The 119190-nt window shown below is 42.2% G+C and overlaps 2 protein-coding genes across 4 annotated transcripts; both read left to right on the plus strand.

Moving 5' to 3' along the window:
• The first annotated feature begins 28133 nt into the window (after positions 1 to 28133).
• LOC118385277 (G-protein-signaling modulator 1) lies at positions 28134 to 94419 on the plus strand. 2 transcript variants are annotated; one of them, XM_052521167.1, is made up of 14 exons: positions 28134 to 28291; positions 47673 to 47894; positions 48585 to 48720; positions 48939 to 49081; positions 55030 to 55153; positions 57115 to 57230; positions 57563 to 57718; positions 58092 to 58200; positions 59027 to 59141; positions 74099 to 74169; positions 74290 to 74454; positions 89655 to 89817; positions 90134 to 90339; positions 90547 to 94419. In XM_052521167.1, exons 1-14 carry the CDS (start codon positions 28233 to 28235, stop codon positions 90733 to 90735), a joined length of 1974 nt encoding a protein of 657 aa, XP_052377127.1. In that variant the 5' UTR covers positions 28134 to 28232; the 3' UTR covers positions 90736 to 94419. The 2 variants fall into 2 exon arrangements, with proteins under 2 accessions (XP_052377127.1, XP_052377128.1); XM_052521168.1 differs by lacking the exon at positions 28134 to 28291 and adding an exon at positions 28783 to 28904.
• A 1034-nt stretch (positions 94420 to 95453) lies between these two features.
• Positions 95454 to 109121, plus strand: LOC118385278 (adenylate kinase isoenzyme 1-like). 2 transcript variants are annotated; one of them, XM_035772273.2, is made up of 7 exons: positions 95454 to 95583; positions 103648 to 103682; positions 106018 to 106053; positions 106314 to 106477; positions 107831 to 107947; positions 108243 to 108434; positions 108890 to 109121. In XM_035772273.2, the coding sequence occupies exons 2-7, from the start codon at positions 103676 to 103678 to the stop codon at positions 108956 to 108958; spliced, it is 585 nt and encodes a 194-aa protein (XP_035628166.1). In that variant the 5' UTR covers positions 95454 to 95583; positions 103648 to 103675; the 3' UTR covers positions 108959 to 109121. The 2 variants fall into 2 exon arrangements, with proteins under 2 accessions (XP_035628166.1, XP_035628167.1); XM_035772274.2 differs by lacking the exon at positions 95454 to 95583 and adding an exon at positions 102804 to 102869.
• The last annotated feature ends 10069 nt before the right edge of the window (positions 109122 to 119190 follow it).

Raw genomic sequence — 119190 nt, forward strand, 5'->3', positions numbered from 1 at the left:
TCCCGCTACTCATTAGTAAACACCTGACTGCTTCAGCTATCACTGTCCATGTAGGGTCAAATGATATTAAACTACAGGAATCTGAGCAACTTAAAAATGACTTTAAATCACTGATTCATACTGTACTTAAATCAGGTAAACAATGCATTATTTCAGGTCCATTTCCGTCTCCACGCTCTATGGATAATCATTTCAGTCGTATACGCCAGCTGCACATCTGGCTTAAAGGTTATTGTTGTTCAATAAGCATACAATATCCTGACAATTTTACAGCTTTTCTACATCGACCAAATGTATTTCTCCGGGATGGATTACATCTGAATAGTACAAGCATTCTCTCCTCAAACCTGGCTCTCACTATAGCCTCATACAGGGCATTTGAGAATTGACAATATATAGCCATGGGGGTTGATACTCGGAATTGGTCGATTCCCCATCAGGCTATACTGACTGCTCCCCCTATAGCTTTAAATAGCTCTACAGGTGCTGCTAACATGGATGAAACCTTTGATGGACTTTACGTTATTGTCACACTATTGTCAAGGTACCGTGTTGTCACTTCCTCGTACAGGCAGAGGGGTATTGTTAGAAGTAATCTTATTTCCATCCAACTCAGGCCTGTCAGTAGTTACACGAGGAAGCGTCGCTCATCTAATATTACCTTGAATGCTCCATCTGATATGAGCTCTCGAAATAGTGGCCTAGGAATTATTCATTTGAATGCTAGAAGCTTGATCCAAAAGCTAGATTTGATTGAAATACTGGTCTCACAATCACATGCTGACATAATGATTATATCTGAATCCTGGCTGTGTGTCTCTGTTCCAGACTCAGATGTTCTGTTAGCTGGGTATAATGTCTACAGAGCAGACAGAGTGGGTAGAGGAGGTATTGCCATATATGTTAAACGCAACCTAGATGTCACTGTGTCCATTTCAACTTCTGTTCTGAAACAGTATGAATGATTAGTTCTAAATGTGGTCCTTGGTCATTATGCCCTATTAACGCTAGCGGGAGTTTATCGCCCACCCTCTGCTCCGGTATCTGCACTAAGCACATTGTTTGAGTTAATGTCTAATTATGTAAACTCTGATTTATTGATTATCGGAGATCTCAATCTGGACTGGCTGATGCCAGCACTGTTTAAATTAAAAGATATTTGTAACGAACTAAATCTTACTCAACTAATAACTATACCTACCCATCCTAATCCAAAAGACCCCCAAAAATCTTATCTTAACAAATACACTCCAAAAATATATAGTTAATGGGTTATTTGCTAATGACATCAGTGACCACTGCCTATTGCATGTATCAGAGATACTAGGCTAAAAAACCCTGACCCACGTATCATTTTAAAGAGAAATTATAAACACTTATCTTCATCCATGACCTTTATTATTCAGAGCTTTTATCCGTAAACTGCATAATGGACCCAGTTTTAGCGTTCTCTTTCTTTACATCAATTTTTACCTTCATGGATGATAAACACGCCCTGTTAAAGTGACTTAGGGTAAAAAAAATCGAACTAATCCTTGGTTCTCCTGTGGTTTGAAAATCCTTTTTCTGCAAAAGAATCAAGCATGGTGTTACGCCCGTCGTCGGAATGAGACCAAAGCGCAGCGTGGAAAGTGTACATCTTCTTTATTTAAAATGAACAGCAAAAAAACAACAAAAGAAAAACGAACGTAAAGTTCTGCAGAGCTATACAGCTACTGTGCAAAAACAAGATCACACAACATAGGGTGGAAAACAGGCTGCCTAAGTATGATTCCTAATCAGAGACAACGATAGACAGCTGCCTCTGATTGGGAATCACACCCGGCCAACAAAGAAATAGAAATCTAGAATGCCCACCCAAATCACACCCTGACCCTAACCAAATAGAGAAATAAAAAGGCTTTCTAAGGTCAGGGTGTGAAACAGCTGATTGGCTGCAATTTAGGCAATTGAGAAATAAATTGACCAGAGGAATAAAAAAGGCAAAATCTAGGTATTTTCTTGATGCTATGACAGTCGGCTGGTGATCCAGCTAAATTCTGGAAAACTGTCACTTAAACAAGGAAACTTGACAACTTGACATCCCTGCCGAAGCAAATTACATCGGAATCTGGGATCATCAGTGACCGAACTGAAATTTGTGATGTTTTTAATAAGCATTTTATTTCTGTTGGTTTTCTTTTTGAAATAAAAATTGGGCAACATGATCCTGACTGGTCTATGGTTTCAGCCCCTCGGCCTTTATCTGATGTGGAAAACAGTAAGACGTTTTTCAATTTTCAAAAAGTCACAGAAGATGAGGTCTTATCTGCACTATCTGCTATAGATTCTAAGAAATCATTAGGCGCTGACAAACTGGATCCATATTTACTCAAGTGTGCGGCACCTATTATTGCTTGTGTAGTGATGCATATTTTTAATCAAACATTTGTCGTAGGAAAGATTCCTAAATCTTGGAAAACAGCTTCCGTTTTACCACTCCTCAAGGGAGGTGATGGTAGTGAGTTGAATAATTATCGGCCCATCTCTAAGCTCTCCTGTTTGGCTAAGATTCTAGAGTCACTGGGGAATAGGCAACTACAATCTTTTTAACTGTTAACAATATTCTTTCTAGTAATCAATCTGGCTTTAGACCTAAACACAGTACTATTAAGGCCACTGTAAGTGTTGTAAAGGATATTACTAATGCCCTAGATAATAGAAAGTACTGTGCCGCCTTATTCATAGATTTATCTAAAGCTTTTGACACTGTAGACCATGCGATACTTTTGGGTAAGCTGCCGTCAATAAGACTGGGACTGGATGCCTGTCGTTGGTTTCATGACTATCTAAAGAATATAAGTCAGGCTGTTACAGTCGACGGCATCCAGTCAGAGCCATTGGAGTTGGTTAAAGGGATACCACAAGGTTCTATACTTGGTCCATTACTGTTCACTCTCTACATAAACAATATCGGTGATGAGATAAGAAAGTGTCAAATTCATTTATATGCTGATGCCACTGTCATGTACTCTATCGCTTCAACGGCTGACCATCTATAGAAACAGGACATGCTTGTCCTCTACAAATAGAAGACAAATTGTGCAAGCTACTTTTATGTCTGTTATAGATTATGGGGATATTATTTACATGCATGCTACGGCATCAACACTTAAATCGCCGGATGCTACTTATCATTGCGCACTTAGGTTTATTACAGGTGCTAGCTACAGAATTCACCACTGTGCTTTATATCATAATGTGGGTTGGACTTCGCTGTCTGTGAGGTGAGAACAACATGCTCTCGTGTTTGATTTATTCAGAATTCAGAATTCCTAAAAACTTTTTCTGTTACATTCCTTGCATATGGAATAGCCGGCAGCCTAAACTTAAACTTGAGACTCTTGTCCTCCTTGCTCATTTTAAATATTTATCGGAGCATTTGTCACACCTTGGTCTTAGTATTTTGTGTTTTCTTTATTTATTTGGTCAGGCCAGGGTGTGACATGGGTTATTGTGGTGTGTTTTTTGTCTTGGGGTTTTGTGGGGTGTCTACGTAGTCTATGGCTGCCTGAGGCAGTTCTCAATCAGAGTCAGGTGATTATCGTTGTCTCTGATTGGGAGCCATATTTAGGCAGCCATATTCTGTGAGTGTTTCGTGGCTGATTGTTCCTGTCTTTGTGTTTGCACCAGATAGGGCTGTTTCGGTTTTCATTATTTCATTTCGTTATTTTTGTAGTTTCTGTATGTATAGTTTTCCTTCATTAAAATATCATGAATCATCATCACGCTGCATTTTGGTCCGATCCTTGTTCTACCTCTTCGTCAGAGGAGGAGATAGAAGAGAGCCGTTACAGGATCACCCACCACACCCGGACCAAGCAGCGTGGTGACAGGAAGCGACAGCAGAAACAGCGAAAGGAGGAACGGACATGGGAGGATGAATTGTTCGGAGAAGGACCCTGGGATCAGCCTGGAGAATTTCGCCGCCCCAAAGAAGAACTGGAGGCGGCGAGAGCTGAGAGGCGCTGGTATGAGGAGAAGCAACAGCGGCAGCAGGAGCAACAATATCGGGACTACACTACTTGGGAGGAAATAGACAGGTGGGCGGTCGACCCAGAGAGAGTGCCGGAGCCCGCCTGGGATTCGCTGGAGCAGTGCGAAGAGGGTTATAGGAGAATGGAGTTGGAGAGACAAGCACGGCGGCGCAGAAGGAAGCCCAAGAGTCAGCCCCAAAAATGTATTGGGGGCTCAGGGAGAGTGTGGCAGAGTCAGGAGTCAGACCTGAGCCAACTCTCCCTGTTTATCGTGAGGAGCCAAGGAGGAGACCAGAACCAGAGCCGGTGTTGGAGGTGAGTGAAGCAGAGACTGTGAAGGAGTTAATGGGGAAAGTGGAGGAATGAGTTATGAGGGAGTTGCTAGTTTGGTGCTTTAAATACGATATTCGCCCGACGGAGCGTGTCGGGGATTTAATAGCACCTGGGTCAGCGCTCCATACTCGTCCTGAGGTGCGTGTTAGCGTGTTAGTCGGCTGGTGAAAATTGTGCCAGCCTCACACACTAGGCCTCCTGTGTACCTACCTAGCCTTGCACGTCCTCTGCCAGCCCTGCTCTCAGGCTCTCCAGTACACCTTCACAGTCCGGTCCATCCTGTGCCACCTTCACACACCAGTCCTCCGGTGGCAGCTCCCCGCACCAGGCTTCCTGTGCGTGCCCTCGGTCCAGTACCACCAGTTCCAGCACCACGCACCAGGCCTTCAGTGCGCCTCGCCTGTTCAGCGCAGCCAGAGCCTTTCTCCTCTCCAGTGCTGTCGGAGTCTCCCACCTGTCTAGCGCTGTCGGAGCCTCCCGCCTGTTCAGCGCAGCCAGCGCTTTCCTCCTCTCCTGCGCTGCCGGAGTCTCCCGCCTGTTTAGCGCAGCCAGAGCTTTCCTCCTCTCCTGCGCTGCCGGAGTCTCCCGCATGTTCAGCGCTGCCTGAGCTGCCAGCCTGCATGGAGCAGCCAGAGCTGCCAGCCTGCATGGAGCAGCCAGAGCTGCCAGCCTGCATGGAGCAGCCAGAGCTGTCAGTCTGCATGGAGCAGCCAGAGCTGTCAGTCTGCATGGTGCAGCCAGAGATGTCAGTCTGCATGGTGCAGCCAGGGATGTCAGTCTGCATTGTGCAGCCAGGGCCGCCAGTCTGCATGGAGCAGCCAGGGCTGCCAGTCTGCATGGAGCAGCCAGAGCTGTCAGTCTACATGGAACAGCCAGATCTGCCAGTCAGCCAGACTCTTCCAGATCTGCCAGTCAGCCAGACTCTTCCAGATCTGCCAGTCAGCCAGACTCTTCCAGATCTGCCCGTCAGCCATGATCTTCCAGATCTGCCAGTCAGCCATGATCTTCCAGATCTGCCAGTCAGCCATACTCTTCCAGATCTGCCAGTCAGCCAGACTCTTCCAGATCTGCCAGTTAACCAGACTCTTCCAGATCTGCCAGTCAACCAGACTCTTCCAGATCCGCCAGCCAGCCAGGATCTGCCGGAGCCAACTACCTGCCTGAGCTTCCTCTCAGTGCAGGCCTACTAGGCCATGGTCGGCGGCGAGGGTGGACTATCCCAGGACGCGAGGGGGAGGAACTAAGACATTTATGGAGTGGGATCCACGGCCCGAGCCGGAGCCGCCACCATGGACAGACGCCCACCCGGACCCTCCCTATGGTTTTGAGGTGCATCCGGGAGTCCGCACCTTAGGGGGGGGGGTTCTGTCACGCCTTGGTCTTAGTATTTTGTGTTTTCTTTATTTATTTGGACAGGCCAGGGTGTGACATGGGTTATTGTGGTGTGTTTTTTGTCTTGGGATTTTGTGGGGCGTCTACGTAGTCTATGGCTGCCTGAGGCGGTTCTCAATCAGAGTCAGGTGATTATCGTTGTCTCTGATTGGGAGCCATATTTAGGCAGCCATATTCTGTGAGTGTTTCGTGGGTGATTGTTCCTGTCTTTGTGTTTGCACCAGATAGGGCTGTTTCGGTTTTCATTATTTCATTTCGTTATTTTTGTAGTTTCTGTATGTATAGTTTTCCTTCATTAAAATATCATGAATCATCATCACGCTGCATTTTGGTCCGATCCTTGTTCTACCTCTTCGTCAGAGGAGGAGATAGAAGAAAGCCGTTACAGCATTTTTATTTTTGTATTGCTGTTTCGGGTAATGCAAGTTCTTGTGCTGTTAGCAGAATAACCTATGTGTAAATGAAATCTGTTGTTGTATTTTTTATATTTTTTATATTATCTGTGATCGTTTTGTTTGTCTTGTTTAGTTTTTTAAACCATTGTGCCTAAACTGTATGTGCAAACATGTATACGCAGGGCCCAGCTGTAAAAGGGACCTTGGTCTCAGTCTGTGCTCCTTGTTGAAATAAAGGTATAATAAAATAATAATAATAATTAACCCACTGTTCCCTGGTAGGCTGTCATTGTAAATTTGAATTTGTTTTTAACTGACTTGCCTAGTTAAATAAAGGTTACATAAATAAATAAATATAATAAAGATGCATGTTAGAAGGTTGCCCTCTGCTGGATATTACATGTAATAATACATTCATAAAATTACTCCAAGAACAAGATCTCTCCTAGAGGGACATTCTTCTGGAATGCATATATTACTGAAATTGAATGGAAGAAAGCTTGGTTGCGCCCTTACAAATTTTGTTGATCAGAAATTCACTTTGTAATAACTTGTTGAGGACATATGCCTTTTCTGTGATAAAGAAGGGGAAACTATTATACACACTTGCGCACTTAGGTTAAGTATTTACATTTTTTATTAAATTAATAAGACCCATGTATTTACAATGAAAGATGTAATATTTTATTATTCAAATGAAAACAAAACTACTGAATTAGTCATTCATTTTTTCATTATCTGGTAAATTGTGTATACACAAAAACAAATATTTGAAATCTGTCCCCAAATCGAATAAATATTTTTACTTGAAAACCAATATTTAATAACATCTCTAGAATATTTCAATAACAAAAAAAACCCAGGTATTCTTACAACTCTATCTATCACAGGTTTTCTCTGCACCTGCAATAACATCTGTTAATCACGTGTATGTGACCAATAAAATCATTCAACTTTTGAAAGAAAATGATTGTGATTTTTCTTCAGAGAAAACATACTGTACGTGCAGTGATGTCCTATGTTTTCTTTTGTAATTTGAAATACACTGCTCCAAAAAAATAAAGGGAACACTTAAACAACCCAATGTAACTCCAAGTCAATCACACTTCTGTGAAATCAAACTGTCAAACTGCTGTGTCTGTCAGTGTAGTGTCCAGAGCAAGGAGGCGCTACCAGGAGACAGGCCAGTACATCAGGAGATGTGGAGGAGGCCGTAGGAGGGCAACAACCCTGCAGCAGGACCGCTACCTCCGCCTTTGTGCAAGGAGGAGCAGGAGGAGCACTGCCAGAGCCCTGCATAATGACCTCCAGCAGGCCACAAATGTGAATGTGTCTGCTCAAACGGTCAGAAACAGACTCCATGAGGGTGGTATGAGGGCCCGACGTCCACAGGTGAGGGTTGTGCTTACAGCCCAACACCGTGCAGGATGTTTGGCATTTGCCAGAGAACACCAATATTGGCAAATTCGCCACTGGTGCCCTGTGCTCTTCACAGATGAAAGCAGGTTCACACTGAGCACATGTGACAAACGTGACAGAGTCTGGAGACGCCGTGGAGAACGTTCTACTGCCTGCAACATCCTCCAGCATGACCGGTTTGGCGGTGGGTCAGTCATGGTGTGGGGTGGCATTCCTTTGCACAGCCCTCCATGTGCTCGCCAGAGGTAGCCTGACTGCCATTAGGTACCGAGATGAGATCCTCAGACCCCTTGTGAGACCATATGCTAGTACGGTTGGCCCTGGGTTCCTCCTAATGCAAGACAATGCTAGACCTCATGTGGCTGGAGTGTGTCAGCAGTTCCTGCAAGAGGAAGGCATTGATGCAATGGACTGGCCCGCCCGTTCCCCAGACCTGAATCCAATTGAGCACATCTGGGACATCATGTCTTGCTACATCCACCAACGTCACGTTGCACCACAGACTGTCCAGGAGTTGGCGGATGCTTTTAGTCCAGGTCTGGGAGGGGATCCCTCAGGAGACCATCCGCCACCTCATCAGGAGCATGCCCAGGCATTGTAGGGAGGTCATACAGGCACGTGGAGGCCACACACACTACCGAGCCTCATTTGGACTTGTTTTAAGGACATTACATCAAAGTTGGATCAGCCTGTGGTGTGGTTTTCCACTTTCATTCTGAGTGTGACTCCAAATCCAGACCTCCATGCGTTGATAAATTTGATTTCCATTTTTGTGTGATTTTGTTGTCAGCACATTCAACAATGTAAAGAAAAAAGTATTTAATAAGAATATTTCATTCATTCAGAAAAACTTTAACACACAAGGGCTATGCATTAATCTTTCCATATGATGTCATGGGTCATATTTGGGTCAGCATAATAAAAGAATCACTTAAAAAAATTGAATAATACTAACTACATTCGTATGAGGCAGTTTAATTTTTTAACATTAATTCAAAGATAATTCTGACAATACATACCTCTGTAAATATCTTTGTTGAAGAGTTGTGAATGAGAAGTAAACACTTGATCACAGATGTTAAAATAGCCCTTGATTCTTCTCTTCGTTCCTGACTTCCTGGTTCTACTTGTTTCTCTCCAATCAGGGTATAGATCTTTGGTGCCTCCCTGTGGCGTTACATAGTAACACAGGTTTTATAAATCCAGAAATGGAAGTGAATACCATTTCTGCCTGTTCTATTTGTGGGCACGATTCTCAAGTATTTGTTCAGATTAGAATGGCAGAACATATAGAGAGCCTTTTATTCTCTATGTTGGTTTGGTCAGGGTGTGACTAGGGTGGACACTCTAGTTTTTGTATTTCTATGTTGGCCTGCTATGGTTCCCAATCAGAGGCAGCTGTCTATCGTTGTCTCTGATTGGGGATCATATTTAGGCAGCCATTTCCCCCACTGTGTTTTGTGGGATCTTGTTTGTGTGTAGTGGCCTGTGAGCACTCCATGACTTCACGGTTTGTTTAACTCTTTATTGTTTTTGTGAGTTTTGTTTCAATTAAACATGTGGAACTCTACATACGCTGAGCCGTGGTCCATTTATTCCAACGATCGTGACAAGGAGCAGTGTTTTGGCCGAAGGCGACGTAGCTTAAGCTTGTGCAGTAATCAATAAGATTGTGTTTTCACATGCAAACGTGAACGCTTTATCCACCTACCCAAATGAAAATTAAAACATATTTTTGTGTAAAAGAGATATGTTTCTGAATCTATTTGAGAAGGGTGCTCCTCCCGCACTGCTTTTGCCTGTTTACTTCACGGAACGTAGCGAATGCGCGATGAGCTTAAAAGTGGCATTGATGCTTTGGAAATATTTTGCTATATGGTGGTATAATTTAATTAATTTGATTCAGAATTTGTTATATAATTTCATAAAAGGAGGGTGGCAGATTTTCCTACCACACAGGCCTAAGTCATCATACCATAATGAATGTTGTTGTGTGGACCCCAGGAAGAGTAGTTGCTGCTTTCGCAACAGCTACTGGGGATCCTAATATAATACCAAATACCAACATTATTTATGCATACACTAAATTCCTGCCCACTAAGTCTCAAGGGCTTGTTTTGTGCCACCACAGCATTTCAAACAATGGCCTCTATATCCCCCCCCGTCATTCCAAAGCAATGTTACTAAGTGAGGCTGGAGACACAATTAGTGGCATAAAAAAACTGCCCTGGAGCTCGTTGGCACTCTGCTAACCATGGAATAACCTGTCGCCAAATCTATTTAACTGGTTTACTATGGACCAAACCCCTGTTTCCCTGGGGGGAGCACATACTGTATCTCAGATTCGTCAACAAGACAACAACAACTATGATAGAGCTAACCACAACTATAAGAGTGCTAACCACAGACATTCAATGTCAGAATATTTGTGCAGTGTAGCTACTAGCTAGCCTATGAGCCCTCTAAAATACTACCCACCTGAAGCCTCCTGCTCAAGCGTTTTACCTCCTTCGTTCAGAATGGAAATGAGGCAGACTAAGCTCTAGGTTGAATGAACCAGATTTTAAAGCTCACCTCAACCATGTTACTTTTGTGTAGCAGGGCTGTAATAAGCTTTGGATGACTTTTCCAGCCGACCTAATACTCATTCAGTGACAAAATCACTGGTGATGATTTAGTATTTGGGTGGGAACCTGTGGGTCATTCTTAATGGACAGCTTATTGCAATCCATTATTTTGTGAATCGCAACACATTCAAATATAAAAGTCTGTTCTCAAGCAAATTTGAACCATATAAGCAAACACATCTCACATGCTCCTCATGAGTCCAGTCCTATTGTTAGTTTTCAGTTTATTCAGTTTTCCATATTCATTGAGAACAGATAGCATTTAGTCCCGAGAAAATAGAAGCAATACTTGTGAAAAAGGTGCCGGTGGATAAACAAACACGCATTCAGTGTGTCAACATGCATGGCTGAGAATAGAACACACATACCCATTATGTTTCATATATAGTCTGTCAACATAGCAAACGGGACACATGCACAAAATACTATTATTAGTGAGATCTACAGTGTGTCAAGACCCTAGAAAACTCTTTTCCACCATCTCCTACCTCCTTAATCCCCCCCCCCCTTCTTCAACCTCTCCACTGGTCCCACTCGCACACCTTGACCTTTTCCTCCTGTCTCTCTTTAGAGGTATCGGCCACCCGAAAACCTACCCGTTCGACCCATCCCCTCCTCGCTTGTCCAGACCATCTCTGGAAACCTTCTCCCATTCCTCATTTCCCTCATCAATTCAGCCCTGCGTCCCCTCTGACTTCAAAATGTCCAGAGTCGCTCCCCTCCTCAAGAAACCAACACTCAGTCCCCCCCAACACCAAACGTTTACAAAGTGTTGATAGGGGACAGAATGAGGTCGGACCATCACATAATTGGCATATATATTACAACATTTCCACATGGGCAAGGATATTGGAAATGTAATCAAAGCTTATTGGATGATAACTTGTTTTTAACTAAGAGGAATTTAGAATGTACTTTTTCGGACATAACATAGGTAAAGTATATCCCCTTATTGTATGGGACAAGTCATTCGCATACATAGACACACTGGCTTTACTCAAAGTCAGTGGCACGTCGTTAGTAAAAATTTAAAAAAAGCAAGGGGCCTAAACAGCTACTCTGGGAAATTCTGATTCTACCTGGATTATGTTTGAGAGGCTTCCATTAAATAACACCCTATGTGTTCTGTTAGACAAGTAACTCTTTATCCACATTATAGCAAGAGGTGTAACACACAGCCATAACACATACATTTTCCCAGCAGCAGACTATGATAGTTCTTGTCAAAAATTGCACTGAAGTCTAACAAGACAGCCCCCACAATCATTTTATCATCAATTTATCTCAGCCAATCATCAGTCATTTGTGTAAGTGCTGTGCTTGTTGAGTGTCCTTCACCCCAGAAGTATGATCAAATTCTGTTGTCAATTTGTTTACTGTGAAATAGCATTGTATCTGGTCAAACACAATTTTTTCCAGAAGTTTTCTAAGGGTTGGTAACAGGCAGATTGGTCTTCTATTTGAGCCAGTAAAGGGGGCTTTACTATTATTGGGTAGCAGAATGACTTTAGCTTCCCTCCAGGCCTGATGGCACACACTCTCTAGTAGGCTTAAATTGAAGATGTTTCAAATAGGAGTGGCAATATCATCTGCTATTTTCCTCAGTAATTTTCCATCCAGATTGTCAGACCCCTGTGGCTTGTCATTGTTGATAAACAACAATACTTTTTTCACCTCTTCCACACTGACTTTACGGACTTCAAAAATACAATTCTTGTCTTTCATAATTTGGTTCAATATACTTGGATGTGTAGTGTCAGCGTTTGTTGCTGGCATGTCATCCCTAAGTTTGCTTATCTTGCCAATGAAAACGTCAAAAAAGTAGTTTGCAAAATCAGTGGGCTTTGTGATGAATGAGCCATCTGATTCAACGAATGAAGGAGCCGAGTTGGCTTTTTTCCCCAAAATTGAATTGAACCTCTCTGGGATATTCGGGACGCAAGCATCCACCTCAACAACAGCCAGTGAAAGTGCAGGGTGCCAAATTCAAAACAACAGAAAACCCATAATTAAAATTCCTCAAACATACAAGTATTTCACACCATTTTAAATATAAACTTGTTGTAAATCCAGCTACAGTGTCCGATTTCAAAAATACTTTACGATGAAAGCACACCAAACGATTATGTTAGGTCAGTACCTCGTCACAGAAAAACACAGCCATTTTTCCAGCCAAAGAGAGAGGTCACAAAAAGCAGAAATAGAGAGAAAATGAATCACTAACTTTTGATGATCTTCATCAGATGACACTCATAGGACCTCATGTTAAACAATACATGTATGTTTTGTTCGATAAAGTTCATATTTATATCCAAAAATCTCAGTTTACATTGACGTGTTATGTTCAGTAGTGCCAAAACATCCGGCGATTTTGCAGAGAGCCACATCAATTTACAGAAATACTCCTAATAAACATTGCTAAAAGATCAAGTGTTATGCATGGAATTATAGATCCACTTCTCCTTATTGCAACCGCTGTGTCAGATTTCAAAAAAGCTTTACCGAAAAAGCACACCATGCAATAATTTGAGTACAGCGCTCAGACAACAAAGCAAGCCATACAGATGTCCGCCATGTTGTGGCGTCAACAGAAGTCAGAAATAGGATTATAAATATTCACTTACCTTTGATGATCTTCATCAGAATGCACTCCCTGGAATCCCAGTTCCACAATAAATGTTTGATTTGTTCGATGAAGTCCATCATTTATGTCCAAATGCCTTTTTGTTAACGCGTTTAGTACACAATCCAAACTCACGACGCGCGGGCGAGTCCAGACGAAAGTTCAGATGAAAAGTCATAATACAGTTCGTAGAAACATGTCAAACGAAGTATAGAATCAATCTTTAGGATGTTTTTAACATAAATCTTCCATGATGTTTCAACCAGAGAATTCCTTTGTCTGTAGAAATGTGATGGAACGCAGGTCGCTCTCACGTGAGCGCGCGTGATCAGCTCATGCCACTCTAGCAGACCCATGACTCATTCAGCTCTCATTTACCCCTCCTTCACAGTAGAAGCATCAAACAAGGTTCTAAAGACTCAAAAAGAAAGGTGGACCAAGGCACTCTTCATATAATTGATTAAGATGCCTTTGTTAGTATGGCATGTTCAATAGAAACAACGTTTTTAAAACCGACGCGTTTCGGCTGCATGGCCTTTGTCAGGGAGAATTTAAAAAAAGGAATACAATGTCCTCTTTTGAACAATTTTTCAATTAGCCCTAATTGGAAGAAGGAGTAGTTACACAATTGATTGGACACACCTAGTAAGCAATACGATACACATTAAAATGTGAAATACTGTAGCTATGCTATCATAAAAATACAACTCCAAGATAGAAGTATCAGAACACTAAAAGGTAGTTCTAACCTTCTATCTACCAAAATGTACTATTGTGTACCTTAGTAGCGCTTCCCTTCCTCCTCTTTCCACAAGGTTCTAAAGACTGTTGACATCTAGTGGAAGCCTTAGGAAGTACAATATGACCCCATAGACACTGTATATTCAATAGGCAATGACTTGAAAAACTACAAACCTCAGATTTCCCACTTCCTGGTTGGATTTTTTTCTCAGGGTTTTGCCTGCCATATGAGTTATTTTATACTCACAGACATCATTCAAACAGTTTTAGAATCTTCAGAGTGTTTTCCATCCAAATCTACTAATTACTCTGGGGACCTTTTTTATCCAAGCTACTCAATACTGCCCCCCAGTCCCAAATAAGTTTTTAATGTGCCCCAAAGCTTTTTACTGTCATTATTTATATAATTTATCTTTGTTTCATAGTTTAGTTTATTTTCATTTTTATTTTGTTTAGTCACACGATTTCTTAATTTGCAGTACGTTTGCCAATCAATTAGGCTGCCAGAGTTAATTACCACACCTTTTGAGGAAAAACAAAAAGACATGTGTGTAATATGTTTAAAAAATAAAGCAAACTGGATGGAATACAGTATGGGGAAAAATGCACCAAATTCTTTTTTGAATCTTCATCATAGAAATGCTACCAAAAATAATTCACTGAAACAAATGATGGAGTCACCCATGATTCACCAAACAATAGTTTGAAAGAGGAAGTAATGTACGTTAAGCATATGTGTTTGTTTCAGTCTCCTCCATCTCCAGTAAACGAAGCTAATTGTATGGATTTTTCCCCTATTAATACAGTCAAATGATCATCTGTACAGAAAGACTCATGTGAAGGCCAAATTACAGAGGGGGAACATCTTGATGCAATTACAGTTTTTTTTTATTGCTTAAGCACGATTTTCAAAACACTACACACAATTAGCACAACCACACACCCAATTAGCAAAACACCACAGATCCTTTGCAAAATTAAACACTCTTGTAAAAACTATACACTTCTTTTTAAAAACCACACTTTGTTACCATATGAAACACACACGTTTCACATTACTATACTCTGTTTGCACGAGTTACACTCTGCTGTGATAAACCTAAAACCCTTTTAGCACTTCTACTTCCCTATGATTAGAGTAGGCTACTATCAACAAAGTACAAATATAATGTAAATTCACCAAACACTACACAAGACCAATGTTGCAGACTGAAGAAACTCATTTATTTCTGCCCAAAATGTTGACATGGAGATTCATAATACTGTACCCAAACGTCACTTTACGTATTGTAAGTTAAAAAAAAACAACAACTAGACATTGTCTCTTCACCTAGCTGGATCTGGCCAGTGAATTTCATCAACATCGCAGGCAATGTTGTCATTAGCAAGACACCTTGGAAAGAAACGTCTTGAATGACGAATCCATTCTTGTATTGCTGCTACCTCCATCTGGTCACATGCCTCCATGGCTTGGATGAGGGGTACCTCAGCCTGGAGACGGAGATCATATACCTTCCACCCCAATGCAGAGAAAAACTCTTCTATAGGGTTGAGGAATGGAGAGTATGGTGGAAGATATAGGACGGTGAAATGTGGATGTTGCTGAAACTAGTTCTGAACCAGAGCAGAGCGGTGGAAAGACACGTTGTCCCAGACAACAATGTATTGCATATGATCGATTTGATTTGCTGCTGTTATGTTGTACAATTGGTCCAAGAATGTAAGTATGAGTGCTGTGTTGTAAGGGCCCACATGGGCATGGCGGTGGAGGACCCCATTCCGTGTAATGGGTGCACAGAGTGTTATATTACCCCCACGTTGTTCGGGACATTGACTATAGCCCTGTGGCCAAAGATGTTTCTTCCCCTCCTTCTTGTTCTCGTCAGGTTGAACCCAGCCTCATCTACGTAAATGAACTCATGCTGGATCTCCTCTCCATCCATTCGTAAAACTCTCTGAAAAACAGTGTCAGGCAAAGGCACTCGATAAATTTGCTTCATTTGAATATGTATTTTTTTTGGGTGCGTGCCAGTGTTGATGTTGAGACCTGATGGATATCGTTGAAAATGGCGTGGTTATTGACAATGTTAGCTTGGAGCTACTTGAGTGTTATAGCATTGTTGGTCAAAACCATGTTTACTATCTCCCTCTCTTGCTGTTTTGTGAACATAGGAGGCCTTCCCCCTTGTCGTCCCTGACCCTCAATCCTATGTAGAAAAAAAACAGTATACAATAGTACAGTAATTTCACAGGAAAAGGTAACAGAAGTGCTGATAGTGCATAGAATACAGTACTGTAAGCAGTTACTGAAACCGTGCAGATGTTTTTGATATGATGATATTTTTACAATACCTATTTTCCAGTCTAAATGTTCTCATCACACTTGCCACTGTATATCGGCTTAGATTTGGCTGTACTCGCAGTCCAGCCTCCCTCAGCGTCAGGCCGTGGTTGACAGTGTTGCGCGGATCTCATTTGTCAGAGTCGGTCCTCTTTGAGCACCTTCTTGTCTTCCTCCTCTTCCTCATCCTCCTCCTCATCCTCTTCCTCATCCTCCTCCTCCTCCTCCTCCTCCTCGTCCTCCTCCTCCTCCTCCTCGTCTTACTCTTTCTCTGACTCTTTCCATTGTGCTTGAAGACCGATGAACTCACCTGCTGCTTTTTATAGTGCTCATACACCTGATTGGTGTGTCTACAATTAAGCAAACGAGTGTTTGCACACCTGATGACTGTGTTGAACCAATTGGTTGGACGGTGTGGTAATTTGACAGTCAGCGCTTTGGTATTGCAAGGACGTGACTTCATGATAGATTTTTGTGTGTAATGTATGTTAAGTGTGTTTAGTGTTTTGCAAATCACTGTGTGTAGAGTTTTGCAACAAGTGTGAGGTTGACAGTGTGCTTATAGTTGTGCAAATATGGGCTGATGTTTTGCTTCTTGAGTGTAAGGTTTTGCTAATAGTGTACTACTTTTGATTTTAGTGTGTAAGCAATCCAAAAAAACTGTAAAGCCTTTAAGTCCGAGAAACCTCCAGGGCTGGATGGCATACCAGTGGAGGTATACCAAACCTGTTTGATATACTCAGAGAACCGTTATTAGCATGTTTTAACCACTCCTATATAAATGGTAGATTATCGGACACTCAACAAGAAGGTCTGATTTCATTATTACTGAAACAGGATCCAAGTGGTAAATATAACGATCCAGTCCATTAAAAAAATGAGAGGTCTCTTACACTTCAGCAAAATGCTTGCGCATAGAATTGAAAACATATTGTCTGATTCATCATCGGACAGGTTTTTTACATGGACAATATATTGGAGATAATATAAGACAAGTACTGGAAACAAAATATCACTATGAAATATCTGGGAAACCAGGCCTAGTATTCATAGCTGACTTTGAAAAGGCCTTTGATTATTTTATAATTAAGTTTATATATAAATGCCTGGAATATTTCAATTTTGGAGAATCACTTGTAAAATTGGTTAAAGTTATGTATAGTAACCGTAGGTGTAAAATAATAAATAATGGCTACTTCTCAGAAAGTTTTAAACTGTCAAGAGGATTAAAACAAGGTTGCCCACTATCGGCATGTCTATTCATTATTGCTATCGAAACTTTAGCTGTTAAATTCAGATCCAACGATAATATTAAGGGATTAGAAATCCATAAAAAACCAAGGTGTTGTTGTGCACTGATGATTAATGTTTTCTTTGAAATCCACAATTAGAATCCCTCCATAGCCTCATAGAGGATCTAGATACTTTTTCTAACCTCTCTGGATTAAAAAGAAATTATGAAAAGTGTAGTATTTTACATTGGATCACAAAAAAATACAACCTCTACATTACCATATAGTTTACTAATGAAATTGTCTGACAGGGATGTTTATTTAAATTTCTATTTTATTTTATTAAACTAGGCAAGTCAGTTAAGAACAAATTCTTATTTTCAATGACGGCCCCTTGTACAGGGTCAGAACGACATATTTAATGTGGACACACTTGGTATACATATCCCAAAATATTTTTTTTTTATCTCACTCCAACAAATTTTAATAGAAAGTTAGCAAAAATAGATAAGATCTACCATGGAAAGGAAAATACCTGTCTATTTGTGGAAAAATCACCCTGATTAACTCTTTAGTCACATTCCAGTCTACCTATTTGCGTCTGGTTTTGCCTACACCTAGTGACCTGTTTTTTTTTTACTATATGAGCAAAAAATATTCAATTTTATTTGGAATGTCAAGCCAGAAAAAACTAAAAGGGCCTAACTATATAATGGCTATGAATTTGGAGGGCAAAAATGATTAAATATTAAAGCATTAGACCTCTCACTAAAGAAATCAGTCATCCAGCAGTTATACATAAATCTGAACTGGTTCTCTAGCAAATAGGTAAGAATGTCTCACCCCATGTTCAAGAATGGCCTTTTTCCCTTTATTCAGATTACAACCGCTGGCTTTCGGTTATTTGAAAATGAAATCATCTCCAAAATATCGTAATTTTTTAAACAAGCCATAGAAAGTTGGTTGCAATTTCAGTTTAATCCACCAGAAAAGACAGAACAAATAATGCAACAAATATTGTGGTTAAACTCAAATATACTAATTGATAATACATTAAAAAAATTATGACTAATTGCAGCATTACCAAAAAATGGAAGAGGCAAGTGGAAGGGGGAAAAATAAAGGAACTTGTCTGTCGGCCCTGCTCTTAAGGGTCGTACCCTTCAAAAAAAAATCACCTAAACTGACATACCCAAATCTACAGCTGAAGTCGGAAGTTTACATACACCTTAGCCAAATATATTTAAACTCAGTTTTTACAATTCCTGACATTTAATCCTAGTAAAAATTCCCTGTCTTAGGTCAGTTACGATCATCACATTCTTTTAAGAATGTGAAATGTCAGTATAATAGTAGAGAGAATGATTTATTTCAGCTTATATTTCTTTCATCTCATTCATCACAAGTTTACATACACTCAATTAGTATTTGGTAGAATTGCCTTTACATTGTTTAACTTTGGTCAAATGTTTGGGTAGCCTTCCACAAGCTTCCCACAATAAGTTGGGGGAATTTTGGCCCATTCTTCCTGACAAGAGCTGGTGTAACTGAGTCAGGTTTGTAGGCCTCCCTGCTTGCACACGCGTTTCAGTTCTGCCCTTGAATTTTCTACAGGATTGAGGTCAGGGCTTTGTGATGGCCACTCCAATACCTTGACTTTGTTGTCCTTATGCCATTTTCCACAACTTTGGAAGTATGCTTGGGGTCATTGTCCATTTGGAAGACCAATTCGCGACTAAGCTTTAACTTCCAGACTGATGTCTTGAGATGTTGCTTCAATATATCCACATAATTTCACTTCCTCATGAAGCCATCTATTTTGTGAAGTGCACCAGTCCCTTTTTCAGCAAAGCACCCCCACAACATGATGCTTCACGGTTGGGATGGTGTTCTTGGTGTACTTTTCAGACCAGAGGACATTTCTCCAAAAAGTACGACCTTTGTCCCCATGTGCAGTTGCAAACTGTAGTCTGTCTTTTTTATGGCCGTTTTGGAGCAGTGGCTTCCTTACTGAGCGGTCTTTCAGGTTATGTCGATATAGGACTCGTTTTACTGTGGATATAGATACTTCTGTACCTGTTTCCTCCAGCATCTTCACAAGGTCCTTTGCTGTTGTTCTGGGATTGATTTTTCACCAAAGTACTTTAATCTCTAGGAGACTGAACACGTTTCCTTCCTGAGCGGTATGACGGCTGCGTGGTCCAATGGTGTTTATACTTGCGTACTATTGTTTGTACAGATGAACGTGGTACCTTCAGTCATTTGGAAATTTCTCCCAAGGATGAACCAGACTTGTGGAGGACTACAATTTTTTTTCTTAGGTCTTGGCTGATTTCTTTTGATTTTCCCATGCCATGATGTCAAGCAAAGAGGCACTGAGTTTGAAGGTAGGCCTTGAAATACATCCACAAGTACACCTCCAATTGACTCACATGATGTTAATTAGCCTATCAGAAGCTTCTAAAGCCATGACATCATTTTCTGGAATTTTCCAAGCTGTTTAAAGGCACAGTCAACTTTGTGCATCTAAACTTATGACCCACTGGAATTGTGATACAGTGAATTATAAGTGAAATAATCTGTCTGTAAACAATTGTTGGAAAAATGACTTGTGTCATGCACAAAGTAGATGTCCTTATTTGTGGAGGAGGTTGAAAAACTTGTTTTAATGTCCCCAACCTAAGTGTATGTAAACTTCCGACTTCAACTGTAAGTGCCTGTAGTTAAGGACCTGAATCAAGGATATGCAAATTATTGATAACATTTGAAAGGAAACACTTTGAAGTTTGTGGAAATGTGAAATTAATGATACCTTTTAAATGTATTATTATTTTGTACATAATGTTGCTACTACTGTCTCTTATGACTGAAAATAACTTCTGGACATCAGAACAGTGATTACTCACCACGAACTGGAAGAAGCATTTTCCTTTAACGAGTCCGACGAGAAGGATATACTGCTCTCCCGGGAACAGGCCCAAATCCCCGTCATTTGCGTGAAGAAAAGACGGAGGAAAAGAGGATGCAGATTGGGCTGCCCTCGGAGAATCCAAAGGTGAGCGAGTAAACTCTCACGGCCATCCATTCTACTTGCTAACATGCAATCATTGGAAAATAAAATTGATGACCTACAATTACAAGTATCCTACCATATAAGATATTACAGTTCTTAGTTTCACCGAGTCGTGGCTGAATGACGACACAGATAATATAGAGCTGGAGGGATTTTCCATGCACCGGCAGAACAGAGAAGCTACGTCTGGTAAGACGATGGGTGGGGGTGTGTGTCTTTTTGTCAATAACAGCTGGTACGCAATGTCTAATATTAAAGAAGTCTCAAGGTATTGCTCGCCTGAGGTAGAGTACCTTATGATAAGCTGTAGGCCACACTATCTACCAAGAGAGTTATCTTCTATATTATTCGTAGCCATCTATTTACCACCACAGACCAATGCTGGCACTAAGACCACACTCAACCAACTCTATAAGGCCGTAAGCAAACAAGAAAATGCTCACTCAGAAGCGTTGCTCCTAGTGGTCTTGGACTTTCATCTAGGCAAACTTAAATCAGTTTCACCAAATTTTTACCAGCAACACCTTTACTCCACACACAGAGATGCATACAATGCTCTCCCCTGCCCTCCATTTGGCAAATCTGACCATAATTCTATCCTCCTGATTCCTGCTTACAAGCAAAAACTAAAGCAGGAAGTACCAGTGACTCGCTCAATATGGAAGTGGTCAGAGATTTTCACGTTCCTTGGTGTCCACCAACAAACTATCATGGTCCAAACACACCAAGACAGTCGTGAAGAGGGCACTACAACATCTTTTCTCCCTCGGGAGACTGAACATTTTTGGCATGGGTTCCCAGATCCTCAAAACGTTCTACAGCAGCACCATCGAGAGCATCCTGACCGGTTGTATCACCGCCTGGTATGGTAACTGTGCGTACGGCCCAGTACATCCCTGGGGCCAAGCTTCCTGCAATCCATGACCTATATAATAGGTGGTGTCAGAGGAAAGCCCATAAAATTGTCAGAGACTCCAGTCCCCCAAGTCATAGACTGTTTTCTCTGCTACCACACCGCAAGCGTTACCGGAGCGCCAAGTCTAGGACCAAAATGCTCCTTTACAGCTTCTACCCCCAAACCATAAGACTGCTGAACAATTAATCAAATGGCTACCGGAATATTACATTGACCCCCCCCATTTGTTTTGTACACTGCTGCTATCCACTGTTTAATGTCTATGCATAGTCACTTTACCCTTAGCTACATGTACAAATTGCCTCAACTAACCTGTACCCCCGCACTCTGACTCTGTACCTGTACCCCCTGTATATAGACTCGTTATTGTTGTGTTATTGTGTTACTATTTACTTTTTTACTTTTTTTATTTAGTTTATTTGGTAAATACATTTTATTTCTGGGACATTCAGGATGACAAATCAGAGCAAGATGAATGAATGTAAGTACACTATTTACCTTCAGAGGTGAATGTATCAAACCAGTTGCCGTGATAAAAGTTATTTGTTGTTGTGCACTCTCCTCAAACAATAGCATGGTCTTTATTTACTGTAATAGCTGCTGTTCATTGGATACTGCAGTTAGATTAACAGTAATTTAATCTTTCTGCCCATATAAGACATGTCTCTGTATCGGAAAGTTAGCTGCTGTATACAATGTCATTTGAGTCACATTAGCGCATGTTAGCAACAGCCATCCCGGTTTAGGGACACTGACACCGTAGAGGTTAAAGAAAATTGTGATAAACAAAAATATATACCCGTTTCATTTAAGGACCAAAAAAATTGACATCTGTGCCATATAGATGACAAAATATTTGGGAAGAGATTTTCAATGTAACGATTCCATGGCACATGGTTTATAATTTGACATGCAAAATAACGCCAGATTCCAAACTTAATTTAAATGATTATACAAATGTATTGCAACCAATAGAATGTTAAATATATGGGGGATACAACCTTCCCAGCTCTGCAGATTCTGCTGTAAGGAGGCAGTCATTAGATCATTTATTTTGGTACTGTCCATATGTGGCTCATTTTTGGTCACAGGTCCAGGAATGGCTGAAGAATTGCAACACTTACCTGCAGCTGCCGCTGCAGGTAGCAATGCTGGGTAATTTGAAAAGTCCTAGACAATCAATCAATAATATAATAATACTTTTAGCAAAAATATTTATCTTTAATTTACAATCTGTAAAAACTATGAGAATAGAAAGGTTCAGAACATTTGTGAAGCATCACAGCACAGTTGAAAAATATGGCAAATATATAAACTGGATGGACATCAGAATTAAAGGAGAGATGTGGTTAGAAGAAGGCCAGGAAGAAAAAACTAACAAAATGTACAACTATTGTAAAATAGATTGTGTCTGTAAAATGTATATAGTATGTATGAGCTGGAAGTAGAAGCCAAAGTGTTGTTGTTTATTAGTTTGCTCCAATTAAGGGAGGGGTGATAGGGTTTGTGGGAAATAAGAAAGAAAAATATATTGTAAAAAGATATCTAAACTCAGCAAAAAAAGAAACATCCTCTCACTATCAACTGCGTTTATTTTTAGCAAACTTAACACGTGTAAATATTTGTATGAATATAACAAAATTCAACAACTGAGACATAAACTGAACAAGTTCCACAGACATGTGACTAACAGAAATGGAATAATGTGTCCCTGAACAAAGGAGGGGTCAAAATCAAAGTAACAGTCAGTGTCTGGTGTGGCCACCAGCTGCATTAAGTACTGCAGTGCATCTCCTCCTCATGGACTGCACCAGATTTGCCTGTTCTTGCTGTGAGATGTTACCCCACTCTTCCACCAAGGCACATGCAAGTTCCTGGACATTTCTGGGGGGAATGGCCCAAGCCCTCACCCTCTGATCCAACAGGTCCCAGACGTGCTCAATGAGATTGAGATCATGCGAATCTGACAATACATGCGAATCTGACCATCACCCCTGGTGAGACAAAATCGCGACTCATAAGTGAAGAGCACTTTTTGCCAGTCTTGTCTGGTCCAGCAACGGTGGGTTTGTGCCCATAGGCGATGTTGTTGCCGGTGATGTCTCGTGAGGACCTGTCTTACAACAGGCCTACAAGCCCTCAGTCCAGCCTCTCTCAGCCTATTGCGGGCAGTCTGAGCACTGATGGAGGGATTGTGTGTTCCTGGTGTAACTCGGGAAGTTTTTGTTGCCATCCTGTACCTGTCCCGCAGGTGGGATGTTCGGATGTACCGATCCTGTGCAGGTGTTGTTACACGTGGTCTGACACTGCAAGGACGATCAGCTGTCTGTCCTGTCTCCCTGTAGCGCTGTCTTAGGCGTCTCTCAGTACGGACATTGCAAATTATTGCCTTGGTCACATCTGCAGTCCTCATGCCTCCTTGCAGCATGCCTAAGACAATTTCACGCAGATGAGCAGGGACCCTGGACATCTTTCTTTTAGTGTTTTCAGAGTCAGTAGAAAGGCCTCTTTAGTGTCCTAAGTTTTCATAACTGTGACCTTAATTGCCTACCGCCTGTAAGCTGTTAGTGACTTAACGACTGTTCCACAGATGCATGTTCATTAATTGTTTATGGTTCATTGAACAAGCATGGGAAACAGTGTTTAAACCCTTTACAATGAAGATCTGTGAAGTTATTTGGATTTTTACGAATGTTTACGATTTTTACGAATGATCTTATCCTGAAAAAGGGACGTTTCTTTATATGTACAGTTGAAGTTGGATTATTTCACTTATAATTCACTGTATCACAATTCCAGTGGGTCAGAAGTTTACATACACGAAGTTGACTGTGCCTTTAAAAAACGTGGAAAATTCCAGAAAATTATGTTATGGCTTTAGAAGCTTCTAATAGGCTAATTGAAATAATTTGAGTCAATTGGAGGTGTACCTGTGGATGTATTTCAAGACCTACCTTGAAACTCAGTGCATCTTTGCTTGACATCATGGGAAAATCAAAAGAAATCAGCCAAGACCTAAGAAAAAAAATGTAAGACCTCCACAAGTCTGGTTCATCCTTGGGAGCAATTTCCAAACACCTGAAGGTACCACGTTCATCTGTACAAACAATAGTACGCAAGTATAAAAACCATGGGACCACGCAGTCGTCATACCGCTCAGGAAGGAGACGCATTCTGTCTCCTAGAGATGAACGTTATTTGGTGCGAATAGTGCAAATCAATCCCAGAACAACAGCGAAGGACCTTGTGAAGATGCTGGAGGAAGCAGGTACAGAAGTATCTATATCCACAGTACAACGAGTCCTTTATCATCTTAATCTGAAAGGCATCTCAGCCTTTCAGAGCACTGGTCCAAAACCGCCATAAAAAAAGCCAAACTACGGTTTGCACCTACACATGGGGACAAAGATCGTACTTTTTGGAGAAATGCCCTCTGGTCTGATGAAACAAAAATAGAACCATAATGACCATCGTTATGTTTGGAGGAAAAAGGGGGAAGCACAGCATGGCAGCATCATGTTGTGGGGGTGCAATGCTGCAGGAGGGACTGGTGCACTTCACAAAATAGATGGCTTCATGAGGGAGGAAAATTATGTGGATATATTGAAGCATCATCTCAAGACACCAGTCAGGAAGTTATAGCTTGGTGGAAAATGGGTCTTCCAAATGGACAATGACCCCAAGCATACTTCCAAAGTTGTGACAAAATGGCTTATGGACAACAAAGTCAAGGTATTGGAGTGGCCATCACAAGGCCCTGACCTCAATCCTATAGAAAATATGTGGGCAGAACTGAAAAAGCGTGTGCAAGCAGGGAGGCCTACAAACCTGACTCAGTTACACCGGCTCTTGTCAGGAGGAATGGGCCAAAATTCCCCCAACTTATTGTGGGAAGCTTGTGGAAGGCTACCCAAAACATTTGACCTAAGTTTAACAATTTAAAGGCAATGATACCAAATACTAATTGAGTGTATGTAAACTTCTAACACACTGGGAATGTGATGAAAGAAATAAAAGCTGAAATAAATCATTCTCTCTCCTATTATACTGACATTTCACATTTTTTAAACAATGTGGTGATCCTAATTGACCCAAGACAGGGAATATTTACTTGGATTAAATGCCAGGAATTGTGAACAACTGAGTTTAAATGTATTTGGCTAGGAGTGTATGTAAACATTCAACTTCAACTGTGTATATACACTGCTCAAAAATATAAAGGGAACACTTAAACAACACAATGTAACTCCATGTCAATCACACTTCTGTGAAATCAAACTGTCCACTTAGGAAGCAACACTGATTGACAATAAATTTCACATGCTGTTGTGCAAATGGAATAGACAACAGGTGGAAATTATAGGCAATTAGCAAGACACCCCCAATAAAGAAGTGGTTTTGCAGGTGGTGACCACAAACTTCTCAGTTCCTATGCTTCCTGGCTGATGTTTTTGTCACGTTTGAATGCTGGCGGTGGTTTCACTCTAGTGGTAGCATGAGACGGAGTCTACAACCCACACAAGTGGCTCAGGTAGTGCAGCTCATCCAGGATGGCACGTCAATGCGAGCTGCGGTTGGCCCTGGGTTCCTTCTAAATGCAAGACAATGCTAGACCTCATGTGGCTGGAGTGTGTCAGCAGTTCCTGCAAGAGGAAGGCATTGATGCTATGGACTGGCCCGCCCGGTCCCCAGACCTGAATCCAATTGAGCACATCTGGGACATCATGTCTCGCTCCATCCACCAACGTTGCACCACAGACTGTCCTGTAGTTGGCGGCTGCTTTAGTCCAGGTCTGGGAGGAGATCCCTCAGGAGACCATCCGCCACCTCATCAGGAGCATGCCCAGGCATTGTAGGGAGGTCATACAGGCACGTGGAGGCCACACACACTACTGAGCCTCATTTTGACTTGTTTTAAGGACATTACATCAAAGTTGGATCAGCCTGTAGTGTGGTTTTTCACTTTAATTTTGAGTGTGACTCCAAATCCAGACTTCCACGGGTTGATACATTTGATTTCCATTGATAACTTTTGTGTGATTTTGTTGTCAGCACATTCAACTATGTAAAGAAAAAAGTATTTAATAAGAATATTTCATTCATTCAGATCTAGGATGTGTTATTTTAGTGTTCCCTTTATTTTTTGGAGCAGTGTATATTTAACCCAAAAATATATGGGGGATTGGAAATGATGTAGACATTTACATTGATGAAATCTACAATCTATCCGCAGAGTTAAGGCTAATCTACCCCAACATTAAAAAAAAGAAAATAGATATAAATACTTGACCCCTCTGAAATAAAAAGACTTTAGACCAATATCCCTTCTTTCTTTTATTTTTAAAATACGTATGCTTATGAGTATGCTGTCTCTGACCAACTCCCTTGCTATCTCTCTCAGAATGATCCTCTTGACCGTAACCAGTCAGGTTTCAAGATGGGTCACTCAACTGAGTCTGGTCTTCTCTGTTTCATGGAGGCTATCCGCACTGCCAAAGCTGACTCTCTCTCCCCTGTTATCATCCTCCTAGATCTATCCACCCACTGCAATGCCGTGAACCACCAGAACCTCCTATCCACCCTAGCAAGCCTGGGTGTCTCAGGCTCTGCACACTCTTAGAATGCATCTTACCTGGCAGGCTGCTCCTACCAGGTGACGTGGAGAGGATCCGTGTCTGTACCACATACTCTCACTACTGGTGTCCCCAAAGGCTTTGTTCTTGGTCCTCTCCTCTTCTCTCTATACACCAAGTCACTGGTCATATCCTCCGTCATATCCTCACATGTTCTCTCCTATAATTACTATGTGGATAACACTTAACTACTATTCTCCTCCCCCCTTCTGACACCCAGGTGGCAACACGCATCTCTGCATGCCTGGAAGATAGATTAGATTTGGATGTCGGTCCACCACACCACCTTAAGCTCAACCTAGGAAGAAACCTAGAGAGGAACCAGGCTCTCAGGTTTGGCCAGTCTTTTTCTGGCAGTGCCGGGTGGAGATTATAAGAGTACATGGCCATTAAGGCCAGATCTTGCGAGAGAGGGAAAGGGAGAGGGAGAGAGAGGGTTGATAACAGCATGTAGCACGCCCGGTGAACAGGTCAGTTATGACAAAGCATGGATTAGCTTTTCTGCATCTTTGCTGCATCTTTTTTTGCCATTTTTGCAGTTAGGGAGCTGCCATAATGTGGCAGGTAGCCTTGTGGTTAGAGCATTGGGCCAGTAACCGCAAAGTTGCGAGATTGAATCCCTGAGCTGACAAGGTTCAAATCTGTCAGTTAACCCACTGTTCCCCGGTAGGCAGTCGTTTTAAATAAGAATTTGTTCTTAACTCACTTGCTGGGTTAAATAAAAAATACAAATAAATGCATACATACTTGTTACTACCCTGCCATAAACACAGACTGACAACTCAGTAAGCAGTGATTACTTGAGTGTAACTTGTCTATTGACATGTTTCTCAAGAGATAATGACAGTGAAAAGGAAAATAACCTGAAATTATTTTATATGATGTGGGGAAACGATTAAATTGAACATGTGAAAAGATGGTGAGAAAAGGAAGCTGGAAAAGCATAGATGCAAGCCAAATGGTGGAAGGGACCCTGTGGGAAAAACCCAGGTTGAGCTATGTGCTTTGAAAAGAGACCAGAAAAACGCTATCGCTCAGCATACAGTAAGACAGAGTAAGAGAACAAAGAGAAGAGTGAGAAAAAGAGCCTCTGTGTGTGTGCATTTGTACGCGTGCGTGCATTCATGCAAGTGTGTGTGCCCATAAGTGTGTATGTGTGTGACCTATGTATCAGACAGAGACATTGGGATTTCCCCTTTTGCAGTCAGCAGCCCTGCTTGTTCCCTCCCTCCCTCATACTCACACCAAACATGCATCACTCTCTGCTCTGTGATGTCAGCAACAGGGGAGGGGCTTGCCTTATATGGATGTATTTGCACAATACCTCACTTCCTCAGCAGCTGCCATTTCTGTGCTAAGAGAGAGGGAAGGAGAGAGAGAGAGAGAGGGGGGTAGAGAGAGCTGCTGGGAAGGACGCAGTTGCAGCACTGGGAAGTCTTGAGCAGCTGGAGGAAATATTTGTGAAGGGTTAGCTACTGGAGGAGGCTGCCCATGGCTCAGTCTGCTAACACTGTTGACCAGGATCTGGCCAGCAAGAGGCTACACTCGAGGTAGGAACCGACCCAAGGGGGAAGGAAGAGGGTTAGTGTGGTGTGGATTCCTGGACGGTCAGCACAGCCTGTTCTTAGTGGGGGGAGGAGAGAGCAAAGTCCGGGAAAGAGGAGCGACTGGGCTGAGAGACAAGGGATACCGGCTCTCTGCCTGGCTGCCTAAGGAGGCGTTAGACAGGGCGAGCTAACCTAGACACAGCTCCCTGTGAGTAGGCTACAACTCTAGTCAAAGCTTCAGTCCCAAGCCTCATTCCTGGCCTCAGTCCTGGATATCTTAGTCTCTCCTTTCCCAGACTAACATTGCTGCTGCTGTGGGCTCTAAGTGAATGTGCAGACTGGAAGGAGCCACATAGGACCAGGACAAGAGTGGAGCTGGCTGGCTGAGATTGGGCTCACACACACACACGCACACACACACACACACACACACACACACACACACACACACACACACACACACACACACACACACACACACACACACACACACACACACACACACACACACACACACACACACACACACACACACACACACACACACACACACACACACACACACACACACACGGTCAACAGAGCACACAGCTGCTCGGTAAAGTCTGTATTTGTGGTAGGTGGATTTGTATACGTAACAGTATGGCTGTCTAGGGAGGCATTAATTTTCCTTTGTCTTTGCATGCATTTCGAGACAGCTAAGCCTTTCTCTGTTCCTGCCCTGTGCTCTCTCTACTGCTGACTGTACTATATCAATTGTTTCCACACGGCTTTGAGGGTAAACAGTATGTGCAGTTGAATTATAGACAGCACTGAGAGTATGACAGTGGAAAGAATGATGTGTAGGTTTTATTGTAGACTTGAATGTCCTGAGTTAATAATGGTTACACAAAGTGTGTGTGGAGCTCAAAATCCCCCCTAGCAGTAACACCACGTTGGGTTGATTAGCTTAAAAAAAATGACACTGAGGACAAATCTGGATATACCGTATAAAGGATGACCACCAGACTTCATATGTGACTGGTGGGCAGTGTCAAATCAAATGTTATTTGTCACATGCGCCGAATACAACCGGTGTAGACCTTATAGTGAAATGCTTACTTACAAGCCTTTAACCAGTTTTAAGAAAATCCCTAAAAAAGTAAGCGATAAATAAAATAAACTGCTGCTCTTTAAATATTTGTTTTATTTTAATTTAACCTTTATTTAACCAGGTAGGCCAGTTGAGAACAATGTATCATTTACAACTGCGACCTGGCCAAGATAAAGCAAAGCAGGGTGACAAAAACAACAGCAGAGTTAATAACACAAAATAAAATAAAAAATAAAAAATCTATGTACAGTGTGTGCAAATGTAGAAGAGTAGGGAGGTAGGCAAAAAATAGACCATAGAGGCAAAAATAATTACAATTCAGCATTAATACTGGAGTGATATATGTGCAGATGATGATGTGCAAGTAGAGATACTGGGGTGCAAAAGAACAAGAGGGTAAGTAATAATATGGGGATGAGGTAGTTGGATGGGCTATTTACAGATTGGCTGTGTACAGGTACAGTGATCGGTAAGCTGCTCTGACAGCTGATGCTTGAAGTTAGAAAGGGAGATATAAGACTCCAGCTTCAGAGATTTTTGCAATTCGTTCCAGTCATTGGCAGCAGAGAACTGTAAGGAAAGGCGGCCAAAGGAAGTGTTGGCTTTGGGGATGACCAGTGCAATATTCCTGCTGGAGCGCGTGCTAAGGGTGGGTGTTGCTATGGTGACCAGTGACCTGAGATAAGGTGGAGCTTTACCTAGCATAGACGTATAGATAACCTGGAGCCAGTGGGTTTGGCGACAGATATGTAGTGAGGGCCAGCCAACGAGAGCATACAGGTTGCAGTGGTGGTTAGTATATGGGGCTTTGTGATAGATGGCACCAGTTTGCTGAGTAGAGTGTTGGGGGATGTTTTGTAAATGACATTAACAAAGTCAAGGATCGGTAGGATAGTCAGTTTTACGAGGGTATGTTTGGCAGCATGAGTGAAGGAGGCTTTGTTGCGAAATAGGAAGCCGATTCTAGATTTAATTCTGGATTGGTGATGCTTAATGTGAGTCTGGAAGGAGAGTTTACAGTCTAACCAGACACCCTAGGTATTTGTAGTTGTCCACATATTCTAGGTCAGAACTGTCCAGACCAGTAAATAACATTAGTGGGGCTATATACAGGGGGTACAGAGTCATTTGATTAGCTGTTCAGGAGTCTTATAGCTTGGGGGTAGAAGTTGTTTAGAAGCCTCTTGGACCTAGACTTGGTGCTCCGGTAGCGCTTGCCGTGCGGTAACAGAGAGTCTATGACTAGGGTGGCTGGACAATTTTTAGGGCCTTCCTCTGACACCGCCTGGTATAGAGGTCCTGGATGGCAGGAAGCTTGGCCCCGGAGATGTACTGGGCCAAACACACCACCCTCTAGTGCCTTGCGGTCGGAGGCGAGCAGTTGCCATACCAGGCAGTGATGCAATGCGTCAGGATGCTCTCGATGGTGCAGCTGTAAAACATTTTGGGGATCTGAGGACCCATGCCAAATATTTTCAGTCTCCTGAGGGGGAATAGGTTTTGTCATGCCCTCTTCACGACTGTCTTGGTGTGCTTGGACCATGTCAGTTTGTTGGTGATGTGGACGCCAAGGAACTTGAAGCTCTCAACCTACTCCATTACAGCCCCGTCGATGAGAATGAGGGCATCCTCGGTCCTCCTTTTCCTGTCGTCCACAATCATCTCCTTTGTCTTGATCACATTTAGGGAGAGGTTGTTGTTTTTGCACCACACGGTCAGGTCTCTGACCTCCTCCCTGTAGGCTGTCTCATCGTTATCAGTGATCAGGCCTACCACTGTTGTGTCATCAGCAGACTTAATGATGGTGTTGGAGTTTTGCCTGGCCGTGCAGTCAATTTTTGCTTGTAAGCAGGAATCAGGAGGATAGCGTTATGGTCAGATTTGCCAAATGGAGGGACAACTTTGTACGTGTCTCTGTGTGTGGAGTTAAAGTGGTCAACATTTTTTTCTCTGGTTGCACAGTTAGCTGATAGAAATGAGGTAAAACTGATTTAAGTTTCCCTGTATTAAAGTCCCCGGCCACTAGGAGCGCCACCTCTGGATGAGCATTTTCCTGTTTGCTTATGGTGGAATACAGCTCATTGAGTGTGGTTTTAGTGCCAGCCTCTGTCTGTGGTGGTATGTAGACAGCTACGAAAAATAAAGATGAACTCTCTATGTAGATAGTGTGGTCTACAGCTTCTCATGAGATACTCTACCTCAGGCGATTAAAAACCCCGAGACTTCCTTAGATATCGTGCACCAGCTATTGCTTACAAATATGCATAGGCCCTCGCCCCATGTCTTAGCAAAGGCTGGTGTTCTGTCCTGTCAATAGTGTATAACCCGTCAGATGTATCTTCTTAATATTGTTGTTCATCCACGACTCGGTGAAACATAAAATATTACAGTTTTTAATGTCCCATTGGTAGGATATACTGTTGAAGTCGAAGTTTACATACACTTAGGTTGTAGTCATTAACTTGATTTTCTACCACGTCACAAATGTGTTGTTAACAAACTATAGTTTTGGCAAGTTTGGCATCTACTTTGTGCCTGACACAAGTAATTTTTCCAACAATTGTTTACAGACTGATTATTTCACTTATAATTCACTATCACAATTCCAGTGGGTCTGAAGTTTACATACACTAAGTTGACTGTGCCTTTAAACAGCTTGGAAAATTCCAAAAAATTATGTTATGGCTTTAGAAGCTTCGGATAGGATAATTGACATCATTTGAGTCAATTGGAGGTGTACCCGTGGATGTATTTCAAGGCCTACCTTCAAACTCAGTGCCTCTTTGATTGACATCATGGGAAATCAAAAGATATCAGCCAAGAACTCAGAAGAATTGTTTTTGTAGACCTCCACAAGTCTGGTTCATCCCGGGGAGCAATTTCCAAACGCCTGAAGGTACCACGTTCATCTGTACAATCAATACTACTTAAGTATAAACACCATTGGACCACGCAGCCGTCATACCGCTCAGGAAGGAGACGCGTTCTGTGTCATACAAATTAACATACGTTGGTGCGAATAGTGCAAATCGATCCCAGAACGACAGCAAAGGACCTTGTGAAGATGCTGGAGGAAATGGGCAAAAAAGTATTTAGTCAGCCACCAATTGTGCAAGTTCTCCCACTTAAAAAGATGAGAGGCCTATAATTTTCATCATAGGTACACTTCAACTATGACAGACATAATTTGAAAAAAATTCCAGACAATCACATTGTAGGATTTTTTAATGAATTGATTAGCAAATTATGGTGGAAAATAAGTATTTGGTCACCTACAATCAAGCAAGATTTCTGGCTTTCACAGACCTGTAACTTCTTCTTATGGAGGCTCCTCTGTCCTCCACTCGGCACCTGTTTGAACTTGTTATCAGTATAAAAGACACCTGTCCACAACCTCAAACAGTCACACTCCAAACTCCACTATGGCCAAGACCAAAGAGCTGTCAAAGGACACCAGAAACAAAATTGTAGACCTGCACCATGCTGAGAAGACTGAATCTGCAATAGGTAAGCAGCTTGGTTTGAAGAAATCAACTGTGGTAGCAATTATTAGGAAATGGAAGACATACAAGACCACTGATAATCTCCCTCGATCTGGGGCTCCACGCAAGATCTCACCCCGTGGGGTCAAAATGGTCACAAGAACGGTGAGCAAAAATCCCAGAACTACACGGGGGGAACTAGTGAATGACCTGCAGAGAGCTGGGACCAAAGTAACAAAGCCTACCATCAGTAACACACTACGCCGCCAGGGACTCAATCCCTGCTTAAGCCAGTACATGTCCAGGCCCATCTGAAGTTTGCTAGAGAGCATTTGGATGATCCAGAAGAAGATTGGGAGAATGTCACATGCTCAGATGAAACCAAAATATAACTTTTTGGTAAAAACTCAACTCGTCGTGTTTGGAGGACAAAGAATCTGAGTTGCATCCAAAGAACACCATACCTACTGTGAAGCATGGGGGTGGAAACATCATGCTTTGGGGCTGTTTTTCTGCAAAGGGACCAGGACGACTGATCCGTGTAAAGGAAAGAATGAATGGGGCCATGTATCGTGAGATTTTGAGTGAAAACCTTCCATCACCAAGGGCATTGAAGATGAAACGTGGCTGGGTCTTTCAGCATGACAATGATCCCAAACACACCGTAGGGCAATGAAGGAGTGGCTTCGTAGGAAGCATTTCAAGGTCCTGGAGTGGCCTAGCCAGTCTCCAGATCTCAACCCCATAGAAAATCTTTGGAGGGAGTTGAAAGTCCATGTTGCCCAGCAACAGCCCCAAAACATCACTGCTCTAGAGGAGATCTGCATGGAGGAATGGGCCAAAATACCAGCAACAGTGTGTGAAAACCTTGTGAAGACTTACAGAAAATGTTTGACCTCTGTCATTGCCAACAAAGGTATTGAGATAAACTATTGTTATTGACCAAATACTTATTTTCCACCATCATTTGCAAATAAATTCATTAAAAATCCTACAATGTGATTTTCTGGATTTTTTTTCTTATTTTGTCTGTCATAGTTGATGTGTACCTATGATGAAAATGACAGGCCTGTCTCATATTTTTAAGTGGGAGAACTTGCACAATTGGTGGCTGACTAAATATTTTTTCCCCCCACTGTATATCCACAGTAAAACGTGTCCTAAATCGACATAACCTGAAAGGCCGCTCAGAACTGAAAAAGTGTGTTCGAGCAAGGAGGCCTACAAACCTGACTCAGTTACACCAGCTCTGTCAGGAGGATTGGGCCACAATTCCCCCAACTTATTGTGGGAAGTTTGTGGAAGGCTACCCGAAACATTTGACCCAAGTTAAAAAATGTATTGGCAATGCTACCAAATACTAATACTAAGCAACTATACTAAATATAATGCATTATTATTCCCATACCATTATTACAGAGATTTTGACAAATTATGCCACCCTCTGCCTATTGGGTACTTATCTTATTTAAGCCCGTTTCAAAATAAAACACAGCCTCTTTAAAACCTGTTTGGGATAGGCGTGCTGCTAGCGGGACACCTCGACAACATCCGTTGAATTGGCAGAGCGCCAAATTCAAATTAAGTGAAATTTTAAACTTTCATGAATTCACAAGTGCAATACATCAAAATAAAGCTTAACTGCCGCCATGTCAGATTTCAAAAAGGCTTTACGGTGAAAGCAAACCATGCTATTATCTGAGGACAGCGCTCCCAGCACACAAATGCATAACAAATCATTTTCAACCACTGAGTTGCGACAAGAAAGTCAGAAATAGCGATATAATATATGCCTTACCTTTTGAAGATCTTCTTCTGTTGGCACTCCAAAAGGTCCCAGTTACATCACAAATGGTCCTTTTGTTCGATAATGTCCTTCGTTATATCCATAAAAACTCAGGTTAGCTGGCTCGCTTCAGTCAATAATCCACTCAGTTTCCCACCATCAAAATGCATACAAAATGAATCCCAAACGTTCCAAATAAACTTTTCCAAACAAGTCAAACAACTTTTATAATCAAACCTTAGGTATCCTAATACGCAAATAAATGATAAAATTTAAGACGGAGAATACTACGTTCATTACCAGAGATAAATAAGAAAGAACGCGCTTTCCTTCACGCGCCTAGAAACAAACACTACAGCCAAAATAGGAGCCACCTAAAAAAAACTACAATTACTGGGTATTTTTTTCCAAAAACCAGCCTGAAACTCTTTCCAAAGACTGTTGACATCTAGTGGAAGCCCTAGGAACTGCAATTTGGGAGGACTTGGGCTTATAATTATAGTATTAGCCATTGAAAACAGTGGCAATTTTTTTTTTAGGGTGGGATGGTTTGTCCTCGGGGTTTCGCTTGACGTATCTGTTCTGTTATATTCAGACATAATTTTAACAGTTTTAGAAACTTTAGAGTGTTTTCTATCTAAATCTACCAATTATATGCATATCCTAACTTCTGGGCCTGAGTGACAGGAAGTTTACTTTGGGCTTTTCATCCGGATGTGAAAATACCGCCCCCTATCCCAAATGTTTTTAAGACAAAAAAAGCTCTTTAACCTCTCTGGGGTATGTAGCGTCCCACCTCGCCAACAGCCAGTGAAATTGCAGAGCGCCAAATTCAAAGCAACAGAAATCCCATAATTAAAATTTCTCAAACATACAAGCATTTTACACCATTTTAAAGATAAACTTGTAAATCCAGCCACAGTGTCCGATTTCAAAAAGGCTTTACGACGAAAGCACACCAAACGATTGTTAGGTCAGCACCTAGTCACAGAAAAACAGCCATTTTTCCAGCCAAAGAGAGGAGTCACAAAAAGCTGAAATAGAGAGAAAATGAATCACTAACCTTTGATGATCTTCATCAGATGACACTCATAGGACGTCATGTTACACAATACATGTATGTTTTGTTCGATAAAGTTCATATTTATATCCAAAAATCTCAGTTTACATTGGCGTGTTATGTTCAGTAGTTCCAAAACATCCGGGGATTTTGCAGAGAGCCAAATCAATTTACAGAAATACTCATAATAAACATTGATAAAAGATCAAGTGTTATGCATGGAATTATAGATCCACTTCTCCTTATTGCAACCGCTGTGTCAAATTTCAAAATTTCTTACGGATAAAGCACACCATGCAATAATCTGAGTACTCTCAGCTCTGGTTGGTTATTCCGCACCGGTCTGTGTAGAGTACGGGCTGAGTGGTGTGCAATAGAATCCAACTCCGAAGCATTCTGCCTATAGCATAATCTCTTGCATATTTTGTTTTGTTTCGGTATGTTGCATTGAAAGTAGCTAATATTGTGTTGATCTGATCACAATTGCACAGTAAACAGAAACATTTGTAGTTAAATAACAGGGAAAACTCTAAAAAGTTGAGTACAATTCAATCTCGTGCTACTCTCAGTGGGCTGATATTTCTTACATGTGCTGCACGACAGTCTTTGAGTGATTGCTCGCCTGCGGGCAGCTTAGATGGAACATTGATTACAATGAGCAAAGTGATCATGCTGTTTGTATGTGGCTGCTGTGAAAGATCATTTTGTTTGTGTGTGGTCAGGAGTGTATTCAATCCACCGATTCTGTTGAAGAACGTTTCTTAAATGGAATCAAATGGATCCAATAGATACCCATGTTTGGAACAGTTGGACTAATGATTACACCCTAAATCAGCTAAATGCAGGCAAGAGTGTGCAAAGCGTTATTGAATGTGTCACTGTCTGCCACCTTGATTACTATATCTTTTCTCTCGACCTGTGCACCTACGTTGTAAACTTCCATTCATAGGCAAGATTGTAGCATTGTCATGATGGGTAGATGGAAAATTACAGTATCATGTAGTAGACTAAACCTAACGATCTTACATTGAGCTGGGTGAATGGGAAATCTAATGACAGTCAATCAATATGCTGTAATAGAAATAAGACCACGCTCATAAAAAAAATAAGAATCATGCTCATTTTAGACGGCACGACTGCCCCTGGTGGGTGTATGTGTGTGTTTGTGAGTAACGGGACAAACACAGATGAGTCAATAGCAGGGTTTTGTCTAGGGTGACTTTTTCATCACAAGCCAAACAAACCCTACCTCTCATCTGTCCATGTTGTCTGTGTGGGTCTGATTGACAGGGCTCCATTCATATGCATTCAAGGCTTTGTGGGCAGTGCAGACGCAACGATGCTGGAGTATGGAGAGGTAAAACTCTAAAGAGGTGCTTCAGACCCTCTCGGTTTTCTAATGATACAGTAGATGACTATTCATTAGTCCCAGAGCTAATGTTTGTGATATTACACAGCGCTGAAACACTGGCACTCCATCTGTCCGTGATCAAGAGGTTTTCCTCTGTCAGAATAGGAATGACAATTCTTTTTCCATTATCTATTGCATTCAATTGATGTAGATCGACTACAAGAGGATTCAGTTGCCCTCTATATGGCCCTGTAATATCCTCAATCAAAGTGTGCCATAGCTTTTAGATCAGTCTGATTTGAGAGGCATTGAAAATATGGCAAATTACTATTGTTTTAATGTGATGTGGTATTGTTTTTTTTTATAGGTTACATCCCTTTCATCTTTATCCATTTCCATGCACAGTAATATCTGTTGACACCATGTAATAATATGTAGCGAGAGAAAGAGTGAGAAGGAGAAAACGGGGATCAGCCAAAACCGAGACATGTAATGAGGCGAAAAAAACATTGAAGAGTTTCACTTTGGTCACCCTGACAACCAGCCTTGCCTCTGTAATTATGGGTGGATTAATACTCGGAGCACAGAGCTCCTTAGCCAAGCAAGGATCCAGCAAAGAGAACGGTACATTATCATAACACCCAGAATCATCTTAAAACCCATACATGCTAATAATGTAAGATATATTTCAGTGCATTTCTCTTGTTTCTTTACAACCTTTGTTTCTATTGGTCCTGTCTGTTGCTCTCTCTCTGTCTCTCTCTGTCTCTCTCTGTGTGTGTGTTGGAAGGTCAATGTTAGTCACACACATTTTTTTTGTTAGGATTTGGCATGGCTTTCTCTCTCTCACTAGTTCAACTCAACTGTCACTGATGACTCTCTTGCCTCCTTTCCAGGGGAAAGGTCATGTAAAAATAACTCTGATTAGCAAACAAAACAAAGACTTATTACATTTTTATTGGCCTTATAATGCTCAACTACTGCTGGGGTGTGGAGATGAAGCATCTACCTGTTTAATTGGAAACAGTGTATATACATTATATATTAAAAAGTATGTGGACACCCCTTCAAATTATTTGGCTATTTCAGCCACACCCGTTGCTGACAAGTGTATACAATTGAGAACACAGCCATGCAATCTCCTTAGACAAACATTGGCAGTAGATTGACCTTACTGAAGAGCCCAGTGACTTTCAACGTGACATCGTCATAGGATGCCACCTTTCCAACAAGTCAGTGTGTCAAATTTCTGCCCTACTAGAGCTGCCCTGGTCAATTGTAATTGCTGTTATTGTGACGTGGAAATGTCTATGAGCAACAACGGCTCAGCCGCGAAGTGGTAGACCACACAAGCTCACAGAACGGGACCGCAGAGTGCTGAAGCGCGTAAAAGTTGTTGTGTCCTTGGTTGCAACACTCACTACCGAGTCCCAAACTGCCTCTGGAAGCAATGTCATCACAAGAACTGAGCTTCATGAAATTGGTTTCCATGGTCAAACAGCCACACACAAGCCTAAAATCACCATGCGTCGGCTGGAGTGGTGTAAAGCTCGCCTCCATTGGATTCTGGAGCAGTGGAAAAGCGTTCTCTGGAGTGATGAATCACGCTTCACCATCTGGCAGTCCGATGGACTAATTTGGGTTTGGCGGATGCCAGGAGATGCATAGTGCCAACTGTAAGGTTTGGTGGAGGAGGAATAATGGCCTGGGGCTGTTTTTTCCTGGTTCGAGCCAGTTCCAGTGAAGGGAAATCTTAACGCTATAGCATATAATGACATTCTAGAAGATTCTGTGATTCCAGCTTTGTGGCAACAGTTTGGGGAAGGCCCTTTCCTGTTTCAGCATGACAATGCCCCCGTGCACAAAGCGAGGTCCATACAGAAATGGTTTGTCGAGATCGGTGAAGACAAACTTGACTGGCCTGCACAGAGCCCTGACGTCAACCCTATCAAACACCTTTGGGATGAATTGGAACACCGACTGCGAGCCAGGCTTAATCGCCCAACATCAGTGCCCACCTTCACTAATGCTCTTGTGGCTGAATGGAAGCAAGTCCCGGCAGCAATGTTCCAACATCTAGTGGAAAGGCTTTTATTTATTTTTTATTTAACCTTTATTTAACTTGGCAAGTCAGTTAAGAAGAAATTCTTATTTACAATGATGGCCTACCCCGGCCAAACCCTATCCCGGACGACGCTGGGCCAATTGTGTACCGCCCTATGGGACTCCCAATCACAGCCAGTTGTGATACAGCCTGGAATCAAACCAGGGTCTGTAGACTGAGATGCAGTGCCTTCGACCGCTGTGCCACTCGGGAGCACTGTGGAAAGCCTTCCCAGAAGAGTGGAGGCTGTTATAGCAGCAAAGGGGGGACCAACTCCATATTAATGACCATGATTTTGGAATGAGATGTTGGACGAGCAGTTGTCCACATACTTTTGGTCATATAACTTGTCTTCAGGGAAGGGCAAGCATACTGTAGATAGGACTTGTAAAATTCACAGCCAACATCTGGGAACTTTATGCAAGGCAAGAGACATCCAAGTAACCATATTGTTTCTGGGAAAGAGGAGATCCCACACACACAAATGTTTACGCTACTGGGTCATTCCAAGAAAATAGTGCCTTTTGCATCCCTTTGACATTTTAAGTAGAAATTGTGCAGCAATATTAAAAGCCTGTCATATTAAATGAAGTGCCCTTTTAATATAGACCACATGGAGAATTCAATAAATCTGATTTTCTATATGAATAATGACTTGCTAAAGTTTTCACCATAATTGTAAAGCCCTGGTTATTGTATTGCTTTGACAGTCATTCCTGAAGATTATTATTTATTTAATCTGATTAGGTATTAATTTACATCTGAGTGTCATTTTTAGGTCAACCCTGTTACTTGTTCCTTTTTAAAATGTCTTTCGAAAGGAACATTGAACATCTAATAGTCCAATGATAGTGTGAAAGCAGGTGACCTTTAAAATACTACTCTTTTTGGCCATTTTCTGGTGTTTTGTCTTGGGAAACTGAGTGGGTCGAGCATAACATGTTAACCCTGTTACCCATAAATAGACAGGCTAGAAATGTTTTAACAATTGCATTTTTTTGTGACGCTTTACATTCAATTGCCACTTCCTGTTGTACACAACAAGCTTCCATTCCCCCTGTCACAAGTGGATTCATGGCTGATTCAAGATGAAATCGTCAACCCTGTTACGGTCAACCCTGTTACGGTCAACCCTGTTACGGTCAACCGTGTTACTTTATTTGGTAATTAATAGGCCCTTTAAAATATATATTTTTTTACCTCTTGAGATGGGAACTTGTTTTTTTATGAAATTGAATTTGTGCTCTTTATGAAAATGTAAAAATTTTGTAAAATCGACTTATCAAAAGTCCCCGAATTGATGGAACAACCCTACTGCTTTGTGGCTGAGGCATGATGGTGTTTTATGACACATGCTGTGTGATTATTGTTTGTCTGGAAGGTTTCTAAATTCAGTGGTTTAAGCTAACATGCTTCTCTCTGTGTGTGTTGTAGTTTCCTCATCCTCAACTATAATAGAAAGTAATTCATGAAGACAGCCAATGTAAAAAAAAATAATGCAATGACAAGAAACATGCTAAAATAACAAATTCCCTCCCTTCCCAGACTAAACCATAATTCCACTACCCATTTTAGCACACCGAATCACAATCTCTGCAATAAGACCACATGACAGATTTCTCTACTGGGATATTATGGCGACTCAGTATTGACTTAGTGTTACTATGCAGAGACCAACCGTCACCGAGGGAAAATATTATTATTCCTTTTAAAATACTATCTTTGGCCCTGAGTAACCATGGCTCCCCTTTTGATCCCACCAGAAACTAAAGGTCCTTCTCTCTGGTGTACGTCTGGCATTTCTTTGGACCTCACTCCTGGAGAGGACTTTTTATACTATTGGACTGTTTCAAAGTTCATCTTTGGAGGTTTATCCTGGCTCAGATTGGGTCTGTGTTCAGTAACCAAACAGTGTGGAACGTTGCAGATAGAAATCCTATGAATAGAGCTGATGTGATTCCTTGTTCTAACGGAGAGGCGTGTTTATGCTCCATAACATACTGTATCTCTGTCTGAACGTAACAAAATGTTGCGTCCTGCTGAATGCACCCGTGGCTGCTTCAGTAACCTTACAGTGCAAATGACAATTCGGATATCAAATGCCTGGGTAAATATTAAACTAAACCTTGCCTGTGTTATAAGTTATAATATTTTTGTTAGCTCCCTCGGGAGCCCGCATAGTCTTAACTCATTTTATGATCTGTTCTTCTCTGGAAAACATCCTTCACGTTTTTCCCCCTGTGCTGAATAAATGTTCAGGCCACACAGCAATGCGAGAAGACCAATATACAGTAACTACTGATATATGGTTTAACGAGTGTCCTCCTATGTTTGTTTATAACTTCATTTGGCCTGAATGGTGACTGTCTGACTGATCCACAAATAATAATAATAATAAGTAGATCTTTAGGATGCAAGGTGATTTGTAGATCAGTCAGTCTTTAGTCACTACCTGGTAAGTCTACTTCCTGGTTGGCCTACTTGGTCGTAAGTCTCCAGGCTGTGTTTTCAGGGCTCTGACCTGTCTCTGACCAATAGGTCAGTCAGTAGCACAATCGTCTCAGCACTCTCAGCTAATTGTCTCTCTTTAATCCCACTGGACTCCAATGCTAATGTGGCATCATTTGAGATTAGGCTAATTACAAGCATGAAAGGCTGTGGTAATGCAGTGTAGGTTGCAGTTTACGATTTTAAAGAACGCAAACAAGACAAAACTCTTGCCTTTTCACTGGCTACAGACACCTGAAACCCCACCTCTTTAAGGAATACCTAGGATAGGATAAAGTAATCCTTCTCACCCCCCCCCCCTTATAAGATTTAGATGCACTATTGTAAAGTGGCTGTTCCACTGGATGTCATAAGGTGAATGCACCAATTTGTAAGTCGCTCTGGATAAGAGCGTCTGCTAAATGACTTAAATGTAAATGTAAATGTAAACTGTGTTCCAGTAAGGTGGTGGTTAAGGGATGTTCATAATTCTACCATTTTACTAACCAAGACAAAATAAGAAAGTTAGGGCTACAACAGTAGCTAGCCTATGAAAAAGCGGAAGGATTAAAAACATTGAGAGGAACCTGAGTGGTGTACTACGAATCTAGCTAGATGTACTCGGGTAACTTCAGAAATGCCAATCTATAGCTTCACATTCCACCTCAGGCTTCATCCATATTACGAAGGTGGATATTGCTCGTCCGCCTGTCGCTAACTCCAGCAGGCTTGTAACTGCGTGTACATGTTAAACATGGCTAGTCGAACGCCAAACTCTTTCATTGTGACAATACTGAACCATCAATCTACGGGCGAGTCAGTGCCACATTGTTATTTTAGCTGAAATCAACATGAAAGAAAAGTTATCTTGCAAATTCAGGAAGTTATGGTGTGAAATAGGCTATTAGAAGTGCCGTCTGTCTTTTCTTTTATTCACTTATGTATCGTTAAAGCCGTCTTTGTGCATATCAATGCAGGAGCACCCCCCATTCCTATAGAGGAAGCACTTGTATAAAGTTTTACTGTGCGTGAAGTCCTGTCATTACTATATGCGTACTGTGATAGGTATTTTAATGTTACTATATTTTTTTAACACAAAAAACATTTGAATGAAATATTTAAAGCTGCATTATGTCACTTTTTGTGGGACCCTACGGGATTCACATAGGAAATGTTAGTTATAGATCTGTCATTCTCATTGAAAGCAAGTCTAAGAAACGGTATGCTTCCCAGTCTTAAGTTTTGTTTCAGCTTCAAACAGCTGAAAATACAATATTTTGGGTTATTGAAAATATACTGTATAAATTCACAGCGGTTTAGATGGTACAATGATTCTCTATAGGGTGCAAGTGCTTATTTAGTCACAAACTGAAAATAGGCAAAACGTTTGAATTTTAGCAACCATGAAATGGGCGAGCGATTTCTGCATATTGCACCTTTTAATCAGTCATCCGCACATGAAGGGGATGATGATGCAATATTTGCGATAGGGAGGGAATCTTATTTCATTGGTCATCAACTTGCTGCTCCACACTTCATTCTGGCTAAGTGGAGTTAGCCTGCGCTGAAGGTGGTTAGTTCTGAAAGATTCATTGGCATAAAAATGTACCTGGCTAAAAGCTAACTACTATTGTGTCACTGGTTATCCTGAGTTGAACTCAGTTGACCAAAGTTCGCTTGCTAACTCCTTAAACCAGATTCGTAGTACACCACTCAGACCTTTTTGAGAGGGATCCCATCCTCCTATGGCTGGCTAGGCATAGCCATCAAGGCCAAACAATTGTCAGGTCAGTTTTAAGTGCACAGGGTTTCCCTCTCACTCTGATCTTGACCTCCAGCCATGAGAGCCCAACGATCAAAGACAAGGCTCTGGGGTGTGGACATGGAGCTAATAGAGAGACACTGGCCTGGTAGAAACCATAACCTAGCCTACCCAGAAGCCAGTGCTGTGATCAGACACTCAGGTCACTGCCCCTTTGTGATCACAATACAGCGGGAGTGCTCAACCCCAAAGGCCCAGCTGTCTGTGAAGATTTGGTAATTCATTGATCTATTTCCATCATTTGTTGGCTTAAGGCCTGAGACTGGGACCCATATGTCACAGTATACCAGAGGTTTGAAACCTGTTTTTGCGTTATGTTTCTTCTTCTAAAAGGAACAAAAGGATATATGAAAGTTGAATGTAGATTTCTCTCTAATCCTCTTCAGACTATAGGGGCTGAAGGATCCATTTTAGCTAAAACTTCTTTAGCCCTCTTATCTTACCCAATTCTAACCCAGTAACCCTGGGAGACCAACAGACAGTGTGTCCTGTTTTCCATTCGAGGCCTGTACTTCTCTCTCTCTCTGCCTCTCAAATGAGAACTGATAATATAACTCAGGCTCTTTACTCATTAAAAGCACCCTAATGCAAGAAATGGAGCAGCCGAAAATATAATGCCAAATATTCCAGATTTAATCGGATCAAAACCAATTGTGTACTGACCGCAATTTGTTTCTGATTTGTAAACCTGTGTTTATCTTTTAGTAAATATATCAAGGTTATGGGTGTGTGTTGGGGGAATGCAATCAAACTTTCTTCAAATATATTATTCCCCATGTCACCTCCCTGCTTTTCACCTTCTACCTCTGGGGCTGGTCAGTGTGCCAGACCATGTGCTGTGGGCCTGTTAGAATATATGTCAGGGTCAGCAGATAGCTGGATTAGACCAGACTGCCTGGATCGCTGTGTCTCCTCTACAGAGGAGCTGCATGTCATTGGATTAAGGTTCGGATTAGAATCTCTCACTCACTGGGGAATTGGTTCTGCTGAGACGCTGGTGTCACACTGTCGTCACACGCTGTTACCCAGGATCCTCGCTCCAAGACACTTCCTCTTCTCTCAGTGTGGCTCAACAGAAATAGATTACAGCACTCAGTCACTCAATGCTGGTTGAGAGATGAACCATAAAATACTACCTAGGCAGGACAACACTGTACAGTCATTTACTGACTCACCTGTTAACCTGCCTCTTACAGGTGCTTCTGAATTGTACTTTTGTGGATATCCATAGACATCTGCGGTGTTGGAAGGAGTAACTTTGTGCTTTGTTAGGAGTTTATGGCTTCAAATTTGAAGTTTTTTTGGGGGATCCTTGTCATTGTTTGGATCGTTTCAGAGGTTCATCATTAGTTATTGGGCAGCATTTGAGGACACCTGAGGAACAAATGTTATCCTTTGCTTTAAAGCGTGCATAGTATCTCCAATGGGTTTCTGTCCCAGTGGTCTGGCTGCACTGTTGCTGACATTGGCGCATTCGACTACTGGAATAATCAATTGAATCTGACGCGGCTGTTGGACATCTGCTTGCATATTGACTTATCGGGAACACAGAAAGCCATCTCAAACCTTTTGTGTGTGTGTGTGTGTGTCCTGGTTGGAGCAGAGTATTGCTATGTTTTTCTCCTGGATTCTCTAGCAGAACTCTAGGCTAGTACATTAGCATATGTGACATTTTGCATTCACGTTCACCTCCACCCTAAAGTTTAACCTCACGACACATATCCCTTAGGCTAAGGAGGGCCTTTCAGTGCCTTAAGTTGACCTGGTACCCCATGTCGTCTGACTCTGGCCATCTCACCGGGGCCCAGAGAGCTGTGTGCAGGCTGGTCCACCGGGGCCCCAGACCATGGGCCCTGCTGAGGCCCATAAGGCTGGAGCTGGGGGTGTATGTGGAGAAGACCTGCACTAAACAGAAACACAGGTATTGGTGTCCTGCCGACAGCAGGCTCAGACGCAGCACTTTATTTCACTGTACTATTATGCTATTTCTTCAAGATATAGTGTAGTGGCTGACTGATACGGTATCGGTTGGCTACTTATTTGAAGTAATTCCATTTCCAACCTATTTGGGATAAATCAGTGTCAGGTGGTGTCATACATCTTACAGAACTTAATTAACAAGTTGTTTATGCCAATGAATCCCTTGATGCAAAGGAGTAATGTTTTGGTAATAATACCACGTTATTTGTAAGTAAATAGCAGCGAAGTGGTGTACTGTCAAATAAAAAGCTGCTAATCATATTTACATCTAGATTAAACTGTGGGGCTAATCTACACTCAACTTTACAGTGAGCTGGCTGAAGAAGCAGTGTCGTGTCTTTTGCGTTTTTAACGATAACCGAATCCACATTGGCTGGTATGTTAATTTCAGTTGCTTTCATCGTACTGCAGCAATGATTTTCAGATGACTGTGGGGGAAGGTCTTGGAATGGACTCAGGAATGAGGCTTGCTGAGCGATTATGCCAGATTTCTGTGGTATGGACTTCAGACCACGTGTGCTAAAAGAATGAAGTAGAACTCGTTTTCCTTGAAAACAAATGTCTGTCACTGCGCTGTATAATCATATTAGGCTTTAGGCAGTGGAAGTAAGATATATTTAACTTGACAAATATTTTAGACAGTTTTGTATGGCAAAACTGTTATATGAAATCCAGGAAGAGGCATATTATGTAACAATTGTAACTAAACTAAAGCATTCTGGAGGGTGAGAGGGAGTGGAGTGACTGTGTACATCAGAGCCTTGTGACCTGGCTCTACAGCAGTTATTTCTGGCATATACTGTAATTCTAAAGAGAATAGATTGACTAAACCCAGAATCTTGATAATTGTACTCTTGGGCTTCATGTTGCTGAATGATATTTAGCTTGGACAAAAAGACAGTGTTTTATTGGGCAAGGAAATCCTCTGTAAATTTATCCAAGGAGCATGTTCATTGGGCATGAGGTTTTGTGTGACATGAATTCACTCTCCTTCCTTATTGTCAGTGTGGAGATGAGGTGTTTCCTATTGTTTCACTCTAATCACTCCCACTGAAGCATTTAAGACCTGCATCACTATGTAACCTTTATTTAACTAGGCAAGTCAGTTAAGAACAAATTCTTACTTACAATGACGGCCTACCGGGGAGCAGTGAACAACTGGGGCAGAACGGCAGATTTTTACCTTGTCAGCTCGGGGATTCGATCCAGCAACCTTTCGGTTACTGGCCCAACGCTCTAACCGCTACCTGCCGCCCACAGCCTGACTGAAATAGAGTGTGTGGGCCGAACAGCTCTGGGAGGATGAGACACACCTTCTCAATGCAGGGAAGGGAGGAAAGATGTCAGTTATCTTTACCATATAAACTGGTCTTTAAACAGTAGCGTTTATGGAAAGATAGACGTGATAAAGGAGCTGAAAGGACGATGTCTCCAAGGTGCTCATGACACTGATTCTTCTGACACTCTTGCTGTGGTAACTGCACAGTGACATGCATTCAGACACTGTTGCCATGGAGACATTTCGGGAATAAACTTTTCATTGTCATAAACCAAGTTTCCATCCACAGTTTTTATGCGAGTAAAGTCATACTGTAAAAAAAAATAATCATGACATCTGTGATGGAAACAGGTCGTATTGCTACAATTTTATAAATGCAGACAGATCAGTTGTTTGTTCGACATGGTGATATCTTTTTGTGTCAGTAAAATATATTATGTGGGAAATGTTGGTGGAAACACCTATGTGCAAATATTGATATAATAACCATCATATCGAAGTAAATTTGGAGCCACGTGATGGTGTAATGTGTGGTCCTTCCACTATGACTGAGGACACCATGCAGTTTATTCGGCTACAAATGAGTTATGATGAACTTCGCGGGTTGGTGAAAGTGCACGGTGATATTGATGTTCCTTTCGAATAAATATTGGGGGTCTTATTCTGGTGACATGATGATTGAAGCTTGACTGCCTTATCCATTATCCTAACCGCACTGGATCTATTAGCTGTTGGCCAGAGCACAAGCGCCAAGACCAGAGTGGGCACATTTACTATTTAACACAAGTTTGTGACAAAATTATTAGTGGAGTTGAAAATGCAATAGAAACACATTGATCTTTAGGTTTTTATTTGCTGGTAACGCCAGTGGCACACTGTTTGGGACTTGCTATAATACGGATGTTATTTCTCACTTTTCTCTTTGTGTGTGTGTGTTCAGGATGGAGGCTTCGTGTCTGGAGTTGGCACTGGAGGGAGAGAGGCTGTGTAAGGCGGGGGACTTTAAAGGCGGGACAGCGTTTTTCGAGGCGTCTGTGCAGGTGGGAACAGAAGACCTGAAGACCCTCAGTGCCATCTACAGCCAGCTGGGCAATGCCTACTTCTACCTGAAGGAATACGGCAAGGCCCTGGAGTACCATAGACACGACCTCACTCTGGCCAGGTGAGGCCACGGAATACCAGGAAACATCATGTCTGATCATGGATTCAAATTGTAGTTGAAGGATTTCAACCAATGGTATTAACATGTTTAAAAGAAAAATTGTATAGACTACAATGAATGTGAATACTGAAGTCATTCATAAAGCATAAGAGAATAAACAGTTATCATTCATTGCACACTGTGCAGAGTGTACTCCTGTTGCCCTGCTAGAAAAATATAAGGGTTTTATACTGCTAATGTTGATGAGACCCCCTTGGTATTTAACTCAGATGGCTAAGCCTCTCCTGCGGAGAGGGGGGCAGTTGGTAGCCTGGCAGGGGGGTGATTACAAAGCCAGGGGGCTGCTGCCTTGATAAATTACAATAACAGCAGGACAACTGGAACCCTGTCCTTAGGAAGGAAGCTACCTCTCAAACAGTTAGATAATCAAATCAATAAAGCTAATATAACATTATTGTAATAATGATCCATTTAGCAGATGCCTTTGTCCAAAGCAACTTAGTCATGCGTGCATAAATGTTTCATATGGGTGGTCCCAGCGGGAATCAAACCCACAATCTTGGCGTTGCAAGCACCTCTAGCTGTGTTACTGTACTGACAATGACCGCAATGGATTTGGCAAGACCGCATAAACAGATCTGGATCTCAGGCTATGTATGACTGATAATGAGATACGGTCTCTATTCTCAGGACAATAGGGGACAGGATAGGGGAAGGGAAAGCCAGCGGTAACCTTGGAAACACGCTGAAGGTTTTGGGCCGCTTCGACGAGGCAGCAGTGTGCTGTCAGAGACACCTGGACATCTCTCAAGAGCAAGGGGACAAGGTTGCGTACACGCACACACCGACATCCCATGGATTGGAGTATTGCATCTGTTTAGTACCTTTCACCAGATTTTGAAGAACAGCCTGTTGTATTGAAAATAACTATTGAGTGTGGTCCATGCTATTTTAGTTGAACAATTCCTTAATGTCTTTCAATGTCTCTCTTTGTATTCTGAAGTCGCTCAGTTCTTTCTCTCTTTTCCCTTTGTTTCTGACCAGGTGGGAGAGGCCAGGGCTCTGTATAATATAGGGAACGTGTTCCATGCCAAGGGAAAGCAGCAGTTATGGGGCTGTACCCAGGACCCTGGGGACCTCCCACCAGACGTCAGAGATACACTGCAAAGGGCTACTGGCTTCTACGAGTGAGTGTTATGCTGTATACAAGTGCAAATGTGACAGACCTCCTCGAATTGGTCTTTTGTAGCAAAACTCGAAATTGTGTTTTTTACATTGGATAAAAGTAGAGACTCAGAGATAAAAAAAAATGGTATATCATAAGTCATTTTGCTTTGAAAGTTGATAAACTTGTAACCCCACTTTTGAGAAAATGTCCCTTTAATGTTTTGGGACACCTACTGGAGAACTCTTCTTTGTCTACAACCATTCAACATGGTTCACAAGGATTCACATGTGAGGCCATGTGCTGAACAGTGAGTATGGTAGTGTACAACCAAAGATTTCAAGACTAAAGGCTGGTTTATACTAGAGGTCGACCGATTTATGATTTTTAAACGCCAATACCGATGCCGATTATTGAAGGACCAAAAAAGGCCGATACCGATGAATCGGCCGATTTATTAAAGAAAAAGAAAAAATAGAAAGAAGAAAAAAAGAAAAAAAGAAAGTATTTTTAATAATGACAATTACAACAATACTGAATGAACACTTATTTTTACTTAATATAATACATCGATAAAATCAATTTAGTCTCAAATAAATATTGAAACATGTTCAATTTGGTGTAAATAATGCAAAAACAGTGTTGGAGAAGAAAGTAAAAGTGCAATATGTGCCATGTAAGAAAGCTAACGTTTAAGTTCCTTGCTCAGAACATGAGAACATATGAAGGCTGGTGGTTCCTTTTAACATGAGTCTTCAATATTCCCAGGTAAGAAGTTTTAGGTTGTGGTTATTATAGGACTATTTCCCTCTATACCATTTGTATTTCATTAACCTTTGACTATTGGATGTTCTTATAGGTACTTTAGTATTGCCAGTGTAGCAGTATAGCTTCTGTCCCTCTCCTCGCCCCTACCTGGGCTCGAACCAGGAACACATCGACAACAGTCACTCTCGAAGTAGCGTTACCCATGCAGAGCAAGGGGAACAACTACTCCAAGTCACAGAGCGAGTGACATTTGAAACGCTATTAGCGTGCACCCTGCTAACTAGCTAGCCATTTCACATCAGTTACACCAGCCTAATCTCAGGAGTTGATAGGCTTGAAGTCATAAACAGCGCAATGCTTGAAGCATTGCGAAGAGCTGCTGGCAAAACGCACAAAATTGCTGTTTGAATGAATGCTTACGAGCCTGCTGGTGCCTACCATTGCTCAATCAGACTGCTCTATCAAATCATCGACTTAATTATAGCATAATAACACACAGAAATACGAGCCTTAGGTCATTAATATGGTCGAATCCGGAAACTATCATCTCGAAAACAAAACATTTATTCTTTCTGTGAAATACGGAACCGTCACGTATTTTATCTAAAGGGTGGCATCCATAAGTCTAAATATTCCTGTTAAATTGCACAACCTTCAATGTTATGTCATAATTATGTAAAATTCTGGCAAATTAGGCTGCCCAAACTGTTGCATATACCCTGACTCTGCGTGCAATGAACGCAAGAGAAGTGACACAATTTCACCTGGTTGATATTGCCTGCTAAACTGGATTTCTGTAAGCTAAATATGCAGGTTTAAAAATATATACTTCTGTGTATTGATTTTAAGAAAGGCATTGATGTTTATGGGTAGGTACACATTGGAGCAAGGACAGTCCTTTTTCGCGAATATGCACCGCATCGATTATATGCAATGCAGGACATTCTAGATAAACTAGTAATATCATCAACCATGTGTAGTTAACTAGTGATTATAATTGATTGATTTGTTTTTTATAAGATAAGTTTAATGGTAGCTAGCAACTTACCGTGGCTTACTGCATTCGCGTAACAGGCAGGCTCCTCGTGGAGTGCAATGAGAGGCAGGTGGTTAGAGCGTTGGACTAGTTAACGGTAAGGTTGCAAGATTGAATCCCCGAGCTGACAAGGTAAAAATCTGTCGTTCTGCCCCTGAACAGGGCAGTTAACCCACCGTCCCTAGGCCGTCATTGAAAATAAGAATGTGTTCTTAACTGACTTGCCAAGTTAAATAAAGATTAAATAAAGGTGTAAAAAAAACAAATCGGCCAAATCGGTGTCTAAAAATAACCATTTCCGATTGTTATGAAAACTTGAAATCGGCTCTAATTAATCGGCATTTCCGATTAATCGGTCGACCTCTAGATTATACTACTTCTATTGACATGTCTGTGTACAGTTGTTGCAGTGACATCATGAACATTCCATAGTCATTCGACTTCAAGCTCGTCATTGTTGTTATGAAATAATACTTTTTTGTATAAACACAAAAAAGACATGCTGAATGACATCAGCCACCTCGGAGTCCAAAATAGCATATCTCGTGCATAATAACACCAATAAACCAATCTTTAAAAAATGAATTGAGTAATTGTCAATCTAGCAAACCAGGCAACTAAAAGCAACTTTCTAAACAATGTTTTTGGTTGGTTTCTAGTCAATTTTACAGTGAAATGGTTACTTGCATAGAAGAGTCTTTTGTTTAGACATGTAGCCAGCTAGCTAGCAAAATAATGAATCATAATCCCAACTCATAATGTTAACACTCTGCATGAATCTACAGGTAGATAAAGCTAACCAACTAGCTAGCTTCGATGTTAGCTAGCTAGCTAACATTAGGCTATAACTAGAAATGCAAATAGCTGTGAGAAATTAATAACATTACTACACAGATCATACATGTAACGTTAGCTAGTGAGCCAGACAGCCAGCTAGCCTGCCAGCTAACGTTAGCTAGCTAGCTAACAGTACGCTGTAACGTGGAATAAAAATAACTTTCTGATCAAATTAGAAACTTATACCTGAAAATGTAGCTAGCTCTACTCTTACCCGTATCAATAGATGAACACTTCTCCCTCTCTCTCATGGATGTCATGGTTGCCCTTGAAGATGTATCCAGACAGGTGTTTTTATACAACAACCTTCTATGTTCTCTTTTCGACTCCCTCCGCATTTGCAATCAGAAGCCTACATTTTCTCCATCTCGTTAGCTATTATACTCTGATTCCACCAGGCATTCCACTGATTTCAAAACTCGGTCCTCCAGGAAGTGAAGAGCCTTAGCAACACTAGCGCAGTTCTTCGTGATATCTTTAAAAGAAAAACACTACTTTAGTAAGGATTACCAACGCATACTAAGCAGCTCATGTTATAGACAGGCGCGTGCTACATGGTAGACCAATCCGAACTCATCTCTCACATGTCCAGCCCATCCATTATCTCAGCCAATCATGGCTAGTGGGAAGGTTCCTGCTTTTTTCCGTGGCTAAACCAACTCGTAATTTAACAAGTTTATTTGTATTTACAGATGGCATACACATTTGTTTTCTAGGCACATGAATGTTCACATCTTCCAGAAGGCATTTGTGCTAAATGTTTAAAAAAAAAGTATGTTCAAATGCCTCTCCTGTGAAGTAGGGATGAGCGACATATACCTAGTTTCCTGAAATTAGTCACAAATGAACACATACACACTCGTATAAATATAAATAATATACACACACAATACATATATCCCACTGGGCTATTAGCACCTTCAAAATCCTTCTCTGTGGGCAATTAACACTACTTTAATCCATATGTGAAGGAGAGGGATAAAAGTGAATTGTCTTTACAGTTTAAAAGCAATTAGTGTCGTACTCAATCCCTTGTGGACACACACTGAGATGCTTCTTCGGGCCTTTTGTTTGGCATGGCAACATGGTGACAGGCCAGTTGTCTATGTCAAAGCTTTCATAACTCCTGATGTACTGTAGGCTGCTGTAAACGTTGTGTATCCAGGGGGTACAAAATATACAGTGCCTTCAGAAAGTATTCATACCCCTTGATTTATTCCACGTTTTGTTGTGTTACAGCCGGAATTCAAAATGGATTAAATATTATTTTCTCTCCCATCTACACTCAATTCTTTTGAAAACAAGATGCAAAAATATATAATTTACATAAGTATTCACAACCCTGACTCAATAGTTTGTAGAAACAGTTTGGGCAGCAACAACAGCTGAGTCTTTCTGGGTCTAAGAGTTTTCCACACATGGATTGTGCAACATTTGCCTATTATTGTTTTCAAAATACTTCAAGCTTTGTCAAATTGTTTGTTGATCATTGCTAGAGAACCATTTTCAGATCTTGCCTTAGATGTTCAAGTAGATTTAAGTGAAAACTGTAACTCTGCCACTCAGGAACATTCACTGTCTTCTTGGTAAGTAGCTCCGGTGTAGATTTGGCCTGTTTTAGGCTATTGTCCTGCTGAAAGGTAAATTCATCTCCCAGTGTCTGGTGGAAAGCAGACAGGATTTTGACTGTGATAAGCTAAATTGTGTTTCCTTTTTATGCTGAAAAACTCCTCAGTCCTTAATGGTTACAAGCATACCCATAACATGATGCTGCCACACTATGCTTGACAATATGGAGAATGGTGGTCAGTAATGTATTGTATTTGCCCCAGAAATAGCACATTGTATTCAGGACAAAAAGTGAATTGCTTTGCTACATTTTTTTGCAGTATTACTTTAATACCTTGTTGCAACCAGGATGCACGTTTTGGAATATTTTTTATTCTGTACAAGCTTACTTTTCACTCTGTCAATTAAATCAAGTCAAAATCAAATCAAATTTCATTTGTCACATACACATGGTTAGCAGATGCGAGTGTAGCGAAATGCTTGTGCTTCTAGTTCCGACAATGCAGTAATAACCAACAAGTAATCTAACTAACAATTCCAAAACTACTGTCCAATTTGTAAGTCGCTCTGGATAAGAGCGTCTGCTAAATGACTTAAATGTAAATGTACATGTAAATGTCTTATACACAGTGTAAGGGGATAAAGAATATGTACATAAGGATATATGAATGAGTGATGGTACGGGGCAGCATACAGTAGATGGTATCGAGTACAGTATATACATATGAGATGAGTATGTAGACAAAGTAAACAAAGTGGCATAGTTAAAGTGGCTCGTGATACATGTATTACATAAGGATGCAGTCGATGATATAGAGTACAGTATATACGTATGCATATGAGATGAATAATGTAGGGTAAGTAACATTATATAAGGTAGCATTGTTTAAAGTGTTAAAGTGGCTAGTGATATATTTACATAATTTCCCATCAATTCCCATTGGGCTAGTATTGTGGAGTAACTACAATGTTGTTGATCCATCCTTAGTGTTATATAACAGCCATTCAAATCTATAACTGTTTTAAAGTCACCATTGGCTTCATGGTGAAATCCCTGAGCTGTTTCTTTCCTCACAGGCAACGGAAATAGGAAGGACACCTGTATCTTTGTAGAATGGGTGTATTGATACACCATCCACAGTGTAATTAATAACTTCCCCGTGCTCAAAGTGATATTCAACGTCTGTGTTTTTTTTTTTACCCATCTACCAATAGGGGCCCTTCTTTGCGAGGCATAAGAAAACATTCCCGGGCTTTGTGGTTGAGTCTGTGATTTGAAATTCACTGCTCGAGTGCGGGATGGTACAGATAATTGTATGTGTGGGGTACAGAGATGAGGTAGTCATAAAACAATCATATTAAACACTATTATTGCACACAGAGTGAGTCCATGTGACTTAATATGTGACTTGTTAAGCAGATTATTACTCCTGAATGTATCTACTTAGGCTTGCCATAACAAAGGGATTGAATAGTTATTGACTCAAGACAGTTCAGCTTTTCATTTTCTATTAATTTGTCAAAATTTAAAAACACATAATTCCACTTTGACATTATGAGGTATTGTATGTAGGCCAATGACAACAGTATTTTCCATTTAATCCATTGTAAATTCAGGCTGTGCTACAACAAAGTGTGGATAAAGTTGAGGTGTGTGAATACTTTCTGAAGGCACTATAGAATGTTCACTCCAAGACAACAAAAATGTGACTTTGTGTAAAACACAATTTTGTAACAAACGCAAGTCCTCTCTACTAAAGGTTGAACCTGTGTCTGGTCAAAGAGCTGGGGGACAGAGCCGCTCAGGGGAGAGCCTTCGGTAACCTAGGCAACACCCACTACTTGTTGGGAAATTTTGTGGAAGCCATCAAATTCCACAGACAGGTGAGATACATATCCCTGGGATAGCAGTCAACGTCATATGATGTACCAGTAAACACACACACACACACACACACACACACACACACACACACACACACACACACACACACACACACACACACACACACACACACACACACACACACACACACACACACACACACACACACACACACACACACACACACACACACACACACACACACACACAATAGTGTGACATAACAATTAATGGAAGGTGTTTTCACACTAGATCATTTCGCCCCTGGGTGAAAACACATAAGGGACACTTGCCTTTGTCTTTGTGAATGACCTCAATGTAAGTGTATGACGTACATACTAGACGAACAAGTATCAGTTTCGCAACACAATATTTGTCCGTCTATAGGGTAAAAAAAAAGTTTTGAATGACACAAATATAAATTTTCACAAAGTCTGCTGCCTCAGTTTGTGTGATGGCAATTTGCATATACTCCAGAATGTTATGAAGAGTGATTAGATGAATTGCAATTAATTGCAAAGTCCCTATTTGCCATGCAAATGAACTGAATCCCCCCCAAACATTTCCACTGCATTTCAGCCCTGCCACAAAAGGACCAGCTGACATCATGCCAGTGATTATCTCGTTAACATAGGTGTGAGTGTTGACGAGGACACGGCTGGAGATCACTCTGTCATGCTGATTGAGTTTGAATAACAGACTGGAAGATTCAAAATGAGGGTGGTGATTGGAATCATTGTTCTTCCTCTGTCAATCATGGTTACCTGCAAGGAAACACGTGCCATCATCATTTCTTTGCACAAAAAAGGGCTTCACAGGCAAGGAAATTGCTGCCAGTAAGATTGCACCTAAATCAACCATATATCGGATCATCAAGAACTTCAAGGAGAGCGGTTCAATTGTGAAGAAGGCTTCAGGGCGCCCAAGAAAGTCCAGCAAGCGCCAGGACCGTCTCCTAAAGTTGGCTGCGGGATCGGGGCACCACCAGTACAGAGCTTGCTCAGGAATGGCAGCAGGCAGGTGTGAGTGCATCTGCATGCACAGTGAGGTGAAGATTTTTGGAGGATGGCCTGGTGTCAAGAAGTGCAGCAAAGAAGCCACTTCTCTCCAGGAAAAACATCAGGGACAGACTGATATTCTGCAAAAGGTACAGCGTTTGGACTGCTGAGAACTGGTGTAAAGACATTTTCTCCGATGAATCCCCTTTCCGATTTGTTTGGGGCATCCGGAAAAAAGCTTGTCTGGAGAAGACATGGTGAGCGCTACCATCAGTTCTGTGTCATGCCATCAGTAAAGCATCCTGAGACCATTCATGTGTGGGGTTGGGCTCACTCACAATTTTGCCTAAGAGGACAGCCATGAATAAAGAATGGTACCTACCAACACGTCCTCTGAGAGCATTTTCTCCCAACCATCCAGGAACAGTTTGGTGATGAACAATGCCTTTTCCAGCATGATGGAGCACCTTGCCATAAGGCAAAAGTGGCACTGGGAACAAAACATCTATATTTTGGGTCCATGGCCAGGAAACTCCCCAGACCTTAATCCCATTGAGAACTTGTGGTCAATCCTCAAGAGGCGGGTGGACCAACAAAACCCCACAAATTATCACAATCTCCAAGCATTGATTATGCAAGAATGGGCTGCCATCATGCAGGATGTGGCCCAGAATTTAATTGACAGCATGCCAGGGCGGATTGCAGAGGTCTTGAAAAAGAAGTGTCAACACTGCAAATATTGACTCTTTGTATCATCGTCATGTATTTGTCAATAAAAGCCTTTGACACTCATGAAATGCTTGAAATTATGCTTCAGTATTCCATAGTCACATCTGACAATATAAAATATTTAAAGACACTGAATCAGCAAACTTTGTGGAAATTAATATTTGTCATTCTCAAAACTTTTGGCCATGACTGTACAGTACATATAAAATATATAAACTTTATTTTGTTCACAGAGACTTTCCATTGCCAAGGAGTTTGGTGACAAAGCAGCAGAACGTAGAGCCTATAGTAACCTTGGCAATGCTCTGATTTTCCTGGGCCAGTTCAACACTGCCACGGAGTACTACAGGTTAGTAGAGACTACAACACTGACACCTTGTGGACATAATGTGTATCAACCAATGATGCTCAGAGCGCTATGTGATATAGACTTCATTGCCTGCATGCATTCAAATGTAATGATGTTTTAGATCAATATAATGTATGAAATTAATTTATAATTAAAATGTTTCATTTAAATAAATTGTTGGAATTGTGTGCGGGATAGTAAAAAAACACATGATCAAACTTTAAATATCACTGTTCTCCTCTTTTTCCATTCATCGCCCTCTTCCCCTCTGCATACATCTCTTTTCCTCTCCCTCTCGCTCTCCTTCTCCCCCCTCTCCCTGTTCCATCCAGGAAAACTCTGCAGCTGTCTCGTCAGTTAAAGGACCAGGTGATGGAGGCCCAGGCGTGTTACAGCCTGGGGAACACCTACACTTTGCTGCAGCAGTACGAGAGAGCCATAGACTACCATCTCAAACACCTCCTCATAGCCCAGGAGCTCACTGACAGGTACACACACACACACACACACACACACACACACACACACACACACACACACACACACACACACACACACACACACACACACACACACACACACACACACACACACACACACACACACACTCACTCACTTCCACAAGCACCACAGGAGGTTGGTGGCACCTTAATTGGGGAGGACAGGCTCGTGGTAATGAATGGTGCAGAATCAATAGAATGGTATCGGATACATCAAGCACATTGTTTGATGCCATTCCATATGTGCCTTTCGAGCCATTATTATGAGCCGTTCTCCCCTCCGCAGGCTCCACACACACACCTTTAACATGCTTATCATTATGCTGTTTGATTTGTTCCTTCTCGAACTATGTTTTGATAGGGTTGGAGAGGGCCGTGCCTGCTGGAGTCTGGGAAATGCCTATGTGTCTTTAGGGAATCATCGCCAGGCCCTGCACTATGCCCGCAAACACCTGGATATCTCCAGAGAGGTAACCACTGTGAAGTTCATTTTCAGACCAATATAAACTCAGCAAAAAAAGAAACGTCAACTGTGTTTATTTTCAGCAAACTTAACATCTGTAAATATTTGTATGAACATAAGATTCAACAACTGAGACAAACTGAACAAGTTCAACAGACACGTGACTAACACAAATGGAATAATGTGTCTCTGAACGGGGGGTCAAAATCAAAGGTAACAGTCAGTATCTGGTGTGGCCTTCCGCTGCATTAGGTACTGCAGTGCATCTCCTCCTCATGGATCGCACCAGATTTGCCAGTTCTTACTGTGAGATGTTACCCCACTCTTCCACCAAGGCACCTGCAAGTTCCCGGACATTTCTGGGGGGAATGGCCCTCACCCTCTAATCCAACAGGTCCCTGACGTGCTCAATGGGATTGAGATCCGGGCCCTTCGCTGGCCATGTCTGAACACTGACATTCCTGTCTTGCAGGAAGTCATGCACAGAACGAGCAGTATGGCTGGTGGCATTGTCATGCTGGAGGGTCATGTCAGGGTGATAAACTGTTAGTGTCTTAACGACCGTTCCACAGGTGCATGTTCATTAACTGTTTATGATTCATTGAAAAGGCATGGGAAACAGTGATTAAACCCTTTACAATGAAGATCTGTGAAGTTATTTGGATTTTTACAAATTTTTACAAATTTGACAGTGTCCTGAAAAGGGGCCATTTCTTTTTTTGCTGCGTTTATTTGCCGTTGCTATTATCAGACTAACAATAATCAGACAGTGAAATCCCATACACCCGCAGTCAACAAGGTATTTTTCTCTCTCTCCCTTCTCCCTCTCTCAGATTGGGGACAGGAATGGCGAGTTGACTGCCAGGATGAATGTGGAGCAGCTGATGGAGGCTCTGGGGGTCAACGAGAGTGACCTTTCACCCTGCGGGTCAGAGTTTGAGGTGCAAGGTATGAGGGAGATTTCCTTCTATGGTTCTACCTTGAACTTGTATTTTCAGTGTGAGAGGGAGACTTCAGGCGTCCGCATACATAGGTTCGGTTTGCTGCTAGTGGTACTAGGCTAGGCGAAGTAATCGTTTGTGCTCGCATACTCCCTTAAAATGACTATGCTTTAAAAATGAGAAGAAAGAGGCAGTATTACTGTTTATCCCTCTTGAGATGCCATATAAATGACATAGCCAGTACACTTCCTCAAAATAGTCAGAATTAATCTAAGATAACTCAAGAAATCTGTTCTGAATTTGCATGTTTTTTGCAATTTTACGTTGAACTAAGATGTTTGGTACAGTGTTTCTCAAGTGATTTTTTTTTACATGAAAACTAGTCTGTCGTTGAATGACAACAAACACTTCATTGGGGAATCCCTGCTGTTGACCTATCCCAGAAAAAGAGTCTGAGACTTTCGCCCACCCGAACTTCGACTTGCCATGTGTGTTTGAACAGCCCCAAAAAAATAACCGCCGAACACCGAAACAAACCAATAAATATGCTAACTGTTTCAACTTGGAAGCCTATGTTAAGCTTAACAGTATATAAATTATGACCACGTGCCAGAGTCTGGTGTAGTGGTGAAAGCTCCCAACTTTGGACCACATATGCCTCCTGGAACCTTAAAAAAAGAGGAGAACAAATAAATACATAAATGATGACCCCTGGAGGTTTTTTTGGAAAAGGATAAGGTTAACCCATAAATATTGGTTTGAGTCTCGATGTGTGTTTGTCCCCTTGATGGTTCAGTGTAGGATTTGAGGGTAAGATGATTGTAGATATGAGCCTTATAGGGTTAATTCTACCTGACGTGCTAAAATCATAACATGCTGAACTAACATTCCAAATGAATCTACTTTTGCTGTTTTATTTGAGTAGATTTGACATTTTACCCATGTCTGCACTTTTTTAAACATGAGTTAATTCCTATGTGGATAAAAAATACATATACAAATTAAAGGGGATGGTTCTATTTCTTTTGATAACCGACCCAGACATACTTTTTCAGGATGATACTAATGACCATAGTAATAATAATTATCAACATGGAAAGCCCTATATAGTATTTTCTGTTTTTGACCAGCCCTGGTTCACATGCAGAGGCACTGCCCAGCTCGCTCTCCATCTCCATACCACACCCCTTCCTCACACAATCCCAGGCACACTCTCGCACGCACACACACACACGCTCAGAAGGAAAACATCCCACCACTCCTCCAGCCAAACTCTTGAGTTGAGAGAGAGAGAGAGAGAGAGAGAGATGGATTTTTGATTTGATTTTTGATTTTTGATCTTTGATGGATTCTCACAGGATACTTATTGGACACTGCAAATGGAATTTAACTATAGACTATTAACAATTATAGCAACAGTTTATTTTCAATTTATGTGACTGACAACAATTACTTTACCTCTTCAGAGTATGAGGTAAGCCTTTGAATTATTTGAATGTACTGTAAATGGTATTGGATGCTTTTTCCTTCTAGTTGCTATGGATCTGTAAAGAATAGTCAAGCGGTTTGAAAGCATACTTGAGAAGGCTTCTGTGAAATTCTATAACCCATTCTCTATTCAATTGGTTGAGGGAGATGTATGTATATGTCAGAGGTGGATTGAGTTTTGCAAAGAGCAGAATAAGCTTTAGAGAATGCATACATTTGTCCTTCGCAGAGCCACGCGCTTAGATCAATTATGTATGCAGAGTAATGTCTCATTGGACTTCTGTCAACAGAATCCTTCTCTGCTGATAATGCATCTTAGTGAATGCATTATGTATGCCCCTCTAAAAGGACGTCTGTAGAAGTATAGAGTCATCATTTCAGCTCGATCGTTCTGAGATTGGATTCAATCCATCGCGGATCAGAGGATGGAGTCATTTAGCAGATGCTCTTATCCAGAGTGACATAGTTAGTGCATTCATCCTCAGTTAGCTAGGTGGGACAACCACATATCACAGGCATAGAAAGTACATTTTCCCCCAGTAAAGTAGCTGTCAGTAGAGTCCGAGCTAGAAAGGGGCTGGAGGGGTCAAGATACTTTTTGAATAGGTAGGGTTTCAGATGTTTTCGGAAGATGGGCAGGGACTCTGCTGTCCCAGCTTCAAGGGGAAGCGGGTTCCACCATTGGGATACCAGGACAGAGAAGAGCTTTGACTGGGCTGAGTGGGAGTTGCCCTCCTGTAGGGGTTGGAGGGCCAAGAGACCTGAGGTGGCAGAACCGAGTGCTCGGGTTGGGGTGTAGGGTTTGAGCATAGCCTGAAGGTAGGGTGGGGCAGTTCCTTTTGCTGTTCCGTAGGTAAGCACCATGGTCTTGTAGTGAAGGCAAGCTTCGACTGGAAACAAGTGGAGTGTGGGGAGGAGCGGGGTGACATGAGAACTTGGGAAGGTTGAAAACCAGGCAGGCTGCAGCATTCTGGATAAGTTGCAAGGATTTGATGGCACCAGCAGGGAGCCCAGCCAACAACGAGTTGCAGTAGTCCAGATGGAAGAGGACAAGTGCCTGGATTAGGACCTGCACCGCTTCCTATGTGAGGTTGGGTCGTACTCTATGGATGTTGTAGACCATGACCCTGCAGGAGCGAGTCACTACTTTGATGTTTGCAGAGAATGACAGGGTGTTGTCTAGGGTCACGCCAAGATTCTTTGTACTCTGGGAGTGTGACACTGTGGAGTTGTCAACCATGATGTAGAGGTCTTGGATCGGGCAGGCCTTCTCCGGGAGGAAGAGCAGCTCTGTCTTGTTGGTGAGCTTGAGGTGGTGGGCCGACACCTATGTGTCAGAAGGGGGAAAGAGAAAAGTAGTTGTGTCATCCACATAGCAATGATGGGAGAGACCGTGTGAGGATATGAGTGAGTTGGTTTATAGAGAGAAGAGGGCCTAGAACCGAGCCCTGTTGGACACCAGTAGCGAGAGTCTGTGGTGCAGACACAGATCCTCTCCACGTCACCTAGTAGGAGCAGCCTGGCAGGTAGGATGCAATCCAAGAGTGTGCAGAGCCTGAGATGCCGAGCCCTGAGAGGGTGGAAAGGAGGATCTGATGGTTTACAATGTCGAAGTTAGCGGTTAGGGTCAAGAAGATTGTTCTGAGAGATAACGAGAAAGTTGATCAGAGACAGCACGCTCAAGTGCTACATGTCTATAGTTTTTGAGTCGAGTGTTGGTTTCTTTACGAGGGGAGCAACTATGGCCATTTTGAAGTCAGAGGGGACACAGCCAGTGGTCAGGGATGAGTTGATAAGGGAAGTGAGGAATGGGAGAAGGTCTCCAGAGATGGTCTGGAGAAGGGGATAGGGTCGAACCGGCAGGTTGTCGGGCAGCCAGACCTCACTAGTCACAGGATGTCATCTGGAGAAAGAGAGGGGAGAAAGAGGTCAAGGCGTAGTATTGTGTGAGTGAGACCAGTGGACTCAATAGGTGATTGAGTAGCGGATGTTGTCAACCTTCTTTTCAAAGTGATTGACAAAGTCGACTGCAGAGGGGGAGGAGGGAAGGGTGGAGGGTTAAGGAGAGAGGATAAGGTAGAAAATAGTTTCCTAGGTTTAGAGGCAGAAGCTTGAAATTTAGAGTGGTAGAAAATGGCTTTAGCAGTGGATACAGAGGAAGAGAAGGTAGAGAGGAGGGAGTGAAAGGATGATGGGTCCTCCGGAAGTTTTGTTTTGCTCCATTTCCGCTCAGCTGCCAGCAGCCCTGTTCTGTAAGCTCGCAATGGGTCACTCAGCCACTGAGCAGGAGTGGAGGGCCGAGCAAGACAGGAGGAAAGGGGACAGTGTGAGTCATAGGATGCGGAAAGGGATGAGAGTAGGGTCAAAGAGGCAGAATCGGGAGACGGGAGGGAGAAGGATTAAGCAGAATGGAGAGATGATAGAATAGAAAAGGAGAGAGAGCTGGGAGAGAGAAAGTGAAGATTGCAACAGCGCATGACCATCTGAGTGGTTAAGGTTGGAGGAAAGGGTGGCAGAAAAGGAAACAAATGAGTGATCAGAGAACTGCAGGGGGGTTGCAATGAGATTAGTAGGCTAGAAGCCTCTAGTAAAGATGAGGTCAAGTGTATTGCCTGCCTTGTGAGTTGGAGGGGTTGGGAAAGGGTTCGGTCATAAAAGGCAAGGAGGGGAAAGAGAGATTTGGAAATAAATAAATCAAAGGCAGACATTGGGAGGTTGAAGTCGCCAAGAATAAAGGAAATAAGTTAACCCATTGTATCTTAACTATCATTAAATTGAAGACTTTTAGTTTTATCAAAGATTCTCTGTAATTAGTATTACGTGATTAAACTGATTAATCATGTAACTGTAATTAACTAGGAAGTCGGGGCACCAAGGAAAATATTCAGATTACAAAGTTATAATTTTCCTAATATAACTTTTCAGGTATTTTTTATCTGATAAATTAGTCTTCTAATTAATTAATTATTTACTTTACCTCACATTCGTCTCATTCCAAACGTCGTAAATTGTTGGTAATCTGCACGAACCCAGTCTTCACTATGAGTCATCCATCAATTCACAGAAATGCATAAACAAACAGTTGATAGTTACAAGGAAATGATAACGGAAGTTCCCTAGTGGGTTAAACCGGCATGGCGGCTTGTTGTACAAAAAGGAAGTGGGGGTCGACTGAGAAAAGACCACACACAGTTGATAATTATAACAATTGAAATGCTAATCCTTTGCACATGAACGCTCACTCATTCAGGAACAATTGCAATCAATATATATATATTTACGCTCAGTGTGTTGTCGGGATCTCTGCTGAAAAGTTAGTTTCTGTTGGAGAGTTTCCGTCCTCTCTCTCTCTCTCTCTCTCTCTCTCTCTCTCTCTCTCTCTGTCGTGGTTAGAGTGGATAGTTCAGAGTGACATTCATTCATTTCTTTATCGGTCTTTATCGGTTTCGGCGGTCTTCGTTCTTCGCGTTCAATGATACCGAATTCCTAGCTGCAGACTAGTAATTCATATCAAAGACTTGTTCTTATTCTGTCGGTATCGATAGTCTAAGAGTTTAACCACATGGGATGGTTAAAATATTCAGCAATCGTCTCAAACCTTGGCCCTCTAGTTATCGAGGTAAACTGGTCTGCAACCTTTGTCCTCTCGTGATTGAGAGAAAACATGGTCTGTTGAGAACTTTTATTCAGGAATTTATTCAGGAGTTGCAGAAACGGGCCCGACCCAAACTGGGCTCATGGGCGGTCCTCTGATTTAGTTAAACTCAAAAGGGAATTGGAGTTTCCTTCATTAAACAGTCCAAAATCACATTACACAATTTTACAAAGAGTATCATCCTCACTCATTCATCTTATACAATAATTAGATGTAAACCTCATATCTGAGGCTATTATATAAACAGCGTTATGGTAATGTGGCCACACCGTATCCCATGAGCTTCACCAAGTTGTAACAAACGGACCAGTTCGTAGCTGGATTCTTCACCAATCTTTTATACCTTCTCCGGAACATGAATGTTGTTCGGACCTCAAGTTCTATGAGGTGGAAGAAATTCCTTTGTTCTCTATGAAAATTCACTCGGTCTCTAAACTGTGGCCATGAGGAGATCATCTCCTCAGGAGATCTTCTCCTCAGGAATTTATGACCTCTCTGACCACAGCAGCCTAGTTGTAGGAGGCAGGGAGAGGGGGATGGGGCTTGCTGTCCCCACAGAGGGCAACGTCATGACACCATTCATGTCCATAACGGAAATGTATGGATTTCCTTTAGTACACGTGTTCTCTGAACTTAATGATGGACAAATCTGAAGAAATGTTCTAAATCGGCCAAAGCATTTGTCTACAATGTGAGTTTTTGATATTGTAATGAATTTAGACTTTGGAGACATGAGGCTACTGTTTTTGGCACATTTCATGAATTAAGTTCTGTGAATACATCTTCAAATGATCAAATTGTAATTTTTGGTATGTAGATAGTCGGGACCATTTTATATATATATATATATATATTTCATACATACATGCATCCATCCAGTACCAGTACCAGTCAAAAGTTTGGACGCACCTACTCATTCCAGGGTTTTTCTTTATTTTTACTATTTTCCACATTGTCGAATAATAGTGAAGACATCAAAACTAGGAAATAACACATATGGAATCATGTAGTAAAAAAACAAAAAGAGTTAAACAAATATATTTGAGAATCTTCAAAAAGCCACCCTTTGCTATGACAGCTTTGTGCACTCTACATATATAAATATCAAAATAAATCCTCTCTCTCTCTCTTGCTCCATTGATTTACATTGGATTTGCGTATGCTGTGAATACATGTTCAATACATGTTCAAATGGTCAGATCTTAATTTTTGATGTATAGCTTGTCCGCATTCAGAAAGTATTCAGACCCTTTGACTTTTTCCACATTTTGTTACATTACAGCCTTATTCTAAAATGTTTTAAATAGTTTCAATACATTTTTTTATTTATTTTACGTTTATTTAACTAGGCAAGTCAGTTAAGAACAAATTCTTAACAAAATGTGGAAAAAGGGAAGGTATTGAACAAATGTGCTGTCCAAATGTGCTGTATATTTCAAAAGTATATATATATATATATATATATTGATCCAGACAAACTATACACCAAATATTATTCATTAATATATGACCATTGTAACATGTAATCACATTACTTAATTTGTGACGTGTAAACAAAATTGTACCCGCACTTGTACAAAGACTAAATATAGTGCAATACAGAAACGTCTGTAGTTTACAAATGAGTTGAATCATACTGTATATTTAACATATTTGGGCTTGGAATAGGTCAAATAAAAATAATATATGCTTTTAAACTATTTAATTTGGAAATGTAATTTGAATGATTCTTTATATTTTCTCAATCTCAATGTTGATACTGGAAATTAGATGCTGACAATCAATCTTAACATTTCAATGTGGCCTGCCTAGACACTTGTACTAGCTATGTTGACAGCACATTTCATGGATTTACAGAAATTGTTCAGTGGCGCATTTTGATATTATACGAAATATAGTAAAAGGATGTGAATGGGTTTTAATGTTTCTCCCTGACAGATATGCACTGTTACATTCACGCACGGTTATACAAATGACACCCTACAATTCTACATGTAGTAGCAGTTGAGAGGAAATCCATGTATTGTCTTTTTCTTACCCATTTATGTCATTGTGATATATTGTTTAAAAGATATTCAGGGAATATACTCTGTATTCCAAGAGAAAGGCAATGTCCTAAGGCTATGATAGGAGAAAGATAAAGGGACCATGTGAGAAATAATCTAATGAAGATAGACTGATTGAATGTTGAGTGGTCATTGTTTGAGGTCACTTGAGAGAATTCCGGTCAATTGCATCTTCTATTGAGTCCGGGTTGGGAGGAAAGGGTTAGTCAGGTGGACACAGACCTGCTCTGTGTATGGAGAGGACATGTTGGATGTTTATTTGAGACCGAGACGGTCTGTTTGGATCAGCAGGCCCATGCTGTACAGACTGTGGTTAGGTGGGACCCAGCCCTGGCGGCCCTGGCACTGCCGCCTCACAAAATGGAAATACAATGAGAAGACAGACATTCAAGTTGTTATAATGGTGATGAAGTTTAGAGTATTGTAGTTTGCGAACCATTGGTGCTTAGCGTTTTCTATGCAAGAATAACTTTATGCCTTACTATTTACAAATTGTCAAACTAGTATGTAATTTAGGACTGTGTTGTGTCTATTCATTTGGGGGGAATTCCAATCTGAGTTGAGCCACCGTAAATAATTCCCTTTTTAATGCACTTTTCTCTCTACGCATTTTCTGACCTTGCTATTAACTTGCTATTAACTTAATTTAGGGTGGAGATTAAAAAAACAAGGTGTGGCAGTGTGTCTTCAGATATTCAGTACTTGATTTAATTCCCTCATAATTTCACCACATTTACACATGATGAAAAGATGTAGTTGTAACGGCGTTCGTCTGTTGAAAGAGAGTCGGACCAAAATGCAGCATGGTGGTTACTCATGTTCTTTAATGAAAATTAGACGATACATGAAATAACAATAATATACAAAACAACAAACGAAACGCGAAAACCTATACAGCCTATCTTGTGACAACAAACACAGAGACAGGAACAATCACCCACGAAACACACAGTGAAACCTAGGCTACCTAAATATGGTTCCCAATCAGAGACAACGAGAATCACCTGACTCTGATTGAGAACCGCCTCAGGCAGCCAAGCCTATGCTAGACCCCCCTACTCAGCCGCAATCCCCAATGCCTACTAAAACCCCAAATACGAAACACAACAAAATAAACCCATGTCACACCCTGGCCTGACCAAATAAATAACGAAAACACAAAATACTAAGACCAAGGCGTGACAGTAGTAAGGTTGAGCAACCTGTCAGTTCCAAGTGGAACAACATCTACTTAATTTTTTCCCGATAGAAATAACAGCATTCTCCATAAACTGTAATTTATAAATTCATAAGAACTATCGATAAGAGCTAGGTAAATGAGTAAGCCTTTTGGATAAGGGGATTGTAAATATAAATGACAATTGTTTTAGATATATTTGACCTTATGATCGCTGGAGACAAATGTGAAACCAGTCACATGGCAGCAAACTGAAGCATATCAACAGACTGTTTCACCTTTTCCACAGTGAAGTTTATGATTATGCTGGCCTTACAATTTGGGATGAAATTGGGGGGACCCGAGCTATCAGCTTCTGTCGCCATGAGCAAATGACAGTATATCACCAAACCTACCAGTTTGATTTATGATTTCTACAATGTTTGAATTATATGCCCAGACTTTTCAGTTAAAAAAACAAACAATTTGTATCATGCTAAATATTAGCCTCTATCGGTAGTAACCGTCAAGTTATACCCACATACATTTATAACTGTCAGTGACTTTAGTGTTAGTTTTCTTACATACATATTACATCATTCAATTACGTTGTTATTTTACTGTTCATGCCTCTCTGTCACGTTTGTGTAGTTTTTCCTGAGGATCTCTAGCAATAGTGGATCATATTAGGCTAACGTATTATAAGTTGTGCTGTAATTTGGGACTTGTAGTCTATTATTTGAATCATGATGGAGCAAAACATACGTAAGTTCAAAACTGCACCGACTGGACCGTTGTCAAAAAGTTCCATGATTATTGAGGATTATTATGGTAGATTTATAGGACTACTGTTCAACCCCTATTGTACACTTCTCTCACCTTCCAATATTTTATGGATTGAACAATTGAATATGACAACTTCCAGGGGGAATCAAACCACTATTTCTGATTCATCAAACATTTTTTTGTGTACATTTTTGTGAGTCTGTCGAACTATGTTTTATTAAAAGGTACACCAAATTTAAAGGGGTGTCTTTAAATAAATGTACTGAAAACCCGATTGAATGAAAACTCCATGAGAAAATCTGTTGGCCAGCAAGTGGGAGGGTTTTCAGCAATTGAATTAAATGTATTCAACGTGCGCAAGGGAACCACTCCTGCAAAGTCTGTTTACGCACCTCCACACTGTAAATCTGAATCCCAACTACTGAAGTGCATAGGAAAGATGTACATTTCCTAAATCTGAATCGGGCCCTATAGATGTGCATGTCTGAGATAACTAGACCTTCAGTGAGTCCATACACTGGACACGTGAGAGCCGAAGGAAACCAGTGTAGATAGATTTGGGATGGTGATTATGTCCCAGTCCAGACGGACATAACACAGACCATGTATGACAACAACATATTTGGTTGTGTACACTTGGGCACTGTGTAGAGTGAGTGATGGTAATCGTCAAGCATTACATCTTCCCCTCCAAACAAATACACAGATGGGTTCTCTGATGCACATAACAGAAACACAATGAAAATCGAGATGTCAAGTTTGGAAGAATTAGGCCTCAGCCACGTGGATAAAATCATCTATTGGTCATATCATGAAGCAAAAATACAAAATGTTCAGGATAATGATAATGACATAACTTTCTAAATGTAATTGCTAATCCAATCCAAACAATTCTATAGCTAACGATACAGCCAAATACATAGTGTTTTATTTTTTTGCTTTCCAAGTGTCACATGACTGATAGATCTCATGCTTGTCCTGTCTACGTAGAAGTGGACTGCAGAAATGGACATACAGGGTACATCGGTAGGGCTGTGACGTTTGTGGATTTTTGTCAATTTTCATTTTTGTTGAAAAATGTTGTGAGCTTGTAATAAATACAACACAGCCCCGATGACACCCCTATCTCAAAAACAAATGGTTTTAACAGCTTGGAACTTTTGGAAATGATGCTTCTCTTCCAGACCGTTCTGCTCGTAAAATGATTACCAACTCTAACCACTTCAAATGACAGACTCATATTAGGTAAACTATGTCTACTTCAATATAAAGTTGAATCCCCCTTCCTCAAAAAGAAATGTAGTAAGATGGTTATGAAGATATATATATTTTTTAAATTCACAGTTATTGTCGGTTACTCAATTATACAATAATTGTGCCAGTCCTACACATTCTCCATATCTCAGTGCAGGCCGTCCAGCTCACACACTGGCCCGACATTCCCTATGGGTTCATGGCTCGTAAAGGGCCCGTTAACCACAGTCTTTTTACTTGGCTGTCTGACTGAACCGCGTCCTCACCACGCATCACAAGACCATCTATTTGAGCTGTATGGGAAACAGTCTAGATATGTGTTTTGGTTTTATGTTCATATAGGTTTATCGGTTGAACAATGTAGATTTTGAATGGTCATCCTACAGAACCTTGTGTAACACATCAATGGTAGAGACATTGGTAAGATAACGTTATTGCACACTTTTATAAGGGGATTGTAAACTATTTTTAAAACTGTTTAAACCTATTTAGATGTAAAGTCAATTGTCTAGGGGACTCGCGTGGTTCTGGTACCGGTTCCGACTGACATTTTTGCTTATAAATGGATCTATGGACACCGTAGATCACAATTGGGGTAGCCCTGGTAGCGTTAGTACTGGTTCCCACGGACTGTGAGAGGTAGGATGTGAAATCTAAGTAGCACATTCAGAGATAAAATAATAACAAAAAACACTTTGGCAAGTTCTTAACAAGTTCAGGAAGCCAAGCTAGAGCTATGTGTGACGTTCACAGTTGTGGGAGCAGATGTTTTGATCAAGAGAGACCTTTAGAAAATATGCACATTTTCTCTAACACTAAACATACAAATATGTATTTTAGAGTCATAAGGAATCTTATAGTAGTTTAATCATTTTATTATGCTATATTTATAAAACACATGTCAATTCAAGCCGTATCCATACAGTTTTGTTGAATAGGAAATACGTCCTAAAATATTTCGTAGTTTCATATTTGTACTTGAGCTTGTGTCCTCAAAAGTGACTACACCTCAGCAATGTATAGCTATTTTTACCAGAAAGGTGAGATTTTGACCTTTTCTTGGCGAATGCAGCATTACTAGTTATTGTTTGTTTATGGTCCTCTCGTAATAAATATTTTTCAGGGATTACGTAGATTACATTTTAGATTACATGTATTAATAGATTGTGCTGATCATCCAGATTCGATCAGAAATGAATACATATTGTATTAAGATCAAGGGTGTGGGGTTTCCACGTCACTAAAGTCATGAACAAACCAGGCACAAATAGAATGCAAAGGGGAAGTTTATTAGGGGTTTTCATACATGGGGAAAGAAGTGGGGATTCACCAATCACCTAACAGTCCACAAGCCATTCCCTTTGTCAGTTCCGTTTTCCAGGGGTAATCCGCACACTCGGGTCCTCAGCCAAACACAAGGGGATTAGTCCGACAGCCCAGGTCACAAAGTGTAATCTCACACATAGTATTCTGTCTTCTCCCACCCTTCATAACGCTCTTGGTTCTCTCCTACTCTGCCCCGTTATGAATGTTGCTTCCCCCTTTTATCCCCAAACACTCCCTGGCTTAACAAGTTACTCTTTCTTCTTTGGGGCAGGAAGTCCACATAAGGCCCAGGGGTGAAGCCAACGGACTGCCCAGATATCTCCCCTCAATCACCACTCCTCTCACCTCTCCCTGCCCGCTGCCACAATATTTATGAAATACCTGTACATCAGGGGTGTCAAAGTCAAATGGACGGAGGGCCAAATAAAAAATTTAGCTACAAGCCGAGGGCCGGACTGTTCGAATGTTCATTGAAAATTTTTTAAATGACGCATATAGTCTAGTGAACCTAATTGAACCTACTGAAAACCTAACAAATATATTCCAATATGATCAGATAAATAAAGCAATATTTTCTTATGGCTCTGTCAGTAATCTTTAATTTTCAACAGACACAAAAGACAAATTTCCTTTATATAAAAATCCCCATAACATGAACATTAAATGAAAGAAACCGGTATTCAAGGCACCATCAGTAGCCTATATTTTCTATTTTAGCAAAAGTGGGCTAAATTTACTTCAAAGAAAAAAACAATAATAGCAATTTTCTATCATCCACTCAACTGAAATATTTTTAAAATATAATTGGATTGAAATACAATAAAATAAAGTGCAAAAATCTATTAATCAAAAACAACACTTTGTTTAAGGAGAAGTAACATGCAGTGAAAACAAATATTAAACTTTAACTTTTAAACTTGAACTGAGTAAAAACTCTAAATATGTGATTGCACAGTAATGTTCACTTGTTTGAGGTTGAGGGTGATACTTGGTGGTGTCCCATCTTTTCCACAAGTTCATCAATGTTCGGGGTAAGGCTCTGAGCTGAGGAAATCCTCAGAATTGAGTGGAGGTGTTCAGCAGTAAGTCGACTTCTGTGTGATGTTTTGTTCAAGTTCATCAAAGAAAACAGTTGTTCACACAGGTATGTGCTGCCAAACATAGACAACGTTTGAGCAGCCTGGATGCGCAGCTGGGGCATTGTGTCGGGGAGGAAACGGGCGAACTCCGCAGCACCCACTGCCGCATATTTTGCCCTCAGTGCATCATTGCATTGGAGGTCAATCAACTCCATTTGGAGGTTTGGTGGTGAGCTTTCCACGTCAACAGCAAATGGGTTACCGAGCAGTTCCAACCTGCTTTTTTGTGCTTCAAAGTCAGCAAATCGGCGTCGAAAGTCAGCGGCAAGCATACCTATTTTATCAGCCAACTGTGCGCTCGGGAACGCACTGGTAGAGAGCTTCTCTTTCATGGTCTGGCAGCTGGGAAAGTGGCTCAAATTTTCTTTCCGCATCTGCGTCTCCCACAGAGTCAGTTTGGTTTTAAATGCCTTCACTGTACTGTACATATCAGAGATGACACGATCCCGACCCTGCAGCTGCAAGTTCATTGCATTCAGATGACTCGTAATGTCACACAGAAAAGCCATTTCACACAGAAACATTTCGTCTCGGAGTTGTGTTGTGTCTTTCCCTTTGCTGTCCAAGAACAGACAAATCTCCTCACGAAGCTCGAAACATCTTTGAAGCACCTTTCCCTGGCTTAGCCATCGCACCTCTGTGTGATAAGGCAAATCACCATGCTCCGTTTCTAACTCCGTCAGAAATGCCTTGAACTGGCGGTGATTCAAACCTTTGGCTCTGATAAAGTTAACTGTGCGCGTGATGATGCTCATTACATGCTCCATTTTCAAGGCTTTACCGCACAACGCTTCCTGGTGTATGATACAATGATAAGCTGTCAGCTCACCTGTCGCGTTTTCCTCTTGCATCTTTTCCCGTATCTTCGCCACCAGTCCGCTCCTGTGTCCACACATCGCAGGTGCTCCGTCGGTTGTCAAACCCACGAGTTTTTCCCAAGGCAGCTCCATCTCATTTACACATCTTGACACCTCTTCATACAAATCATGCCCCGTAGTTGTGCCATGCATAGGACGTAAAGCCAAAAACTCCTCTGTCACGCTTAGGCTGGAGTCCACTCCGCGGATGAAAATTGACAACTGGGCAATGTCAGAAATGTCGGTGCTCTCATCCACAGCCAAGGAATATGCAATGAAATCTTTTCCCTTTTTCACAAGCTGCTCTTTTAGATTGATGGACAACTGGTCTACTCTCTCGGCAATGGTGTTTCTGCTCAGACTCACATTTAAAAAGAGTTGCCTTTTTCTGGGCAAACTTCGTCACAAACTTTAATCATGCAGTTTTTGATGAAATCCCCCTCCGTAAATGGCCGGGCTGATTTAGCGATCTCTTCTGCCAAAATAAAACTGGCCTTGACAGCAGCCTGGCCTTGTGATTTGGCTTTTTTGAACAGAGCCTGTCGAGATTTGAGGCCTCGTTTAATTCCTCTGCCTTTTGTAGCCTTTGTTCCATGTCCATATTCTTGTTTTTGTCCGCGTGTTTCGTTTCATAATGTCGTCTCAGATTATACTCTTTCAGTACCGCCACACTTTCTCCACACAGAAGACACACAGGTTTTCCAGCTACCTCCGTGAACAAATACTCCGACTCCCACCTTGTTTGAAACCCCGGTTCTCAGTGTCCACCTTCCGTTTTGCCATTTTTGATGGGTATCTGAAAGTTAATTTTACTGTGATGCTGACAACTGCTGTGCCAATAAATATTGAAATGAAGCAGCCTACTGCTCGGTGCGTCACCGTTGCATTGTGGGAAATGTAGTATTGGTGCGTGTAAAAGATCTGCGGGCTGCCGGCTTGCTGCGGTCTGCGGGCCGGTTCTAATAATAAATCAAGATCATCCCAGGGGCCGTAAAAAACCTTCTCGCGGGCCGGATGTGGCCCGCGGGCCTTGACTCTGACATATGTGCTGTACATACTTTAACGATCCTAGCCTTGATTAGTGTGTTACTATGTCTCTGAAGTGGGATTGTGGATAGGGTGTTTGTCTTGGGTCAGGTGACCCGGGTTAAAGCCCCCCTCAGGGCAATACTGTCCCCCCATTCATTACAGGTATCTTATGCTTTGATGTCCTCTTTTGCTCTCCTCTTTGTTCTAGGAGCCAGACCCAAAATGACCAAGAGAAACAGTATGGACAGTGTCGAACTGTGGAAGTACTCGTCAGATAAGGTAAAAACAGTCATTTTGTCGATTCATTGAGATTTCATTTTCTCACCTAATTTCTGACATTTTATAAAATGACAACATACACATGTAAAATCAATGAAAATCCAATGGTATCCCTGCAAGAATGGAGACAGCCAGGAATTGGATAGTATATCTCGGAGATCCAAGAGTCAGCAGTCTCAGCCAAGTAGAGGGAAGGGCTACCCCGACAGCCAGTCCTCAGATGAGAGGCAGTGGTTTGACTCCCCTGTGGACGCCGATGAAATCACAGTCCAAGTCCCGCCTCCGGTGAGTAGCCATATTTTCATTTTCAATATTTATTGAACCATTATTTAACTAGGCAAGTCAGTTAAGAACAAATTATTATTTACAATGACGGCCTAACCCGGCCAAACCCGGACGACGCCGGGCCAATTGTGCGCCGCCCTATGGGACTCCCAATCACGGCCGGATGTGATGCAGCCTGGATTCCAACCAGGGACTGCAGTGACGCCTCTTGCAACTAAGTTCTGAAAAATGTAGTTAACCAGTGCATAATTTTTCCATTGATCATCCTTGAGATGTTTCTACAACTTGATTGGAGTCCAACTGTAGTAAATTCAATTAATTGGACATGATTTTGAAAGGCAAATACCAGTCTATATAAGGTCCCACAGTTTACAGAGCATGTCAGAGCAAAAACCAAGCTATGAGGTCGAAGGAATTGCCCGTAGAGCTCCAAGACAGGATTTTTTTGTGGCACAGATCTGAGAAGGGTAGCAAAACAATTCTGCAGCATTGAATGTCCCCAAGACCACAGTGGCCTCCATCATTCTTACATTGAATAAGTTTGGAACCACCAAGTCTCTTCCTAGAGCTGGCCGCCTGGCCACACTGAGCAATCGGGGGAGTTCCTCTGTGGCGATGGGAGAACCTTCCAGAAGGACAACCATCTCTGCAGCACTCTACCAATCAGGCCTTTATGGTAGAGTGGACAGAGGGAAGCCACTCCTCAGTATAAGGCACATGACAGCCTGCTTTGAGTTTGCCAAAAGGCACCTAAAGACTCTCAGACCATGTGAAACAAGATTCTCTGGTCTGATGAAACCAAGATTGAACGCTTTGGCCTGAATGCCAAGTGTCACGCCTGGAGGAAACCTGGCACCATCCCTACGGTGAAGCATGGTGGTGGCATCATCATGCTGTGGTGATGTATTTCAGCGACAGGGACTGGGAGTCTAGTCAGGATCGAGGGAAAGATGAACGGAGCAAAGTACAGAGACTTCCTTGATTAATACCTGCTCCAGAGCGCTGAGGACCTCAGACTGGGGAGAACGTAGACCTTCCAACAAGACAACAACCCTAAATACACAGCCAAGACAATGCAGGAGTGGCTTTGGGACAAGTCTCTGAATGTCCTTGAGTGGCCCAGCCCGAGCCTGGACTTGAACGCGATCGAACATCTCTACAGAGACCCGAAAATAGCTGTGCCACAACGCTCCCCATCCAACCTGACAGAGCTTGAAAGCATCTGCAGAGAACAATGGGAGAAACTCCCCAAATACACTTGTGCCAAGCTTGTAGCGTCATACCAAAGAAGACTCCAGGCTGTAATCGCTGCCAAAGGTGCTACAACAAAGTACTGAGTAAAGTGTCTGAATGCTTATGTAAATTTGATATTTCCTTTTGTTATTTTTAATATATGTGCAAAATATTCTAAAAACCTGATTTTTGACCTTGTCATTATGTGTAAATGAGGGGAAAAAACAACTTAAATCAATTTTAGAAAAAGGTTGTAACGTAACAAAATGAGGAAAAAGTCAAGGGGTCTGAATACTTTCTGAATGCACTGTATAACTTCACTTCCTCATTATATCCCTACATAACAACAACATGCGCCTGGTGTTTACTAGTCATGTTCATTTAATTAACGTGGAGAATATACCGGAGGAAATTAGAATGGTCAAACTCATCCCTATGTCAGCTCCACTAAAAGGCATCAGTTACAAAGACTATTGTTTTCAATGTGTAGCCTTGTTCTATAATGGGCTCAGAGACACAATGGCTTGAAGTGTGTTAGCTTTAGGAGACGGTAGCGATAGCACCTCTTGAGTAGCTTGTATCTCCTTGAAGCCCTAATTAAATCTGACACTTTCCTCCTAGTATCAAAGTGTTTTACGGAAAGGCATTATCTACCGAGTCAAGCTTCAGTTTCCTCTCTGCATTTTAGGAATGGAAGCCTTTTAAAAAATCAATGGAAGCTAACCTGACGGATAAAATGAAATAAATGTGATTAGCGCACTAAAGCTGGTGGTCAGGAAGACGCTTCTGAAGCCTGTAGGGTCCTTGCATCTTTGCACCTTTAGTCTGAGATGTACATCATGATTATAGAGGCAAGGGAAAGTGCCATAGGTGAGACATGATGTGATTTAATGAGGGTTATTGGACAATCTAGATCTCCAGGTTAATTCCTGGTAGAGACAGGAGTGCTGTGTCTGATGGCGTCAGAATAAATCAGCGTCCAGGAATAACACAAAGTAAACCTGCAGGCCTTTCTGACTGCTCTAGATTGTTCACAACAATATTCATTTGTGCTTCCGTTATCCTTAGGGCATCCTCGGCCTGCGTCAGCCAAAGCGGTTGTGCTTTGCTGTCACTTGGCATCTGAGGCGGCCAACCATGCGTCCCGGTTCTGTGATGCTGTTAATTGTTGCAATCAGTGGCTTGACATGGAAAAGGGCGAGGAAGCCATTGTATGAAGTAAGCCTGTTATTTAATGACTGACTAAAATAGCAGTTGTGCAACTTGGGGTTGAAATGGAGACAAAGTGGACTTCATCTGGCTAATCTTTCTCTTGTCTACAGAAATAAGGTCAATAAAAATGGTATTTGAACTTTGGGCTATTTGTTTCACACTTTAATATATCCACATCATTTTCGGTCCTCATGATGCCATCTATTTTGTGAAGTGCCCTAGTCCCTCCTGCAGCAAAGTACCCCCACAACATGATGCTGCCACCCACGTGCTTCACGGTTGGGATGGTGTTCTTCGGGTTGCAAGCATCTCCCTTTTTCCTCCAAACATAATGATGGTCATTATGGCCAAACAGTTATATTTTTGTTTCATCAGACCAGAGGGCATTTCTCCAAAAAGTACTATGTGCAGTTGCAAACCATAGTCTGGCTTTTTTTATGGCAGTTTTGGAGCACTGGCTTTTTCCTTGCTGAGGGCCTTTCAGGATATTTCGATATAGGGCTCGCTTTACTGTGGGTATAGATACTTTTGTACCTGTTTCCTCCAGCATCTTCACAAGGTCCTTTGCTGTTGTTCTGGGATTGATTAGCACTTTTCGCACCAAAGTATGTTCATCTCTAGGATACAGAATGCGTCACCTTCCTGAGAGGTATGACGGCTGCGTGGTCCCATGGTGTTTATACTTGCGTACTATTGATGGTACAGATGAACGTGGTACCTTCAGGCATTTGGAAATTGCTCCCAAGGATGAACTAGACTTGTGGAGGTCTACAATGATTTTTTTCTGAGGTCTTTCCTAATTTCTTTTGATTTTTCCCATGATGTCAAGCAACAAGGCACGGAGTATGAAGGTAGGCCTTGAAATACATCCACAGGTACACCTCCAATTGACTCGTATGGTGTCATCAGAACCTTCTAAGGCCATGACATAATTTTCTAGAATTTTCCAAGCTGTTTTAATGCACAGTCAACTTAGTGTATGTAAACTTCTGACCCACTGGAATTGTGATACAGTGAAATAATCTGTCTGTAAACAATTGTTGGCAAACTTACTTGTCATGCACAAAGTAGATGTCCATACTGACTGGCCAAAACTGTAGTTTGTTAAGCAGACATTTGTGGAGTAGTTGAAAAACAAGTTTTAATGACTCCAATCTAAGTGTATGTAAACTTCAGACTTCAACTGTGTATATATAAAGAGTCAATATTTGCAGTGTTGACCCTTCTTTTTCAAGACCTCTGCAATCCACCCTGGCATACTGTCAATTAACTTCTGGGCTACATCCTGACTGTTGGCAGCCCATTCTTGCATAATCAATCCTTGGAGTTTGTTTGTCCACCCGTCTCTTGAGGATTGATCACAAGTTCTCAATGGGATTAAGGTCGGAGGAGTTCCCTGGCCATGGACCCAAAATATCAATGTTTTGTTCCCAGAGCCACTAGTTATCACTTTTGCTTTATGGCAAGGTGTTCCATCATGCTGGAAAAGGCATTGTTCATCACCGAACTGTTCCTGGATGGTTGGGAGAAGTTGCTCTCTGAGGACGTGTTGGTACCATTCTTTATTCATGGCTGTGTTCTTAGGCAGAATTGTGAGTGAGCCTTTTCCCTTGGCTGAGAAGCAACCCCACACATGAATGGTCTCAGGATGCTTTACTGATGGCATGACACAAGGCTGATGGTAGTGCTCACCTTGTCTTCTCTGGACAAGCTTTTTTCCCGATGCCCCAAACAATCGGATAGGGGATTCATCAGAGAAAATTACTTTACCCCAGTCCTCAACAGTCCAATCCCTGTACCATTTGCAGAATATCAGTCTGTCCCTGATGTTTTTCCTGGAGAGAAGTAGCTTCTTTGCTGCCCTTCTTGACACCAGGCCATCCTCCACTGTGCGTGCAGATGCATTTACACCTGCCTGCTGCCATTCCTGAGCAAGCTCTGTACTGGTGGTGCCCCGACCCCGCAGCTGAATCAACTTTAGGAGATGGTCCTGGCGCTTGCTGGACATTCTTGGGCGCCCTGAAGCCTTCTTCACAACAATTGAACCGCTCTCCTTGAAGTTCTTGATGATCCGATAAATGGTTGATTTAGGTGTAATCTTACTGGCAACAATATCCTTGCCTGTGAAGCCCTTTTTGTGCAAAGCGATGATGACGGCACGTGTTTCCTTGCAGGTAACCATGGTTGACAGAGGAAGAACAATGATTCCAAGCATGATTCCCTCCTTTTGAAGCCTCCAGTCTGTTATTCGAACTCAATCAGCATGACAGAGTGATCTCTAGCCTTGTCCTCGTCAACACTCGCACCTGTGGTAACGAGAGAATCACTGACATGATGTCAGCTGGTCCTTTTGTGGCAGGGCTGAAATGCAGTAGAAATGTTTTTGGGGGGTTCAGGTCATTTGCATGGCAAAGAGGGACTTTGCAATTAATTGCTATTCATCAGATCACTCTTCATAACATTCTGGAGTATATGCAAATTGCCATTATACAAACTGAGGCAGCAGACGTCTTGAAAATGAATATTTGTGTCATTAACAAAACTTTCGGCCATGACTGTATATCCTTTTTTTTACCCTTCCCTCATTAAAACCCACCACCTTATTCCAATGCTTTATCCCTGTTTGATTCTATCCCATGCCTGAGAGGACTGGACACTACCGCTAACACACCCTGTAACTCTTCTGAAGTGAAATCTCATATCCCCAAGTACTTTTCTGCAGCTGCCACCACAACTTCTATTTTCTTACGTACCATCTCTGCAGTACAGTTGATAACCATTGCTATGAACGATAAGAAGCCAACCTTACTGAAACATATCACTCATTGGCCTATCCCTCTGTTCTGGCACAGATCTACTATTCACAGGGATCCTCTCAGAATCCCTCACCCTTGATCCACCCTCATACTTTCTTCACTGCCTCAGAATATGACATCTTCTGCACTGCTTTGACCCTGGCCACCTCAACCTGCCTCTCTGACCCTGGCCACCTCAACCTGCCTCTCTGACCCTGGCCACCTCAACCTGCCTCTCTGACCCTGGCTACCTCAACCTGCCTCTCTGACCCTGGCCACCTCAACCTGCCTCTCTGACCCTGGCCACCTCAACCTGCCTCTCTGACCCTGGCCACCTCAACCTGCCTCTCTGACCCTGGCCACCTCAACCTGCCTCTCTGACCCTGGCCACCTCAACCTGCCTCTCTGACCCTGGCCATCTCAACCTGCCTCTCTGACCCTGGCCACCTCAACCTGCCTCTCTGACCCTGGCCACCTCAACCTGCCTCTCTGACCCTGGCCACCTCAACCTGCCTCTCTGACCCTGGCCACCTCAACCTGCCTCTCTAACCCTGGCCACCTCAACCTGCCTCTCTAACCCTGGCCACCTCAACCTGCCTCTCTGACCCTGGCCACCTCAACCTGCCTCTCTGACCCTGGCCACCTCAACCTGCCTCTCTAACCCTGGCCACCTCAACCTGCCTCTCTGACCCTGGCCACCTCAACCTGCCTCTCTGACCCTGGCCACCTCACCTCAACCTGCCTCTCTGACCCTGGCCACCTCAACCTGCCTCTCTGACCCTGGCCACCTGACCCTGGCCACCTCAACCCCTGCCTGGCCACCTCAACCTGACCCTGGCCACCTCAACCTGCCTCTCTGACCCTGGCCACCTCAACCTGCCTCTCTGACCCTGGCCACCTCAACCTGCCTCTCTGACCCAACCTGGCCACCTCAACCTGCCTCTCTGACCCTGGCCACCTCAACCTGCCTCTCTGACCCTGGCCACCTCAACCTGCCTCTCTGACCCTGGCCACCTCAACCTGCCTCTCTGACCCTGGCCACCTCAACCTGCCTCTCTGACCCTGGACACCTCCCTGCCTCTGATCCTGGCTAACCTGCCTCTCTGACCCTGGCCACCTCAACCTGCCTCTCTGACCCTGGCTACCTCAACCTGCCTCTCTGACCCTGGCCACCTCAACCTGCCTCTCTGACCCTGGCCACCTCAACCTCCCGCCTCTTTTACCGGACAACTCTGATCCCCAGAAACATGGGCACCCCTACAGTTGACAATGTTTTCCACCAAAATGACACATTCCTCTGTTCCATGTGTTCCTGCACACTTCCCACATCTTGGAATCTCCCTCCTACACACTGCTGCAACATGCCCATAAACGTGACACCTGTAACACTGCAGTGGATTCGGCACAAAACCGCTAACGGAATAACTCATATATATTAACATGACTTTGTCAAATCTCAAAAGAACAGACTGCGTCACCTCTGTTTCCCCACACTCACCACCGGATCTGCATCGCACCAAACAGCGAGCGTCACAAACACCAGGAATTAAGGGTTGCTACCTACATTAATGAGCACAAGGTTATCATGCTTTAGAAAGCTGCAGTCCTTGCAGATGAGTATGAGTTTGTGTTGACCTAAAAATACCTTCAAACAGGGCACAAAGTACTAATATCCCTACACAAAAAAACTATCCAGAGAAGTCCTCTGTCACTACAAGGTTTGTCTTTTCCACCAGCACCCAGAGACAAGGATGGACAGAACTGGTATTTGCCAGTTTGGCTTTACTGCCATGAGAAAACTGCTATGAGAAAAGCCATATTTGTCTCTGTGTCTGTCCTAAGTTGAAACACAACATTTTGAGAGAAAAAGCTTTCTTCTTGTGGGAGCCCTCCAGCGCATTAAGTCTCTGGTTGGGACTGGTTTATCTCCTAAACAAGATCAGATTTGAATGAACCCTTTGTTTCAGAAGGGTTTGTATCTCTGCAGAGTGGTGATGCTGTTAAACAGCCAATGAAGATACTGGAAGACATTGGGGCCGCCCAGTCCTTCATTTTGTTTGACACTTCAGCAACTGGTGACTGTGTTGGTTCAAGGCGTGGAGATGGGTTGCTTGTAGAATGTGGAACTCAAGTCTGATCTTGTTTCTGGTCGCGTGGTCGTTGGAGTGAAGCCTACCCTACCTGTGAAGGGAGTCTTGTTGATTTTAGGCAATGATTTGGCGGGAGGGAAAATTGTGGTGAATTCTGTTGTTTGTTAGGTGCCAGAGTAGAGGAACCTGATGGGTTATCAGAGAAATACCCTAGAGTGTTCCTAGCTGGTGCTTTTCCACGTGCTATATCTAAGAAGATTGCCGAGAGCAAGTCTAGTTTTGAGGAGGATGTCAGTAGTCTCACCATATTTGATCTGTCTGAAACATTTCTGTGTGGTCCTGACTTTGCAGCCTGGTCTCAGTGACGAGACGTAAATGTAAATGTTATCTGGGACGCACAAATATTATATGTTCTGTTTGGTATGTTTACTTAAGGCAAACAGGAAAGTAGGGTGGTTGGTTGAGGTGCATGGGTGGGAGTATAACGAGAACATCTAGCAACCCTGGGGTTGCAAGTTCGAATCTCATCATAGACAACTTTCGCATTTTAGCTAATAAGCAACTTTTCAACTACTTAGCATGTTAGCTGACCCTAACCTTAAACTCATTATTGTATGTTTTACAAATTGGTAACATTTTGGACATTTTTCAAATTCGTAACATATAATACTAACTGTAATTCATAACATCAAATGTGAATTGGCTAATGGTCATCCACAAATTAATACATACCACACAAAATGTAACATATCATACTAAATTGAGTGTTCAGATTCAAGTACAGAATAATACGAAATGCTCTGAGACCAGATTGGATTTTGGTAGAACTCCTGAGTTGACCTCTCCTTTGAAGACCCCAAAGGAGAGCGGGTTGGTAGGACCTCTGAAAAGAGAGAGGATTCTTACAGTTGACACTGTTTAGGAAGCAGTATGATTACTGAACAGAAAAAATATGCTTCTCTCTCCCTTCTATTTGCGGAGATACTGTTCATCCAGTGAATGAGTTTGAGTGTGTTACTTTGACAAAGATGACGTTATGAGGTGAGAAAATAGTATTCCCACGACACTTTTATTCAAGGCTACAGGCCCTAGTGTATCTCAAATTGTCGTTCCAGTTACACTCCGACAAGAGATACTGTACTTATGAGGGTAGTATTGCAGGCCATCTTGGGGTCAAGATGTATGACCGTATCTTGCATAACTTGCAACCTAGGAAAGGTAGTGGGTCAAGGAAAAGTCTGACCATTCATGGCAAAAGTGGAGGCCATTATTAAGCTTCCTGTGCCAAGGGTGAGGGGGAGTGAGGGAGGTGGCGAGAGAGGGAGGTGGCGAGAGAGGGAGGTGGCGAGAGCGGGAGGTGGCGAGAGCGAGAGATAGAGATGGAGGTGGCGAGGGGAAGAGGGAGGTGGCGAGGGGAAGAGGGAGGGAGGGAGGTGGAGAAGAGGGAGGGAGGGAGGTGGGGAAGAGGGAGGGAGGTGGCGAGGGGAAGAGGCGAGGGAGTGGCGAGGGGAAGTGGCGAGGGAGGGAGGTGGCGAGGGAGGGAGGTGGCGAGGGGAAGAGTGAGGGAGGTAGCGAGAGAGGGGGTGGTGAGGGGAAGTGGGAGGAAGGTGGCGAGGGGTAGAGGGAAGGAGGTGGCTAGAGAAGGAGGTGGCGAGGGGAAGAAGGAGGGAGGTGGCGAGAGAGAGAAGAGGCGAGAGAGGGAAGAGGCGAGGGAGGGAGGTGGCGAGGGAAGAGGCAAGGGAGGGAGATGGCGAAAGGGAGGTGGCGAGGGGAAGAGGGAGGTGGGGAAGAGGGAGGGAGGGAGGTGGCGAGGGGAAGAGGTGAGGGAGGTTGCGAGGGGAAGAGGGTGGCGAGGGAGGGAGGTGGCGAGGGGAAGTGGGAGGGAGGTGGCTAGAGAAGGAGGTGGCGAGGGGAAGAGGGAGGGAGGTGGCGAGGGGAAGAGGACGGGAGGTGGCGAGGGGAAGAGGGAGGGAGGTGGTAAGGTGGCAGGTGGAGGGGAAGAGGGAGGGGGAGGGGGCAAGGGGAAGGGAGGGAGGTGGCGAGGTAGGCGGGCGGAGGTAGAGGCGGAGGGGGAGGCACAGAGAGAGAGAGAGAGGTGGCGAGGGGAGAGAGGGGGAGGGAGAGAGAGATGTGGAGAGGGGAAGGGAGGGAGGGAGGGAGGGAGGGAGGGAGGGGAGGGAGGGAGGGAGGGAGGGAGGGAGGGACAGATTCGGAGGGAGATGGCGAGGGAGGGAATTGACGAAGGAGAGAAATGGTGGGAGGGAGGGAGATGGCGAGGGGAAGAGAGGGAGGGAAAGAGAGAGAGCGAGAGAGATGGTGACGAGGGGATGGGAGAGAGAGGGAAGTGGTGAGGGGAAGAGAGAGAGAGGGAGGGTGGAAAGGAGGAGAGTGGTGGGGGAAGAGAGGGGAGTGAGTCAGGCGTGTGGAGAGTGAGGGAAGGGGAGAGCGCTTGGAGAGAGAGAAAGGGAAAGATCGGAAAGAGAGGTGCTTGTGTGGTAAGTCACTTCATACTCTTTATCAACATTATTGTTTGATGGATGATAGACTAGTTAGATAGCAACACTAAGTGTTAGCCTAAATGTCTGTTTTTTTTTGCTTTGCCAGAGAGTCAGACACATTTAAATGCATTTATAATACCCAGTAAAGCAACGTTTGAAGGATAGTCTAATTTTGTTATGAAGTTTTCACAAGAAAAGTTGCTGCTGAAAATGTGACCGCCTATAGCAATATCACTGTTGTATCGTACAAATGAACATTCTAGTCTCTGACCTGATTCTGGTTCTTGTTCACTGTGAGTTGCCCTTGTTCACTGTGAGTTGCCCTTTGTCTATATCACGCTGCACCAAATTGAGTTTTAAAGGTTTTCAATTATCAAAGCAAATGTTTAGTCAATCTAATTTGCTACCAGAACGTAATGGGATTGTACGTTGTGTATCCAGTTCGATTTGTTTGCCGATAATGCTTGGTGTTGATTGTGCCATAATGGGGTGTCATTATGGTATGACATCCAGGGGGATAATAACACCACCATGATGTGTCCTATGGTTTACCGCCTTTGATGTCTACCATTAACCTGCCAAAGCATTTATCATCAACATGAAGGCAGGATCACACACTTCTTCAGTGCAGAGAATCATGTTAATGTATCCTGAGGGTGGAAATTGGAGATGGCTATACTGTAGTACTGGGATGTTGATTCTGGATAATTTATGTGTACTGTATAAAGAGGTTGTGCTATGTTTGACCCAAATAAACAAAAGTGATGTAAATAGTGATGAATAATCATATTTACATTGTAATTAGCTCGTTATAACAGTATACATTATTTGTAACATATTCATCAACATATTAACACTGAGGTGTTGATAGCTTTGAAAGGTCTAGTTTCGTTATTCATGTGAAATTTAGAGTGGGCAAGAAAGGAGGTTTATTTTTACATTATGTCAGGTGACAGATTGAGCAACCTTGAAGATCTAGGCCAAGGTATAAACCCTAGGTAGGGCATTCTCAGCACTGAGGGACATAATTGGTCAGATTGTGAGAACACTGTTATGCTGTTAGTGGTGCGTACTGGCGGCAGAGAAGTCAGACGCTGGAGAGCAAAAACTGTTTCCAAACGGCGCAGTTTAATAACACAAAAAAACCCACCGGGAAACAGAACAATCAAATCATGGGTATATAACCCGACACACACCAGGACAGACGTGCACAAGCACCTACAACAAGAGGGTTAAATACACAACATGTAATTGATGGGATTGGAACCAGGTGTGATGGAAGACGAGACAAAACCAAAGGAAAATTAGGCCGGTGACTTGGACCGCCGAACGCCGCCCGGACAAGGAGAGGGACCAACTTCAGCGGAAATCGTGACATATGCGCTATTCCAGGCAGTACGCTATTCCAGGCAGTACGCTATTCCAGGCAGTACGCTATTCCAGGCAGTACGCTATTCCAGGCAGTACGCTATTCCAGGCAGTACGCTATTCCAGGCAGTACGCTATTCCAGGCAGTACGCTATTCCAGGCAGTACGCTATTCCAGGCAGTACGCTATTCCAGGCAGTACGCTGTTCCAGGCAGTACGCTATTCCAGGCAGTACGCTATTCCAGGCAGTACGCTATTCCAGGCAGTACGCTATTCCAGGCAGTACGCTATTCCAGGCAGTACCAAAGGCGTATTGTGTCCAAAGTGCTAGGAAAAGGTTTCAGAACAACTTAAACAACAACAACTTGATTTTTAATGCAACACACAGATCACCAAAATTATGTAGATGCAGTGCTGGAAAAAGTACTCAATTGTCATAGTTGAGTAAAAGTTAAGATTTAATATAAAATGACTCAAGTAAAAGTCAGTCACCCAGTAAAATGCTACTTGAGTAAAAGTCTAAATGTTTTTGGTTTAAGTATCAAAAGTAAATGCTGCCATACATACCCTCGTAAAACTGACCATCCTACCGATCCTTGACTTCGATGATGTCATCTGTAAAATAGCCTCCAACACTCTACTCAACAAACTGGATGCAGTCTATCACAGTGTCATCTGTTTTGTCACCAAAGCCCCATACACTACCCACCATTGCGACCTATACGCTCTCGTTGGTTGGCCCTCGCTTCATACTCGTCATACCCGTCGCCAAACCCACTGGCTACAGGTTATCTACAAGTCTCTGCTAGGTAAAGCCCCGCCTTCGCTCACTGGTCACCATAGCAGCACCCACTTGTAGCACTCGAGCAGGTATATCTCACTGGTCACCCCCAAAGCCAATTCCTCTTTTGGTAGTCTTTCCTTCCAATTCTCTGCTGCCAATGACTGGAACGAACTGCAAACATTTCTGAAGCTGGAGACTGATATCTCCCTCACTTGCTTTAAGCACCAGCTGTCAGAGCAACTCACAGATCACTGCACCTGTGCATAGCCCATCTGTAAACAGCCCATCTATCTACCTACCTCATCCCCATACAGTATTTATTTATTTATCCTGCTCCTTTGCACCCTAGTATATCTACTTGCATATTCATCTTCTGCACATCTACCAATCCAGTGTTTAATTGCTATATTGTAATTACTTCACCACCATGGTCTATTTATTGCCTTAACTCTCTTATCTTACCTCATTTACACTCACTGTACATAGACTTTTTTGTTTTATTTTGTTCTACTGTATTATTGACTGTATGTTTTGTTTATTCCATGTGTAACTCTGTGTTGTTGTAGGTGTCGAATTGCTATGCTTTATCTTGGCCAGGTCGCAGTTGCAAATGAGAACTTGTTCTCAACTAGCCTACCTGGTTAAATAAAGGTGAAATAAAAATAAAATAAATGGAACTGCTAAAATATACTTGAATATGAAAAGTAAAAGTAAAAAACCTTTAACATTCCTTATAATAAGCAAACCAGACAGCAGAATTGTCCATGGGGCACACTCTAACACTCAGACATAATTTACAAATGAAGCATCTGTGTTTAATGAGTCCGCAAGTACAGATGCAGTAGGGATGACCAGCAGTGTTTTCTTGATGAGTGTGTGAATTGGACCATTTTCCTGTCAGAATGTAACAAGTACTTTTGGGTGTCAGGGAAAATGTATGTAAAAAGTACATTATTTTCTTTAGGAATGTTGTAAAGTAAAAGTTGCCAAAAAAACATAAATAAACTCCTTCACTGTCAACTGCGTTTAATTTCAACAAACTTAAAATGTGTAAATATTTGTATGAACATAAGATTCAACAACTGAGACATTAACTGAACAAGTTCCACAGACATGTGACTAACAGAAATGGAATAATGTGTCCCTGAACAAAGTGGGGGGGTCAAAATCAATAGTAACAGTCAGTATCTGGTGTGGCCACCAGCTGCATTAAGTACTGCCGTGCATCTCCTCCTCATGGACTGTACCAGATTTGCCAGTTCTTGCTGTGAGATGTTACCCCACTCTTCCACCAAGGCACCTGCAAGTTCCTGGACATTTCTGGGGGGAATGGCCCTAGCCCTCACCCTCTGATCCAACAGGTCCCAGACGTGCTCAATGGGATTGAGATCCGGGCTCTTCGGGTGGCCATGGCAGAACACGGACATTCCTGTCTTGCAGGAAATCACACACAGAACGAGCAGTATGGCTGATGGCATTGTCATGCTGGTGGGTCATGTCAGGAGGAGCCTGCAGGAAGGGTAACACATGAGGGCGGGGGATGTCTTCCCTGTAATGCACAGCGTTGAGATTGCCTGCAAAGACAACAAGCTCAGTCCGATGATGCTGCGACACACCGCCCCAGACCATGACGGACCCTCCACCTCCAAATTGATCCCGCTCCAGAGTACAGGCCTTGGTGTAACGCTCATTCCTTCGACGATAAACGCAAATCTGACCATCACCCCAGGTGAGACAAAACTGTGACTCTTCAGTGAAGAGCACAGCGATGGTGGGTTCGTGCCCATAGGTGACGTTGTTGCCGGTGATGTCTGGTGAGGTCTTGCCTTACAACAGGCCTACAAGCCCTCAGTCCAGCCTCTCTCAGCCTAGTGCGGACAGTCTGAGCACTGATGGAGGTATTGTGCGTTCCTGGTGTAACTCGGGAAGCTGTTGTTGCCATCCTGTCCCGCAGGTGTGATGTTCAGATGTCCCGATCCTGTGCAGGTGTTGTTACACGTGGCCTGCCACTGCGAGGAAGATCAGCTGTCCGTCCTGTCTCCCTGTAGCGCTGTCTTAGGCATTTCACAGTACGGACATTGCAATTTATTGCCCTGGCCACATCTGTAGTCCTCATGCCTCCTTGCAGCATGCCTAAGGCATGTTCGCGCAGATGAGCAGGGACCCTGGGTATCTTTCTTTTGGTGTTTTTCCAGAATCAGTAGAAAGGCCTCTTTAGTGTTCATAACTGTGACCTTAATTGCCTACCGTCTATAAGCTGTTAGTGTCTTAAGGACTGTTCCACAGGTGCATGCTCATTAATTGTTTGTAGTTCATTGAACAAGCATGGGAAAACGTGTTTAAACCCTTTACAATGAAGATCTTTGAAGTTATTTGGATATTACAAATTATCTTTGAAAGACAGGGTCCTGAAAAGGGGACATTTCTTTTTTTGCTGAGTTTAGTAAAGTACAGTACAGATACACCAAAACACTCCTTAAGTAGTATTTTAAAGTATTTTTACTTAAGTACTTTACACTACTGTGTAGAGACCATAATTGTACTGCCAATGATTGCATTGGGCTAAAACTAGAGAATCACACTAATAGCCATTCCAGAAACAGCTTTCTCATATTGAATTGCACCCCACCAGAACAGCCTCAATTCGTCAGGGCATGGACTCTACAAGGTGTCAAGTGTTCCACAGGGATGCTGGGCAATGCTTCCCTACAGTTGTGTCAAGTTGGCTGGATGTCCTTTGGATGGTGGACCATTCTTGATACACGCAGGAAACTGTTGAGCGTGAAAAACCCAGCAGAGTTGCAGTTCTTGACACAAACCGGTGCGCCTGGCATCACTACTATACCCCGTTCAAAGGCACTTCAATCTTTTGTCTTGCCCATTCACCTTCTGAATGGCACACAATTTTTCAATTTCATCTTTATTTAACTAGGCAAGTTAGTTAAGAGCAAATTCTTATATACAATTACAGCCTAGGAGCAGTGGGTTAACTGACTTGTTCAGGGGCAAAACGAGATATTTTTACCTTGTCAGCTCGGGGACTCGATCTAGCAACCTTTAAGTAACTGGCCCAATGTTCTAACCACTAGGCTACCTGCCGCCCCACGAGCAGAACATGAACCACATAAAAAGGATATAAGAGACAATTGAGTCAATGTGTGTGGGATGAGGGGTTGTGCTGCCTCTTCTATCACTTAGCGTCCATGTCTCTCTGTTTCAGAAGCTAAGTCGTGACCCCTCTGATGAGGACTGCTTCTTCGACCTCCTCAGCAAGTTTCAGAGCAGCCGCATGGACGACCAGCGCTGCCACCTTGACGACCCGAATGTAGAGAACGGAGAAAACGGCGAGAATGGAGGGGCTGTCTCTCTTAATGAAATGCTAGGTAGGTTAGCGAATTAGTGCTGTTACGACAGTCTAAAGCTAGAGGATCCCTGATACTACTTCCATTAAGGATCTGTTGTGAATCTGTTTCGGTTTGAAAGGTGTACAAATCCAAATTCTAGGAGAAATCTATGTGAATGAGGATCCCTGAATTCCATTACTTCCATTAACTTCCTTTCACGTCAATGCATGACTCAATGCATCACTCAAAGCACACATTGCCGGACATCTCTAGTCAGAAATGTGTGGCATTGTTTTTTTTTTTTTGGGGGGTCAATTACAGTAAAGGAATATAATCCAACTCCCTTTTCTCTCAGATCCAGCGCTCATCTCCTCGCCCCAGACAGAGGAGCTGTTTGACCTGATCGTCAGCTCCCAGAGCCGTCGCCTGGATGACCAGCGGGTCAGCGTCAGCAACCTGCCCGGCCTCAGGATCACCAATAACAACCTGGGCCACCTGTGTGTTGACACAGACCCCCAGGAACCCAGCGATGACTTCTTCAACATGCTTATCAAGTGCCAAGTAAGGCCATGTCTCACTGCCTCAGCATCTCTATGGGTCGAATCTTAACCTTAGTCTCCCATTGACATCCATCGATGCGTAATTTAGGTAAAATACACAAATGTTTGTGCTTATCTCAGGTTTATGCAGGATTCATGAATTGCAATTTTAGATGTATGTCTCTCCTTCTCTCTCACTGTCTCTCTCACTCTCATGGTCTAAACCAAGTCCTCCAGGATTGATGACCAGCGGTGCTCCCCACCAGAAGGGGGACCCCGGGCTCCCACGGTGCCTGACGAGGACTTCTTCAGTCTGATCCAGAGAGCACAGGCCAAGCGCATGGACGAGCAGCGGGTCCACCTCCCCTCAGAAGAACAGGACGGCCCCGACTCCGACCCATCCGGGGACTCCAGCTAGGGGCCCAAGCGATCAGCCCTGGGGGCAGGGTTTGAGATTGCGACCATTTGACTTGGCAATGCAAAACCAATTTTGAATTGATCGCTAGGGTGTCAGTGAAAATGTTTTGCTTGTCATCTTAGTTTTTTGTTCACAATTAGCTTTTTTTCTATTATCACGATTTATTCTAATAGCAGTGGGCAGCAACAATGGGTATGCAAACAATGGGTATGCAAACAATGGGTATGCAAACAATGGGTATGCGATGTGCAATTCGGTCATCATCCACTGTTTGAATGAACGTGTCTAAAGGTTTTCCTAAAACACCTTTCCAATTAAATGTTGACTGGAAAGTAGGACTATCTGACAGAATGTGGGGCAGCAGGTAGCCTAGTGGTTAGAGCGTTGGACTAGCAACCGAAAGGTTGCAAGATCAAATCCCCAAGCTGACAAGGTAAACATCTGGTGTTCTGCCCCTGAACAAGGCAGTTAACCCACTGTTCCTAGGCCATCATTGAAAATAAGAATTTGTTCTTAACTGACTTGCCTCGTAAAAATGATATAATGATTTGTATCAATCGCAGAGAATTTTTCTGCGAACTCTGTCAGTGTAGCCTACATTGCACAGTACAAGAACACTGCTAGGCAATTGAATTAAATGCAACTTAATTCTCCAATTATACTTTTTTTTATTGTTCCCAGACCTTAAATGTAGTCTCCTGATGTGGTTTAAGCATTGTTGTGGACTTAAAACATCCAAGTTGTTGTAGTTTTCCTATTAAAAACAGTGTGATTTTGACAGTGAGAACCTGGAAAAAACAAGGAAAACTATTAAATTAAACCGGGAAAAATGAATTGACCAAAACTGATTTTATAGGGCTCTACACCTGTAGACTGACTGTTCAAAATCACTAACACTAACCATGTTTCCTTCCAACCTTTTTATGTCAGTAAAGTACACGTCGGATGAGACATTTCATGACAGGCCAGATGTAAACAGCTAATATTTGGAAATATTATTTGGAAAGTAACCTTTCCAAATATTGACAAAACAAAATACGCAACACAAGGTGTGATCTTTTTGTGTCTGTAAAATTGTGCGAGAAATGACAGTGGAAACGCCTTTATGCACAAATATTGATCATCATATCAAAGTAAACTTGGAGTCACGTGGTGATATGTTGTGGGTTGCTCCCACTGCGACTTGGGAAACCATGCAGTTTATTAGGCTCCAGATGAAATAGCTTATGGGCTGGTGAAAGTGCACAGTAATGAGCTTGATGCTCCTATATAATACATATTGAGGGTGTTATTCTGGTGACGTGATGCTTGGCTGCCATTTGACTAATAATCTGCCATTTGTCTATAATAATCTCATCATGTAGGCTATACCCGCACTGTTTCTGCAAGCTGTTGGCTAGAGGGCACGAGCCAAGACCAGAGTGGGCACATTCGCTATATAACTCAAAAACAAAATGTCACAGAACCATCAGTAGACTTGAAGATGTGATGGAAACCCATTTTTTTTATTTGGTAACCTCAAAAATAATGTGTATGGGCCGCACACAGCCTTTTATCCACATCAAGTCAATTTGATGGAAACTCATCTCTGGTGGGAGAAGTTTTGAGTATTCGCATGAAAATCTGTCGCTAATTGGATGGAAACCTAGCTATTAACACAATGTTTGAGATTTTGCAAAGGTTTTATTTTCCCCTCCAAACAATCAATGTTAATATGATGTTGTCACGTTAAAATTGAATTATTTCTGTATGGAGGGTAGGACATTATAAGCTACTTGCTCAGCGTGCATCATTGCTCAGCGTGTATCATCCGCTTTACCAGGACAGTATTCTTTTCATTGGAGCCAGTAGCTCCCAGTTGGCACTGGCCCGGTGTGTCACTGGCAAATTTACCTGAATGTCAAGCCCTGCCCAAGGCATGCTAATTTACCAGATGGCTTTTCATTACTTGCCTGGTTCTGTATGGAATGCAGCTACATTATAAGTCACAGGTGAGGTCATTATCATGGGGTGTGACCAAATCATGTACTGGTGCCATCAACTGGTCTACAATCCTGCCTGGGCCACCACTCGAGGAGATCCTTGAAGGGATAGGTGTGCAATAGGTGGCACCCTTTCAGCTGTTGTGAATCTGTTTAGATTTGAAAGGTGTACAAATCCAAATTCCAGGAGAAATCTATGTGAATTAAGTGTTTTGCTAGAGTTTGAGACGCCAACAAGATATTTACTGTACCCCATCTACTGCCTTAAATCAGTTTTTTTTTTTTCAAACTCTGATTGTATTACTAAGTATCAGGGGTCTGTGATTTCAAAGCGTATAATGGAGAAGTGTTTGGTTTGAAGGATGACGATGATTGCTGCTGGTGATTTTTGGTGACAACAGTATTAGCCATGTCAAAATTGCATTCGGTATTAGACAACAGCTCAAGAGACTTCAGGAATAATTATAAAACAGCACAGTTAGTCAAGATCGAGTCATTATAGAGTTCATGTCTTCTGGAGTACAAACAGGTTTAAAACAAAAAATTATACATTTCTCAAAATAAATGTTATGTTCAAGAATATATTGTTTTAGAGAGTTGAATCAAGCTCAAATCAAAGTGCATCTCTTCATTTAGGCCATGGAAGTGCCAATAGTGCAGTATATAGGCAGTATACTGATTGCAATCAACAAATGTCTAATGGTAACCCCCACAATGCCATCAACTTGATCAACCTTTCTCTGACCAATGACCTTAGAGCTGACAGTCCAATGGATCGGGGACTTTTTTTAAGGACGGCACAGGAGTAGATGTATAGCCTATGCATACACAATCCTGTGTTGCAGGGATCTCCTTCTACATTGCCACAGCTGTTAGTCTTCAGTTTCCAATTGTCTAGGAGGGGTTAGTTTTATATTCTGCTTGTATTACTGTCCCTTTGTGGTGAACCATGTGTACTACAGCTGTCCTGTGTGTCCTATTGGAAATGAGACTTGTGTCATTCCTGAGGTTGAGGATGTAATCATGTGAGCAAGTATAATGCTTTTAAGCACTTTTTATTATTTCAGTGACAAGCTATACATAACTGTACAGTATATACTTTGCATATTTTTTTGCAGATCATTTTGTAAAGGATAGAGTATATTTGCAAAAAATGTTAGTGCCTTTTTGTATTTCTGTTCTCTTGTGGTTATCAGAATGATCCTGTAGAGTTATCCTGTAGCAGACCCAGTGGACCAGAGACAGGTGTATAGTGAAGAAATGAAACATAAACAGCTTGTAGTAAGATCTAAACATACAGTAACGCGTTGCCTAACTGATGATCCATAATGGACATTTTTGTTGCTCTTCCTCTTTGGGTCTCCATTTGTAAATGTTAGTTTTACAGTGTAGCTCTACTTTGTACCTCAAGAGTCATGACCCTATCCCAGAGTGGGCCATAAACCTAACTCGGGATGGGTCGTGATCTATATGATTCATCTCGATCTCTGTAATAAGAGGCTTACAAGGTCCCCACTGTTTTCCAAACAGAGCTCATTTCCTCTATTTTTCCATAACTTATAAGGGTAAACTTGGTCCTGATCTATCCGGTACGCTTCTATTTGTCACTACCATATGTACATATATTTTTTTGTATTTATGTTCCATTTGAGGACATAAAGATGTCCCTTCTGCTTTTAATAAAATATTGATTCCAATGTTTTATGTGCCTCTGTTGTCATGTCCCATCAAGTGTTCTACACATGACCATAAAGTCTGCTTTCAAACAACCGGCTTTGCTTCAACTTCAACACATTGCATGTGGGTGTTGTTGTGGCTACCTTTTTTTGATTACACCCCGTACTATATTGCAGAACCATTCTTACGTCCACACCCAATTGGTGTAGTGTATGATTCAATTTCCCCCCCACCCAAAGACCTGGATAGTCTTTAGATATCCAATATGTAATGTTTTACATCATCATTATCAAATGAGTCTCCTCGCCCAGACAAGAACGACTCCTTATATCAGCAACTAAAATCAAGGTCATAAAAAAGGATGGGGAGTGTCATTGACTTGCCCTTAGTTGGGCGAGGCACAGTGAACTGACCAAACATGTTGGTTTGCTTTTCTCTGTTTTCCAAAGGAGATTACAACAGTGACGAGAATGAAAAGAAAGGCAGTGCTCTTTATACAGCTTGAGTTGTGGTTCACCTTAGCACAATGGCTCTTTTCCTGTTTATTGCAAAGAAACAGATGCAACATTGTTATTTTATTGTTTGAGAGTCATTTGATAATTCCCGGCATTTCCTGCACATAAACAACGTCTCCTCTGTGATGTTACAGCTGAGGCTTGCGATGGGATTATTATTATTATTTTTTTTTTAGCAAAGTAATTCCCATGCATCTCAAGTATTCTGCTGGAACAGACCACAATCCTCCTACATAGCCCCCCCCCAGCAGTTGGTTCATTCCATATTAAAAGGAACAACATATCAATCTGCAGTTAGCTGATAATCCCCCTCTGACTTCCTCATTAGCTTGGTCTCTCCCTAGCTTCGTAGCTCACTCTCTCTCTTCCCCTCAATTTAACAACCTCTGCTCAAGGATGTAAACTGTAAATGCAAAAGCAAAGCTTCCGTGGATCGAACACACAGCACATGATGACAATAATACATTCTTACAGCAGTCGAAGGCACACTGCCCCCAAACTCCCCTCTCCTCCTCTCTCTCCCTCTTTTCCCAGAATGCACTGGTGTCTGAGCAGGCTGAGCTGTGCTATAAAAAGTGGAGGAGGGGGAGAGAGTGCTGCCGTGCAGCAGGGACACTGCTCAGACACACACAGGATCCAGAGACACACACTTGTGGAGCCGCAACGTTACAGAGGTCAGTACAGAGGACAGACAGCCACACAATGGTAGCGGTGCAGAGGAATAAAAAGCGCAGGAAGCGGGGCTTGGGGGATAATTGTGCCGCAGGAACACAGAGAGGGGCTTGTGAGGGAATAGTGGGCAGGGCTGCTTGACTGGCGGGAGAGAGGGTGGCACTGTGAAGTGCCGCCTGACCCTAGCTGCCACTGCTTCTTTGATGCAATGCATTTAAAGGCTATGGAAGGCTGAGGAAAAGGGTAGCTCAGACACTTGCGTACTGTATATAGCATTGTCCTCATTCTGCTGTGGTGTAAGAATGTCATAGCCAAATGAAGTGTGTGTCATACTATGTGTGAGTGGACTAGACCATGCCTGGACTGCATGCACAGTCGGAGATCAAAAGAACAGGCTTGGCTGTTTTTACTATTTTTTTCATCCTTCATTGTCCATGGCAGAAACAATGTGTTGCTATGCCTGTCCGGGTGCTCATTCCCACCAACCCACTAATTTGCAATATGCCTGTGTTTACAACATGCTGCATTGATGCGGGGTGATGTATGCCTTTTTATGCTATTGGTTCTTCTTAGTTAATGGTGAAGATCCAAACACGAAAAGCCCTACCGCCTGGAAGTCACACACCACACAGCTGCAGTACACATCCTTCTCTCCCTTTCTCCCCAACCATATCTCTGCAAAGACCATAGAATATCTTAACTCAGACTGGGCTGATGATGTCAAAAAGTTCTCCTGCTTTACCTTAAAGGCATATCACCACTATTAAAGGAGCAGGACCACAAGAGGACCACATACAATACGGTTCATCAACTGCTTTGCATAAGAGAGCTGTGGACACTGCAGTTGTAATGACAGATTGCGCGTATTGTTAAATACTCTATGCTACACTTACATTGGCTTTACCAGCTAAGCTTGTGCAATCGAGTCTTCCATGTGCTTTCTGCGAATGGTTGACATGGTATCTGGGAACAGCTGCAGAGAGGACAGACAGGGTCTTTTAATAGCTGAACTGCATGACTGGGGACACCAATAACACACGCCTGGGAAAGAGAGAGGTGCATTGGATATGCACAGACTTGAGATAGGGGCGAGCGGGTTACCAGATGCTTCTTGGTACAGGTTTTACGCACGTGGCTTACATGAGGAAACTGAATGGGTTGATTCTGGAGCATTCAGATGACGCTGCCCTTGGTACTGAAACGTTCATGTCTGTGGAATCATGTTGTATTCATTGAAAAAAAGTCCATTGCAGGAAAGTAGTGCACTATTTTGAATGTATGCTTCTTTCGTGCGTTCTTGATGTCCTTTATCCTGGAGAAAGGAAAGTGTTTGGGGATGTGGGCGAACAGACATTGAAAGCCAGTAGGATGGTTTCGCGACCAGGCTAGAATGGATGACGGACAGTGCGTCAGAGAAAAAATGTCTAAGTTTCCAAAGGGACTCGCACTCAAACCATAAAAAGCAATACTCTAAGGTACCTTTGGAACTCTACAGCTAACAGACATTGACACACGCAACCCTGCCTCAATAATGACAGTGACAGTGACACAGCTAACACCCAGTAAGCAAAATTACATTGAAAATACAGTCTTTTCCATACTTTACCATCATGTGCCTAGTGGTTAGAGCACTGGGCATTGGGCCAGTAACTGAAAGATTGCTAGATCGAATCCCCCGAGCTGACAATGTAAAAATCTGTTGTTCTGCCCCTGAACAAGGCAGTTAACCCACTGTTCCTAGGCCGTCATTGTGAAAAAGAATGTGTTCTTAATTAAAAACCTGTTAGACCTATAGGGGCAGTATTTCATTTTTGGATAAAAAGACGTGCCCGTTTTTAGCGCAATATTTTGTCACGAAAAGATGCTCGACTATGCTTGGAATTGATAGTTTTGGAAAGAAGACACTCTGACGTTTCCAGAACTGCAAAGATTTTCACTGTGAGTGCCATAGAACAAAATCTACAGGCAAAACCAAGATGTTTGAGTGACCAGGAAATCAACAGGATTTCTGAAGGCACGTTTTCCATGATCTCCTTATATGGCTGTGAATGCGACAGGAATGAACGGACACTTCCTATCGTTTCCCCCAGGTGTCTGCAGCATTGTGACGTATTTGTAGGCATATCATTGGAAGATTGCCCATAAGAGCCTACAATTACCAAGTGTCCCGCATGGTGTCTGCGTGGAAATTGGTGCGCAAAAGTCAGGTCCCAGTATTTTTCCATCCGAATCAGAGAAGAATGCACGCTTCTAGGACTGGCATTTCAATGAAGAGATATATGACAAAACACCTTGAGGATTGATTCAAACAACATTTTCCATGTTTCAGTCGATATTAATTCGGAAAAAAGTTCGACGTTTAGGTGACTGAATTTTCGGTTAGTTTCGGTAGCCAAATGCATAGTAACAAAACGGAACGTTGTGTCCTACACAAGCATCTTTCAGGAAAAACTGGACATCTGCTATGTAACTGAGAGTCTCCTCATTGAAACATCTGAAGTTCTTCAAAGGTAAATTATTTTATTTGATCCCTTTGCTGGTTTTTGTGAATGTTGCGTGCTAAATGCTAACGCTAAATGCTAAGCTAGCTATCACCACTCTTACACAAATTATTGATTTTCTCTGGTTCTAAAGCATATTTTGAAAATCTGAGACGGCAGGATTGTTAAGAAAAGGATAAGCTTGAGGACAGGCATATTTATTTCATTTATTTTGCAATTTTCAGAAATCGCTAATGTTGCGTTATGGTAATGAGCTTGAGGCTGTAGTCACGATCCCGCATGCGGGATGGGGCGGCCTATTAACTGACTTGCCTAGTTAAATGAAAAAAAAGAAAGAAAAAAAAGGTGAAAAGATGTAATTTCCAGACGTAAAAAAAAAATACATTTTTGGGGGGATGCACATACACTCTCAATGAAATAGGCATTATATCAAAATAACAATTTCAAAGCATTTGCTGAATTATAAGGACATCTGTCAATGGAAATAAATACATTAGGCCCTAATCTATGGATTTCACATGACTGGGCAGGGCACAGCCATGGGTGGGCCTGGGAGGGCATAGGCCAATCAGAATGAGTTTTTCCCCACAAAGGGGCTTTATTACAAACAGAAATATACTGCTCAGCACCCCCTTCTCTCCCCCTTTGACGGTCCCGCAGGTGAAGAAGCTGGATGTTGAGGTTCTGGGCTGGTGTGGTTACACTTGCTCTTTGGTTGTGAGGCTGGTTGGACATATTGCCAAATTCTCTAAAATGACGTTGGAGGTGGTTTTTGGTAGAGAAATTAACATTCAATTCTCTGGCAACAGCTCTGATGGACATTCCTGCAGTCAGCATGCCAATTGCACACTCCCTCAACATTAGACGTCTGTGGCATTGTATTGTGACAAAACTGCACATTTTTGAGTGGCCTTTTGTCTTCATAACAAGGTGCACCTGTGTAATGATCATGCTGTTTAATCAGCTTCTTGATATGCCACACCTATCAGGTAGATGGATTATCTTATCTATACTTGTCCCAAATACAATGCCTTTAGTTTTAGAAATATTTAGGACTAATTTATTCCTAATTTTTCCTAATTTAGGACTAATTTATTCATTGCCTCCCACTCTGAAACTAATTGCAGCTATTTTATCTGTTGCAGTCATTTCAGTCACTGTAGTAGCTGACAAGTATAGTGTTGAGTCATCCGCATACATAGACACACTGGCTTTACTCAAAGCCAGTGGCATGTCATTAGTAAAGATTGAAAAAGGAATGGGCCTAGACAGTTGCCCTGGGGAATTCATGATTCTACCTGGATTATGTTGGAGAGGCTTCTATTAAAGAACACCCTCTGTGTTCTGTCAGACAGGTAACTCTTTATCCACAATATAGCAGGAGATGTAAAGCCATAACACATTTTCCCAGCTGCAGATTATGACCGATAATGCCAAAAGCCGTACTGAAGTCTTACAAAACAGTCCCCACAATCTTTTTTTAATCATCAATCTATCTCAGCCAATCATCAGTCATTTGTGTACGTGCTGTGCTTGTTGAATGTCCTTCCCTATTTAATGAATGATGGTGCCAAGTTAGCCTTTTTTCCCAAAATTGTATTTAAGGTGCTCTAAGGCTTTTTACTATCATTCTTTGTCATTTATCTTTGTTTCATAGTGTAGTTTCTTCTTATTTTTAGTCAGTTTAGTCACATAATTTCTCAACTTGCAATACGTTTGCCAATCGGTTGTGCAGCCTGACTTATTTGCCATTCTTTTTGCATCATCCCTCTCAACCATACAATTATTCAATTCCTCATCAACCCACAGGGATTTAACAATTTTTACAGTCATTTTCTTAATGGGTGCATGCTTATTAGTAACTGGAATGAGCAATTTCATAAATGTGTCAAGTGCAGTGTCTGTTTGCCACTCATTACACACCACAGACCAACAAATATCTTTAACATCAAAACCATAGGAATCACTACAAAACGTATTGTATGACCTCTTATACACTATATTAGGCCCAGTCTTTGGAACTTTGGTTTCCCTAGATATGGCTACTATTTTGTGAACACTACATCCGGGGGATCTGGGAGTACAGTGAGTACAGTGTAGTTTAATTCCGTAGAGTACATTAGAGTAAAGTAGGGTGCAATACAGTACACTATACTTTACTGTAATATAGTGTACTCTGCTGTAATGTACTGTGAGGCACTGCCCAAACGTGCAAAACATAGATGTCTATGATTGCTTCAGATTTGGTCCGGTCTGGATTGTACCAAATCTGAACCATGTCTATGTTTGGGCCAAATACAGTCAGGACTGGACCAGAAATCAACGTTGGACGTTGAAATCAAAGCTGGCCTGGACTGCACCAAAGAAAGACCAAAAAAAGACGGCCGGTTTGGACAGGACCAAAAAGCCATACAAAGAAGTGGCCATTGGGAAATGGTTAGTGTAAAAAACATAACGGTCAACGTAATGGTCAATGTAACACATAGTGTTGTGTACCACAATATAGCACACGTTACACCTCATGTCAAGTTATTTTATTTATTTTATTTATTTATTTCACCTTTATTTAACCAGGTAGGCAAGTTGAGAACACGTTCTCATTTACAATTGCGACCTGGCCAAGATAAAGCAAAGCAGTTCGACACATACAACGACACAGAGTTACACATGGAGTAAAACAAACATACAGTCAATAATACAGTATAAACAAGTCGATATACGATGTGAGCAAATGAGGTGAGATAAGGGAGGTAAAGGCAAAAAAAGGCCATGGTGGCAAAGTAAATACAATATAGCAAGTAAAACACTGGAATGGTAGATTTGCAATGGAAGAATGTGCAAAGTAGAAATAATCATAATGGGGTGCAAAGGAGCAAAATAAATAAATACATTAAATACAGTAGAGAAAGAGGTAGTTGTTTGGGCTAAATTATAGGTGGGCTATGTACAGGTGCAGTAATCTGTGAGCTGCTCTGACAGTTGGTGCTTAAAGTTAGTGAGGGAGATAAGTGATTCCAGTTTCAGAGATTTTTGTAGTTCGTTCCAGTCATTGGCAGCAGAGAACTGGAAGGAGAGGCGGCTAAAGAAAGAATTGGTTTTGGGGGTGTTAACCAGTTAACCATACTTCATGATATAATAATAATAATTTGGCGGGTGCTTGTATGTGTCCCATTTCACACGCAAATTATATGCATGTGTGAATTGGAAATGTGTTTTTTGCATATCCAAACTCCACTTGAGACATCCTCGGAGAGTTGGGTCATGGCCAGGGTCTGCCATGATTAACGGTCGGTAACCCCAGCTGCTTGGGCAGTGCCCGATCCTCTCCTGATTGGAGGAGGTGTGTGTTTGGCATGCCAAGGAGGCTGCACAGCCTAGTGAAGGCACCATAATAGGCCAGGGTGGGTGTCCCAAAGGGGCACAGAGCTGACTCAGATGCCTGGGTGACATTTACAAAGGTCACGGAGTCAAGAGCTCTACATAAAACCTGCCACCCTGGACCTGGACTACTGAGTCTTCAGAAAAACCAAGGTAGAGTAGGGTAGCAGGATGGTGAAGGGGTTCAGTGAAACTTTACCACTTCTTTCTTTCTCCTCTGTGAGTGGGGTGAAATAATCCAATCAAGCTCTGGCTGCCATATTGAAATGCTTTTCCAAGGGTGAAATGTACAGTATACTTGAGCCTGTCTGTGGAACAGGTCTGAGCTGTGGCTTTTTTAAAATGGTGGATTATAAACAAATCACAAAGAAAATGAAAGAACATCTTCGCTTAGCAACTTAAGATGCTACTAGTCACCTGCCTACCCGTGTCTTTGGCAGTGTCACTGCAACATGAATCATAGGATATTTAAAACCGGAAATGCCCTTAGTGTGTTGTTGGTAACCTGTGAGTTTATGCACTGAAAATGATTACCATGACACGAGCAAACATTCAACCATTATTCTACTCAGTCCCTAATGAACCTAATATTCTGAGAGATTTCCCCTTAGATAAGCCAGCTGCAGTCAAAATTGTCTATGTTGTAAAAATTCACCTTAATTTAAGGTTAGGCATTAGAGTTAGCAGTGTGGTTAGGGTTAAGGTCAGGTTTAAAATAATATTGAATGACTTTGTGGCTGTGCCAGCTAGTGTCCACTCTGCAGAGTTTCCTTCAGAACAGCTACTCTTTCTGGGGTCCAAAAAGACTATGGTAACTAATCTACATTTGAGTCATTTAGCAGACGGTCTCTTATCCAGAGCGACATACAGGAGCAATTAGGGTTAAGTGCTTTGCTCAAGGGCACGTAGACAGATGTTTTACCTAGTTGGCTCTGAGATTCAAACTAGTGACCTTTCAGTTACTGGTCCCAACACTCTTAACCTAACGAAAGCAGACTTCTTACTTCCTCGCTGGCTTATTGCAGGGTCAGCTCCTCCTATCCCAAGACACATTGAGTTTTACACTTATCCCTCAACAACTGATTGAATAGCACCCTCCCTACCGCCGTCTTTGTTTCAGCCAGTCAATGACTGATTCATGGTCAGCTCATGTCAGACCTTTTCATTTATTCCACAACAATTTATACAGGATCAGCTTTTTCTCTACAACTTTTTATCCAGTTGTTTCAGGCAACATTCAAAATAAATCACACGGCTAGGCTTCACCCTCATCACATGATCCGGACGGGCAGCCACTTGAGCTGAGAGATCTGTTTACACATGCCACCCTGACGCACCCAGAAATGATTCTCCCTCTTCCTCCTTCCCTCTGGCACTTAGGAAGGCCGGAAGAAAATGCACAGGGAACAGTAAGGCTGTTATTTTATTTGGTAATATTAACTCATATTTACTGCAACCAGAAATATTCAGATTCCATTCCATCATACAGTTTTTGCACAGGGATGGTACTATGCTCTGGTCGTGATTTTTTTGGGGGGTGTTAAGGAACATCAGGTTCTGCTATAATTTCTGGTTGAGTGATGTAACCGGCTGCTGAGTGATCAGATACTGTAATGTTACTGTCATTGATTCTGTCCATCTTGAGATATGTGGAAGTAATGCTTTTGACTTTACTTGATGCTGCATTCTAATGATTCCCTTCTGTGGACTAGGGTTTATTGTTCCTAAGTTAAGTTACATTCAAGTTACATAATTTACAAATGGTATTGTGTTTGTTCTGAGGAAACTTTATTCTCACAAATTTTGAGAAGGTAACAATTTCAGGCGGTAGTGATTTAGACATTTTCTCTTTTGCTGTCTTAATGTCAAAACTGATTAAGAGTATAGGCTTTACTGTATTACTATGAGAATTTATTCAGATTGCGTAATTTGCTGTAATTCTTTTGATATGGATAAGTAAGTATACAAACACAGCATTCACCCAAAATCAATTGCTTTGGAGGACACAACAATATTTTAAAAAACAACTAAAGCTACTGACTGATATTACTGTCTTTGGTTCTCTTCGAAATAGGAAAATGAGACTTTGCATCTATTTGCATGGAGTCAAATGCAGGCTAAGAAGTGGTACTATCTCTGAATGTATAACTGAATGCTAACTTCTGTTTTATCTGTCTTCTATTTCAGTTAAAAGGAATAACCCTTATAGATCAAGATGGCAGGTAATTATGACAAATGAAAAATATGTCGATCTCTTTTAACATAAAACTACTTCTGAAGTACTTGTGTTCTAAGCAATGATTTATGTATACACTAGATGACTCAGATGGGCTGCTGTGTGGAAGCAAATGCGTCTCCATCTTGACACTCCCCCACATTGTAGAAAATATTTGGAAAACTATAGAAATGCATTTATTAATATCTTCATTCATCCTTGTAATGGTTTTTCTATTAGACAGCTTAATGCATACATTAATTATATTGTGAGCTAAACATAATAAAATGAATAAAATATATATAAAACCATTCTTAAATTATCACTTTTTGAGATTACTAATGTTACTGTCCCCAGTACAATAACAAATACTTAAATATATGTAATTTTGTCCTTGTAATTGAAATACAGTAGAATTCCATTCATTCCTATGAAGGAAATCACCTACTGGGGAGTGCCAATATGGCCGACCGGTGGCTTCAAAGCCTCTCAATGGCCAATACATCGCATGGCAATCCAGTGTATATTTACATCATTGGTCCTAAGTGTGTGCTTAAGCTATGGTGACCTCTTCTGGTTATTTACAATATTGCCACTGCTGAAAGGAACATACTGTACTGTACCTTCATAGTTTGCACAACACTCAAATGGGAAAATACATTATATGAGTTTGTAGCTATATATTGTATTGTTGAGGGAACATTCAAAAAGAAAGGGATTTCTTAGCTACTACTTATCAGTGAATGATTCAGTGCCTTAAGAAAGTATCCAGACCCCTTGACTTATTCCACATTTTGTTGTGTTAGAGCCTGAATTCAAAATGGATTAAACAGATTTTTGTTCTCACCCATCTACACACAATACTCCATAGTGTCAAAGTGAAAACCTGTTTTAAGAAAATACTGAAAATGTATTGAAAATGAAAAACATAAATATTTAATTTACATAAGTATTCACACCCTTTTGGTATGACACTCCAAATTGAGCTCAGGTGCATCCAATTTCCATTGATCGTCCTTAAGATGTCACTACAACTTGATTGGAGTCCACCTGTGGCCAATGCGACTGTTTGGATACGGTTTAGAAAGAAACACACATCTGTCTCTATAAGGCCCCATAGTTGACAGTGCATGTCAGAGTAGAAACTACACCATGAAGTTTAAGGAATTGTCTGTAGATCTCTGAGAATTGAGATGAAGCATAAGCATAAAACAATTTCTAGAGTCTTGAAAGTTTCAATTTCCCATCATTGGGAATATGGAACTTCCCAGACCCTGCCTAGAGGTGTCCAACAGGACAATGACCCCAAAGTATACAGCCAAAGCAACGCTGGAATGGCTTCAGAATAAGAATGTGAAAGTATTTTAGTGGCCCAGCCAAAGCCCAGACTTAAATCCCATTGAAAATCTGTGGCAGGACATGAAGAGTGCTGTTCACTGCCACTTCCCATCATATTTAATAGAGGTTGAAAAAACCTGCTAGGAATAATGGCAGAAAATCCCCAAATCCAGATGTGCAAAGCTGATACAGACATGCCCAAGATGACCCAAAGCTGTAAATGCCGCCATAGGTGCTTGTACAAAGTGTTGACTCATGGGTGTAAATACACAAATGAGATCTGTTTTTCATTTTCAAATGTGCAAACATAAAAAAAAAAAACATGTTTTCACTTTGTCATTATGGGGTATTGTGTGTAGATAGGTGAGATTTTTATTTATTTAATCCAATTTGAATTCAGGCTCTAACAACAAAAGGTGGAATAGGTCAAGGGGGTGAATACTTTCTGAAGGTACAAGAGAGATCGGTAGGTTTACAGTGTTTTTGCTGGACTCTTATCCAATTCAGATGTACAAATCTCAAAAGCCTTTAATAAAAAAGTACAGTACTTTTGGATTCCCTAGTGACTCAAACACTGCATATTCTCATGTGGAATAACTCAGACCATTATGCATAAACACCCCAAATTGCTACAAAATGTGTGACTACAGTTAATTGGCTAATCTTAGCCCAGTGCTACTGTAGCTAGGGGCCATTTTCTATGTGGTCACAAAGCATTGTGAAGTGGTTGGCGAAGGTTGCCAAGGTAACTCCATTGTATATAAGTCCAAGAAGGCAGAGAGGTTCCATGTCAAGATGGGTTGCTCATTCAGCTGCTCCAACTCAGCAAGCTGCTCCAGACAAATTGTCCGTTCTGATGATGGTTTGTTACACATCCACAACATTTTTTAGTCAACTTGTGTTTACTGTCAGCAACCTGCAGGTTTAACCAGTAATCGTCTGAAGTTGTTTCTAGAACTACCAGCTAGAACTACCAGCTTCTCTGTTGCCTCTGTTCCTTTTAGACAAAATCAAGGACGCCAAGATCATCTTCGTTGTAGGTGAGTGAAATATAATATATCATCTTATTTTAAAATCAACACTATCAGGCATACACAGCACAAAATGTAGGCATATGCACGTTCTACGTCTGATATAAGGTGAAGTCAACACTTCTCTTGAAAGAATACACCAAAGTATAAAGTAAATATACACAACAGCCCTTTGTCATAAACCAACCACCACTAAGGTTATGGCTAGATGGGATTCACCAACCAACCAACCAACACCAACCCCTGTCCTCCTTGTATGTGTCCCCTAGGTGGGCCTGGCTCTGGTAAGGGCACCCAGTGTGAGAAGGTGGTGGCCAAGTATGGCTACACCCACCTGTCTTCTGGGGACCTGCTGCGTGCTGAGGTAGCATCCGGCTCCGAGAGGGGCAAGACCCTCCAGGCCATCATGCAGAAGGGAGAGCTCGTACCCCTGGTGAGTGGCTGGGACAGTGCACACAGTCATTCCTAGAGCAGTTACTATGTAATAACATGTTAACAATGTTGTTACTACAGTAAATATAGTCTAACTTCACAGGTTTAATGTATACTGTACCGTTTGTGCTGAATTCCTTGCAATAAGCATGAATAAATCAGGTTAACACTCATTTTAATTTGGATATTGTGTTCACCAGGAGTTGGAACCGGTTCAGGGAACAGAACCAAAAACAGGAAAATAATTACATTATTTGAGGAACAGAACCAATACCGAAAACAAAAGTGATCTATACTGTTCCAGAACAGAATTGTTATTTTAAAAGCATGGGTACCGGTTAATAATGTTCCGGGCATTTTTTTCCAGTCACAATGAAGTACTTATGCAAAGCCCTCACTCTGTCACTCACCCAACGTCTGCCTGTCAGCTGGAAATCTTTGCCAGTCTGTGTGAGTGTGTGTAGGTTAACTTCTCCTCCCCTCTGAAGCATAGGCTACTGTAGCCTACTGATGATGTTAGAAGCATAATTCAAACATTTGGGAGAGATGTTTAATTAGTGGAGAATGGATGAACTTTTTCAATGCTAGTTAAGAATACTATAGTTTTCACCTTTCACATTGGATTTATTAAACACAAAAAGTTAAGACGTGTTTTAAATTCTTGTGTAAGATTGTTAGCTAGCTAACGTTTGCTCCGGTCCAACGTTAAACCAACTGGGAAGTGAAAGACATTGAAAGTTATTCCATAGAAGTCGCTCCTCCATAGGTATAATTCTGTATAATGCATGTCATAACAAGATGCCCAGCACTTCAAGGCAAGCTTCCTCCATCCTCTCTCCTCACCCTCAAAATTTCAGCTGCATCTCGTGCTCTACACTGTGACTAGCAGCATAGTGTGTGTGTTTATCTTTCATTATGATATTATGAAACCATGCTGTCACGGCAAAATACAATTTGCTCTTAACAACTTTCCTATATAGATTAAATCACTTACCCGCTCAACAGCAAGCTGCTCCATCCGCACTGATTGGTGAAGTAATTTAATGTTGAGCTAAATATAAAAAACAATATATATTTCAGAGGATAAAAAGGAACAGAAAGGAACGATGTAAACTGGTACTTTTTTGTTGTTGTTAGAACCGGTTCATAACTTTATTTTTCTGGTCTGAACAGTGGAACGGAACAAAAGAAAATGATGGTTCTGTTTGGAAAATAATTTTGGTTCCAACACCTGGTGATCACAAGTTATTTTATGTCACTTTACGAACACAGAAGTGAAATTGTTCCAACATCTTTCTACGGAGGTGTGTTTCCTGTCAATAAATAGTACATGTGTGCCCCCCCCCCCTCCCAGGACACAGTCTTGGACATGATCAAAGACGCCATGATCGCTAAGGCCGGCGTGTCCAAGGGCTTCCTCATCGACGGCTATCCCCGTGAGGTCAAGCAGGGCGAAGAGTTTGAGAAGAAAGTAAGACGAGAAAGGAACATATATTCACATTCAGAAAATCCATACTTTAACATTGCTGGGCAATTAGGTTTCTGCAGTGCAAAAAAAATCACAGAACGCAAGTAGGGAAACCTATGCATTTTTTAATGAGTCCCATCCTTTAAAAAATCACTATAAGCTCAACATCTATCAATTTCCAACAGTTCTTCTCTCAAAATATATTTTCCTTTAGCACATCCCCTCCCAGTTAAAAGGACTATATAATTTCAACAACCTTTTTAAAGTTGTCCTGACCATGATGTTTGTCTTCTCACAGATCGGAGCCCCCTGTCTGCTGCTGTACATTGACGCCAAGGGTGAGACCATGGTCAAGAGGCTGATGAAGCGCGGTGAGACCAGCGGTCGCGCTGACGACAACGAGGAGACCATCAAGAAGCGCTTGGACCTCTACTACAAAGCCACTGAGCCAGTCATCACCTTCTACACCAGCCGCGGCATCGTCAGGAAGGTAAGACCGGTGCCACTAGTTATAGGCTACTGTCAATGCCTGAATCCACAGGAGGTTGGTGACACCTTAATTGGGGAGAGCGGGCTTGTGGTAATGGCTGGAGCGGAAGGAGTGTTTAATGCCATTCGTTCTGTTCCGGCCATTATTATGAGCCGTCCTCCCCTCAGCAGCCTCCACTGGTTGTATCCCAACATCAGATGAGAGAGAGACAGAGAGCGAGAGATTGTCATAGGACAGTGTTAGTAGATAAACAGTTCTGCTCTTTTAAAAATAAACAAGTGCATTGTGACAAAATATGCATTGTGACAATATACACCCAAGTGTCTCACCTCGCAGCTCTAGTAAACTCTGAAAATGTGGCTCTCTCTCTCTTAATAAAATCCTTAGCATTTTAAAATGATGATGCCCCCGACATTACAATCACATCTCATGCCTTTCTCTCTCATTCTCCTCAGATTGACTCTGAGCTGCCCGTGGATGAAGTCTTCGGACATGTTGCCAAAGCTATCGATGACCTGAAGTAAAACGCAAACATGACTGGATATGAATTTGTTTTGGTCATTTTTTTCAAAATGTCAATTTTATGCCGAAAGAAGCTCAAATCTGCTCAGTCACCTCCCACTGGGCACACACTGGTTGAATCAACATTGTTTCCATGTCATTTCAATTAAATTAAGTTGAACCAGAGTGGAATAGACATTGACTGGATGTCTGTGCCTAGTTGGCCTGGCAATAATGAAAGGCCATTAAGGAACAGCACTGCCTTAATTCAACACTGTAGTCTCCTGTATCAGTCCACAACAGACACCCATATACGGCAATATTCTCTCTCTCTCTCTCTCTCTCTCTCTCTCTCTCTCTCTCTCTCTCTCTCTCTCTCTTTCTCTTTCTCTTTCTCTTTCTCTCTTTCTCTTTCTCTTTCTCTCTCTCTTCTCTCTCTCTCTCTCTCTCTCTCTCTCTCTCTCTCTCTCACTCTCTCACTCACTCACGGTTAGTGCTGATTTCAGCTCTATGTACTTACAGGAGGGATCTCTCAACACTTTCCCAGTCCATACATGTACAATGTCTGCCTGGGGTGGCTCTGGGCTACACTCTGATCCTGTGCCGCCATGTAGACACCGGAGTATATGGGAAAGCATGGAGACATGACTCCTTTATGGCTGGTGCTAAACGCCATGCAGTGACAGACATGGCAGCAGGCCATTACATCATGCAGGCATTCAGGATGTAGTATAGTTCTCCCACAGTAGGAATAGAGTACAATAGTAACCAACCATTGTAAAAGAAAATGCAGTATGCCTATGTTCGTATTCATTTCACTGTCTAACACTTCATGATATGTTTCATTACATCACATAACAGATAAACTGTGTCATATGTGAACAACTACAGAATAGTGTGCATAACATAAAAGCTTTGCAGGTGCCTATTTGAAAAATGTCACAATGTCTATCATCACGTGATGTTACTGTAGTAGGAGAGTTCACACCTGAAGCGCACCGCACTTTGATCTGCTGCCGGGATTCACGTGCTACTATTCCTTATGTCGTTCGTAATCTGACGGCCTGTTGGGCTAATGTGTTTTGTACAGGAGATTTGTTTTCCTTCCTGAAGGAAGTAAATATTATTTAGCAGTTGTAATCTGTTGCTCGAAAACTATACCATAGATAATCATTCAATCTCCTCGAGAGGTAAATTCTTACTTTTGTAGTGGCTAACCTAACCCCAAAATGTACTCCTTATAGTCCAAGGACCTTACATGTTCTGTTTAGAGGCGAATTGGCCCTGGCAGCCAAAACAACCAAACACTCCATGTGAAACGATTCTCTTACATATTATATCAAAATTATTTCACAAATGCCAACAGTTGCAGGCGACAGTATTTTTCAGTGACAACACATTTGTGGCTTCCGTTTACATACAGGTGTTGGGAGACGCAAATAGCTAATTAGCACACGCCTCTGTCTTCCGTAAACAAGTGCTGCAACATGGATATATGGCCATGTGGGAACCCTAACTCTATAAAGGTGTGTAGTAGATGAACCTTTGTTTGAAAAACAAAAACAAATGTATCACTGATATGAAAGAAACATTCCTTATGTTTCCAAAACTACCGCAAGTGATGCGTTTTAACGATCAGAACGAGCTTCGTAGTCTTAACAAAAATTCCCAGGCCAGAAGATACTATCGTCAATAGGCACTAAAGGTAAGTTAGTTATCGTCTAGGAATGGGTTATGGATTACCTAGTTAAACATTCCTGCTAGACACTCTAGCTCAGGTGAGATTGCAATTGTTCATAAATGTGTGCAAAACAACCTGCTTTTCAAACGTGGATATTTGGTTGTGTCTTTTGACCATTTATTAACAGCATAGATAAAAACGTAACAAGATTTCATACTGGCAGATGTAATTACCGATAAATCCATATCATAGATCCCAGTAACCCAGCATATAGTACTTTAGAGTAAAATTTGTGAAATTTTGTCAGACAAACTATAGACAAAACACATAAGTAGGCCAATTGCTTATACAGTCTGTCTGATTTACAAATTTACAATTTGAAGACAATACTGCACTCTAGTGGGCAAAAACTTGATGATCAAAGCTATTGCCTCATATCCCAGTGTGAGTGAAGTGTAGCTTAGTTGGTAGAGCATGGCGCTTGTAAACGCCAGAGTTGTGGGTTTGATTCCCACGGGGGACCAGTATGACAAAAAGTATGCACTCACTTTGGATAAGAGTGTCTGCTAAATGACTAAGATGTCAAATGTGTTGCAGGTGCTTCATGTTTTTGGTTTAACTGGCCTGAAAGACCAGATGTGTTGAATTTAAGCAATTACTGGGCCTCCCGAGTGGCGTAACGGTCTAAGGCGTCACTACAGACCCGGGTTCAATCCCAGGCTTTATCACAACCGGCCGTGATCGGGAGTCCCATACGGCGGTGCACATTTGTTCCAATGTTGTCCGGGTTAGGGGAAGGTTTTACTTGACTCATCGCGCTCTAGCGACTCCTTGTGGCAGTGGGGGGCATGCAGGCTGACAGTGGTTGTCAGTTGAACGGCGTTTCCTCAAACACATTGGTGCGGCTGGCTTCCGGGTTAATCAGGCGGGTGTTTGAAGTGCGGTTTGGAGGGTCATGTTTCGGGGGATGCGTGACTCGACTTTCGACACCGTTGGGGAGTTTCAGCAATGAGACGATCGAAAAAGGGGGTAAAAAAACTATTATTATTTAGGCAATCCCTGAACTGATCAATTAGCTCAGTTGGTCAGGTATGGTCCCTAGCTGTAACAAAATCCTGCAGTACCTGCAGCTCTCCAGGAACAGGGTTGTCTACCCCTGGCATATAGCATTAAAAAACATGCTGTCATAAAATAAAGCAGCTCTTTCAGAAAACATGAAGCATAGTTTCAAGATAGTTTTTATGTATGACTCTATCCCTGAAACATCCCAACTTTACCCGGTCAATAACAATCTTTTCAAAATCCATGCATGGACCCACTTTACTAAAAGTGCTGAAGGTGGCTCTTTTACAACAAAAACAGGGTCAAGGTGAGTGAGCATGTAGACACAACAGGATGTAGAGTCATTGCTACACCAGTACATCCCGTGTGTTATTGGAACTCCCCACCTCGTGTACCTCACATCTCACACACAGCCCTCAGTAGGCTCACAAACACTTTCTAGCAGGTATCCGGGCTATCCTCCAAGGAGCGCTCTGCTCACGACTCCACGGCTACACTGGAAGGGGGATGAGAAAGAGGAAAGGAGCTTCTTAGGGACCGGATGTGTCCATTGGAAAGCCAATTAGAAAAGGAGTCAGTAAGCACTTTTATGCAGTCAGCAGGAATGTTAAGAATGTCAAGACTGTACCTAGTTTAAAGGTAGTGGTAACAATAAGGGAGAACGAGGGAGGGGGTGATGGCATGTGTGTGTGTGGGTACCAAAATGGGCCAGTTCAATCAGCCTTTCACATTGTAGCCTATATTACAGAAAACATATACGACAGAAAAAGTGTCAGATTGATGTAATTAACACTTAATTCCTTTCACCAGCCATCATACAAATCAGTGGAGGCTGGTGGAGTGAGAAATGGGGAGGATAGACAAATGCTTGATAGGCCTATCTCACAGCAGGTTGGTGGCACCTTTATAGGGGAGGACGGGTTTGTGGTAATGACTGGAGCGGAATAGGTGGAATGGTATCAAATACATCGAACACATGGTATGGAGCCAATCCATTCGCCCCGTTCAAGCCATTATTATGAGCCGTCCTCCCCTCAGCAACCTCCACTGGCCCACACATACACTTGCAGCCTTAAGCCAATACTATGATTCAAAGAAAACACAACGAGGGCCTCCATGCCAATCTCCCACGTCATGTTTCAAAGCCCTTTGCTAACACACTGCCTTGACTCAGAGCCCACGAGAGCCATAAGGAAACCTGTGAGCTGGCGCATGGACACTTTCACAAACGTCCCCCTCAGACTGATGTGCTGCTGGCCGGCGACATGGAAACTCGTGGCACCGCGCTGAAACCCGTGTCGACCTGCTGGACCAGCGATGACAGACGATGACCACAGAGCGGCGGATTGTTTCCTGTTATTGAAGGACTACAGAGAAGTAACCCCCCCCCCATTGGCCCACTGCGGATAGAAGGGAAGTGTCGCTCACAGCTTATAGAGGAGACGCACCCTAAAATGCAGAGGTGTACGTGCAGACTGTCTGGTGCGCCTGGGACGTTGCTATACTAGGCTTGTGGGTGCTTATCTATCTAGCTGTCTGTGATGAATGGCCAATATACTGTAGTCCTCCTGTGTCTACTTACTTGTAGAGGGGTGTCTACAACAAGCTGAGCGAGTGTGCATGTTTTATTTAACAGGATTTGAGTTATGTGATACATTAATGTTTTTTCGTTCTTCCCTGGAGTCATGTAGTCAAGAATGTTATCTTAGGTATGTCCCTTGTAAGCCTGGTGTCAACAATCTGAAATGTATACATTTTCCATAGTATAAACGAGTCATGATCTAGAATCATGAGGCAGGTGTTTTTGTAGGCTACATAGCATACACAAAATCCTATAGTTCATTTTTTTCACAGGACTGGTACTATAGCAAACATGTATAGGCTACAAAACACATCGAGGAATAATCCTATTCCCGAATTTACACATACACTAAATTACCACAAGTATGTGGACACCTGCTCGTCCAACATCTCATTCCAAAATCATGGACATTCATAGGGAGTCGGTCTCCCTTTTGCTGCTATAACAGCTGGATGATTTTTTCCCACTACGCGCTTCAGTATTCGGCCCCGTTCTGTGAACTTGTGTAGCCTACTACTTCGCGGCTGAGCCATTGTTGCTCCTAGACGTTTCCATTTAACAATAACAGCACTTACAGTTGACCTGGGCAGCTCTAGCAGGGCAGAAATTTGACAAACTGACTTGTTGGAAAGGTGGCATCCTATGATGGTGCCATGTTGAAAGTCATTGAGCTATTCAGTAACGCCATGCTACTGCCAATGTTTGTCTATGGAGATTGCATGACTGTGTGCTAGATTTTATACATCTTTCAGCAACAGGTGTGGCTGAAATAGCCAAATCCACTCATTTGAAGGGGTGTCCACATACTTTTGTCTTTACTGTATAGTGTGCCATTAATTTATTTAATGTATTTTTTATTTAACCTTTAATTACCTAGGCAAGTCAGTTAAGAACAAATTCTTATTTAAAATGACGGCCTACCAAAAGGCAAAAGGCCTCCTGCGGGGATGGGGGATAAAAAATATAGGACAAACAACACCACGACAAGAGAGACACCACAACACTACATAAAGAGAGACCTAAGACAATAACGTAGCATGGCAGCAACATATGACAACACAGCATGGTAGCAACACCACATGACAACATGATAGCAACACAACATGGTAGCAGCACAAAACATGGTACAAACATTATTGGCACAAAAGCAAGAAGGTAGAGACAACGATAAATCACGAGAAGCAGCCACAACTGTCAGCAAGTGTCCATGATTGAGTCTTGAATGAAGAGATGGAGATAAAACTGTCTAGTTTGAGTGGTTAGCAGCTCATTCCAGTACTTGTACTGCAGTGGAGGCTTCGAGGGGAGGACGGATCATAATAATGGCTGGAACAGAGTGAATGGAATTGCATCAAACACATGAAAAACACCTATTCCAGCCATTACCACAAACCCATCCTCCCCAATTAAGGTGCCACCAACCTCCTATGCTGTACTGTCCAATTCTTATGTTTTCATTTAAAATATCCTAAATTCATTTAAAGGTTGCATGCATCACTTTTACAAACATGTTCATCTGCAAGTAAACCAAATTCTTATTCCTATTCAAATCAAATCAAATTGTATTTGTCACATACACATGGTTAGCAGATGTTAATGCGAGTGTAGCGAAATGCTTGTGTTTCTACTTCCGACCGTGCAGTAATATCTAACAAGTAATCTAACAATTTCACAACTACCTTATACACACAAGTGTAAAGGAATGAATAAGAATATGTGCATAAAAATATATGGATGAGCGATGGCCGAACGGCATAGGCAAGATGCAGTAGATGGTACAGAGTACAGTATATACATATGAGATGAGTAATGTAGGGTATGTAAACATTATATAAAGTGGCATTGTTAAAAGTGGCTAATGATACATTTATTTAATCCAATTTATAATTATTAAAGTGGCTAGAGATTTGAGTCAGTATGTTGCAGCCAATCAATGTTAGTGATGGCTATTTAACAGTTTGATGGCCTTGAGATAGAAGTTGTTTTTCAGTCTCTCGGTCCCAGCTTTGATGCACCTGACTATATTATATACAATTGGGAATGGGAGCAAGAGAGAAAATTCATTATGTACAGTACATAATAGCATTTGGACTAGTCAGTCCTGATTGAAATGTATACATAATTAGTCATCATTGATAAAAAATTCCCTTAACAGAATGTGATTGCGTTGTCTGTGGACCTATTGGGGTGGTAAGCAAATTGGAGTGGGTCTAGGGTGTCAGGTAGGGTGGAGGTGATATGGTCCTTGACTAGTCTCTCAAAGCACTCCACGATGACGGAAGTGAGTGCTACGGGGCGATAGTCATTTAGCTCAGCTACCTTAGCTTTCTTGGGAACAGGAACAATGGTGGCCCTCTTGAAGCATGTGGGAACAGCAGACACCCGCCAGCTGGTCTGGGCATGCTCTGAGGATACGGCTGGGGATGCCATCTGGGCCGGCAGCCTTGCGAGGGTTAACAAGTTTAAATGTTTTACTCACGTTGGCTGCAGTGAAGGAGAGCCCGCAGGTTTTGGTAGTGGGCCGTGTCGGTGGCACTGTATTGTCCTCAAAGCGAGCAAAGAAGTTAAGTTTGTCTAGGAGTAAGACATCATTGTTCGAGACGGGGCTGGTTTTCATTTTGTTGTCCGTGATTGAATATAGACCCTGCCACATCACATACCTCTGGTGTCTGAGCCATTCAATTGAAACTCTACATTGTCTCTATACTGACGCTTAGCTTGTTTGATTGCCTTGCGGAGGGAATAGCTACACTGTTTGTATTCGGTCATGTTTCCGGTCGCCTTGCCCTGATTAAAAGCAGTGGTTCACCGCTTTCAGTTTTGGCGAATGCTGCCATCAATCCACGGTTTCTGTTTGGGGAAAGTTTTAATAGTCGCTGTGGGTACAACATCACCGATGCATTTGCTTATAAACTCACTCACCGAATCAGCGTATTCATCAATGTTATTGTCCGACGCTAAGCGGAACATATCCCAGTCCACGTGATCGAAGCAATCTTGAAGCGTGGAATCCGATTGGTCGGACCAGCAATGAACAGACCTGAGCATGGGTGTTTCCCCCAGTCCCTCCAAAAGGAGGGCTTTGTATGCGTCGCGGAAGTAAGAGTATCAATGGTCAGCCCGGGTCACGCATTCGATATGCTGATAAAATTTAGGGAGCCTTGTTTTCAGATTAGCCTTGTTAAAATCCCCCAGCTACAATAAAAAGCCTCAGGATATGTGGTTTACAGTTTACATAGAGTCCAATTAAGTTCATTCAGGGCCGTCGATGTGTCTGCTTGTGGGTGATGATAATCAAAGAGAATGCTCTTGGTAGATAATGCGGTCGGCATTTGATTGTAAGGAATTGTAGGTCAGGTGAACAACAGGACTTGAGTTCCTGTATGTTGGTATGATCATGCCACGTCTCATATGCCATACTTATTCTTACCAGAGAGATTGTTTGTTTCTGTCGGCGCAATGTGTGAAGAAACCATGGGGCTGTACCGACTCTGATAACGTATCCCGAGTGAGCCATGTTTTCGTGAAGCAAAGAACGTTACAATCTCTGATATCTCTCTGGAAGGCAACCCTTGCTCAGATTTTGTCTACCTTGTTGTCAAGAGACTGGACATTGGCGAGTAGTATACTCGGGAGCGGTGGGCGATGTGCCCGTCTACGGAGCCTGACCAGAAGACCGCTCCTTCTGCCCCTTCTGCGACACCGTTGTTTTGGGTCGCAGGCTGGGATCCGATCCATTGTCCTGGGTGGTGGACAAAACAGAGGATCCGCTTCGGGAAAGTTGACGTTGCTCTTACATCCAATTGTTCCTCCCGGCTGTGTGTAATAAAACAATGTAAAAAAAAAAAAAAAAAAATACTGCATAGTTTCCTAGGAATGCGAAGCGAGGCGGCCATCTCTGTCGACGCCGGAAGTCGTAGCAGCAACAATATCAAAATGTCTGCTCTTACTCCATACATGGCACAGACTTGTAAACATTGTTTTCATCAAGTCATTACCAGACCACTTCACTATAACTATAAATGTTCAATGCCCAAACACATGACAGTGATAGTCTTGTATTACAGATATGTTTTTAATAAAGATCCTGTCATGAAGGCTGCAGCTATTGTTGCAGTAGGAAATAATGAATGTGATTTATTTCAGCTTTTAATTATTTCATCACATTCTCAGTGGGTCAGAAATTTGCATACACTCAGTTAGTATTCGGTAGCATTGCCTTTAAATTGTTAACTTGTGTCAAACGTTTTGGGTAGCCTTCCACAAGCTTCCCACAATAAGTTGGGCAAATTTTGGCCCATTCCTCCTGACAGAGCAGGTGTAACTGAGTCAGGCTTGTAGACCTCCTTGCTCGCACAAGCTTTTTCAGTTCTGCCCACAAATGTTCTGTAGGATTGAGTTTAGAGCTTTGTGACGGCCACTACAATACCTTAACTTTGTTGTCCTTAAGCCATTTTGCCACAACTTTGGAAGTATGCTTGGGGTCATTGTCCATTTGCAAGACCCATTTGTGACCAAGCTTTAACTTCCGGACTGATGTTTTGAGATGTTGCTTCAATATATCCACCTAAGTTTTGTGCCTCATGATGCCATCTATTTTGTGAAGTGCAACAGTCCCTCCTGCAGCAAAGCACCCCCACAACATGATGCTGCCACCACAGTGCTTCATGGTTGGGGTGGTTTTCTTCGGCTTGCTAGCATACCCCTTTTTCCTACAAACATAATGATGGTCATATTGGCCAAACAGTTCAATATTTATTTCATCAGACCAGAGGACATTTCTCCAAAAAGTACGATCGTTGTGCCCATGGACAGTTGCAAACTGTAGTCTGGCTTTTTCATGGCAGTTTTGGACCAGTGGCTTCTTCTTTGCTGAGCGGCCTTTCAGGTTATGTCGGTATAGGACTCGTTTTACTGTAGATATAGATACTTTTGTACCTGTTTCCTCCAGCATCTTCAAAAGGTCATTTGCTGTTGTTCTGGCATTGATTTGCACTTTTCGCACCAAAGTACGTTCTCTCTAGGAGAAAGAACACGTCTCTTTCCTGAGTGGTATGACGGCTGCATGGTCCCATGGTGTTTATGCTTGCGTACAATTGTATGTACAGATGAACGTGGTACCTTCAGGCGTTTGGAAATTGCTCCCAAGGATGAACCAGACCTGTGGAGGTCCACAATTATTTTTCTGAGGTCTTGGCTGATTTCTTTTGATTGTCCCATGATGTCAAGCAAAGAGGCATTGGGTTTGAAGGTAGGCCTTCACAGGTACACCTCCAATTGTCTCATATGATGTCAATTAGCCTATCAGAAGCCATAATAATTTTCTGAAATTTTCCAAGCTGTTTAAAGGCACAGTCAACTTAGTGTATGTAAACTTCTGACCCACTGGAATTATGATACAGTGAATTATAAGTGAAATAATCTTGTCTGTAAACAATTGTTGGAAAAAGGACCTGTGTCATGCACAAAGCAGATGTCCTAACCGACTTGCCAAAACTATAGTTTGTTAACAAGACATTTTAATGACTTCTGTCACAAATATACAACTGACTGGATAACTTATTAATTAGCCTATCAAATAAGACATTTGACAAGAGGACAATTGTTGGAAATCATCATCACATCATACCATTCTATATTAGTAATATGTTTATACATAATTGGTAATGTTCATTCTGAAATTACATCCCTGGTTACATGATGTCAATTTGTTCTCATAAACTAAACAGTCTCGAGGATGAGAAAGTTCAGTCACAAGTCACAACTCCCATAGAGCGACAAAAGATGATTGTAGCAATATGGGCCTCAAGAGGGCGGTGTGGTCCCCAGTTGTTTTTGACAATGATATGTTATACTGATGCGAGATTCTTTCAAAACCTAGGGATCATCATCATCATCCCATCTGGATTATAAAGACACAACCCCTTTAC

The sequence above is a fragment of the Oncorhynchus keta genome, chromosome 6 (genome assembly GCF_023373465.1).
Source record: "Oncorhynchus keta strain PuntledgeMale-10-30-2019 chromosome 6, Oket_V2, whole genome shotgun sequence".
Lineage (NCBI taxonomy): Eukaryota > Metazoa > Chordata > Actinopteri > Salmoniformes > Salmonidae > Oncorhynchus > Oncorhynchus keta.

Excerpts from the sequence above, each read along its gene's own strand:
- LOC118385277 (XM_052521167.1), top strand. The coding sequence starts at position 28,233 with ATGGCTCAGTCTGCTAACACTGTTGACCAGGATCTGGCCAGCAAGAGG. Across the intron at positions 74,170-74,289 it reads GGAAGTACTCGTCAGATAAG|AATGGAGACAGCCAGGAATT; the intron begins GTAAAAACAGTC and ends TATCCCTGCAAG. Across the intron at positions 89,818-90,133 it reads CTCTCTTAATGAAATGCTAG|ATCCAGCGCTCATCTCCTCG; the intron begins GTAGGTTAGCGA and ends CTTTTCTCTCAG.
- LOC118385278 (XM_035772273.2), top strand. Across the intron at positions 106,478-107,830 it reads AGGGAGAGCTCGTACCCCTG|GACACAGTCTTGGACATGAT; the intron begins GTGAGTGGCTGG and ends CCCCCCTCCCAG. Across the intron at positions 108,435-108,889 it reads GCCGCGGCATCGTCAGGAAG|ATTGACTCTGAGCTGCCCGT; the intron begins GTAAGACCGGTG and ends CATTCTCCTCAG.